Source organism: Neopsephotus bourkii, unplaced genomic scaffold, assembly GCF_033783945.1.
Source record: "Neopsephotus bourkii isolate Nb327-2 ecotype Australia unplaced genomic scaffold, CSIRO-AGI_Nbou_v1 NB_659, whole genome shotgun sequence".
Lineage (NCBI taxonomy): Eukaryota > Metazoa > Chordata > Aves > Psittaciformes > Psittacidae > Neopsephotus > Neopsephotus bourkii.
The window spans coordinates 4,032,537-4,149,926 of record NW_026901158.1 but is presented as its reverse complement, the minus strand read 5'-3'; the positions used below and the strand labels follow the sequence as shown (position 1 = coordinate 4,149,926).

At 39.3% G+C, this 117,390-nt stretch overlaps 4 protein-coding genes and 1 long non-coding RNA gene across 15 annotated transcripts; 2 read left to right on the top strand and 3 right to left on the bottom strand.

Moving 5' to 3' along the window:
- Positions 1-9,784: 9,784 nt before the first annotated feature.
- On the bottom strand, positions 9,785-84,154 carry RALGPS1 (Ral GEF with PH domain and SH3 binding motif 1). Of its 7 annotated transcripts, none has more exons than XM_061352651.1 (23): positions 84,029-84,125; positions 79,824-79,917; positions 79,613-79,733; positions 75,614-75,707; positions 72,668-72,794; positions 70,780-70,887; positions 68,595-68,645; positions 65,991-66,074; positions 65,779-65,868; positions 65,358-65,450; positions 64,827-64,953; positions 35,720-35,857; positions 34,191-34,284; positions 30,313-30,380; positions 19,019-19,145; positions 17,973-18,124; positions 16,745-16,796; positions 16,371-16,451; positions 14,276-14,381; positions 13,375-13,467; positions 13,099-13,204; positions 11,959-12,050; positions 9,785-11,147 (listed from the first exon to the last, which is right to left on the bottom strand). In XM_061352651.1, exons 5-23 carry the CDS (start codon positions 72,722-72,724, stop codon positions 11,118-11,120), a joined length of 1,749 nt encoding a protein of 582 aa, XP_061208635.1. In that variant the 5' UTR covers positions 72,725-72,794; positions 75,614-75,707; positions 79,613-79,733; positions 79,824-79,917; positions 84,029-84,125; the 3' UTR covers positions 9,785-11,117. The 7 variants fall into 7 exon arrangements, with proteins under 7 accessions (XP_061208635.1, XP_061208639.1, XP_061208636.1 ...); XM_061352655.1 differs by having other exon boundaries at positions 84,000-84,032; XM_061352652.1 differs by lacking the exon at positions 79,824-79,917 and having other exon boundaries at positions 84,029-84,154.
- ANGPTL2 (angiopoietin like 2) lies at positions 46,860-63,375 on the top strand. The gene is made up of 5 exons (XM_061352661.1): positions 46,860-46,960; positions 55,523-56,377; positions 60,988-61,181; positions 61,422-61,692; positions 61,782-63,375. The coding sequence occupies exons 2-5, from the start codon at positions 55,570-55,572 to the stop codon at positions 61,979-61,981; spliced, it is 1,473 nt and encodes a 490-aa protein (XP_061208645.1). The 5' UTR covers positions 46,860-46,960; positions 55,523-55,569; the 3' UTR covers positions 61,982-63,375.
- A 547-nt stretch (positions 84,155-84,701) lies between the features above and the next one.
- On the top strand, positions 84,702-86,506 carry LOC133211875 (uncharacterized). Its single transcript, XR_009725309.1, has 2 exons — positions 84,702-84,909; positions 86,399-86,506. It is a non-coding gene; the product is annotated as an uncharacterized LOC133211875 (long non-coding RNA).
- Positions 86,507-89,955: 3,449 nt separating this feature from the next.
- Positions 89,956-105,356, bottom strand: ZBTB34 (zinc finger and BTB domain containing 34). Of its 2 annotated transcripts, XM_061352659.1 has the most exons (3): positions 105,251-105,353; positions 97,444-97,566; positions 89,956-96,251 (listed from the first exon to the last, which is right to left on the bottom strand). In XM_061352659.1, the coding sequence occupies exons 2-3, from the start codon at positions 97,482-97,484 to the stop codon at positions 94,730-94,732; spliced, it is 1,563 nt and encodes a 520-aa protein (XP_061208643.1). In that variant the 5' UTR covers positions 97,485-97,566; positions 105,251-105,353; the 3' UTR covers positions 89,956-94,729. The 2 variants fall into 2 exon arrangements, with proteins under 2 accessions (XP_061208643.1, XP_061208644.1); XM_061352660.1 differs by lacking the exon at positions 97,444-97,566 and having other exon boundaries at positions 105,251-105,356.
- Positions 105,357-106,153: 797 nt separating this feature from the next.
- Positions 106,154-117,109, bottom strand: ZBTB43 (zinc finger and BTB domain containing 43). 4 transcript variants are annotated; one of them, XR_009725308.1, is made up of 3 exons: positions 111,838-113,284; positions 110,880-110,951; positions 106,154-110,610 (listed from the first exon to the last, which is right to left on the bottom strand). XR_009725308.1 is itself a non-coding variant. In XM_061352649.1 (2 exons), the coding sequence occupies exon 2, from the start codon at positions 113,259-113,261 to the stop codon at positions 111,867-111,869; it is 1,395 nt and encodes a 464-aa protein (XP_061208633.1). In that variant the 5' UTR covers positions 113,262-113,284; positions 117,012-117,109; the 3' UTR covers positions 106,154-111,866. The 4 variants fall into 4 exon arrangements, 2 of the variants coding, with proteins under 2 accessions (XP_061208633.1, XP_061208634.1); XR_009725307.1 differs by having other exon boundaries at positions 110,880-113,284; XM_061352649.1 differs by adding an exon at positions 117,012-117,109 and having other exon boundaries at positions 106,154-113,284.
- Between the last annotated feature and the right edge of the window lie 281 nt (positions 117,110-117,390).

Sequence of the window (117,390 nt, the reverse complement as noted above, 5' to 3'; positions counted from 1 at the left end):
AAACGCATAAAAACGTAAGAGGAATTAAACGACAGTGTATTTACTCACAGTTTCAAGCCTCTTCATCTAGCACTTCATGCTTTCCACTGGTCCAATTCTGCTTTATGCTTCCACTGAAATGAGACCTTGGAACTTTGCTCATTCCCCACCATCTGCTTCCTCTACAATTCTATTAGTACTTTTGTCAGCCTGTGGGGAAATCCCGCAACTTTGTTAGCTTCCTGTATACAGCAAATCAATTTGCTTTCTGTTCTGTTATTTTCTCACATAAGCAACTTTAATTAATACACATTTCAGCTGATGTTTATACTATCTCAGCCTCTCTATTGACTCAGAGAATGACAGATGACAATTTTTGGGCGTTTTCGGGTAAGCTTCCTCTGTTAAAATTCTTTCGCTTTCTAGTGACGCAAAATCAACAGAGCAATTGTGTGCACAGTTGTGAAACAAAAAAACCCCAACCTAGTATTTCATCACATCAACCTTATGTCTACCACAGAAGGTGTCTGAAACAGTAGGTGGATGTAGAATCATAGAATGGTTTGGGTTGGAAAGGACTTTAAAGCTCATCCAGTCCCAACCCCCTGCCATGGGCAGGGACACCTTCCACTAGGGCAGGTTGCTCCAAGCCCTGTCCAACCTGGCCTTGAACACTGAACAGGGGTAGGGCAGCCACACCTTCTGTGGGCACCCTGTGCCAGCATCTCAGCACTGTCACGGGGAAGAACTTCATTATAGCCAAGCTAAATCTCCCCTCTGTTACTTTAGAGACATTCTGCCTTGTCCTGTCACTCCATGCCTTTGTAAAATGTTCCTCTCCAGATGTCTGGTAGGCCTACCTTTATGTACTGGAAGGCTATTACATAATTTGAGTCAACACTTGATTGGCTGGTGGGGTTGTATTAATAACACGAACAGTAACTTAAATGGAAGTAGACATGAAGAACGGAATGATTTATTCTGGGGAAAAAACCTGGATTTGCCTACTTCACTAGCTGTTCAGAGAGAAAAAAACCTTCCTTCTTTTAACAGGAGTGCTTGGAATTTTTTATTTTAAATAACTTTTATTTCTATGCAAAGATACACATCTTCAGCAGTCTCAGATGGGAAAAGGGAAATTGCAGCAGTAGCTTGATTACAGCTGAAGTATTTTAAAGGGGAAATTCAAACTGTAGCCATTACTCAGCAGTGGTAATTCATGACTGAGGAACGATCTGGCATGGAGGGCAAGAAGGCTTAACTGTCAATTGGGTAATCTGTGTGGGAGCGGGGACTAGAAACAAAATGACTCCATCTAAGTGAAAAACTCCCTTGCCAATAAGAAATGCTGCAGTCACTGTCACATCATGTGTGTCCCAGCACTCACAAGATCAGTGCTCACACAAATGCACATACATGCAAATATGGCTCATGTTGTACCTTTGCAGACTCCTCATAGAACTGTTTATGGTGCTAGAATGTCCAATGCACTGTTCCCCTCTATAATTAAGCACAAATGTGCTTAATTCACCTCAAGGGGAACAATAAACATTCCCCAGCAATTTTTACTGTTATTTATGTTTACTTGTTTATCTACTATCCTGTGTCAGCACAGTTATGGCAAAATAAATAGATAAATATAAATCAACAGAATAAAGATGCAGTTTTCAAAAATCTTAGGAGTTCTTCAACATTGCCTGGGAATAAGACAACCAGAAAGAAGTGTCCACCCCAGCTCCTGTCTGAAGCGTAGCTGCTTGTGTAACATGGTTGTGCCCTTTAGGTAACATTGCCGTGCAATTGCAATGGCAATGTTAACAAGTCGTTATACACATGGTCTTTTTTTAAGTAAAACAAGGTAACAACAACTAAGCTAGCCTCAGGAATCCATCAGTTGCTTTGATACTAAGCAAAACTGTTTATTACGTGATTAATAGCCATTTCCCTTTGCCACAGTTCAATATTAGAAATTTTGATCCCTTTGGAGCCTATTTTGTCAGCAGAACCACTAGGACAACATTTTCAAACATGTATGTTGTTAAATTTCCTTGAATTCTAACACATATTATTATTTATCAAGTCCTTACAGGAACTATTTGAGAAAGGAGTCTGAATTTCAGCTTGCCTTCCACTTCAGAAGAAGTCAGCTCGGGGCAAGGGAGGGGAAGAATTAACCAGCACATCACTTTGCTGACTTGCTTATCTCTTATCGTAACACTGGTCCTACTGATATGAGCTGTCACATGAAGAACAACTGCTGCTTCACTCTTCTCAGAAAGCAGATGGAGAGCTCTGACCTGGATCATACCTTTCATTACAAAAGTTTCTCCAAGCCTGAAGAAGGTTGCCAGTAACTTATGCTATTATTATAACTGCAGGGAGTGTTATAAAAGTGCCATTTCATGATTTGCCTAGGTAGTGCTTCTGAGAGAGAAGGCTGTACGCATTACTCAAATGTGCACATTACTCAAAGTGCAATACACACTACTCAATACTCGGTGGGGCTGAGGCTGTCATTCTGGTCCCAGAGACTGTTCAGGTGCTAGATACACTGATTGGAATAGGGCAGTTTTAAGTGGCCTATGTATGAGTTCATGGAACCAATTTGCTAATTCCCGGGAAAAGGGGTGGACTTACAGTGTGTAGTAGTTAGCAGTGCAGTCAAATCTCCCCTGTATGCAGCCTGTTAATGCTCAGCAGTATAAGCAACAAATGTCAGTATGAAACAATCCTGATCTGTGAAATTCTCATTTACAGAAAGCAAAGGTTTCAAAAACACACTAATAAATAACTCCCCCATCACTAAACGCAAAGGTTTTAAAAGCTTTAGGTAAGGTTTTGCATTTCTGTATGTTTGTTTCAAAAAGTTTAGAGTGAACACTTCTACAGCTACCTAATATTAATTATACCCTTCAGTCGACTAATATCAAAAGGGAACCTGCCCTAAAAGCACTACAGTCTTGTTTTGTTTTTCCTCAAGCAGGTTCAGGTTGTGAAGCACTTGAGCAGCAACGGCTGCAGTGCACACCCAGTCACTTCTGGAGAACTTTCAGGTAAACACTTGTAGCCACCTGCCCAGAAATCTTAAAATCTCATTTCTTGGTTTGAGTGTGAGAACTAGAAAAGTCTGTACTACGACAATTTTAACTAGGTGTCTGCAGCTTTTCTATGTGCAAGAGAGATTCATGCTAAACAGAATTTTGTCAGTTTTGGCTGTCAACCGTGTTTTCCTAATACTCAAGTTTTACTTAAATACTTCCCTATGCTAGTAATTCACATTTCCATTATTGAAAAGGAAATCAAACACTTGGCATTATCTTATCCCCTCTGTTGTGTTTTATACCATCTTGCACTTTTGTTTAATTGTAGTATAAGTTCTTTAGGTAATAATGACAATGCAATTTGTAACACTAGTGGCACACTCTTCTTTGGTGACTGCAACCAATAAGCATAAACTAAAGAGGGAAACTTGGCAGAAACAAAAGTGAAATTAGCTTACACTTGTACCGTACAAAATTACCAAGAGGAATGCAGTAGCACAGCCAGGCAGCAGCTTTATTTTCATCTTTTTTTATGGTATTCTTTTTGCCTTTTATTCAAACAATTTTCCTTGCTAAATAACCTGTTTCAGATAGTTAAGCAACTGTTCTGTCATAGTTTTCTCTTCCTGAACCTAACAACAGCCTACGCTTTCCTCATCCTATCTTCTCTACACATCTGTTCTTGCAAAGTCCACCTATGCCTCTGTGCAATTTCAGGTATGTTTCATATTTTTGCTACAAACACATTTCTGCTTCCCTCCTCCTCATTTTGTTTTTTTTCCCTCTACAGAAAAGACATAAACTAGGCCTAGAATCCAGCTCAGCTGTGGATGTCTTCATGTCTCAGCATTCAGCCCATCAACAGAATGTGTCAGAGCAGCAAGGGCTGGTGGCTCTGAAAGCAACAAGCGTTTGGGACTGCCAGTTACTTAAAAAAAACCAACCAAAAACTAATACAACCCCCCACCAACCCCATGATAAAACAAGTCAATATTAGGAAAAAGGAAAAAGTCCTTCACCTTTAAGACGTCACATTTATACTTTCATAGAGCTATAGCACAACACCAGAGCTGCAGCAGTTTGTGCTGGGCACTTTGGATTTTTCAAAGGACTTGTGCTCATGCCTAGAGTCCTTTTCTAAAGGAACTGTGTCACCTTGTAGATGGAGGTGGCTCCAAACGTCTAAATTGACCTTTGACTTCCAGTTTCTTCAGTGAAATCTCCATTCTAGGTCTCCTCTCATGGTCCCTATCAGGATGTCAGGAGATTATTAAGCTGAAAGAAGAGCGGGGCTCAGCAAGAGGCGTCTCTCAGTCTGATTCGTTGTGACTTTATGCAAATCACCAACAGAAGGAAGTAGGCCACTATCAGTTGGACTTCGTACTGATGTGTCCCTCTTTGCCGGCAGAGCTTTTCTTGGTGGCTGTATTAATTGTTAATTAACTAGAGAGAGAGCAGAATGTTTGAACATGTTAAAAACCATCCTGAAATACACCGACAAGTTTCTGTGGAAACAGAAAGTTCACTGAGCCTTTCTATTTACTCTGCCTGGTGAAAGGTAAGAGAGAAACAGTGAACTTTAGAGACAGGTAAGAAGGGAGACTAAAGGGTTCACTCAGACAGAAAGGCCTCACCTGGCCCATTTACCTTAAAGCAAAAGTGAAGTAGCTCATGAGAAAGAAATAATAAAAACCCAAGCACCTCCCCCTTCAGGCCCTTTCTTCTCTTCCCCTTTACTCAGTTCCGCAAATTTAGAAAAGCTTTAGACTCACCACTTGGTGATCTCTTTAGGTCTGATAGAGCCCTGTGCTCCTCATAGTGCATTCCAAGGTTAGCAGTGTGGGGTAAGCCCAAGTGTGAATTCTGCTCCCTGCCTGTGTGTGCCCCACATCACCTCTCCCTTTCTGAAAATACACACAGGGGAATAAACCTTTTTAGCTCTTTATAAATCAGTTACATCTGAACTATCATGCAAACTTCCTTATTTGTGCTGCTGTTAAGACCTAGGAAACCCTCTCTGGTTGTGGAGGGGTTCAGTACATGTGATGCTTCTGTAGAAAACAATTAATGCAAAACAATAGGTTATATTAACTCTCACATACAACATACAAGGTGCTCAGCTTCACACAGTGATCCAAAAACATGGCTGCAAAAATGGTGTTTTTGATGGCTAAGTAACTTTCATAACTCAGTAGCTGTGCAAACATGCGCTATTACTCTTGCCACCTGCATTCACCCTTATGATATGAAGATCGAAGACTCCTCAGCAACCCTCTTTGAGGCTGATAAGCGAAATAGAAACTGTTCCCTCCCACTCCCAATTGTCAAAAGAATGAAAACAATCGTGCTATTAAACAATGCGGGCAGGACTAGTTGGACTTCTGAGTATGCTGTACCTGAAAGCAGCAAAGAACATCTTGCAATTGAAAAGAAAGTAAGGTTATTTTTGTTGTTTTTTTTCTTTAATCTTCACCTACTCATTCCTGCACCAGCTGGCTGCCCCTTACCTTGCTTTGCATTTCCTTGCTTTTGCCCCATGACGTTACCCTCTAAAAGACAATGCATACATTCACTGTGTTCATGTCAAACAGGTTCACATAACCAGTTTTGTATTATTGCAAGCCAACGGTAACCATTTTGCTACAACTACTTTCCAGTGGTTCCAGGGTTCTGCAGTGTTCCTGTGTGTTCAAAACGTCATTTTGTTTAGTGCTATCAATTAAAAAAATCAGATGTAAAATAATTTATCTAGCTGCTTACTTACTTATTCTATTCTGCAGAAGTGGATAGACTTTTCTGTAAGTACACTACAATAAAACAGATTTGCTTTCTGACCTTGCTTACTTTTTACTTGCTTACAATACGCTTGCAAACCCAAAGCAGGGACCATCAGAAGAAAGTCATCACTTGGAACACAATCTACTCTTCCTTAAATCTGAAAAGCTGATTTCTGGCAGTAAGAGCATGGCTACAGACAAAGGCCAGAAATAAAAAGGATACTTCCTCCAATTCATTATTATCCGCATTTTCTTATGCACAACTGTGTTTTAGATGACGCAAAATGGGTGTTTTCATCCTTCCTAACATGCTTATCTGAGTTACTTTCACATCTGAAGTCTGCTGAGACATGTGAACTTTGACTTCTTTTTTCTTTACACTCCCCCTAAGCAAAGAGAATTTCAGAATTTGGTCAATAAATGTTCACAGTAGTAGATCACAACTATGGAAATACAACAACCATCACTGATTTCAGAACAAAAACCAATGCAATTTACCAGTACCCTCACTCACTTACCCAGGACAGCCCAGCATCTGAAGTAGGAACAAACTTCTTAAAGATTTCATTTTGGTTTTTCTTCCCCAGGTTAGAAATAAAAGGCTTGGACATCAGGAGCATTTAATGAGCTCTTCAGTACTCATCTTTTGGTGTTTCATCACAAAAACATATTCCCTTATAGTGAAATACTGAAATGCAGAAAGCAGTTCTTTTTTTCCCCTGTAATTTGCCATTATTATTGTTACAGAGGCAATCTGGCATGAAGCGATTGTTGCCTTTCCTTCCTAATGCCTCACTTTGTTTATTTTCTATCCTGTTGTCTATGGGGATGAAATCAACTCCAAAGATTTTTAGCATTTAAGCTGATGCTATCAGTGCAAAGAACCATTTGGTAGATCTAAGAGACACTTACCGATGCTTCCCTTATGAAATATTTACAGTGAAACACTGGACATGACCCTGGGGAAAAACTGTACAGATCCAAGTGATTTCCAGCACTACAAAGCAATTAAAAAAACCCTCAAACCAGTCTTCCTGTTTCTGGAGGATAACAGGAAAAGGAGTCCATTTCAGGAAGGGGATATGTGCTTTCTTTTTCAGCTCTAAAAGTAGCTATTTTGTATGAGCTGGTTTTGGTCTTGCCTTCATAGTAGGTAACAATTTATCTCTCAAGCAACTGCTTATTAAATTATGTTTCTGCAGAAATTAAAGCACCTTCTTTGCCAGTCATAACAAGGACCTTATTTGCCTTGAATGGAGAATTACAGCATGATTTGGGGTTGAAGAGACCTTAAAGCCCGTCTAGTTCCAAACACCTGCCAATGGGCAGGGACAGCTTCCACTAGGGCAGGTTGCTCCGAGCCCTGTCCAACCAGGTCCTGAACACTGCCAGGGATGGAGCAACCTGCTCCAATGTTTCATCAAACAAAAATACATTTCTTAGGAAAAGAGCAGGATAGGTTTGTCTCCACTTCTTTGGACTTTCCAAATCCCACTTAAAAAAAAAAAAGGCAAATTCGGAAGGTTTTTCAATTTTCTGTTACAAACTTAGATTCTGTTGTATTTATACTATTAAATAGCTACACATTGTGCACTATAAAGTCTCTTCAACTCCATTACCATTGATTCACAAATAAAACATGCTTGCTGCCTTTAAGCCCACATGTTCCTTCTATACCTTTACTAGTCTTTTTCAGAATATTTTATTGTTAACAGCATATACAGTCTGCACATTTTTCAGCTTACAACCAAATGCAATTTGCTGCTGAAGTAAACAAACTTTTTCTTCTTTTTTTTTTTACATTATTTAATTAGTGAAACAATCATTATCAATGTAACAAACTGAAAAATACAGCAACTTGATACAAGACTGAGGTAACAAAATACTTCGCCAAAAACCTAGATTCCAACGCCAGGGTTATTATGGGTGAGACAGTTCACAAGGGTTAAATAAAGAGTCCTTACACAAATGGCATGCAGTGGACTGCTGGAAAATACAGCCAAAAATAGTGCAACAGTTTTCACACAAAACAAACCCAAATGTTGAAATCGGTTTACATTGTAATGTGACAAGTAAGTCGCCATTTGAAAACTACTTTATTTGCCTCGTTTTAGTGCTATTTAGAAAAACATACATTTTGGCACTGAATGACATCAAAATTGCACATTAATAAATTAATAATATTGCCTACATATATTTTCTATCTTCACAATTCTGACAATGTTTATTTGTATCCAACTATTGCAGTTATTCTCTTGGATGGATGAGAACTTGTATGGTCTGTGATATTTTTGTGAAAATGCTGTATTAATCAGGACTAATATGTAATAATTTGTATTTCAATAGCAGCTTTCAATTCCCATTAAAATTGTTTTTAAGATATTTAAGATATTTAAGTAATATCCTTATACTGCCATAATGCTGATTTTTTTGTCGTATTGTGCAGCAATTTCACGATTGTGCTATACTGAAAAGATGTTTACCTGACTATTGTGTAAAACTATTAACTGCTACGTTCATCTTTATTCTATACAACATTTTTACATTCAAATAATAGTGTGAGGGAGTTAAAGGGGTTTTTTTTGGACATACCTCCAAATTCCAAGGTTTTGAGTAGGATTTGAGTTTGAAGCTTGAGCAGGATTGAAGGTTTTAATTTCTCTACAGGTCCAACTTCTGTCAGTGACAGATGACTGGGTATAAGAATCATTCATAAATACTGCCTTTCATTCATGCCACACACTTTTGGGGCCCATGGTGGTTTCTGGCAAAGATGCCTCATTTCTAGTTGGGAATTTGTTTTACAACCAACTGCAAATGGACCTTTTTGTAACTTCTCCAACAGGCTCTATGTATGGCTTGTGATTTTGAGTAAAAGTGTGTTTTTGAATGCTAGCACACTCTACCTGTTGGACACAGAATAACATGTAACACTTTAGAGACCCTTAAATTCTAGAAGCAATTAAATTCTGAGTGTGTACATGTTCATTTATTGCTACTGAATCAGTCAGCAGCTATTCTTCTTTCCAAGAAAGACTTGTAAAACATAACTGAAAGTTGTTACAACATCCGTTAGTTTATCTCATTTGCAATATGCCAGAAAACATGTCACAAATCCTCACTGGTGTTCACTTCCACTACATCATATTAGAAATGAGTATTTACATGCTTCCTTTAAATTTAGCTTATATCTAAGACAGATCGGGTGGTTATCTTTTAAGAGGAAAGGGCTACTAATAAAGTAACTTTAGAAAAAACCCTCTTACCTTAACCAGTTGTGTTTTAGGCAGTGTGTCATCATTTTGGTCACTGTTCTGCACATGGTTCAAGCCCTAATGCTAGTAACACACAATACACATGATCATAGGAGGCACATTCACTAAAATGACAGTTCACTTATTGTTTGCATCCTCATGAATAACCTCACTGATAACTAATCACAAAAGTCCACAGGTGCAGAATAATATTATAGTCTAAAAGTATAAATTAATTTACTGGTGACAGGATTTTACCACATTCAAAAGCTTCTACACTGTCTCTAATGGCATTAGGCCCTCTGCGCTTGCAGATATCGGTGGTTTTCCTAGTTCAAAGTTGTCTTAATCTAGCAAAAAAGGAGGAAAAAAGTATGAATATATTTTGCGTTACCACTCTTCACACAACTCCTGAGCTGTCAAAGAAACTCTGTCAACTTTCCATACACTTTGACATGTCCCAGGACCTAAATGCAGCTGTCAGGAACTCGTTTTCTTGAAATGCTGGTATTTCTTAGCTTCATTCTCAGGATTGCAACATGGACACTTAAAATAACACAAAAGTTAAAGCTGCCCTATGTTTAAAAATACAGTTTGTTTTGTTGTTGTTAGAGAAGTTTCAAAACCAAAATTCAGAAAAATCATTCAAGTCCACAGAATAAATACCCCCAGTGCCAGGGAGCTTGTTCTAATAGAGGCTCTGCACAATTAAACTGACTACCATATTTTAATGGTTTATAAGCTAGAGGTTGGCTTGCAAATCTCTCCTCTGTTCAACCTTAGGAAACTCAGAAGAGGTTTTCTGGTGAGTGATGAAGTCTGGATACTGATGCCTTATGGCCCAAGAGTTTCAGACTGAAAAAGTGCTCAACTTAGCATGGGAACGGAGAAAAACTCTGACCATAGGAGTGCTAGGGCGCAGTGAAGATACAGCTATAGATGCAGAAAGTTCTTTCAGAGAAGGCGGCTCAGGTACATTCTTTTTTGGTGGGTTTGGGGTTTTTTTTTTGGTGTATTTTGTTTTGTTTTGTTCTCTGGACACTGGTTTGGAGGCTTCTGTTAGTTTTCCCTACCTTTCATTGCCATCCTAATTTTGTAATAGCAGTACCATGTGCCAGCACTGTATGTCATAAAGGTGCATCATGTACTGGAATTGAGTCGAGCTGAGTCATCCACAGAAAGGCAGAACAGAAACGATCATATCGAATCATTCTGAGAAGCTATGGCCATGTGATACATAACATCTCATTACCTTCTTCCCTGCACCAAGGGACTTAAGATGAACAACATTCAGACTGAAGAAAAAACCCCAAACTTATAAGCAGCTATGCCACTAGGAAGAGAATGAAAGACAGCCTGTAACATAACAAATTTAAACTGCCTTAAATCCACTGTCAGGGCATTCCTGAGTAACATAACTGAATGGAAAGAAAATCAACTGTCCTGTGCCAAAATACATGTTTTCCCAAATAGCTCAAATGTGAACAGCAGAATTGTCCAGAGATTTGATACAAAATCTGAGGCAGCCACATTGCCAAGCAGCTCAGTGCACTTAGATTATAAAAATGTTGTTCCACCATTTTCTATTCTAATTGACACTTTACAGCAAGTTAACACTGTCAATCATTCTGTGCATTAGAAAGAATTGAAACCCAACATGGGCCAAATATTTTTCAGTCACACAAAGCAGCTTAACAATAAAAAGAACTGTTTAAAAAAGAATAGGCAGAAGATACATGTTCAGTTTCTGGTCAGACATCAGTTCATGGCAGTCTCTGACCACAAGAAGTTGAGGGCTCTAGAATCCTGCAGGAGTCAGGATTAATCTTCTGTCCATCTAACTTGTCAGCTTTCACTCAGTGCATGAGACTGTATCAGGTCCTAAGGACAACATTCACTTTCTGCTTTTAAAAGCTATGTCAGAATCACTTTCAAGTTACATAGGAAAGTGCTGTAATATTTGTGGCTGGCTCATGTCAGGAAAATCATTCTCCTCTTCCTCCTTAGAGAACAACAGCCCGTTTCTTCAGTTTGGCACTTGAAGTCGCACCAGGTAGGAGAGCAAATTATTCAAATGACATTAGATTAGCAGGTACCTGGAAAAGAATGCGAATTATTCAGCAGTATAATGCTCCTGAGGCTTGGGAAACCTCAAGGTTACACAACAAAGTTAGCTGATCGTTTCTTATCCAATGTGAAAAGTGTGATCAGTGCACAGCAGGCCCAAAAGAGGGTGAACCCCAAACTGAAAGATAAAGACTCAAATGATTTTTCTATTCATGGACCAAATCCAACAGAAGTATTCTAAGAAATCATCAGTGTGTGTGTGGGGATGTGTATGTTTGTTTTAAGAAGTTTCTTGAGCTGCATCCTGTTTTAGGTCCTATATGGATCAGCATCCTATTAACATAAACGTCTGGAAATCCCTTTAAGAATGAACATTTCCTCAAGAGAAGAATGAGGCTGTCTGTCTGGGTTTAAATCACGTCTGGGTGGGGTTAAACCATGACAGGCTGCTATATAAAGAACAAAGATGGTGTTTTATAGGGCACTCTCTTCAATGGCACTTATAGACCCAGGCACTGCAGTGAATGCTAGCATGCTTTCTTTGTCCCTTCTGAAGGGGAGCTTCAACCTCACTTGAAGCAGTTAACTGTAAATGTTACATGCTGTTTAGATAACTAAACCTATAGCTAGACCTGCACAATTCCTGATTTGGTTAGAATTACGTCGTTTTAGATATTTTTAATTCCTCCTACTGAAAAATTGGACCAATATGCAAAATGAGGAATTCTGTCTGTCCCCACAGGACAGTGTGTGCACACAGACTGAAAAGAGGCATCTTTTCTAGTAAGGATCTTATGGAAAATATGACAAAGTTGGTAGAAATAAGTTTTAAAACATTACCTGAGGCTTGTGGCTTTTACATGCATCATCCAAATGCTTATGCCATAATATTGCATGAAACCTTGAGCCAGTCTGGAACTTGTAAACATTGCCTACAAAAAAACAAAAGAAAATCAAAGGCTCTACATTTGCAGAGACATGGAGTTTTGAAGGGATTCTAATTTCTGTGCAGGAGCCAAAGTCCTGAAGTAAACATAAACTAATTTGCTCATATATTACAGCCAATGTGAGGTATGTTATCCAACAGTCCCCGAGCGAAGGGAGTATGAGAACATGTGTGGCCTGCAAAGCTAAGAGGAGCGCATAGGCAGAGAGGCCAAATACAGCCACAGAAAAGATCACTTAGGTCACATCTAATTTACTCCTGGCTTTCTTCTCATTGACTGTTGTGGTTACTGCCAAACTTGTTTTGAATGTTCCTGATACCTCTGAACTTAGCTTTCGTCAAAGTCCTATTGTGAGTTTCCTCTATGCCTGGTTATGTTGTAAATACTTTACAATCAAACACTTTGTGCATTTTAGTCAACACCCAAAAGATGCACTTTGTACAGTAGATACAAATCCATGGCCAGCACCAAAGCTGAAAATGTGAAAAGTGAAGGAACCCTCAAAATAACTCCAAGGGCTTTCAGGTCTTTTGAATTTCTGAAGTTTAATCAAGTTGGTAGAGTTATGGCACTTCAAAATTATTTATTAAAAACTAATTAATAATTACTTCAAAGGCTTTTTAAAAAATAAATGGTTTAATGTTTGGAGAATTTTCATGGTATTTTAATTGGCCTCAGTGTAAGTCAAATTTTGGTATTGACCGACTTTACGAAAGCTATACAGAAACAGACAACAGGGTAAGTGAGCACATGTACATGCAGCAATCTCATACTGGTTGGGTAATTTCTCTGAAACTGTAATTGTTAAGATACAGCAACACCTCTGTTGGCACCATAGGAGCACAACAGCATAGTGTAGAAATGTGTTCAATTTCATTTGTACCCTCCCTTGAAAATTCTGTACTGAAAATCTCCCTCCTCAGTCTTTTTAACTTGCCACTGCAAGTTCTGTAACCTGCAAACTCATTAACAGATCAGTCTACTTTCTGTCACAGAAATATAGTGCAGACAACATCCATCCTGCAACACCTACCTTTGTCAGGATTATTTAGCTGGAAAATATCAGGATGCTCAGGGTCGTCAGGAAGTGCCACCATCCAGCCCACTATGGAGACTTTTTTACCAGGTGTAGATTTATACTGGAAGAGAAGACAAGTCAATCACAGCTGAGGCAGTAGTGATTAACTTTTGACTGTAAAAGTTGTGCAGACATATGGCTTAGCCTGGAACAGCAAGTACGCTTCAACCACCCATCCAGGTTGGCTTATGAATATGCAATTTTGGGGTTTAGAATAAATATAAAGCTTACATGTTTTCTTTCAGTGCCTCTTAAAGATTTTGCTCCAAAGTACAGAAGAGTTGATCCTGAAAGCATAACCCAGTATCTCATCCATGAGGAGAGCTGAATCAGAAAGGAAAAAAATGAGGAAAATCACAGCGTATCTCTAACATTTCAGAAGTCTATTCACAAGCAAGTCCAAGTGCCACCAAAATTAATTTCAGAAGCAAGGAATGGAGAGCTAGATAAAAAACGTCTCCTGGCATAAATCAGCCCAGCTACCTACATTTGGGTGGCTGGCTGTGAGCAGAATCCATTTTTCTCAGGTATCTCCTAAAAATACCAGGATTGCTTCACAGGAAAATAGTGTGCTGCCTTCTACTGGCCAGATCTTAAGACTTCTGCATTTGATCATTAAAAATTACTGGGATGACATCTCTGCGATTCTCCACACCTTTTGGCACTAAGCACTAGGGTTGCAGATAGAAAATATCAATGAACTCTACAGAAAACAAAGAAATTTCCAAATGAACAGTACTAGAACCATGTGAAACCTGTGAATGTAGGTTAAGTGTGAATTACCATGTCTTTGGTGCTATGGGTACATGCCCTGCAGCACTTCCATTTCACCACCATACTAAATTTCAGCCCTCACAGGAATGCATACTGATTTATAAAGCGGCTTTACTCTTGCTCTGCTGTCATAACTCAAGACATTACTGGCAAATGCAGGGAGAAGGAAAGCTGCTGTAGAACAAATGACATACAAAGGTTCCAACATTGTTTTAACCCAGCTAAGACTTTGAACAGAAAATGATTTTATAATTGATAATAACAAAGAGCATCATTTTGTGTGGTGTCAAACTGCAGGTTTAATCTGTAAAACAATCACTACTGAATTACAATCACAGAAAGAGTTAGAATTACTTACCGTAGGTTTCTTGCCTTCTTTGAGCAATGTTTTTCTTCTTAATGGCCCTTCCATGGTAATGACTCCTAGGGAACTACCTAATGTGCAGCTGCAGGCCCCTGTTGGGCTGGAGAGACAAAACACTGTCATATGTATTTGATCAGACAAGTAAAGACAAGAAGCAGGCAATATAATTTAGCTCTAAATACATTTTTTCCTGCATTGCCTTACCTATATTGTATCATCTGATGCTTGACTCTATATATTTTCCAGATCCAGATACCAAGTAGGAACAAGGATCTTTGAAAAACAACTCATCAAAGGGAAAACAGGAAATTTTCTATTTTATTCTGGCAAATTACAGAAATTACCTGGATTTCTGGGAATTTATTGCTTACAATTTTTCAGTAAGAGTGCTCACAAATGTAGTTTTATCTTAAAATAAACTTTAGCTACCAAAAAAGAATGTAGAAAACTACCTTGGCTAACTGGGAGAAGGCTGCGAAAACGATGTAAAACTGCCAAATAATTTATTGTGATTAAAATATTGTTTGCTTTTCCAGGATGAACACAGAGCTTCCCTACACACCACAGTGAAAAAGTGCTACAGCTGAAAGAACCCAAGCACAGGCTACATTAGAGATGTAAACAGCCATTGAGAAGGTAACAACCAAAGACTGACTGGCAGGTGTTGATCTGCTAGAATTAGCTGCTGCTAATCTCTTTTCACTGCCAAGTGATCACAGCCCTGATACTCTTATGAGGGCCAGTGAAGTTTACCACCTAATTCTAATTATTCTAATGTCTAATAACGAATACAAGGAAAAGGACATGTGTACATTCTACCATTCAGTTGTGAACGGAACACTGTTCTGTCTGTGAACAAGTATGATTGCCTCATATAAACATGCGCTGTGCTGATGTGTATCTTGCCAATTCCAGCAGTAGAAGATTCCAGAAAAGGAAGAATGAATGCAAGCATGTGAATTACTTGATGGTGGATAAACATCAGAAACGTATTTTAGGGAGTAATTCTTCTTTGTGGCTTTAACAGGCTTTTCACATTTTTGTCCTCCTACATTTTATATTTCTAGCTTGTGTACCTTTATGAAACAAATCTAGAATGGGCACAGTGAGTATTTTCTAGAAGCAGGTGTAATAGTTTCTAGAAGCAGGTGTAATAGAAGAAATACTGTTCCAAACGTATTCCTTTACTTACTTATAATGTATGCACTTTTATTACTAACTTCTAACTTGTGCTGCTATCAGATGTTACTAGCTCAAGCAAAATGACTGTACTTACATTTACGCATTATATCAACATTTCTACAACAGCTGAAGCAAACTAATTTATACAAAATAAAAACTGGCTGGATTTGAACTCCCAAATAAATCTCATTATTTCCACAATACTGTTTAAGGGGCCTGTTTTCTTTACTGTTCATGTATACTTCTTCACTTCCCACTACCACAGGATTTATGAAGTCCAGGTCAGGTATGGATACAATGAATGATTCTTATCCCTCTAACTATATAGTTTTCCATGTCACCTCTCTTTGGCCTGTAAATGGATTATCTGTTTCTGAAAAGTCCATGTTTCGGTGACAAGCAACACTGGGAGTGCCTGCTACATATGGCATTGCATATGCACTCTCCTACTCGGGGTCCAAGGTAACACCTCTTTATTGTACAAAATCAACACATCATACTATAGCTCTCTGACACAAACAGATGTTACGGGTAACTGTCCTGCAAAGCAGGAAATAAACTGTGAGAAAGGATCAAGAAGGTATCCTTCTAACATCATTATTTGTCACAGGAGGTAAAGATGGCCTTTATGACAAAACTACTCCTGTAATGTCACAAACCCTGAAGTAAACGTGAGTTTTCTGCAATACAGAAGCCAAATATACCTGGTTAAATCAACAGCTAAACTCAATTTCATCTGAATGGGCCACTCCTTTGCTTCAGCATTAATAGGAGATGAGGACTCCCATGAATTGATATGGTCATACAAGGATACTTTTGGACACAAAATACATTACGCTAGAAAAGCGTAGAGACCCAAGTGGAAGTTTAGCACCGTACACTAAGCGAGGTAGACCCTGAACTGTACCTGTAGACACAGCTTCGACTCCTAGGAGAATTCCGCATCGGTACCCTCCAGTTAGGCCCCAGCGTGGCATATAAACGACCCCTGTTTGTGAATGCAAATATCTGATGAGGAAAATTCTAGTCTGAGACTTCAACAGTTCAGGGGTTTGGTAAATGTGACAAAGAGAGTTCCCAATCTTTTCAGGTCCATGGGAAGGAAAACACAGTAACTTTACAGTGCTTTAAACCGGAAAATTTGGTGGGTATTTTTGCCCCTAACTAATCAATGATTTGGTAACAGTAACTATTGATTTAGGGCTTACCTATGTTAGGGATCATTTATGAATTTCTTAGCTAAGTTTGTAGAGTGCTGAGTGTACATGAAGACTGACTCACCTTTCAAGCCCTGACGGCAGCTCCTCGCTGAATTCTGAGCTTTCACTGCTATCTAGAAAAAGAGTAGTAAAGAGAAGGAGTAAGAAAATCACTCAAGGGAAAATACAAAGCCAGTCTGTGTGCATCACCAGAATAATCTTTGTATCTGGTACCATGGAAACTGCTTACTGAAATCACATTTCAAAGTTGATGATTTTGGAGTTTGCAGTAAAATCTAAAATTGGAAGAAGCTTACAGGAGCCTTCCCATTTATAATGAGACTATTGTATCACTGATGAACGAAGTAACTGTTACTGCTGTGTTTAAATATTAGACATCTACATGTTTCTTTAATTTTCATTACGCTGCTTTTCCTTCCACAGGTGAGCACTTCAGGAACACAAAATCCACTTACAAGACAATATTTCTACCACATCTGTTAAGGCAATTAAAGTTATTAGACATGATATCATTGTTCAACAAGCAAGCACACCTGTAACAGACGAGTTGCCAGCTCCATACTGCTGCTGGAAGCTGTAACGAATCAGTATGATGGCACTCCCAACAACAGTTCCCATTTCTCCTCCAACCATATGACTAATTTGTCCCTCCTTCCCTGGCTCAGCTATTCAGCTCACAGTTTTAATTTGCTCAGGACTGATCTTCTAATGCTCAGTGTAACAGTGAGCTGTGTATGTGTTTTCAGAAGTTCAAAGATCATCTGTGCTGAACTCTTCTTAATCAAGTTACCTGCTATCCTTCAGAGTCTACTTCCTATTCCAGAAAGAGCCCAAGCCACTTAAAAAGTGCCTTTCTCTTTAGAACTTAAGATTCTGGATCACTTTGATTTTTATTATTATTTTATTAATTATAATACCATAATTGTCATAATTCTCTTTCACAAGTTCCTTTTCTGTTTCTTTTGAAGTCTCAGCACAGCTGAACTGTTCTCCAATATTCTAAAATCTGTTAAAATTGAATTTTTCTTTGTAAAAAGGGAGTGCTCAAAATCTAAATCCACTTTTCAGTAGCCCTTTTTTTTTTCCCCTGCTGAAAGCTGACAAAGACTGTGTCAAATCCAGAGTATACACAAAGAGACAATCTTCCTTCATGTCTCTTTGAATAGGCACCCTGATCTACATTCTTTCATGAAAGGGGCCAGTCTTTGCACAGGAGCTAATGACATTCCTAATTTCCTACTTCTGTGGGACAGAAAAGCAGGAATGCCAGTCCCCCCCTCAGACTCTACCTATGGACAGGCCGTTGGTGAAATGCGAGTTGGATGCGTGGCCGCGGGCTGGGCTGTGGGACTCCAGGACGCTGTCATCCAGGAGGTGCCGCGGCTTCTCCGTCGGGAAGGTGGCGCTTTTGCTCTCCACTACACTGAACTGACACATCATGCTGGAAAATTGGAAAGAGAAAAATTCAAAACCCCTCTTATGTCATCTAATAGCAGCTCTTGGATCCTGGTATTTCCACTCAGACTGTGCTTTATCAACAGGCTATGAAGTAGCAGGCAATTAAACGCACCGCTCACACTTCCCTGCTGTACATCTGCTCCTTGACCACCATAACAAGTTTCAGATTTTAGTGGTTTTTGAAAGTAACAATTATGAAATCTCTGCAGATGGGAAAGATTTAAGTCTTTTGACTCCCCTCCATATAAAACCTGAACACCCTGGGTGAGGGCAAAGGTAGAAAACCAGGAAAAAGCAGACCCCAGATAAGCCACTGTTTAGTGGTCTTTCACACTAAGCTGAGCTAACACATCAACACTCTGTGACCTTGGACAAGTCACAGGAACTTTTTTTTCCATAACCCATTAATTATGAAATTTGGTAGATGCAGAAACCTTAACTGGGGAGGCAGTGCTCTTGCTGAGCTGGGAACATGGTAGAGAAAAATGTTTCTAATCCAGACTACCCAGGTAAAACAGTACAAAAGGTCGCAACTTCCCTGCAGAAGTGTGCAAAGGAGCTAGTAGGATTCCCTAGATGTATTAGCCAGATGTTTGAACAAAAGAAAAAACCCAAGCAGTTATGCACACCAGGGATCTACAGACAAAGTGGATACACAGCTTTCAAGTAGTGCCGATGTCTGGCACTAGCAGAGAACAGTCAGTAAAAATAACAAAGTGTCAAGAGAAAACCTAGAGAATACACAGAAAAGCCTGAAGCACTCTTGAAAAATGTGAAATGGAACAGACAAATCCAAAGTGTTCTCAAACACTGCTGCTAGCTTAAACCCTTGTGATGCATGCAGTGGCCTGAGCATGAGCCACCCCAGAGTACTCACTTGTTTCCCAGGCTATGGCTCTTCCTGTGCCTTGGTACAGGAGGTGTAGGTAGACTTGCTGACACTGAAGCATCAGGACACGTGGGTCTTCTGCCAAATTTCATAATTGCCGACACATCAGATGGACCTAGAAGACACCATTTAACACTGAACAGATGCAAACCTAAGAAATCTCATGGGCTGGTGTGTTCAGCTACTGATTAAAATGAATTGTTACAGATAACCAGAAGGCACCATTTCTGAACTGGTTGTTGCGCATTAGGGTTACACCATCCATTTCTCATATGAATTCATCTCTATAATCTTGAGCTCTCTGGAAGTAATTTTTGAAACAGCTTTGCACATACTTTTAACAATGAACTCCTACAAAAAGTCTTGGCACCCTTACAACAGCTGGATGTGCCAAAATGTAATATGCAGAGCCATAAAGTCAGTTTGTACTTCGGGTGTGAGCAGGAATGCTCACACATGTTTTGAATTTTGTTCACAACTCCATGTTGTGAATAAACTGTAAACAATCTGCTCATCCTGACTCACAGCTTGAGCATGTAAGAGAAAGCAGGGGCTTTTCATGTATCTAATGGCCAGACAGATGCATTACTTCTCAATCATCTCTGAGCTCTAGAGATGTCTCACTGCAATTATTCTTCCTCTCATTTTACAGACTTTATGAGGCCTCATGGAAAACACGGACAAGCTGTTCCCTGTTCCAGTTCCTTGACGCTGTTCGCAAAAGGCTGGCAGTGAACGTTGCAGTACAGCGAAGAACAACATGGCCTATCATCCTCAGTGAATGCAAGGCTATTCTTAGCTTCACAATAAACAGCTGAGACTTCACTTTTAAACATTTAGTTGTGGCATTGGTGCTTGTGAAAGAAGTGGGAATAACGGTCATGAACTGGCCATTTGCCCCGTATCTCTCTCCAGACTTGGTACAGCTCAGGTAGCAGCAAAACAGATTTCCCCCTGTGTTACAGGAACCGCGTCTTGGAGGCTCCAGTGACCTCAGCTTAGTCAGCTTCTGGCCTCTAACCTAAAACCACCCATTAAGAGGTCAACACAGACAGGAACTTTGTGATCTGAAAAACCACATATAACTATCATCAAAATCCTTACAAAATGTCTGGCCTCAAATCAGGCCACCTGGTTCTGAGACGGTGGTTGGTCACTGGAACAGGCTCCCCAGGGAAGTGGTCACGGCACAAAGTGTGTCAGAGTATAAGAAGCATCTGGACAACACTCTTAATAACAGAATTTAGTTTTAGGTAGTCCTGCAAGAAGCAGGGAGTTGGACTCAATGATCCTTATGGGTTCCTTCCAACTGGAGATACTCTCTAATTCTACCTGTTATATAGGCCATGCCATCTCTCCCCGAGCACAAAAGTTATTAATCTATTTCTTCTGCCTTGAGCTGAGGATTCATGAGACACAAAAAGAAATGGAAGAACCAGTAATGAGTTTGTCCTAATAAGAGGCAAAAAATAATACAAACTTAGATCAAGTTGCATGAAACACTGGACTCAATTCCACATTACTTCTATTTTTATTTCCCCACAGCCTAGACTCGGGAATTCCACTATGAACTGGGTCATTACTATGAAGAACTGCAAAGGTTTTTCCCTAGCAGGAAGGAGAAAAATCTCATCCACACAGTGTTCTGCAGATTTGAGCAAATCATTCATTGTGCTGTTTAATTAACAATGAAAGGAGCCTCAAGACAAGCAGAAAGAGTAAAATGCTTCTAGCAATAGAGAGGGAAAATGGGTTCATTAGAGGAACCTTCAGTAATATCATACATAAGATCATCAATTTAGTGGGAGAACAATAGTTTGTAATCCTGTTTTCTACCTTATTCATATATCCCATCTCATGCAAGGCAGCATTTTTGCCTGCCTGTCTTTGCTTCCATCACACAGTTGAGAATTTGTGAAACATGACAGCAGTATCATGAGTCACTGGCACATGTGGCTGCGGAGAAGGTCTTCTGCTTAAAGGCCAAATGCAGTTTAAAATCATTACATGGTCCAGAGACTCAACCAGAACCATACGCCTGGCAGTTTGGAAGAGGGATGAGTACAGTTCTCTGCTTCATTTTCAAACCCTGAAATTTTGGGCTGTAAGACAATACTGGAAGCTTTTTCTCAAGAAAAAATAGGGTTCACCTTCCTCTTCTGCTGTGGAGGCGAAGCGCAAGTTAGAATATAAAAAAGTAGTGCCTTTCCATCAGATATTTTTCAACTTGTGAACAGTAAAATACTTAGGACTACTGAGGTGTTTACTACCTGCTAAGAAGCTTAAAAATATATTGGAACTGAGACCCAAGATGAAGATAGTGGCAGCTGAAACAGAGTTTTGCTGAAAATTATGAGCATGTATCAGCAAGAGTTTAGTCTGAAACTCAGCATAAACTTCAGTGTTAATGTGGCCGCTTTAAAGTTACCATCACACCTTGCAACACATTAAATCACTGCTTGTCCCTTAATTTGGCTGCAAGATTTGTTCAGTTTTCTACTGCTTCCTGTTGTGTCATTCAGCTCTGTCTCTCTGGTGCCAGTATTAAATCCTGATTTATATTAAGTTCTTCTAAGTGGATGACATAGTTCACAGAGAGCTACTGAAACGTTGTGTTTAACAAACTGTTGAAAGTACAGCCTGTGAAAGAGTAGCAATCTCAAGGCACAGCCCTAAATGAGTACCAGTATGGTGCAGTGCTTTTTCACACAGACATGCCACATGTAAAAATAACTGCTAAATTTTCTAATACATAACAGTTTAAAGGTTTGTCACCATGGAGAGTCACAGAGCTGAAAGCAGTAGGACTGTTCAATTAATTTGATGTCTACCAATAAAAGCATATCTGTGTATCTCGGAAAGTAAGATTACACATTCAGACTTCAGGTTAAAATTCTGCCTGGCTAAGGTGACACATGTCAAGGCTGACAGAATTTGTGGAAATAGGTATTGGAGCCTTACAACTTAAGCCAACAGTTCCAGCCTGGCTTTCTTGTGATAAATCATGATTACAATTTCTTGCATCAGTCCTGTGAAAGAAGGTAATGGACTTACTCTAATTTCTAGTTAAGTGCCTTTAAGGAAGATAACAACGGCAGGAAACAGAATGCTTTGTGGGATAAGATAAAGATAGAAATATCAGCAATGCTGGTATTACTCTATCTGGAGTGGCCATTTTGTATGTAGTTCAGTATCTTCCACATCTCCAAGGCAAGAGAGTGGAATATGTACAGTTTGGCTGTGTTAACCCTGTGCTAGTTTGGCTCTGTTAAGCCTGCAATAAGGTAAAAGGAATCTGAGCTTAGAACCTTTACAAAGTCCTTGCATCTGCACTGCTGTCAGATGTCCATGAAGAACTGTGAAGTTCAGAGTTCTTGTTAGACAGGACCTGTGCTGCAGGGCACATTCAGTTCAGCAAGAAGCCTGGGGTGCAGAGGGTGTCAGCATGAGTTATGGGGCTCAGGGGAGATGACCTAATTTCTGTAAAGGGGTAAGAGATAAGAGAGCCTGTGCCAAGAAGGATGCCAAAGAGGGTAAGTGGTGAGATACTTATGGACATACCAGACTGCTGAGCAATTAGCTGGGGAAGCTATGCTTGATACCGCTGATAACAAAATTCCAATATTTAAATTCATTTGAGATTGAGTTATTTTGCCCCTTTTTTTCCAATAAGTGAAGTCATCTGCTACTGCTAACTCTCCTCTTTACTCTCCTGGCTCCACTCCTAGTGCATACTGTTACCATGATTGCTATTCTGTTATTTTGCCTTTCATGGAGACAAAGCACTCTTAGCAGGATTTTCCAGTCAGCTGGCATGAACAAGGGTTAGTTTGGTTTTCATTATTTCTCAGCATCATTTTCAAGACTATGCTGACATGCACAAAAATAATGTATAAAAATATTAAAACATTATTAAAGATTTGTTTGCGTTAGGGAACGTGAGACAACTTCATCAGAGCGAGCTGAGTGCTGTTCAGAGATCTGGGGCAGGAACATTTGGAAAAGTTTACACATATCCCAGAGGATCTCACTGTTTTTTCCTTTGCATAATTTTTCCATGAATAATCCTTCAAATGTTATAAATGAATGTTACTTTTGCAATCCTCCAGTAGAACATGTGAACAATTTACAGTCTCCAGAGCTTTTATAAAAAGCAACAGGGTGAAGGAGTTACAGTTCACAATTTTTCTCCACTAAAACCTATCAATAAACCAATATAAGGCACCCAAAGAAAGAACTGAGCATGAGATACATATTATATGCTGAAAAACAGAGTGATTTTTCAGGAAGGTAAAACAGTCTCAAGTTTGTACTATTTTTTGGTGAGCAGCTAAGAAGTAAAACTGATACTTACCAGCTCTGTTTCTAAAACTTAATAAAGGCATTCCAAGCCACAGACTCTCTAGTTAAATCTTCGCTGTAAAGTTTTACTGTTCTGTTGCCATTGTAACCAAAGTCAGTGGGTGATAATTAAAACTTTCAAACAGAAAGACCTACTTACAAAGCACACAATAAAGAACTTAGCAAGAATTTTGTGCACAGAATCACGAATGATGCAAAACAAATAAATCTGGAATCATGGCTATTGTAAAAGCATAGTTTAATGTTTAGAGTACTGCTTTACAATTCAACTAAAGCCTATGAATGCATACAACATGCAAGCACATATTTGTTCTGGATGCTTCTCAGACAAGGGCAAACTTAAGAACAAGAATCAGAGTCTTTGGCTGCACCCCCCCATGTCCTCCAGAAGTCAACCCCCTACTCCCCTCAAGGAAAGAAAAGAAAGGTGTGTTTTGCTCAGCAAAATTGGAGCCTGCCTGCTCTCTTTGGAAGCAGTATGCAAAAGCCTTTTTGCTGCAGAGGTCAGGACCACGATGTTGGTTATTCAATGAAAGTACTCTTTTTTAATTTTTTTTTGTTTGTTTGTTTGTTTCAAAAGGACCATGAACTATTTCTCATACCCTGCCCCAGGGAGGAAGGGGAACTTAAACAGGGTTTTGTGTTTCTGCCACATGTCCCCTGTTGCTGTAATTAAGTGTCCTATTCTAATCTCCACCTCTACGCTACGTAACAGCAAAAGGTAGAGATATATTTATAAAAAGCAATTTGGAAACCTTACTTTGCAGTCCATTATTGTTTTTTACCTAAGGACAATCCCTGGTACAGAATACTAGTCTGTCTACTTTGGCAATCAAGAATTTATAATTCTAGAAATACCATAAGAAGAAAAAGATTAATTCACTGTTTCATTTCCGACTATATTTTTAACTTTCCATAAATCTTCATTCTCTTTTCAATTCTGCATCTAAAAAGAGTACATTAAATCTAGGAAAACATTCAGTAGATTTCAGAATCTGTCTGGCTTTGCTGCACTGTCCTTTCCTGCTCTGTTTTTCTTTCACTGACAGTGCAGATGAACCACAATTTTTCCAAGTGCCTTCTACTTGTGTGTAAAGAACATCCTGCTGTTTACATTTTTCTTCAAATCATTCTCCATTTAATTTCTATCTTCCACTTAACCAGCTACAGCTTGTTCTGTTTCCTCAATTCCCTTTTACTTCTCAATGGTCTTTCCTTTATTAAAGCCTTTAGTGGATTATCAGGTGAAATGTGCAGGTTTGCTTTTTAAAAAAAGCAGCTTAAAGAAGTCTAATAACAAACTTCTTTATTTAATAATCCAAAAAAGTCATGGCATGAACATTTCCTTCCTTCCTCAAACTGAATTGATGTTTCTTGTGCAAGTGACCTCCCATCCCAAAGTTCTTAAGTGAACAAAAAATCAGAGACCGAGTGAGACCTGCAGTACGTTGTATTCTCTTTCTTCCCTTTACTGCCAGGTTCTAATGTTTAGAACCCATTTTATGTTTACAAGACTCCAGAATACACTTATTAGGCAATTTTTTAGAAGATATTCCTTTATAGACCTTACTGTCTCTGTATATATCCTCAAATCTGTAACAACAGTTTGGCTGAGGCCACAGTGTGATCCTCCTTTGACGTAGTCTTTGCTTTATGTTCAAATTTGGATTAACAAAATACACTAATTTAAAGGTTAATTCCAAAAGCCTGGTTTGCAGTGAGGGAATAAACAGTGACATGCGTCAGTCGTTGTTGTTATTGACAGACATTACACATTACGAGAAAGAGAAATATCAACTGCATGAGCATATGAACTTGTATTTTTTTCTTCCCTTTTATGGATTTATGGAATCTCTAATTGCCAGCATTTGCGTTACTGATATTGCACCAGTGGAATGTGCAAAACCCTGACTTACACTTTAGCTAAAATTGAATTTCTTGCAGCTGGATCTGCAGGGTAGTGCATGAGCTTGGATGACATTCACATTGGCAGTGAAGACATACCCATTGGGAGAGCATAGCTGCAAAGAAAATGCTCAAGTTTGGCTTCAACAAAATACATTACCCAACCATAAAAAAAAATAGATTTTTGCAAAAATTATTTCAGGTGACTGCTCTGAAGAAAGAGACAATTCCCCCCACCCTCCGAAAAACCCCCCAACAAACCACAGAGCAGGAAAGCCTCTTGTCCTCAGGAATTTTTATGCATTTTTAATGTTCTGAGTGAGTTAATAGCCTCATAGTTAAAATAAGCATCAGTAAACTAGGACATTAGAGAGACGTGTTTGGTAAGGAAGTCACAGAAAGTAACAGAGTGATAAAGTGAAAAACTGAGCATGATCATTCTCTTCTCAAAAACTCTGTATTTGCCTTGAGAAAATGTTACACAGTTTTTGTGAGGCTTTGGTCTGTTAATCAAAAAAAGCCCACAGCACACTAATTCTGGCTGGATTTAGTGGTTGATAACAACATGTGAATCCCACACGTTTGTCTGGTATTAATTTATTTAAAAAATACTCAATGGAGTTGTAAAAATTTGTAGGGAAAGTATCACAGAGGAAGAGATTGGGAAAGAGTGCAAGTCTGAAACTAAAGAGCGAAGTTTTCTGGATGGGCCGCAAACTTTTGTTAAGAAAACTCATGTTCTTCCATTTCTACCTTAAGTGCAGCGTAAAAAAAGCAGACACTATGCACACAAAGCAATAAGCAAGCACTTGCAGAAGGATTAGACAATTCTCATTTCCACAGACTGATTGGCTGCTAAAGCACTTAGCACAAACTATTTATTAGTTGCCAAAGCAACCACTAAAACAAATGGCAAAACTAAATGTCAGACTTGGTGTTTACATGGAAAATGACGGTGTAGGGCTTTTTTTTTTTAATTCTGAAATGCTGGGACTGCTGTACAGATGTCACTGGTGTACGATACCTGCTTTCAAGGGTTACAGATGTGCAAACACCTTTCTTCTGCTTCCACATTTCCTCCATTTTTAACCCCTACATATCACATACTTTACATGCGATGTATCGACTGCTTCTAAGTAATGAAACTCTATGTTGAAAGTTCTCTAGCAGCTTTCAAAGCTGAAGGGACTCAGCACAATGGGCTGGATTTTACCCCAACAACAAAACAGAGAATACACCTGTTTCAGATTAATTACTCCAGACTCCTGGTAAGGTGGTAACATGAAACCTGTGGGCTCATTATTCTCCTCTCAAGAATTACACCAGGACCTACTTGGGGAAAAAAAAGGAAAACCAGGAGGGGGTGAAGGTCTGTCCCTGACTATTGCAGAACAATCCCCCCAGAATAAGGGCTACTCACAGCTGAGGCCTGGCTGCTAAAAATGACTGCTAAATGCTAACTGTAATGAAGGGAATCATTAAAAAAAAAATATCACAGAATCATAAAGATCGGTCTTTGAGTCACTCAGTATTAGTATAATGATTTTAACATTATTGAATCTTTTTATATTGCTTTCCAAGGCAGGATAAACATGGTATATTTCAAAGAACAAGTAACTGTTTTCTATACTCTGATCAGCACCAAGCCTTGAACTTTGCTAAACAACATTAAGATGGTAAAGAACACGCATACATTTTTCTGTAGTGAGCTAGACTTAGCTAGTTGCTTAGAAGGTTAAATTATTTACCATATAGAACATTACATCTTTTCCTTTGTTCTGGGAAAATGTATTGAGTTATACCTTCCAAAACAATCTGCTTAATAGCTGTACCATAAATGCTGGGCACCTTCTAGCCAACACCGCAGGAACACAGATGTCTTTTACAGCTAATTCAACTGGAAACTGTGAACAGTTAGCATACTATAAGCTCTCCAGCTACATTCTCCCTCTCTCTCACAAACCATAGCAAGGCAGAATGAACAGACTTAAGCTGCTGCCAAGGAAGTTGTGTGAATCACACAGTTCCTGAAAGCATTCAATGAAACTGCTTAAAGCTCCATTTTAAAGGCTGCTTGCAAGAGACAAGAACCTCTGCAGCGTTATGGAAGGCATGAAATCTCCCTTTGAAAGCACTATTCACAATTATATATGCAATCGGTAATTAAAGGAGACCATCTTAGCCACTAATATACAAAACATAGCTTGTTGTGAGACATTCATTTTAATCAGATGTCTGCCTCCTGTTTGAATTTACTGGAAAACCAGTTGGCAACCAAAGTGGAAAATGGACACATGGTTTTCTCCAGTACTTTGCAAATAGAAATATTGAAGGATTTAACTGTTCTTATTGAGCCTCACATTCATAAAGATACTTTAAGGGGAAAAAAAAGAAACCTGTGATGTCCCTGGATAAAGTAAACTGTTAATCATCTTTTGAAAGAGAGAAAACTGAAGCTGGATAGAAAATAAAGTTACAAAGCTGGGAAGAAAAAATCATTTCCATCATCAACATAAGTAGTTCTACTTTAGGACATGAAAAAGACACTATTCCCTGCACTTAAGTCCATTATGGCTTTTGGAATTATTACCAGTGATATCAAGCTTTTCTCTGTATTTGGAAACACATGACTACCTATAGAAGGTAGTATGTCACACGCTGAACTCAACTAGACACTACACTGCCATTAGTAACCTAATCACTTTTTGACTGTTGGGAGAACTGAATGGGTGACTGCCCTTCTGAGCCGAGAACCTCTATTTTACCTTTAGATCATTATATTGAGACTCATATGCCTTAAACTATTGAGTGGAACATTAAACTACTGCCTAAATTTTTTTGAGATCATCTCTTACCATTATAGTTTGCTGACTGCAAAGGATTTACTACTGGTACACAACGGCTAAAGTGGAAAACTCTAAACTGAATCCAAATAAAGTTGACTCACCCACTTTCAAATGTGCTGGTTTTAATTCTGCATGGTCAAGTATCTCATTACTGATAGTTGGGCATTTTAGCTCAGAATTATTCAAGACTAACATATGTCTATATTTCTTTTTTTTTAATGCTGTGAAATAAACAACAAATTACTGCCTTCATGCTTAGTTAAACTTCAACCTGAATTCATGCTAATTTACTTTAACTGAACTTCTCCAGGAATTAATTGGTTTTTTCACTGGATTCCCTTTAGTTTTGCAGCCACATAGGTGCAGGTCACTGAAACATTCCTGTGGGTATTACAAAATGCTGGTGGCATTCACTGCCCAACTGGCAGTACATGAGAACTCCTTAGCTGAGCAAGAAGTACATCAGTCCAGAAGCGTGTCAAGCTTTCAAAGGAAATACTAACAGACTCATGGAGCAAGAAGGATGACTCAAGACTTGGGTTTCTAGTCATCATATTAATTCTCACTCTGAATAAAGCAGCATTACGGAGCATACAGGGGCACTGCAGATTCAGAGGGTAAAGTTCATCCTCTCCTAATACTGCCAGATACCATATGACCACATAGTCAATTGAGTAGGTACCACAGAACATTGGGCTGATCAATATTGGTGTACACCAGCTGAGCTCACTGCAGTATAAAGCCAGGAGGGTTTACAGTTCTTGTTCCCAGCTTTGGAACTGTATTTCTAGTTGCCATCCATTACAGCTCTAATAACGTCTGAGCCCTTGACTAAGAATTAGAGTACTGGTGATTATCACATACTATGCTGCTACAACCATTAGGATTTCCACCATCATCCTAATGAAATGTTAATACCAAAACCCTACTGTAAAGCATTTAAACATGAGCAATATGAAGCGAAAGCCAGAAAACAGAAAAGTCCACTTGTATGCTTTACGTATGGAAAATACGATCATATGAGAGGCAATGACTTAGTTACAAGTATGAGAAAGCAAATCCTCACAAGAGCAAAATCAAACATTACATGATGTGGTGGGTTGATCTCACTGGCTTCCACATGCCCACCAAGCTGCTTCATCACTCCCCTCCTCTGCATGATGGGGGGAGAAAACAATATTAAAAAACCCCTCATGGACTGACATAAAGGCAGTTTATAATAAAGAAAAGCAAAAGCTGCACATGGCAACAAAGGAAAACAAGAAGAATTTATCCTCCTCTTCCCATCAGAAGATAATGTCCAGTCACTGGCTGGAATGAAGGACCTCAGCACTCGCAGTGGTTCACATGGAAGACAAATGCCTTAATATTGAATGCTTCCCCTGCAACCCTCAATTCTCTTAGCTTTTATTGCTGTGCATAACATATAGTATGGAACATCTCTTTGGCCAGCCTGGGTCAGCTGTCCTGACTGTCCCCTCTTAACCTCTTGCCCACCCCCAGCCTTCTGGCCTTTTGTGGGGGGCTGGTTTTGGAGAGACAGCCTTGATCCTGCAAGCACTGCTCAGCACTAGCCAGAACACTGGTGCCTTATCAACACCCTTCTAGCCACAAATACAACTTAACTCCATCCCAGCCAGACCCAATACATATGTCTGTACAAAGAAAGTGTTAATTAAGAACTCCTTTTGAACTTACCTAGTTAAAAATGTTTCCTCCTGTGAACGACTTCCTTGTATTTTACACAGCAATTAATAGCATTGAGCATTGAGGGGGAAGGGAAGAGTGCCTTCCTGAAGAAATGTTTTCTTCCAAATTCTTATTTCTATAGATTTTATTCCTTTTTCCTTAGAACTTGACTCCTTTCTCCTTGTTTTCCCTAGGTTTCTAATCTCAGCAGAGGAAAGTACAATAGATTTTTATGCTACCTATTAAAAATGTGAAAGCTAACAATAAAACATCTTAAAATCACTCCTCTTTGCCATCCAGGTAAACCCATTCTCCAGAAAGGCAAATAAGAATATATCCCTCCTCTACAAAGTCTGCAAATTAAACTACTTGTAACTGATTCATTCCTCCAAAATCCCTCTGAATAAAATGGGATTACCCATATACTTCAGTGAAGGATTTCTGTAATGAAAAATCAAAGTTTCAAATGAAGTTTCATACCTGCAAGATCTTCTTTGGAAGAAACAAGTCGAGGAGAGCTGTTACCTGGCTCAATTCTTAATGACAATCTGGAAAAGAAGATAATTAGAAGAAAGTTATAATATTATAAGCTACCCTGCTTCAGTGTGCTTTTTATGATGCACTCATTGTTGCCTTCTCAGCACTCCAACACATCTTGATCTTCCAGTGCATATGACTTCTGCCACCTCTCAAGCTTACACACTCTTCACTTGACATTTATAGGTTCTTTGTTCTGTACCAGTTTGACAAAAAAAAACTGTGGAGAGCCACAATGTTAAGTAAACTTTAATGGAATAGGCTTAAACCCAAAGGAAATAACTGCTGTCATTGCACAGCATTACGCACGCAGAGTTGTGAAGGTTTCAAGCTACAGACTGCAGTACTCTGCTGCATAAAAACACCAGTGAAAGGCTTTTGTACTAAAGACATGCACAGGAGCGGGATGGGATGGATGACAACAGATGACAACAACCTGACAAAATCAAAGTCCTTATGTAATGAGAACACTCATTTCAACTTGTTTCATGTAACAGTTGTTCTCTAACCAGCAGCAAACAACCCTTCTCCCGTGAACCTGTCACTGTTCCACAAATGCTTATTTCTTTCTTCTGTTTCTGTCTGTACAAGGGAGCTGTTACTTATCCTTCCCCACATGTGATAACTGCATGTTGCAGTTTCTGCCAGTTTTGAGGAACTCATCTCTGATGTTCTTTCCTTATGTGGTTATCAAAGACCTCACTCAGTTTTACTAGTCCCCTGTGGCAACAGCCACAATTTATTTGGTCACTGTGGAAACATTTGTCTAATAAGCCCATTGCAAAAAGATACAACTGCAATTCAGTCAATGTAAGCAAATAGCTTCTCCCTTTTACAGTGATGTGGTTTGTAATGCACTCCTCTGAAAATGCAATCTAGCTATTCAACATAAGAAAACACAGGATGCGTTAAAAGAGTAAGAAATAAATACGAGCCTAAATTTGAATACTCATGGTGACACATTCAGGGGGGTTGGAACTTGATGATCTTAAGGTCCTTTCCAACCCTAACTATTCTATGATTCTATATTGATGATAAACTGTGAGAAAAGGGAATATATTCTGACAAGGAGATGTCACTCCTCGACCACCTTCTCTCCTGTTCACTCTCGCACCCTGAAGGCTGGGAACAATAGAAAACATTTTTATTCCAAAGAGATACTGATAGTCAGTACAGTCTCAACCAGCCTTGGCTTGTTTGCCACCACCCAAATTCATTTTTGCAATTCCTCTGACACTGCATTTTCCACTGAGCAGCACAGGTTCCATGCATGTACACGCATGCTCTGCTCTCACCTCGCCCCATGTGCAGAAAATAAAATACGCACCCAGTCTTGAACACAGTTCTATTTCATGTAAGGATTCTCTCCAGCACAGGATGGAACCACTTCTAGGACAGTAAAGCTACTTTTACATAATTCTGCTAATATTAGGCAAGTAAAAGAAGACAGGGAATAGCCTTACATGAAGGAGAAATTTAGCTGCTCCATGAGGAGGCTGAACAAAACTTACTCATCTTTCTTGAGACAACTTAAGTTGCAGTAAAGCAGTTCAAGCCTCAAAGCTGTCACTCAGAGCATTTCTGACCAGCATTTGTGTATGAAGCAGAATGGGTCTGATGTATCTTGAACATTTTGAGCTGCCTATAGGTCCAACAGCTTCTGGAAGCTTCACTGTCTCCAAGAATGAACTGTGGAAGAGCAGCCAAGTCACAACTATAGCTATTGATCAATACCTCGAGTGTGAGGCGTCCCTGCCCATGGCAGGGGGGTTGGAACTTTATGATCTTAAGGTCCTTTCCAACCCAAACCATTCTACGAATCTATGATCCATATGGCTGCTGGAACACTAGGAATCTCAGGCTAACACAGTGCTGTCTAGCTAAGGAGAAAACTGCACACTTGGGGACAAGCACTGTCTTACACCCCTGAAGGAGGAAGAAGATCCTACAGTAGCTGCATCTGGTACCAGTAACGCCCTGAAATAACAAAGATTAGCAATACATTTTGGGTATAGCTGGAAAGAGTCTTGATGCTTTAGGTCCTGGTTTTGCCCCTTAGTCTTGTAACCAGCAAAAGTTGTAAATTCTCAGCTTCTGCACAGAACAGCATATAGGCTGAGCAAAAAAGACCTACTATTTTTTAGGTTATGACATCATTGTCAGGGGTTTTCTGAGAGTTCCTACTTGCTGACAAGCACAAACCTAAAGCGAGCAATTGGACTGGCACAAAAACTATGGAGAAGAGCTTTGTTTATATAAAGTGGCTGCCAAATTTCCCTTTTCAGTGCAACTGAGGTTCTCATTTGGCAAAATGTGTGTTGGGATCCTGCCAATACATTTTAGGGCAACTATCTAAGCTTCTCTCCCCGACAGCCTGGTACTGAGATAGTTCTGTTCTGTTCAAAGGTCAAGCTTCCATCTCTTCAGAGTACACTAATGCTGCTGCTGGCTCAAAAAGAGTGGTCACTGGAAAGAGAAAGAAAGATGAGATTCTTTTCCACTGTAACAACCTAGAAGTTTTTGCCTTTTTAAGGCTTACAGTTTCTTCTGGCATGGGACCAGAAAATGCTATGAAACTGAAGATCTACTAGGGAAAACTGAGAGGAAAATGTGAAATAAAATATTCAAAACAAAATTCAAAAACTTCTTCACAAATACAAAGATGGAAGAGGCATCAGAGTTCTCCTTCAGGGCAGTTGTGTGCAGTTTTGATGAATAGACTTTAATTTAAAGCTTTATTCTGATGAAACAAAGATGGCAGTAAAAGGTCAAACTTCTCCAATGTACATAAACTGCAGCAACTTCACTATGCTAAGAATCAAATATTTCCCTCTTTTTAAAAGCTCTTGTGAGATCAGTCCAGATTTGCCATAGTAAAGCCTAGAAAGAAAACTCCCTAAATTTGACTGAAATAGCCTCAGAAATAACTAAAGCAAAAGAAGTTGTACTAAATCCTTAAGACACACAAAATACTTTCCAGCATTATCAGCAAGACTGCAGCTAAAGTTAAGGTGATTTTCAGATTTAAGCTGGAATTACTCATGACTTGTAGTTTTTCAAAGTATTCTGTTACAGTATCATATACTCACAGAAACCACTTGTTTAATCTATTTTTCTTAAGATATTACAGTTCATGAAAGCTGTTGTGTATATAGTGTTAACATTGATGCATCATCAGGAAACTCCATCTAAAAACCACATTAAGCAACATGACCAGTTTCTTGAACCTAATCCAAAGGCTGTAAAGCCTGTACTAACCACAGTTCTTCACCATCACTACTATAGCTTTTCTGTATGCTCATGATTTTAATGAAGCACAGAATTTTGTGGGAAATTAGTAAATAATGACCGTTTGTTAAATATTAATACTGAGATTTAAATCTCAGACTACTCTTAACGAAGTCATGGATTGCCTGAGCTTTTCAAAAAGCTGTGCATGGCGCTAATGTTCTCTATACATCTGTTGCACAATGCATCTCTCTTTGTGAACACATATAATGTCTGGAGGCTGAGAAAAGGAAGAAGATACCGATTCTATCACTGGTACTCTGGCAGGAATTCCAATTCTATGAAGCAGATAAAATTTTGCTATGAAAAAAAGTCAAACACATTCTTTTTTCCAAATAATTTTCCTAGAGAAACACCACTATGCTCAGTATCTGTGATCAATCAGCCACAAAAGCACAAACCATGGTCAAGCATGATCTTTCACAGGGAACTACCTTCAGCCAATGACTTTCTGTTCCACTTTAAATCAAACTAATAGCCAAGTGATCTTTCCATTAAGTTCCACAAAATCTGAAGAAAAGAACAGTACTTACTTATAATTATCATCTTCTACGAACTTCTGAAGTTCTTCAATGTAACGAACAGACTTCAAATACTTTTGCACATGGGGCAGTGTTGTAAGATGATCTGTGGAGTGTTCAAAGAGAAGATGAACATTAATGTCACCCAAAATTCCTCATTCTTTCACGTTGGGCTTTTTTGTTTTGGGGTTTGTTTGGGGGTTTTTTTCCTAATTCTTATGGTTACCTTAATGGAAACTGAGATTTTAAACATTCCTAAATAATAAATCAGGCAGAAACATGAAGAGACTTAAAAATTAGAATGCTGAATACCAAGAAACAAAGACACAGTTCAGAATGACAGGAAAATCCCTTGACAACTAGTCAGGAACTAGGACAGGAACACGCCTTGTAGTATCTAACACATCCTCTCCAAAAGACAGCTCTTTTAAAAGGCACCTATTATTCCAGAATATTATTTCTTCAAGGCCATGCTTTAATTTTCATTCTCATTTCAACAAAAGCACTAAAAAGTAATGTACAGCAATACAGAAAGCCACCAAAACTGTAAAAAGGAAGGCTTAGTGGCATAATGAGGTTTCTTTGTCCAAGTATTCAAAGACAAAATGAAACTCATAGTAAGAACATGATAGCTGAATAATCAAGCTATTCAGAATCATACACTATTATGGCTAGTCCCTTTGAATATACTATAACACCCAAGCTGACAACAAAGGACAAGAACTGAATACTTAAGCATACACAAGTGATTTCTCACCTCCTTTTTTCACAATCTAAATTCTTTCTTTCTTATTCAAAACTCTCCAAAACTGTAGCATTTACATGTTCTGAATTTACACAATTCTGCAGCTGCTCTCAATGTTTCCCAACTTATTTCATGTTTAAGCTAAGAAAAGTTATGCTAAGCCACCAACAGCACTCTTAAGTATTCATCAACAGCCCCAGACCAGCACATTTCTTGACATAAGGCTTCACTAACAGGCTAGAATTAAGGAAACAAATTTGAGAGTAAAATGCTGTTAACAAAAAGGAACAGCCCCTCAAGTTCCTCACTTCATCAACAACTGAGGTATGTGGAAAAGCTTAACACATAATTTTACAACTGTTGTGTAGATAGCAGTATTCGTATTTCATTTTGTAAACATATCAGTATGCTAACAATAAAACAATGAGATTAAGACATTCTATGTTCCAAAGACATCATATCTACTGCAAAGGAAAGATATTGTTTCTGCCTGCCTCTGATGGGAACAGAATATAACCCAAATGCAATAGCTGTACTTGAAAATATGTCATTTGTAGTCCACATGTTGCAGTAAACTCTGCTCAACTTCTGTTATAGTTCTTACAATTAAGAGTAAATGCATATTTGCTTAATTTACTGGTAAGACTGAAACTGCACAAAGTAGAAGCTATGTTACTTACTAGCGTTCAACGCTACCGTTAGCCTCTTGTGTTGCCTTTACACAGGGCTGAAACCACACGATATCGTACTACAGAATTTTTAGTTAAGCCTTAACAGATACAAAAGATTTACCAACCATAGTTACAGGAGACTTGCAGATCAGCTATTATTCGGAGAATATTGTTCATTTGATTGGTTCTTTGTTCATTCTCCATAATGCTGCCTGAAGCGGGATATGCAGAATCAATGTAGATTAAATCCAGGAGGTAAATTCCTGAAACAAACAAACCAATCAACCAATTGGTCTATGTTTCAACCACAAATAATTGCATTGTTTTTCATGAACAGAACAGCCAGCAACTATTCACCCCCACTGTGGTCTGGACCCATCACACAAAGGAGAGCTTGGGATTTGTGTGGTGAACAAACTTCAGAATCAGCACTTGAGTTCTATGAAACCACTTGAAAAGATTTTGCAGTTCTACAGACTAATGTCTGCTATGAGTAGTTTGCAGGACCTTATCAAGGACGCTAAGAAAGAAGAGTGACAGCTGCTATGAACTGCTAATGACAGTACAGGCAGCATTTATGAAGCTGACAGTGAGCACAACAGCCTCTGGCCACGCTGACTGAAGTTTAGCGCTTCACTACCACTACTTACCACATGAAGATATTACTGCATGTTTTGGCGGAGGCTCCAGGCTGCATTTGCTGGAGCAACTGCTTGAGGAGATTATATTTAGCTTTTGATTATATGATGATTTAAAAAAGTAGAAAGAAAAGAATTTATTTATGTCTTAATTGAAAGAATGGCAGTTCTTTTTGACAGTTATTTGTAAAACAGAAAGAAGCAAAGATGCTGATCGTTCTTACTTGTGCTGCACTTTTCCAAAGCACTAGTTGATGAGACAAAATGTCATGTCTGGTTGGTAAAGGAAGCCTATTATAGACACAGAAGTCATGTGTAGCAAGATGGCAGGTATCTTCATCACCATAAATATACCTACATCCAGTGTTTGTATGTTGCATGGTACCTCTACCTTTACACATTAGGAGAAACAGGCAGACTTAAGGCCGAAATGAATCCACGATAAAGCATCAGATCTTTTACATAGTACCCATCTGTTTTTTATCAACACATGCCATTCAGTTTCACATAAACTATTTTGATTTTTAGTGGGCTTCTTTTACAGCCCTAGAACAGTCAGACAGCAATCACAAATGAAGGGGAAAATACTAACTGGGAAGTATATACAATATACAATCATCAAGTTTGAGAAAACTGGATCTTCACTGTCGTTACATAAAAAGTTTTAGGTTTCAGCTCTGGAAAACTGAAAGATAATTATACAACACAACCTTGCAAAACTCATGAAAGCGACTATGAAAGCATAATGCAAGGCTCATCTATTTACTTCAGCAACTAATGGAATGCGTTTAAATGAAGATGCCTTTTGTGAGGATACTTTCATCAGTTTCAGTATTTCAATTGTATTGAGTGCAGCTAAGGAGTACAGAGGCTCTGAGTGTGTGTGTAAAATCAATTTGGTTTAGGACTTCCAGCTATGCTCTCTGTTGATCAGGCTTTGGGTGCAATCATAGGAAGGAACAAAGTTGTAATGCACAGTACTTTGTGGCTCAAGGAAGTGAAATAGTCTGCTGAGGTAGAGTTGTAATACACTTCATCATCTTCAGTGCGTCCTTGGACACATGGGCACTTTGTGCCAAAGACACCCTGCAGTAAGTGAGGGCAATCACTGTATAAAGGGGACTTGCTGCTCTTTTGCCTCTTCACAGAGCCATGCAACAGCCAGACATACCCAAACTAGACAACACAAGAAAGAAATTGCGGCTTCAGCCATTCTTAACATAGGTGTTGCTTTTCCAATTTTAAAAAAATCCCGTAACTGCACAATCTGCAGGAAATACAAAGTACTTAGATTTATAATCACATAATTTTGAACACAAGTTTGCAAACAGTTTATGCAAAACTTATAAACACAAAGCCATTGCCAATAGTGATAAAGAATAATGAAGTGGATGCAACCCGAATACTGTAATACCATTTACAGTAGAAATCTTTTATATACAGTCTTTGATATTTTGACTTCTACTGATAAAATGAGGTGCAGATCAGATTCTGCCGGATGTGCAATTCTAAGAGGAAATCACAGTTTACACAGTGAACTTACAGCAAAATATAACTAAGTTCTAGCATGACTAAAACAGTCTTTTTGCATCTCTAAACTTAATGATTCTGTATAAATTAAACAACCCAAAATAACCTGTGCATGATGATCTGTGTCACTCTGCACTCCATACACCATGAAAGCTCAACCAATGGAGGCAACTCAAAGCAGAAGAAAGAAACCAACTGATGGATGCCAATAAAAAAATTAGACTTAATACGCTGGAATGTAGCAAAACATATTCTCTGTAAATTCACACCAAGCTCACAACTTTTCAGGAGTGTTCCTCTCCTGCCTCCTTTCAAAGTAAGAAGGATGATTAGTTTTTACTGATCTTTTTCTTAGTGTTACCAGCCTTCACCTGGCCAGTGGCATTCTGAACTCTTCCACATATATGATTCAATAATAGCAATAGATGAGAACACATTTATTTTTCTCAGAGAAATACAAATTCTTCCCTTCAGCAAGACTTTAAGACCTGCTTCTCAAAGGAAAGGCTTGGGGTTGCCATATGCCAAAGAAAACATGCAGTACTAGTTTTTTAAACCTTGGCTTACATTTATGCTACTGTGCACCGAGAAAGCTCTCTAAGATGTGAAGCCATCAGGATATTTTCCAGAGGGTGAGCTCATGGGCAGCTGCTTCCACAGACAAAACATTTTCCAGTGATACTGACTTTTCTCCATTGTTACTAGAACTAATTTTGCAGCTGGATATTGTGTGCAGACAACATGGTATTTGTTACCTTATAGCATCATGGAAATAACACCGCAGAAGTAGGAAAAGCATGGCCAAATAATCCAAAACTACATTTATCAATGAATTCTCACTGTGTGAAGGCAACTGATTATTTTTAAATTGGCAAAAAGCACTCTAATACCCAGCTCTTAATTTTGTATTTCAGAGCTCAAAGTAAGCAGTAATAGTACTGACAGTTTCAAGACAGGGAAATTGAAGTACAGCAACAAAGTGACCCTGAAATGTCAGTCAACACCATCCAGATGATACAGTCTGAGGGCTGCATCCTCCAGACAACAACTTCCAAGGCTGAAGTTTTACTGAAAAAGTATTTATGGAGAAGTGCAGTGTTCAGCAGGATGCAAATCTAAGTCTCAATATTTGTGCCTTCATTCATAGCTAAGCTGCTTTTATTACTCCTTTATTCAATACTCATGGCTTCTGAAAACGAAAATAGTACTGATGCAGACAATAAGCACTTTGCAGTTGATGGGTACTAACATCATACTCTTAAGAAAAATAATCTCAACCCTTCCGAAATCAGTATTCAGCTTCACTCAATTCTGATGAACCTCAGTGCAAGCATATAAAATTTTCATGAACAGCTACGGTGTGCGATTTCTTCCTCATTGAGACATACTGACGTAACATGCTATGAAAGACAGAATACTTTCAGTCAAGTAAATCACATGTACAGTGTTAAACCAGAGGGAAAAGCTGGATGGAACTACTTTAAACCACAGTGACATTTGCCTTAAATGTGGGTTCAGATTTTCTGTCACAGATTTCTTTGACCTGGGCAAGTTATTGTTATCTTCTACTTCCCACAAGTTCAAGGAGATAGATAGCACTGCTCTGTCAGAAAGACCTCAGGAAAATAAACATTATGACCGGGAAAACTTAACAAAAGTAGATTAAATTATAGAAAATACATAATTATGTGCAGCTATGAAGGAGCAGCACCATGTATTCTTAACAATTCAGAAGTTCAAATATCTCGGGGGGGGGGTTGTGACAATTTGCAAGCAGAAGGTGTAATCCAAAACTTACAGTACCTAAAACTGTCTCACAAACACACTGTTGCAAAACTGATCAGAAAAAAACCTGCAGATACAGAGTGAAAACTCGTATGGCTTTCAGTTGTGTGCTTTTTTGTATTTTTTATAATGGATCTAAAACTATTCTGTGAAACAGTAAGGCTAAAAACCCCAAAATTAAGGGGTTAAAGCACACCCCTACTGTGTACTTGACATATACTTTAGTGCATAGTGCTCTGCAGTGCAATTCTGCAAATGCAAGTTAGGAAACACTGCTCTAAGGTATTTTTGTTACTCAGACATTCACTACACTTTGCAACACAGAATTAGTTGATGTGGAAGTATTCCAAATTAGCCTCGGGATTTCCAATCTGTTATTCTTACTTAACATTTATAACAGTCTTCCACACTTGTTTGGTAAATCGTACTGTTACTGTGACAACCACAAACACATTCTGTAAGAGGAGAAAAAAAAAAGAAGTTAAATGTTTTAATGAACAAATTTAGCTCCCTACTGATCATCACGTACACTTTCTGAAGATATTCACAACCCAGAAGCCCCTGAATGCACAGATGCTGCAGTCTAACGTGGATGTCTGGGTATTATAGAGCATTATTTCAGTACAGGAAGCACTGTCTACAAGACACGCAGTAACTGCCATGCATAACAGAAGGAAACCTATGGAAAGTAATTATTTTCCCTTCTTTCTCCGCAAAAGTTAAATAATGACACTGGTTTGATAGGAAAACCAGAAGAGACAAGAATATGTTTCAAATTTGTAGTCAGCTATATTTATGAAAGCCTTTTCCCACATACAGTAGAGCGTTTGTATCATACTAAATAAAGCAGAGGGCAGCAAGAAAGCAACTTATCAATTAACTAAGTGGTAAAAAGTCCAAATCACTGCAGTCAGCAGTCTGTAAAACCAAAGACACCATTCTTAGGAGATTAGCTCATAGTCAGCAACGCCAGCAGTTTTGTGGTATCACTGGTTTCAAGAAGACTGGATATTTTCCATGGACTAAGGGCTGGAAAATTTTTCTACAAACCCAAATGTATATACTGGTTAACCTTAGTAGGACTTGGCGTACTCTGGAAACAACTGAAGACAAATCTCTGCCAACGCAACAACATGTGATTTCTAAAATATATTGCTGACACAGTGGCCAAGTGAATGGGATCACTCACAGGGAAGCAAAGGTGGGATTACGACCAGGTTTATCACTTCTATGGGATGTCAGGTAACCAGAACATGGCATCAGGATCACACACATGCACAAATGGAGAGCTACAATGAGGCTGAGTCAAAAAGACAAAAAACTTTCTCGATTAAAAAGGTCTGTATCATTTTTACTTATACAGTTCCAAATTCCCCAACACCCAGTCTTGCCATCCTCTGGCATCATCCCCCTGTTAGGTTACTCATCAGCTCATGAGAGTGCAAATACTCACACCACCATAAAAGTCTTCTTAAAAGACAGGTAAAAGCAACACCTGTAACGATGTTGCTAGTAAGTTACCAAGAGGGGAAATAGCTACCTTGACTGCTTTCTCGACATTATTTCTTCAATACAAGGATGAAATCAAAGATAAGTTTTCTGTATTTCTGTATTCTGGTTTCAGAACCAGAAAACAGTACTTGAGCGCCACGTTACCACTCTGGGCTTGCCTATACCTGGAAAGCATAGACAAACTATTTTGGAATATTTACTCTGGAACACACAGTCTATTACAGGCCCAGCATTCCTCAAGTATGATCACACACAGATTGAGACATTCATTGGAAGAACTACTTCAGTAAGTTTTCAGTGTAAACACCATTCACTCGAATAAAACTTAGAGATCAGTCACGCAAATTCAGGGTTCAAAAGCTGTGTCAGTGCATAGTTACCTATGCATAGTGTAACTAATACACAATAACTCCACCTCCACTAATCAAACACAACCCCCTGAATTAGTCAAATTGAAGTGAACATTCTGAAATTATTTTGCTTCAGAGACACCAACTAAATGTCACTGCAACCAACAAATGGTATCCTGTACAATTAGTTAAAATAGTTATAATCTGTTACCTCTGTCAGAACACGAGCAAAGAGCGGTATATATTTTTAGAGAAACAATACTTCGAGTATTGAAAGACTAACAGTTACAGTAATGGCAAATACCTCTTTTTTTTTTAAAGAGTAACATTACCAATGGAAACTACACTGCCATTATTATAGTATGCGCATGAGTACAAAAGTAGTTCCACTCACAAGCAACAGCTTCAACAGGATGTAATGAGCAACTACATTATTCCTAAACAAGTACACTGAAAGGCATGAGAATCTTTAAATTCAAGCATTCATTCAACAGAAATCAAAAAACCTGATGCAACTTCTAATTCCACCCTCTGTCAAGAGCAGCTCCTATACTGCCCTATAGTGCCCTTTTTCTGTTGGCTTCTTCTTTCCTAAAACAGAAATAATCATCACCAGAAAAAGGGAAAGGGTTCAGGTCCCACTGTCTTCTCAGAAGCTGCAGCATTTACTTAAGCCTTAGCTGCTAGCTTGAATACATGAACTGTTTAAATATCCCTGTTCTGACCTACAAGGAGTAAAGTAACTCCCCAACCACCTGTGGTGTTTAAGAAAGCAACAATACAAATTCAACTTTATTGTTAAGGTAGATTATAACATGCAGTTTGCAGGAAATGTAGCCTGCAATAGAATGCAATGTTACTACATGCACAGAGGTGGCAACCAAACAGAATACAGATCGTTTTCAAAAAGGGATTAAAGACAAGTGTTTTAGATCTCCTTGGCAGCAGTGAGACAACATCTGGAATAGTGCAGTACAATACTGGTACACCTCTGTACAGGACAGACGTCAGACTGGAGAGAGGCTGGCACAGGACTACTGAACTTGCCTGAGAGCAAGAGCACTTAACAGTTGAGGATAGACCTAAAGCACTGGGCTTGTGCAGCCTTGTTCATTCCATCCTAAAACCCTGCATACATCTGTACATCCTGAAATGCAGACCTTGAATTATTTTGAGGCATTCAGAAGTATATTAACACAAGGTACTATACTGCAGTGTTGATATGTCAAAAATGAAATAAACAAGGACAAAATAAGTGTAATTTTACAAGGCAGGTTACTCAAGATTCACTGGACATATAAAACAGAAAAAAAAATTACTTATTTTTACTGGGAAAGTTGGCAAATGGAAAGCTGTGGGCATTTAGGTGAGTTTAGAAAGAATCAGTCATCTCCCTGGTCCCAGTGTATGACAACTGCCTATTCCCTATTATAGTTCTACCCACAAACATTATTGCTTACGTTAATATATTATTATTGCTTACGTTTTTCTTTCTCAGTCATACCTATTTTGTGTCCCGAGTCCTAAGAACAAAGATTAAGAACAAAGCCAAAACAGCTTCATTTGCTAATCAGAAGAACTGTAATTTCCTTCTTTAATCAAAAGCTCAGCACTGAAACATTTACCTCAGGCAGAACACTCAAAAAATATTAAATTGCATTTCATTTTTCATATTTAACATTGTTCTGTACAGTTGGATTTTTTTCCTAGAAAAAAAGGAAAATAACTAGTTTTTCTGTGAAAGAAAATACATCACAAACAAAAGCCCCAATGCTATTAACTGCAGTGCTATGGCTTCTATGAGTGTTACAGATGTAGACCAGCCTTTCCAAACTTCACTAACCTTCCCATGGTTTCTCAGGTCTAAAGTAGACACTTTAAACTGAACTAATGGTTAACACCAGTCCTGTTAGGAATACAAAGAATATAACAGTGAGTCAGTATGACAAGCATTTTCTACTAATGTTTGGCAGAGACAGATGGAAATAGTAGTGCTTCTATAGAGACATTTCAGCATGCTTAAAAATTCTCAAGTTTTCAAGGAAATGAAAGTAACACCATTTCAGTGAACTGATTTTTCAATTTGACAGCTGATTTCAAGTGCTTCAGAGAAAACAAAACATTCCTAACAGACACTCCGTCTTCCCTTTTGATGTATCAAATCCTCAACTGGGCAGCTTATGATCCTGTTGTGCCTCATGCAAACTAAGACTGTTGCTGATCTATAGAAAGTTTTCCTCTTCTTTACTCAAGCACAATGGTGACCTCAAAAGAAAATTTTCCAGAAGCAAGGATTCTAATCCAAAAGGTCACTCCAGAGAGTCTGAACATCTAAGACTTCTCAGAAAGCCACTGGAACACCACAGAAATCTGTTTAACTCAACTAACTCACTTCCAGCCATTCCTCTGTTTAATGAAGGAGATAAAGTATTATCATTGTTTCATCCTCAGGCATGCCAAAACTAAAAGAAGGAAACAATCCCATGGTGTTTCCTGAATACCCTCACTCTAATGGATCGCTGGAATTAATAATTCCACTTTTGTCACTGTAGCAATAAAGCCTAACACAGAAAACCAGAAAATAAGTGAAGCATAAACCAAGTAACTTTCAAAGTAAGATACCAGTGTGTGAAATAAAAAGTTACTACTAATTCAGCTGGAATCATTTTCAGGAATTTATGCCCAAAATCACCTCCAAGTGGTGCAAATCAATCTCCTATCCACTGAAACAGTCTAAAAAATTCTGAAGCTACCTGGAGCTTCCTAGAAAAGCTTTTCCTCTGAACACATCACATTCTCTCAAAAGTGCCATTTTCTTTTCTCCTAATGCTTTTCTCATCAATCAGGAAAAAAATCCATAAGATTAAATATTGTAATAATGATTCATGCAAACATTCCCAAACATAACCAGTGTCAGAAAGAAGACAGTGCTTAGAAAACGAATATAGGAAAAAGGCAAAGGTACAATAGTTGTTTTCCAGATGTAGCTTCCTGTCAGCAGTGAGCTGTGGTTTAGGGACTTCCTGAGATAGAGCTTGGATAAACACTTTCGTGTTTAAGTCTGGGTGGTATTTTTTTTCTTTATGTTTCTTCTTTGAATCTGCCTGTTCGCTCTTTTTCTTGCTATTCCTACACACACAGGTTTTGGTTTTAACTTTTGGTTTCAAGTGATCTTCTAGCAAATGAATTCAGCAACTGAACTGCACTGCCTGAAAAGACTACTCAGTTTGATTGCTCAAAGTCTGCCTTTTTAAGATTGGCACATTCTTATCTCTTTTGTTTACCCTGAGCTTCCGATCACTGACTCAAAATTAACTTCTATGACCATCTGTTTTACAGTATTTTCACTAGTTCTCAAAGCCAAGTCTAACATTGGACCACTCCTTGGTGACTGAATTACTCTGGTGAAGACAACTGTCAGCTTTCACAGCCAGAAATAACTGGCTATTAGTACACTACTATTAGCAGGATCTGTTATTCCCCAATCATGGATTTAAATACAAGCTGATGTCTGGGATTCTCAGTAGGAAAAGCAAATGGAATAACTATGAAATGTTTTGAAAATCACATAATTCAGACTAAAGCCTTTAGCAAAAGCAATGAACTCCACAGCATTACAGATCTAAGGAAAAGGCATTCCCATTTGGTCCCAGCAGAATGCCAATTCCATTTTTCTCCTCAATCTTTTCCGAAAGGCAAACACCTCTTGACACCCAAACAATTCTGATACTCGACATTGGCACATCCACTGAAGCTCCCTATCACTTATCGAGCTGGCACAACTTTATTTTCCCAATAGACAAAATTGCAACAGGCTGAAGAAATCAGGCAGCTTTGTCATACACAATTTGGCATGACCTATATATAAAAGTTTCCAGGAACAGGCCATTTAGACAGCTTTAAAAAAGACAGAAAGGTACTCAGCACCTCATCAGGAGGTTGATCTGTGTAATAATACATTGTTTCCTATTCAGAAAAGAGGACTATAATAAAGACATTGGGTTTGGCTACTTTTGATCTTCCAAATACTTTTATTTATAACACAATTATCTGTAAGAGAACATTAATGACTAAAAAACTCACCACAAGGGAAGTCTCTATTTAGTCTCTCTCAATGGGTAAAGTTTCTAGGCATTTAACTGCACTTAAATAAGTGCCCTAAAATCAATAGCGCTTAAGTATATATTAAAGAGCTCAAAAGTGGTTATGGGCAATTTAGAAATATGGTCCTAAAAACCCAACTTTATCCTTGGGAAATCCTGTATTTACAAGAACCTTGGTGCTCCTGGGCATTACAGCAAGTTAAAAAACCTGTATTTTTCCACAAAAGCAAAGAACCTGAAAATGTTCATTCTTAAATACCAATTAAATACTCAAGTAGTAATCTAGGTATGGAATTGCCTTCTTAGGCTGGAAATAGTCAGGAATTTGGGAAAGCCAGCCACACTCATGACAACCTGCTCCCTTGGAAGAAAATGTAATGGGCCTGTTGCTAAGTCTGTCAAAAATTAATGGTTTATCACTTTCTGGTTCAATTAAACCAGCCTTTTCAGGATAGAACTAGTGCATTGGAAAGGCTTTGGGTTATGTGAAGAGCTTACCTGAATTTGAACAACTTTATTTCTGGGAACATGCAATTTCTTGATAACAGCTACTTATGAAGGGAGAAAACATGGGGAATATTGGCACTTCTCTGCATACAGCTGCCTTGCCTTCCTTCTCTGAGCATCACAGAGGCGCAGTCAGTAAAACCGAGCAGTGACCCCGATGCCTATGCCTCATCTCTCCACACCACCGAGCAGGACGCGGCCCTCCCTGCCCCCGACATGTTGGGGCCGAACCCTCCTCAGTTACACACTCTACCACCTTGTTCGTGCTCAGAAACCAAACGCCCGCTCCTCAGCCGCGGCCTGCGGAACGCGAAGCGCTGCAACGCCGACCGTTCCCCCCTTTGACAGACGGAGGCGTTTCGCTTTGGAGCACCGGGGGCCGCGCACCCAGCCCGTGGCCCGGCCCCTCAGCCCCCTCAGCCCAGCTCCCGCCCCGCGCTGAGGTCATGCCTGCGGCGGGGCCCGGGGCCGTCTGTCGCGGGTGGGTCCCGGCGCTGGTGGGAGGAGGGAGGACGCGCGCCCAACCGGAGCCGGGCGGCTCGCCGCAGGATCGCCTTTCCCCCTCTTTTTTTTTTCCTCCTCTTTTCCCCGGCCCGGACTCAATCGTGCCACAAAGGAGCTCAAGTTCACCTCGGGCTGCCTCAGCCTCTCGCCTGACGCCACGGACCGCGGACTCCAGAGCCCGGCCGTGCACCGCAGCAGCGCGGATGGGCGGCTGAGGCTGGGCTGCCACGGAGTGAAATACCCTCAGGGAGGAAAAAAAAAGGAGAACGGGAGAAGAAAGGATGGTGAGAGCCGCCGGTTACTGCCTCGTCTAACTGCAGGGCTAAGCTGCCTCCGCTGACACAGCCGAGTGAGATGTCACAGCCCCTGCGGACGAGCTGCGCTGAGACCCTCGGGTGAGGCACGCCACGGGCTGAGGAGAGAACCGAAAGAGACGGGTAAGTGCGGGCATGAGGTGGGTGGATGCGAGGTGTGCGGCCGGGGCCCAGGGACTGCGCTGCAGCCGGACCATGGCACCAGTGAGGGTTACCTTGTCACAGACAGCACTGCTCCAGTGTAAAGCACAAGCCTCTTTTTGCCTTCAAACAAAAAGAAGCCCCCAAACACGACTGAAAGATAGTCGAGACACTTAATGATGCCAGGCAGGGAAAAGCCTTCTTGCCACTATTTTCAGAAATACAGAATCTTTTTATAACCTTACTTGGTGCTGCATGTAACTTCGAGCTTCCTCAGACTTGCTCTAAACGGATGCACCTTTCAACAAACCTTCCAGGATATACTGATTCCTATGATAACTTTTCTAAAGGATTACCTGTATTAAAAACTGAGATCTCCAATCGTACACTCCTGTCTGATTAAAGAGATACAAAAGTTCCTGTAAGAGAGTCTATACAAAGTATGAAAGATATTGCAAAAGTTTCAATTAAAAAAAAAAGAACCTAACATTTATGAATACCTTTGTGTAAGTATTGAATACTGTATGATCTAACTATTTTCATGGGTAAAAGGAGTCACATTTATCAAAATGTGAATGTGTTTAAGGGCTATTACAGACAACGTGTGTGCACACACAGTATGAGCACTTTTTGGTAGTGATTGGATTAAGTGAAAATAAGGTGAGGCCGCTGTTAAGGGAAGCAACAACAAAAGCAGTGCTCTTTCAATAATTACATTCCACATCTATGACAGAACTTCACGAAAGCACAAAGAACAATCCACAATCAACATGACTAAAATTCCTGGTCATCCAGAAAGAAAACTTGTACTTGGTGTAACTAAGAAGCAGCTCATTTTTTCCCAAAACCTGGAAGAAAGTTCCACAGCAGCAAAGGATACCTCAGCTTTTGAAGTTCCCTGCAGCACTTGATAGTATTTCAAAACAAAAGTTCTCCAGGAGCCAATTAAGACACACTCATTCTGCAGTGTTGCTTTAGTCATCCATGCGGCTCAGTGACAAAAGTATTTCCTTTTAAGAACTAGCGCTTGAACCAAAAATTCACCCCAATTTTAAGTGGACATAAAAGCTCAGTATCAAATGCATTATAATAAAAGCAGTGAATTGGTTTCTGGCTGTGTGGCACTGCTTACAATGGAATCCAGCACCTAGTGGCAAAAAAAAACCCCAAACAACCCCAAAATCGTTCCCCATAAGTTTTGAGTTTTTTTCAACTTAGTTTTTTACATCATGCTTGTGTTAACAGAAACTGCATGCTCTTATGTGTCAGCTCTTCCCTCTCCCCTATTCTATTTACTTTAAAACTTCAAGCAAAACTTTAAAGCTTTTCCTAATACATGTGGCACGCACACTACTGTGCTGTGTTTCCACTGTGAATTGCTGTTTCATTTTACAAAACTGAAAAAATAATCAGTGTTGAGGTTTTTCACAGCAGCACCCTTTATCTGACAACCAAACGACATGATGTTAATTCTAAAAAGACCCAAACTGTACCAGTGGAAGTCACTCTCCTTATGTAAGAGCAAAAATTAATAAATCACATTAAAAATTAAGGCTACCTGGAAGATTGACAGGATGGATTAACATCATTCCTTGCAAGAGGATGTTTGGGAGAAGGAGTAGGCAAAGAGCATGAGCTCTGAGAAAAGGGGTAGGGAGTTAGAAAGAAAGCAGCTTCAGAAAAATCCATGCTTATCTATCTTATCACAATGGTGTTGTGAAATCCAGATCATATTACTGGCCTGGTGCCTGGAACATGCCAGCTAACTGTAAGTCCACAAACACTGCCTATCAAAGGACTCTGCAGAAGCAAAAACTAATGTTTGTTAACAAAACCCAAACCCTCTGATCTTTTTATAGTAGGATTTTACATTTTCAACACCCTTGCTCCATTTGCTTTTATCAATTAAAGTGTAAGACTGCACTAACCTATAAACCCCTTTTGATACCAAAGACACCAGTATTAAACAGTGAAGATTTGTTGCTAGTTTTTTATGTTTCTTCTTTAGAATGATCAGGTATCAAACTAAGTGTGAATTCACAATCAAACAAAATAGTTTATCTTTTCAAGAAGAAATGCTGTAACAGCTAACACTATTCCTTTTGTGAAGAACATGCCTCCATTTATGTCTAAATGCTTGAGGAATCAGCACAAAAGGTTCCACAACATGGGAGATATGTAGGAAAAGCCCCTCAGATGAATGCTATCTTTGTTATATTAAATATGACCAGTACACAAGAACTGAATTTTGTAACAGAGCAATTCAGTGTAGCAAAATGAACTCATCTGTATGGAGAATCTGCCTTTTTTTTTTGTTTCGTGTCAAAACAACCATAGAGGGAGATGTCAGAAAAAAAAATCTGTGTTGTGCAAAAGTGCATATCTCATCCTTCATTATATACGTGGGGTTTTTTTTCCATCTATCCGGATATTCTTTAAAGCCTCTGCATTACCAGTTTAATTATGATGCATTCAATTGTGGCATGTTAGAACTGCACATACTCTGAACAGTCTAGCCTCTATACTGTAAGTGCTTGAGTCAGAGCAATTTACAAGGATAGGAACAAACTGTGAACCTATCCATTCTTTAATTAAATGAAAGTCACCTACTGGCAATAAAATTAAAATGACACATAAATAGAACTATATACTGAAAACAGAGTTAAATAATAAAAAATACACCTCCCACCCCCAAATTCTGGAAGTAATCAGGGATGTGACATTCTAGGAGCCTTCTGCTTGAGCATATGAAGTCCCATAGGAAACCCACCTTGTTTAAAATAGTTATTGTAACTGAAGCCCAATAAAATAAAAAATGTCTCCTTAGTTCTTGAGCTTTGACGTACAAGCCCACCAAAATTCCACTCTTAACTTTTTGAAGTGAGAATTGCTGCTGTCTTCATCACACACCAGGCTCTGATGCATTAGCTCCTCAAAACATATTGGTAAAGGGTTTTCTTAGTTAGATTATCTTTGCAATAATTTCAGTGATAGCACAATTCAACTAGTTACTGAAGTAAGATGTCAACTCATGTAACATCTTAGTTTTAGCACAGAAAATTGCCTTCTCTGTAAGGCAGTCTCCAAGGGTAAACACAGTGTCACATATCACTTGTACAAAAGCTGCATTTATATAGCCTAGTGCATCACTTTCTTAGCTACAGTCCTCTGGCTTATTAACAGTTTACTATATACAGAATAACAAGAGCAGCAGCAAGAAGCAATTCTGCTACTCTGAACTACTGAGTTCTTTAATGTTCCACATCTGTAAGAGTAACCCATACCAATGCAATTTAAGATACAAAATTTATATGCTGGTACGAAATCTAACAGTTATTTTCCATATTTGTCTTAGTTAAGGTTTTCCACACAAGGTCATTATTTTGCCTTTGTATTTCTCCAAACTGCTGTAGTACAAGTGATACCTTCCTCACATGTCAAAACATTTCCTTGAAATGAGTTGTAATCCACAGTAAAGCATAATAAAATTCAGTGCCCAGCAACCATCCAGTGGCCTTCCTACTGTTTCAGCTCTTCTTGTTTTTTTGCGGAACACTGAAAAGTGCAGGCATAAAAAGAACACAGCATAACTCCCAGAGACAAGATACCAATCTCTCAGTGGTTAAAAGACTCAGCATTGCAAACCACTTTAGATCTAGATGCAACTGTGTTGACAATATATATTCAGGCTTTTATAAACACCTTTCTTTCCAGAGTAGTACTGCAATGTCTAGTTTATGAACAAAATTTCATCCAGCAAAAATCAGCCATAACACTGAAAGGCTACTGGCAGCATTTTCAAATAAGCTTGGTTCTTTGTTATGTTATTACAAGTCATATTTTTATCTGACAGAGGCATACCTTTGTTCTCCTGGGCACAAAATCCCAGGGAGAACTCTCACGATTTATAAAATACTTTAACTAGCCTATTTTGTAAAAATTAGATCCTCTGAAACATGTCATCATAAAGTACAGATTATGAAAGAGATACACATGGTGGAATATCCACAACGAAATGTGTATTTTGTTATAAGCAGGTTAGAAAAAAGGCCACAGTGCTGACATTGCTACCTTTGATGCTACTGCTTGAGGCAAGCTGGTTAAAACAAAGCGAACACTTGCCAAACAGTAGTACTCTGCATGTCGAAATATTTTTACCTTTATCATTTCAGGATCATGACATTGACTAAACTACAGGATGTGAAGCACCTGTGTAATTTGATATGGTAAAATACTCGAATCTTGTTGAAATCTCACATATAAGTTTCAAGATACTGGTAACAATCAAAAGCTAATATATTTTAAGGCACCGAAAGTCCCATATAAGCATGACAGCATAGGCCACACAAATGTTTCAAAGCAAAGCCAGAGAAAGACTGTATTTACTTTTCCCCTTTAAGCGACAGGAAAAAACAACTAAATGCTGAAACATCTGATAGCCCTTTCAGAAAGTTTATTTCCTCTTTTTTCACCAGATCATGGGAACATCCTCAGTTGGACAAACAATGAAGGAGCAAACAAACCAACTTATAATTACCTACTTCCAGCTATATGGAGAGATAGGCCAACATTTGTTCTACAGAGCGAAATGTTAACCAAAATACTTATGCTGGTTAGGAGCATGAAAAATACTATGATTCTAACCCACACAACAATACTGCCAGAAGCTTTCATACAGATGCAGTTACACTGGCAAAAGACAATATTCGGCCTAAATAAAGTACTACATACTGCTGAGGAAACATGCACAAAACTGGGTTTAGGTGCATCTGCGCTAGAGCAAGTTACCAGCTCAACTCCTATGAAAAGTACTTTCCCAAGCACACAAGTCTTGAACAGCAGAATCTAGAAATGAAATAGCTTCAAACTTCCATATTTTTTCTAGCTAGAAGTTCTATTTTTCTTATTAAAATGATACATCTTTTTCTTTTTAAGTGTGCTTCTTTCACCTCTCTTCTGTTTGTGTGTTTGCTTGTTGAAGTTTTGTCAGTGTGCATGAGGGCAGATGACAGACCTGATGTATTTTCAGTAATTAAGAAAAGCTGCACCAAACATGCTGTTAAAGAACGCAGTGTTGTGCAATGGCAAGGTTGAAAAGTCTACCGCTACCTGAGTGGAATTCTGCACTGGGGACAAATGTGGCCCCAGTAATACAGTTCCCTCCTAGTTGACTGCAGAAGAGCTACTGGGAGAGAAGAAAAGCAGGGCTGAGCCAAAGAAACAGTAAAAGCCAAGTGATCAACAAGCAACAGCACTAGCAAAGTACAAAGAGTATGAGCAATTACTTGGCGTAAGTGCAACAGAAGAAAACTGAAAGTTAGTGTGCTGGACATCAAGTAAATTAGATCTTCCTCTCCCATGGGAAGGAATTCTGATGTCCTAAAATCTGATGTTCTCCTAGTCAAAGAGGAACATATTAAAAAGCACTGAATGCTTTAGAATTGATTCCCCGGCTTCCCTCCCCACTTCCTCTGGAAGCTTTTTCCTCTGTGAAAGATTAATCACGGGGAGTTGTTTGAACAAGCATGTTGCTTGTGAACTTCACTGGAATCCAACTGCAGAAAGGAAGAAATGCCATTTATGTTATGTAGTTCCCCACAATATGCAACAAATAGGCCTCATGCTGAATGTTTTTTTTAAAACAACAAGTAGAAAATAACTGAACAAGGAGATAATAAAAGACCGAAGAGATCACTTCATAAACAGGAAGACAAACATCTGAAGATAATATGGTTCTTGTTGCTCTTTGTACAGGAGCATTCTGTTACCAGTGTACTTTTCCTTCCAGTGTTTTTTCTTGTAGTAAGGACACCTTAGAAAAACTGACATACAGGCAAGATCATGAGAATGAAGTATTTCAGCATCGTTTAATTATGCTGATGTTATTCACTGATGGCAAACAGTGGTCGAACACTGAACACGCTTCCTTGAGAGGTGGTCAATGCCCCAAGCCTGTCACTGTTTAAGAGGCATTTGGACAATGACCTTAATAAATAACATGCTTTAACTTGGTCAGCCCTGAATTGGTCAGGCAGTTGGACTACACGATCACTGTAGGTCCCTTCTAACTGAAACAGTCTATTATAGTTTGAAAGATGTTTGAACTGACATGTGAGGATGAAGCTGATGACCTCTGTTCAGTGTTTTTCTTAAATAATTCATAAAAACCCCTGAAGAATAAAAATCAAATTTTTATATGTTGCTCTTTCTTCAGCCTGGAAAAGAATGTGTGCCCTAAATCCTGTCCTCAGTTAGAGGCATGAGTTGCTGTAACAAAGACACAAGTGAAGTCTGAGAAAATTTCAGTTTCTCTCCAGTGGTTACAATAATTACAGGTTTTGAGTGGGCAGGGAAAGATACTTCAACTCAAACTGTGAAATAAAATCCATTTTATACCTATACATGAGACACACTGCAAAACACTCCATCTGTGCAGAAATACGAGGCCTGGAAAACTGCCAGGGTTTCCAAGTGTGACCTGCTGTGCAAATGCTGATTATGCAAGTTAAAGCTGTCTGGGGTAAATTTATGTTCCCTGTTTTCCAGGGCTCCAAATAACATTCCACTACTTACAGAATCCATGTCAAACTCCAAACTTCTATCAGACAAGTTTTCAAGATTCTTGGCAGGTGCTGTAAAGCACAATTCCTTGCCATTTGCAAAATTAGTTTATTCCAAATAAAAAACAGAGGCAAAAATGTATATCCAGAAACTTTAAGAAAGATCAAGTCCTGGTCACTTTTTCTGAATCATTTACAAAAACATTTATGGTTTATTTCAACACAACAGAAAAATGAATGACTGACAGCATCTCTCTTCTCAGTATAATTATTTCAGCATTCATGTCCATCATTATATTGAAACCCTAATTAAAAAATCTCTGATAAGTCAGCAGCTGCCTAGTTTCCCAGATTCAATCCCAGAACAATTCAGATCAGATGGGACCTCACCTTCATCTTACAAAGCAAGGCTAATTTCAATACTAGATCACGCTGCTCAAAGCCTTGCCTGAATCAGAACTTTACCTATTTCCAGGAATAGGGTTTCTACTGCCTCTTTCAGGACTGTCCTTGGACAGACTCCCTGGGAAATTCTTTTACCCAAAATGAATTTTTCTTGGGCCAATTTGTATGCATTGACCATTATACTTTCAATGTGCACTTCAAAAAAAAAAAAAATCCATCTTCTCTCCAAACACCCCTTAAGTAGTTGAAGACAGCAGTAAGCTGTCTCCTTCACCTTCCCTTCTAGAGGCTAAACAAGCCCAGCTCTTTCTGCTGCTCCTCATACATAATGTCTGCCAGCCTCTAGCTATCCATGTTGGTCACACTCAGCTGGATTCATTCCAGTTTCTCACAGCTGCTACTATCATCATTTCATGTAATTTAAAAAAGATTGCTGTACTAAAGATGACCAAGCAGTAAGGTGACAGTTATTTAAACACTGAATGGTTATTCCATGTGAAATGTTTTACAAGCAAAGAGAAATGTGATGGGAAACACCACCCTGCTTTTAAAAAGTATCAAGCAGGCTTTATACACTGAAAAAGCTCCACACAGCACTTTTGCCCCATTTTATTTATTTTAAGAAAACTAGGTTATATACACATGCCTATTAAAGTTGTTAGAAATACATGATACCAAAGTGCTGTTGAAGCAGCAGATAAAAGAATGATCTGTAACAAGGCATTCCTGGCAACAGTGACAGTGCCAAGCTCATGTTTTCGAGAAGACTGCTGCCTGTAAAGTGCTGGTATTGACTTATTTTTGAAGAAAAAGCAATGGCCTCAAATTTCCACCTTGAATATGAATCTGCTCCGAGAACCAAGCATAATTTCACCAAAATTTCAGATTTTTTGTTTTGTATGTTTTTCTGTTTCATATGTCAGTAAGCACTACTAGCTAATTTTAACAGCTGGGGGGTCATCTTTGTCCACCATGCATATATGCACATGGCTTTCCCTTCCAAGAAAGGACTATGAAGTGAAATGAGCAGTCTGAGTGTAGAGACATCTCCGTAACAATAAATATTTTAGTTGCAAATTCTATCAGACAGATTTTACTGCCTGTAATTTCTGGGCAGTAAAGATTTTAATTATAATGAGTTATTTGATATTTTTAGAACTTTTAACAGCAGGTATTAAGTTGTGCATACTTTAACATCTATATTTTTAACTAAGAAATGAAAATGTAATTCATATTTAAATGAAAATACTGATCTTGGAAACTTCCGTGGTACTTGCCTGGGAAAAGGACTCTTCAAATCCTGGTATTTACTTCTTAAGTTTCTTGTGGTTGGTGGCAGGCTTTAGATAAGCGTATAACTAGTAACTACAGTTCCGGCCACAGAATGATACAACCATTTCCCACGATGTCCCCCTTAGCCAACCTAAGTTTATGCTGGACAAGGAAAGTCTTTCATTTGTACAAAGCCATACTAGTTCCTATGCAATCTTTTGCAAGTTTTAGCACAGATTATCACTTGTTTTGTAAACCTGCACCTATTTCCTATTTGTTACTTACTGCTAAATTTATTTTAAAACAGATTAAGAAGTTCATTGCAGAAGAGTATTTGACCAGAACAAGAGGATCATGATGACAACAAGATTCACCTGCTTAATGCTAATAGCTGTTGTGGGAGCTACAGCGAGCGAGACACAGGAACTGGAAGGCAATGATGAGGAAACAGAACAGGAATTCATTTATATGAACAGATATAAGCGTTCCAGTGACACACAGGATAAATGCACTTACACCTTTATTGTACCTCAACAGAGAGTGACGGGTGCTATTTGTGTCAACTCTAAGGAGCCTGAAGTTCTACTTGAAAACAGGGTAAATAAACAAGAATTACAGTTACTTAACAATGAACTTATCAAACAAAAGAGACAAATAGAAACTCTCCAGCAACTGGTGGAGGTGGATGGTGGGATTGTTAATGAGGTCAAACTCTTGAGAAAAGAGAGTAGAAACATGAATTCTCGTGTCACACAACTCTACATGCAGTTACTGCATGAAATTATACGAAAACGTGACAATGCCTTAGAACTTTCTCAACTTGAGAATAAGATCTTGAACCAAACTGCAGATATGCTACAACTTGCAAACAAATACAAAGACTTAGAGCACAAGTACCAACATTTGATGTCGATTGCCAATAATCAGTCAGTAATAATTGCCCAACTGGAAGAACACTGTCAGAAAATGCCGTCCGTAAAGCCACTGCCACAAACTCCGCAGCCACCAAACAAAGTGTACCAGCCTCCTACTTACAATCGCATTATCAACCAGATATCTACTAATGAGATTCAGAGTGATCAGAACTTAAAGGTCCTGCCACCTACCTTACCAACTATGCCTGCAGTTACTAGCATTCCAACTTCAACTGATAAACCATCTGGTAAGTAATACTATCAATATGTCTACATTAGTTTATGCTAATATGCAGTGGGTAACATTTTGATTGTAATATCAAAGATGCAGACAATTTATTTAGCAAAATAAATGCAAAAGAATTATTTTGAACTGAACTAATTCCTCAGCTCTAATCTTGTCTGTGTATCTACCTTATGTATTTTTAATATACATGTTGTAGTACAAGCACAGAATGAAAGCAAAAAAAGAAATCTGACTAACAGATACAGACACACTAGCCCCACATATCTTTCTCTTGTTAATTTGCCAGGACAAATCCACCATCTATACTGCATGTATGAGATAAAAAAAGAGCTGCAGAAAAACTCAGTCACCAACAGTCAATCATCTAAATTTTCTTTACCTGTGCCTATAATTCCTGACATCTGAAGGGGCTTGACAGCTTCTGTGTAAACATTTATGAAGTTAGTTATTACAAGCCTGCTGATGTAGCATATGGTAAATTCTGTGCTTATGTAACTCAAAAAGTAATACGTAAACTGTTCCACACCTCACACAGGGCACTTATGCTCTAAGGCAGGAGCAAAGGGAAGCAAAGTGGTAGAATACTAAGGGATATTATACAGCCCTCATTAAGAGTCTTAAGAGTTCTGCCATAAGCAAGATTAGAGGCCTCTGAAATCACATTAGAGATGAGTTGATCTACATGATAAAGAAGTAACAGGTATAGAATCCAGTTTCACCTATGGCTCCACATATTGAAAAAAAACACAACAGTTCAAGTATTAGGTGTCTCACACAAGAGAATTGTATTCTGCAGTGTGTGTACTTCAGAAAAAAGATGGAGAACCCATAGCCAACTGAAAGACTTGAAACACGGTAATGCAAATGAACTGCACTCAATGTATTTCAAGGCTATTTGCAACATACTCCAAATGACATTAGCAAACTCTTTAGAATTATCAAACAATGCAACTACCCCATTAAACCAAAACAAGCAACCAAAAAAACCCAGAACAATTTATTTTTCCAGGGAAAAAATATCCACAATGAGAACCTTGAGCAGGCATTTCAGTCTAAAGCCTATAGGACTGCCTCTTAAATAATTACACCATGACTCTGATCTCAAGCTAGGCTCAAGCTTAGTACAGTGTTTTCCTGCCTTTCTGTAAGTGAAGTATCTTTCAAGCATTCTTTTAAGACCTTTTTCTTCCTGTTACACTCTTGAAAACTTACAAACCAGTGCTCGTCCTCCTCATGCTTTTAAAGTACCCAGATGGGAGCCGAGGCTGCACGATCACACAGCAGAACAGAAAAGTTACTTCACATGCATAGTAGTTTTGTTATCTATCCTTATACAGCATTTTCCTTTCTTGCCAAGTAAAACCTTGATTCCTGACTAACTTGCAACCCTGCAGAACCCCTAGATTCTCACCTGAGGAACTGCTGCTTAACCAGCTATTTTTCATGTCCATCTCCAGAGGTCCCTTCCAAAGTCCATGATACTAAGATAAGATTTGACATCTCCTACTTCAGAACAAGTCATTATTATGACTATAATCTAAAACAAGACAGTTTAGAAGTATTTCTCTGTCACATTTGAAATGTCTTTCCCTATCTGCTATTATAATTTACTGTGTAGTGTGATTTAAATGTATATTTACTTAATATTTTATCCATATTCATAAAGGTAAGCCAGAACAACTAGCCAAGTAACCCAAAATAATGTGCCTGATTTGCAAGGTTTAGAACAGTGTCTTGTTAAAAATGAATTAGAAATGTTTGAAGTGTTGCATATTTCAGAGGCATTACAGACTAAGACGACTGCACAATAACATTGGAAGTAAATCATAAAAACATGGTGTAAAACAATTAAAGAACCCCAGTCTCACAGCAAAATGCTTTAGAGAAAAGAAACTGAAAAATGCATTATAAAATGTGGGCATCATCACTGGATATGAAGTAATTTTAGAGATACATACTTTAGGAAAATTAATTTCTCTGCAAGGACCGGTGTCATGCTTTCAGCCACACATTTCTCAAAGGTTCATTTTATGAGGCATAAAACCACCCCAGTGTTCCTGTTGCTGGTTCTTTGCAAAAGTAAAGGAAATGGTAAAACAGAAACAAAAAAAACCCCACACAAAAAACCCCAAACACTTGTAGAAGAATCTGCAATTTTATCCATAAATCATTTATTTCAAGTTCTTATTTGCAAATTCTTGTTTCCCTCTCATGCCCAAAAGGACAAGTTGCGTAAGTTTAATTCTGTCTGCAAAACACTGAAGTGCTACAGAAAAATAATCAATCCATAGCCAGTAAGTCACCTAATGTCAACACAGAGATTCTTCAAAATAGCTACAGTTGTATTTCAATCTCTTCTACTAAGCAAAATATGAATTCCAAGTGAAATGTCTGTAGTTCTTTTTAGGAACACTGCCCTTTAGACTTGCTTGAAAGAGCTAAAAACCTAATAAAAGACTTCAGGATGAAATGGTTTAGATGTTACACTAACTACTCCTCCTTTCTGGGAGTTACTGCCCAGGGGTTTAGGGGTGGGATGACACTCCCAACCCCAACAACTCTGCATGTGCTAATGCCAAACAATTACAAGTTTGATTATGCCAGTGCAAATAGGAGACGTGGTTTATCTGCAGTGGGTTTTAGTTTATAACATCACAAAAACCCCCAGGGTCAATAATTCAAGTAAATGTGAAACAGCAATTTACCAGAGTGTAGAATTCTACACACAACAGGACAAATACTACTATGTGAAGCACTGTTATATTTTCTGTATAGAACAGACTTACATGAATAGCTTACCAAAATACTGATTTTATAAATTTGCCAGTGCAACCTTGGAAGATGACGAGACCCAAAATAAATGAAAGCCAAATTGGAAAACTAAATAAATTTGATTCATCATCTTCACCCAAAAAATCAACAAACCCTCTTCTGGGAACAAAACATTCAGTCATCAGTTGTATCACTTACGAAATGCAGGTTTCCTTGTGCAGTTGCTACACAAGACATTATTCCTAGAAAAACATGCACACAGACCAGTTGACTATACTCTGCCAGATAAAACTTGCAGGTAAACATTTTAAGCCCATGATGCATTATAAAAAAATAAACAAATAGTAAAGAGCAAATGTAATGCTAAGGTTAATGCAATATTAACATATGGTTTATGTTAATGTTATATGGTCACACACTATTTCAAAAGAGGCATTAGCGTACAAAAATAAACATACATAAGAGATTCATTATAAAGTCATACTGATAATTATGGCTTAATGAAGCAGATGCTTTAAACTCATATATCCTGTAGGTTAAAAAGATATACTCAGGGAAATTAAGGCAAGAGCACAAAATCTAAATCAATTTTGATACGAGTATTCACTGAGGAGACACTTTTGCGTTCCTGTGCTAAGCTAGCGGCAAGAAGATATTCTGCAGGATTTACCTCAAAACTGAAATGCTGATAGGAGAGGTTATAAAGCAAATGAAAGAAATGAATACTAACAAACTGCAAGGAGTAAAGCACATCCACAAGAGTTCTAAAGGAAACTGAATATGAAACAATTAACTCAGTGCCTGTGCCGATGGAGTCCTGGCTGACATACAGTTTATATGAATTTCCAGACAGCACTGAATGGGTTTCCCAATCAGTGTGTTTAAATTAAGCTGCTACAAAGTACGAAGAAAGAACTTCACATAAACAAACAATAAAAATCCAGGCAGAGTTAATTGTGGGGTCTGACAGATCTGTGCTGGAGCCCACTGTCATCAGTGAGTTCCCCTTTCACTTCCCATTTCAGATGATAAATATCAGACTACACACCTCAGTCAAAGTTCTGGAAAGTCAGTATCTGACAAGAACACACCTGTCATGGAAAAGTAGCAGCAAACTCTGCTTTGAAGTATTTATAATAGCTTATCTTCACCTTAAAGCACGTTCAGAGAAAAGATTCATGTGCAGTAAAGCACTGTTGCCATGTGGCCTAGAAAGAAACTGCAAGATTAGAAAGCTGTAAATGCCACATTGTACACTGCTATATATTTATTTTAATGCACATGATCAAAGATCTGTGGTTGACAATTTTATGAGTTCCTTTAACAATGACTTTGAACTAACACGCTCTTTTATTTCTTTTTATCATTTATTAAGGGTGATAACAGCAACCTTACATTCTCAGTGTTGCCAGTTCCATTGATAATGTCTGTGTCAATGACAGTTTGGGGGATCCAAAAGCTAAATTTCTCCAGGACTAAAAGAAAGTCAAACTTGCTATTTTGTTTTCTAAACAAAATTACTAATATTTATATGTGGGGTCCTTCACATTGAGTTTCTTCGAAGACATAATCAAACCTTATAAGTGCAGCTGCTTTTAAAAAAGAACAAAAACTAGTATCTGCCTTTATCAGTAATTCATTGTGAAATGCTCTAAAGTTACAAAAAAATCAGCCTGTTTGAAAACATTCAGTGGACACTGTACCTTCAATAAGAGGAAAAGCAAATGCACTACTCAGAAGAAGAAAATGTACTGTAAAGAGCTCCCAATTCAAACACCGCCCTGGATTAAAAATATGCTCAACAGCATTTTGATACTGAGTCCTTCTGTTTTGACACAGGGCCCTGGAGAGACTGTCTGCAAGCATTAGAAGATGGCCACGATACAAGCTCCATCTACCTTGTAAAGCCAGAAAACACAAACCAGCTTATGCAGGTCTGGTGTGATCAACGGCATGACCCTGGTGGCTGGACAGTCATTCAGAGACGCCTGGATGGGTCTGTCAACTTTTTCAGGAACTGGGAGACATACAAGGTTAGGACAAGTGAGCAGTTTCATATTTTCTACCCTCTAAAATATATTGGTAAAGTTAATTTAAAGAGGGATTTTACAGTCTGGCCACAGCTTCCTTGAAAAGGAACTTGTGTGTTTACCTTTCCAGAAGACGAAGTCTCTATAAAATAAGTTACTGTGGTTTTCTAGTTAAGGATACACTCAGATTTACCGTTAAACCAGATATGTATTATTAACATGCTTCTCCTGCTTCCTTTACAGCAAGGATTTGGTAATATAGATGGAGAATACTGGCTAGGACTAGAAAATATTTATTGGTTAACAAATCAAGGCAACTACAAACTGCTCATAACAATGGAAGACTGGTCAGGTCGAAAAGTATTTGCTGAGTATGCCAGCTTCAGACTGGAGCCAGAAAGTGAATACTACAAGTTGAGATTGGGACGCTACAATGGCAATGCAGGAGATTCCTTTACTTGGCACAATGGCAAACAGTTCACCACGCTGGACCGGGATCACGATGTATACACAGGTACAAGGTCCCTTTCCACTGCCCTGGGTTTTTTTTCCTGTAAGGTTTTTCATTTACTCCCAAGACTGAAATGGAGCTTTCTTTTACAGGTAATTGTGCTCACTACCAGAAAGGAGGATGGTGGTACAATGCATGTGCTCATTCAAATCTCAACGGAGTCTGGTATCGTGGAGGACACTACCGCAGTCGGTATCAGGATGGTGTTTATTGGGCTGAATTCCGGGGGGGGTCATATTCACTAAAGAAAGTTGTTATGATGATAAGACCTAACCCTAACACTTTCCACTGAAATAATTCTTCTCTTGGTTTGCTTTCTTGTTCTAAAAATCACATAAAGCTATGATGTTATTACCTGAAATTATCTTTTCAGAAGTGAGGAATGTAAGATATTGTACATTTATTGCTAAGATATGAGGGTTTGTATATTGTATTTTCAAGAATCACTCCAGGAAAAAAACAGCTGAAGAAAAAAAAGGAACTGAAATGATGTAACATTCTGAACACCTCTCGGTACTAAATGTAGTTACATTCAGCCTTTTAGAACTGGCAGTTTAGACGGACTGTAGATAAACTATCTGGTGTTTATTCCCTGTAAATTAAGTTTGGATGGTAAAAATACTGCCACAACATTTAAATATTTTTGTATGTTATATTATGTATAAATATTCTCAAATACAGAACTGTACAGCAAGAGTTTTATTATTATTATGAGAAATCATTTGACACAGGAAATCATATCCTTTGAACTGTGTAGCTGGTATATGTACATTAGTGTGATTATTCTGATTTAATCTTTGTTAACTGCCGTGAATAAAGTTAGTACTATATAATTTGACTTGGAGAGCAGACTGTAACAAATCCAGTCTTTCCCTTCAATTTGAGCATTTTAATAATCTGCTCCTATAAATCAGAATTCACATTTGAATCAGATATTTTAGATTAAAAACACTAATGATGTGTCTTACCAAAATGAAGTTGCTACTTGCATATGGAAATAAACCCAGATTTACAACAGATAGAAGGTGCTATATAGCCAATGTGTTATATTACACAACAACTGTCACAGGGTTTTGTACCTGACTTCAGTCATTACCTGCTGTGTAGCCTCTGTAATCAGAAATGGCTGGATATAAAAATTAAAGGGACTATCCAACTTTGCAGGCAAATGATGGATACCAATATATAAGCTATTTAATATCCTTAGCCAGTAGCTGAAAATTATATAAAGAAGTTACCTGTAGCCAAGAGAAGTTATATTTATCATATTTCACAACTATATTACTGTCAAATTATTAGAGATTTACTCATCTATGTAGTGGTCAGTCACAACTATCAAATACGGACAGGGATGATTTTAATGCTGTTCTGAGGTAGGTTTCTAGAGCAGATTGCTGTAACACACTACTACAAAAACCAGAAATTAAAGACTGCATATGAGAGGGAGAGCAAAAGCCCTTGGAAGTTCAATGTATTTTCCAGTAAACCTGTCAGATACTGTGCATTTGTGTGCATGTGCTTGCACACTTTTTCCACTTATTACCTCACCACATCTTTCCAACAGTATGATGTACATTAAACTGATGTGTGATGTAGCATGTGTTGTATATAACTGAAAGTAGGGTTTTTAATATATGACCCCTGTAATACTGTAACCCTTTAATAAAGCAACAAATGTTATTTTGACATGTTCAGATTTCATCCTGGTTTAGTTCAATTATTCATGGGAAAAGAACAGATAATTACTTAAGTCCACACCACTCTACCTCAAATCAGTTGTGTATCAAGTTTTATACACAACTACTGTTACCATGTAAGAAGCGTGCAAATATGGCAACATCAAAACCAAAGCATTTTTCAGCTGAGAAAAATACTAAATTTCCACAGATCCCAAAGAGGAAGAACATTTTGTAGGTCATACGACAACCCTGAATTTCTGAACAGTATTGAAGCTTTATCTGGCACTGGTTTACCTACTGGACTCTGGGAAACAAGTTTCAGGTAAGAAATATTTAATGCAAGTGTGAAACACTTTACTTTAAAAGAGCAGTAACACTGCTTAATCCTTGCAGTCACCAGGCAGAGGCTCTCTGGTTTATGAAACCTGAGGTACAATATATGCAGGGTTCATGCAGGTAGAACACAAGGCAGAATGATGTTAGATGAGGAAAAAGGTTGCATTTATAAGTGGAGTTTAGGGTTATACCAATACTTTAAAATGTTTAAGACAACTCTTTATGGTGTATTCTGTTGCTGAATATGATGGGGATTCCAGACTTAGTTTGATTTTTTTTAAACACATTCTTTCTGGAAGTCGTATTTACAGAATGTTCAAAACAATTACTTCAACAGGACCATGCTCTGCATACGTGGACTGATACACAAAAAGCACCACATGTGTCTCTTCTTGGTCACTGAAAATAACTGCAATAAATTATCTTAAAGTTTATGATATTGCTTCCAGAAGACATGGGTGAATACTTCTTAGATTAACTCTTAATTTTAAAAATCTCCTCACTAGAAAGATATTCCAGTGGCTGAATGGCCTTGTTTTAACAGGAACCTGGGTTTTGCAGTGTTACTCAGGAATGCTAGCACAGTTCAGCAATGGGCAGGAACTGTGAGATAGAGCCACTGGGGAAATAATGACACAGTGTGCCTACATGAATAATACAAGGGAATACAGGAAAGATAAGTCAATTGATTAAACTGACTGTTCAGTTTATATCTCCCTTCAAAGTATTTACAAGAAACTAACACAAACCAACAGGTTAGAGACACCAAGTTATGAGGAATCTGAAAAAACAGTACAGCAGAAATGACAGCTACAGGAACAAGGTCTTAAATCATGCTGTAATCAAAGACACTTCTGAAATACAATGCTCTTGTAAATGCTGTCCTCTTGATGTCTTCAGGAAAGACACATGTATTTTCAGATGTCAGTAATGCACAAAACTTCTGCAAGTCAGAGATTCTAGACAGTGTATAGCTTAAAAACATTCATCAGATCCATTTAAATATGAAATTAAGTGAACCATACCTTCTCTCTAGAGCGTTCTGCAGGTGCACAACACGCTACATTAGTGCTCAGCAGTCAGAAGGAGCTCCACATAAAGAAAGTAATTGTTCACACTCACCTAAATATGGAATAGTAGGAACCATTTTTAAGCTTTTGATGTACTCTCGTGTCCTTTTATAATTATCTTCCTTAGAGAGTAGATAGTCTAGCTTCTCAAAGGTGGTCTTGTCTTTACGATTCAAAAGCTACAGAGAAAAAAATGAAAGCATACAAGTTTAAGAAGAATCCACACAAAAGAAAACAATAAAATTTGTTGAATCACACACAGTAAATGAAAGCACAGTCAAGTTAGGATTAAACTCATCATCATTAATGCTTCTGTATTTGTAATAGGTCTTTATTCCTCCTTTCTGGCAACTTATTCATTTTTATTCTGTAAAAAGGTCCTCCAAGATTACTTATCAAGGAAAGTTCTCTGAAGGACATAAACAGTGGCTTCTAGACCAGATAGGGAATATTTATGTATTTTAGTACTGCAAAATCAGGACTTAAAAGAATCTTCCAGAAATGCAATTTGACAATTCAGAAGAACTCTGAAAACTTGAGAACTCAAACAGGACCAAAAAGACAATGATCAAAGGTAACTTACGGCCCGGGTTTTGGTCAGTCTGAAGATGGGTGCACTTTGCAGTGCTGACACCACAGACATAAGAGAATGAAGATTATTCAGTTCCAAAAGCTTCTGAAAAAAGTGAATAATAGCTTTTAGCACGTAAAAAAAGGAAGCAGAACTGATTAATCTCAAAGTTACATTAATAAAATATGAAGTTTTACTCAATGACTGCAGAAAACACTAAGCAAAGGTCCAAGATTAATTACGCTGAACTGGGCAGTTTTATTTAATCAAGTAAAACCAATGGATGCCATACCTCTATCTTATTCTTGTAGTACAACATAGCAAATATGCTAAAAAAAAAGAATGTTAGCCTTTGTAATCCAACAACAGCTCACAGGAGCAGTGCAGAAACAAACAAAAAGGAAGTAAGATAGTACAAGAAATTTGCACTTACTTTAGCTATTTTCACAAAATGGCTCAGTATTTCTGCCCTTATTTTTAAGGTCTGTGCTGTTAATATTTCTCGTACAACCCAAAAACTGACCTATAAAGTAAACACATATAACAAAAATATTCTTAAGTTTTAATTCATAGTTGTTCTATTTAACTTTATACTCAAAGACAACTGTCAAACAGTACCTGTTCATCAGTAATCAAGTCATTTACCTGGTTAAACCTCCTAGTAAAGGCAACAATATTTGGAGCGAGGATATGTTTTTCTTTCTTATTCCATCCACAGCTTGCTAGTTCCTAGGAAACACATTTAAAAATTGCCTTACAAATCCATAATGTTTAAAAACATTTTAAAGTGTAAAAACTGATACATGACAGAAACAGCTATCAGAGGATTAGTATAATCAATTTCATGACTAGTCTAAGCAAACACTTCTGTGTTTTTCTGATGTATATAAACGATGTGATTTGTGTGTGCCCTGGTACTAGAAAAAATAGACATTAGATTCACATACAGAAAGCCCCAGCAATCAGCCACAACTGATGGCTCTGAAGTTTTACTCCGTATTGATTACTTCAGCCCAGGGTTCCCTCAACAAACAACTCAGCAGACATAGGAGTAAAGATTTTGTTAGTATATAACCTTACCTGGTTCAGAACTGAAGCTAAAGCTAAACATATCAATAAGCAAAATTAGCAGTAGTTAGAGTACAAAATTCAGCAGTGCAACCAGAGGCAGTAACCTAGCTGTTGTTCCTGAATGTCGTCTTCATTATTACAATTAGTAGAACTTCCACGCATACACTACAGCCAGAAAGAAAACATCAATTTTCCAACAGTTATTTCAGGCAGTTGCAAATATATTTAGATACCTTGACAGATTCAAGTTACCACCTACCTATACAGTCTTTATATTCAGGTATTTATGTCAGATGTGACAAGAGGGAGATACATACATACTGAAAATGAGTTATCCGTAACACCAGTTCTAAGTCACTCCTCTGTTTTTAGAACCACAAATTTCAGTTTTAATCAAATTATTCAACTTTCTAAATGTATGCTATTAACTTTAGATGCCTTCACATGAAAAGGCAAAGACAGCCAAAGAGAATTCTGCCTCTGAAAAGCACTTTGTACATTCTGATAAACAGAGCACACTCTCGAGATGCGGAGTTCTGCATGTTCCCATGTGAGCACCACGAAATGCATTTCCCGTTCCAAACATATTTTGTATCCCAATGTTCCAGCATTTAAGCCTTCTGCAGATAAAAATGCCAATTCACATCTGTCAAGACGCAGATCCTCCACGTGATCTCATCTTAGGAGTCTGGAAATCACATGCTGATGTGGAAAAATCTCAGTCACTCTTAATAGGGACAGCAGAATTTACATTTATCAGAAAAATGAAGAGGTCAGTAACCTAAGTATATTAAGCAGTTGCTAAAGGGCTAGTGAGCAACAATGGAAAATCCTGTGCATGGTAAAATCATTTGACTGGGTTTAAAATTTGGACTGAACAGGAAGATTGATAAGAGTAAGTGATCCAACATGCCCCTGCTGAATTTTTTTCTAATACTGCTAAAATGTACTGTGTTCTAGAATTACACTTCATCTTTTTGCATGGAAGGATGCAGGCAATTTCCTCAATGCACATGCCATAAGAAGTTTTCTGATCAAGCGTGCAAGAAAATTTGTGAAATTTGTGGAGTTTGACGTTTACAGAACTTTGAAATAAAAAAAAACAAACAGAACAAACCCTAAAAGTTTCCTAGAAACATAAGCATAGTTATTTCTGCTGGAGAACAAAGAGTTGTTAATCTTATCAAACTCTTGGAAAGGAGCATGCAGCTGTGTTTTTTAGTAACAGCTCAATCAAGAAGCAGAAAAGCACCTCAGTAACTGCTTGGTTTAAAGTTTGTTTGTGTGAAATAAGTCTTGGCAACCAGAACTCCAAAATCTTATGTCTTTCCATCCATGCATGAGCTCATGTTAAAGAGTAAAACCTGAACAAAAACAATATAATGTTCTTCCCCCAGACACAAAATTCAACAATAGGTTAAAGCAGACAGCCCAATGGTTGCTGACTGATGAGTTTCTTCCATGCAATACAGGAAGGAAAACTGAGAAGGTAGAGTTCTGGTGTAAAATGGCAGACAACCATCTGCCTATGAACAATGCAAGAGACAGCAGTCATCTACATGAAACCCTGCAGGACTCAGTGGGGTAGTTTATTATAGGGTATCCACACTTGTGGACACAGAAGAATGAGTACATCAACTTGATTTAAAAGGCTACAAGGCCTCAAACAAATGCAGTTACAGACTATAAATAAGTATTTGATCTGAAGAGAAAATGTTAACCTTCATAGTTTAATAGTTTACCTAATAACAAGAGGCAGGGAGAATAAAAATACACAGACTGTATCTTGCTTTAAAACCTAGTCTTACAGTTGGCAGAACTTCACAACACAAACAGATGTTTATTTTTGGCAAACAAACAATTAAGTTATATTGGTAACTGCAGTAACACAAAAGGCAGAAAATGCAACTAAAAACTAATAGTTTATAGCAACTGCTACTTAGTCACAGACCTGTATTCTAGCAGAAGCTGAAAATACAACGTTGGGGTTTTTCTGACTATTTCTCACTAAATTACATCTACCTGCCAACCAGAGTAGCACTTCAGGAAATTTCAGTCCCAGAAAGCAAAATGAAGCAATGACAAATGGAAAGAAGAACAGCAAATCAGTATTTTGTTTTGCTATGAAATTTTATGGCACAGATATTTCATAGCAGTTAAAGCAAATGCAAAACCTACCTCAGGTTGTATAGCTTTAAATACTGGCACATCCATCAACGTAATCTGGCTCTGCAATAAAGATAAGTAATGTAGTAAGAAGAGCTAATAATCATGCATTTACATCTGTCTTTTAGTAACTACAAACTACAGATTCTCATTTTCTCCATAGACCAGAACTGACCAGACCCGAATTTGGCTTCCTCTGTCCAGGCTGATGAATCACAGCAGAAACTCCACCATCCTGAGTGGCTCCATGTCATTATATTCTCTTACATCTACCAGCTGTAACTAAGTGAAGGTTTGCAGTACCTGCAGCAGTCTAAGAGGTAAAACTTGAGTTTGAAAGTCTTTTTGTTACATAATAAAGGGCCCAAACACTAATGGCAAGAAGGTTTATCTCCTTTCACATAGAAAGCATCATACGTTGTACATTCACTAGGATGGAAGACAATAAAGCATTATGATGTGTTAATTTGTTATGACTGAAATATGCTTTAAAGGGGTCATACATGCTTTTTCAGGCACTGATGAGCTTGTCCTGATGAGACAATGTAATGCTTTTTCAAAGCAAATTATTTTGAAAAAACAGCATTTATAGAACATTTTTAGCATCTGAGTGATAAAATATTTGAATTGCTTCAGTGACTGAATGACATTTTGTATTTGGAAGTTAAGTTTATGTTTAACCAATAGGTTACACTGTGAATGTATAAACCTACATAGCTTTTACCTTTGTAATTTACATGATTTAATATGCAAAAGAAACTGGCAAAAACCACTTCTTTGGATCTTTCCTCAGCAAAGCTTCTCTGATGCCCATCTTGTTAGGCTAAGCCCAAAAGAGCAAAAACTTGCTAATACCCTATCAAACTGGACCTTTGAACCCACTAATTAAAGAGCTATAACTATCTATTTAAATGTAATTTTAATAAGATTCAATCAAAATCACCAAAAAGGCAAAAGCAAAATTCAGTAGCAGTGACAAGCCAATGGTCTTTCTGTTGTATATGTGATCGCCACCAGGGAATTTCTCCTCTGCTCCTTCTAAATTTTATAAAGGAACACAACACACTAAATTTGGAAATGACCTTAACTCGGTGCCATTCCCTTCCCTAAATATTTATATCCAATACAGAGATCCCATCTTCGATAGCTGTCTGTCCTGATGTCCAGCGACCAAACTGTACTAACTACAGTAAACCCAGACCAGTGGCTATTTTCCTTCTCCCCAGCTGAACTGCTTCAAGTTATCTGAAGCATTCAGACTACTACAGTCTTGAGTAACAAGAAATAATATGTGGAATTCACTGGCTGCTATAATTTATTGAAAACAGAAATGATTGGTTGCTCTGTGTGGAACAGAAGCAGTAAATATCACTTGAGCTGTCAACAAAAAAGAGAATCACAGCAAACCAAGTAAATGGTTTTAATGCAACACAGGGAAGACAGCTACTCTGGCTAAGAAAGGTTTGGTGTTAAAAGTTCACGTGTCCATGTTAAAGTCAACATCACTACTTTTGCAAACAGGTATTATATAATTTTACATCAAATGAAAGAAATATCACTTTGATGCACAGAATATTAACAAAAACATTGAATAAATTTCAGTAGCTTTCATCCTCACTCCTCCATGCTGCTAAGCAAGTTAACCTATAACTTAAAAACAAAGGGGCAAGCACAAGAAGTGTACTGGACTTCTGCCATATGTGCAGTTCTGCTTTGAGTTTAGTGCTGAAACCCTGTTACTAAATAATACAAATTGTTTCCTCTCTACAAGCTTCTTTCCTGCTTTTAAGAAACAAATTTTTCTGAGAAACTGATGTTTCAGCACAAAAGATGAGTACTTGTGGTTTCAATTCCATAGATATATATATTTGTAAATACATATATACCTGTAAAAAAGGCATCAGGCTGTGGGTAACTAACATCTTTAAACATACACTAAGGTCTTCAAAAACACTAGAAAAAAAGTAAATAGCTTTATACAGAAAAACAAATATATCTGGTCAGGCCAGTACAGAATTATTAAATCCCAATACATGTTTATGTTGTTGAAGTTCATATAATCAGAAATTGGTTTTCAAGAACAGTGGCAGATCATTTAAAAGATTTTTATTTTAAGAAAAACATTTTATGTATTTTTTAATATCCTGCAAGCCCTGAATATTATACAAGCTTAAATGCAAAAACCATTTCTACTTACTGCGAACTCCTCAGGAGTTACTTTCAACACATCAAATACAACTGCATCATAGCTTTTATTGGCATAGTCTGAACTCCGCCCTTCCAGAGAATCTGAGCTGCTACTACCCTACAAAGAGAAAGTATTTGGCTTATCTGCAGAATAATAAATTTCATGTCAAATTCAGAAAATAAATACATGTAAAAATATTAAGAAATGACAAGAAAATATGAACTTCAAAAAACTTCAGACACTGAGTTATAAAATTTAGTTTACATGGTTCATCAATGTTTCCAACTCACTTTCCTCTGCAAAAAATACAGTGGCATTCCATTTTAGTAAGTTTTCAGTTTTAGAAAGCCATTTCTTAAATCATGAACTGGATAAAAAGTGCCGTCACACAAAAGGAAACATGTTGGAATCTTGAAGATTCATATTGAATAGAAATTGTAAAATTAAATATGGAAGGTAAAGAGTGGATAGATCCCAATCATGCTGCTCTATCCATAACATAATAAAAAATGAAAAACATGTCACATCCTGAAATTTAACCCAATGTAAGCTTCAGACTACTTTAGAAGAGTACTGTGCATGTCCTGCCTTAAAAATTTGGGCCTTGCATTCCTTTTGAAGCTTCTCTCCTTGGGCTCCAATGCAGATACTTGAAGCTTATCTTCCTTTCTTCAAGGATAAAGTGATTTAATAATAATAGCATTATTTTTCTCTTTTTTTACCTTAAAACTACATACTGAATAAAAACTTAGGCACGTAAAGTCTTAAGCCCTTACACCTCCCTGAAGTTATCTGTTTGCTAGAAGACCATTGTTTTCAAAACAAGATGTTTTGGAATCCTAACTAATTGTGACTTGTAATTCTCACTTAAAACTGACTTGGTACCAAAGAAATATAAGGTGATAAACGAGATCTGATTATTTTTCTTTCCCTACAAAGTATCTGGGGAACTACTGATTAGGAAGCCTGACATTTGTACTTGGCAAAACCAGTAAGAGAATAAAGGGGAGCTAGATTCAAAATGTCATCTTGAGAGAATGAAAACCTGTTTCTGTTAGCCTGAGGGCATTTATACTGTGCTTGAGAAAATAATCCTCTGCAAAGCACAGCTGTATTATGTACTTTTTATTTTGCTATAAGACTTTTAAAGATCAGCTCACTACTGAAGCAGCTGATTTGTTTCATGAAAATCAGGACAACTGCTTTGGCAGGATTAAGTTCTGTGTGCAAAAGGAATAACTATGATGGAAAAACTTGCTTCACACAGCTCTTCAGCTGTCTGAAGAGATGAAAGGTTTTTCAAGCAGGGAAGAATTTCAACAAAATGTTACCTTTTTTAAAAAGCATAAAGTACCTTCAATCATACATGTGCTTTATTGGGCAAGCTTTACTGTAGCTGATTTATAATATTTCATCATAATATTACATGAAAGAAAGAAACCAGAAAAACTCGGTAGGGAAAATGATTTTGAACAGTCTTCAATTGGCTGTCAGCTGTGCACAGCAGCTCAACATCAAATTAGATAACTTTTGGAAGCAGCACAACAGAGCTGCTCGGTCCTCAAAAAACAAACCGACTGGAATATTTCCGACTGGCTCTGTTTAGATGGTATGTTACATTGCTCCTAACGTATTAGTAATAAAAGGCTGCTGTAAGTTACAGAGTAACAGGTCAAAAATGCTATTTCAGACTAACCTAAATGAGTAACCATAATCAACAACAATAAAACAAATTAGTTGTGAACACTGAGAACCATAGAGTGGTGTCAAGGACTACACCCATTGCAAGAAAAAGGACTGACAGGACTAGTAGTGGAAGGGGCTTCTGTGAAAGCTGAAACAAGTCAAGATGTTCATTTTGATACAGGAGCTGACAAGACTACATAAGGAACTGTACCTCTGGAGTGGCGGAGGTGACCGTCACATTGGCCATGAGCTCATTCCTTTTATACATGCTCTCCCCAAGATGCAGGAAATTTCAGCTCAGCCCGCACTGGTGAAACAACATGATGAACACAGAAATCCTGCAAAACAAATGCATTTATGAGAATAAATAAATAAAATTTAGGAACACCCAACAATACAAGAGATTTCATTGTCCTTTCTCAGAGAAAAGGACTTCAGACATAAGATGATCTTAGGAGCTAGAATCCCTTTTATCTTTCAGGTACAAACTGTGAAAGAGTGGAAATATTAACTTAATGAAAATACAGGTGCTTCCTCACTTTTTCCTGTTCATCACTGGAATGAGTCTCAAAATCGGGTATTTGAGTCCCAGTATACCTTCCTAACGTGCAAATCCTATTTGCAGCTGCTTAGACCTATACAGACAGATGCACCTGAAAAAGCATTTTATGTCAGGCCCCAAGGAACAGTTTTACAGAGAAGAGAACTGGCTAACATCATCCTTCTTCACTGGAAGGATGAATCTCAAAGATTTCTGCTAATCCAGCAACAGCACTGTCTGAAGTGAGACTTTTTCCAAACTGAATTAAGCAGACAGAGGCAGTTCCAAATTGGCTTCAAGTATGTGATGTACCTTAAGCTTCCTCCAGAAACCAAAAGAAGGGACTACAAAAAATTTGAGTATGTGGCACCATGAAAAAGCTGCCTCTATCCACTTGGATCAAATAACCTGTTCCAGAATCTCTAAGTATTTAATGAACACACAGAAATATAAAGTGCTTAATGAAAACTACTGTTGATTACAACAGTAATACTCATATCTGAAAGAACCATTCAATCTTGAAATAAAGCACAAGTAATTCTGAGGCAGTGTATTCCTGCCTATTGAACAAAGGGAAGCATTAAGTATTTCTAAATATTTATCTCCTTGCTATCAGGAAATCAGTTTTCACCTTCTTGGATACATGTCATTGTACACTAAACAATATACACAGTACGGACATAGGTGGATATACATTTGCAAAACTATGCTGCATCTCATTCAGAAAAAATAGAATTTGTACACAAATAGGGACAAATAACATGAGAACAACTGTGATTATAGAGTTAATGCAGATAGCAATGGTACTCATAAAAGAATTACACATTTTTAAATAAAATCACTTAACTAGTGACAACAGATAATTCTAGAACACTGCCACCCAATGACAACTGAAACACTCCCTTTGATCAAAATTTTATGTAAGAGGGAGTGAAGGAACCCTGAACAATTTTATTTGCAAATATACACAGCAAAGAAAAATTTGATCATAAGACTGGTGAAAATTTACAGTTAATAAATCGTAATGTTATAGTAGACATTTTTCAGATACAGCATGTGCATTTCTGCATGTGTATAAGCATGTACACCCAAAACCTAACAACTGCTTATAGAACTACCAAGTCAGCTCAAGCTCCAATTCATCTTGAATTGAGAAAACAAACAGCGTATATGGTTGCTGCATCACTCCCCACAGCACACATAGAAGGACCTCGAGGCAACCACTGCCACAGACTCCTAGGTACTGTTCCAGCAAAATCTGTAGGTCCTCAAATAAGCAATTTGGGATTCTGCCACATGTCCCTTTGCATCCTCACCCTTTCCCACAACCCTCTGATCACACAAACACGAAAATGCTAGGAAAGCAAGCAGCTGAGAATAAAAATAACCTCTTATTTTACTTCCCCAATAAAGATGAGGTCTTCACCCTACCTGTCACCTCCACAAGGCCTTACATGACAAAACAACTCTCCCTGCAATCTCATGGGCATACATGAAACAGATCAGTAACCCTATTTCAAACACTGCCAGAATCTCCTCAGCTAAACTTGTCAAGAAGCAATTTCCTTTATCTTGTGTCTTGATAAGATTAACTCGTATTTTGAGTACTAACAGACTGCAAAGTATTTCTAAGGTCTGGAGTTGCTCCCGTTAATGGTCCTTAGAGATACTGAAGTGGAAAATAATTTTCATGATGTAATTTCTTTAAAACGTGGCATTTACATCAAGGCCACAAAAATATACTTGTCTCCTCCTTCTCCGCCTTTCTGACTCGGCTTTCCAGAGTGCGGGGGCTCAAAAATGCTCTGAAAGGGGAAAGAAAAATCCCATATGTGATCTTGTATCCTGACCAAGCTCAGTTTTACTCCAAGTTTTAACATCCAATAAACCAGAGAGACAGAAGTGCTTTAATCTCTGAAACAAAAATCACTAACAGACTTTTACCTTTCAACACCCAGTACATACAAAAAACTGCAAGATACTTTCATTCTAAAATGGACCAAAATAGGTATTTTTTTCTCCAAAAAATGTTTCAAATATAACACAAGCATTAAAAATGCACTGCTTTATCCTGTGTGCATGGCTTCTCCAAGATTCACATCTCCTATGGAAAAAAGTTCCTTGTTTTGCTACCTTGAGGAAAGTCATAGGAAGCAATTATGCTTTTAACTTAAGTCCAAGTGGTTTTTATTCTACTGAAATCACCCAGTCATCTGAAGTACTTCCGCACTTGCTATCACAGAAGGTATTATTCTGCAAATGAAGTACCAGTGAAGCTAATACTAAGCATGTTGTAACAAAAGGCCGTCAGACTTTATGCACAAAGATATTAAAAATAACACCAAAGCTACTCCCCCATAATGACATGTTGGCAATTAAAGGTAAAAAGTCACAAAAATGACATAATTTCTTTCCATTGCTTTGCAACTTGCTCTTTCAAGTTGATCAGGTTAATCATTAAAATCATGCCTTATGCAAACAGTGCTAAAAAAAAATATCAACACAAAGAAAACTCCTTATCTGTTTGTAGGGAAGGTTCACAGGTGTAATATTGCAGTAGATCTCATTCAGATTGCCAGAAGTAAAGTGGATAAATTAGGATGCAAACATACATACCACCAGAGGTTGTCTGTTCTTCTTTGCCAGTTTAACAAACCCATTTAGATATGTAGTTCTCACTGAAGCAAGAGTGAAGACAGTGCAAGAACAACTGAAAAGAAAAACAAAACAGAAACCACCACCATCAAAACTGAGCACAAAAGTAATTCCTGTAGCCATTATTTTACCAGCATTTGTCAAATTTTGGTATTTACAGCACATAAGTGACATTCTTTGAAAGCGGGAATGCAGTTTTACATTTCTGTTAGTAACATGCATGTAATCCAGTTACAATGACCTAAATTCATTCTCGTTTCTAGTGACCCAACTCACAAGAAAGTCACTAAAAGGCTCTTAAGCACAAACATCACCTCTGGCCAAGGAAGTCCCTGTGCCCTAACACCTGAAAGCCAGCAGAGCCACCTGAGGAAGTCACTAACTGTTCACACTGCTCTCAGCAAACATGAGAATAGCCATGTAAGCATCCAACGATAACTAGTGTTCTTACTGATTTGCTTGCAGGAGGAAAAAAAACTGAGCTAGACGGGCTTTCAATCAGACCTGGTACTGCTCCTCAGAGGACATGCTTTCCAGAATGTGGTATCTAACATCAGAATGATTGTCAGCAACCAAGTTGCTGACAGGAATACTGGAAGAATGTTGCTTTCTACCTCCAGCAAGATCAACAATACACTATCCCACTTCCCTAACAATTGCCACAACCTAAGGACACATTTACAATAGACCATATAGAGCTCCACATCAATTCTGAATTGTTCTTCACCATTGCACTTATTTTCCTCTTTCTTCATTCCAAAACTATTTCTCCAGATGTTTATCATTAAAACATTTCTTTCCTTAATGAACCATGGACAAAGTCCATATTCAGATGCTGTGGGTGTAGAGTACAGATGAGAATGTTAGCACAGCTAACATATTGGAAGAGGAAAATGGGGTTGTATTATGAAAACAGGATGAAAGAATAATGTGGCTACACTTATGCCCCCCTCTGCTTGCATTCAGCCACTGATGTGAAACTTGTATCTACATCACATCCAGCTTCAGCCCAGAGGCTCACAAGGGGGAACAAGTCCCCCTTTTTTGTGTTACTGCTAAATAAAAAGGCAATTAGCATGAAGGTATCCAAAACTATGCACTGCTTGTTCTCCATATTCCGCTAAGTTTGTTTGGTTTATTAGCATCATTTTAATATTTAAAACAGAAGAAAAAGTAAATTTTCAAAATCCTTCTGAGTCTGAGACATTACAGCTGTTTTGTCATTGCAGTGACAGAGCACGTCACTCTGGAAAGATTTCTAGAATGTAATTTCTTTTAAATCTTTCAAAGCAGCAGCTGGTATGTGCTACGTGGATACTTGATAACCTACAGAAAAGTTGATGTACAAACGTCAAAAGCTCTGAGCAACACCAGTATAAAACCATTTTATTCCTGACAGCATCCCCTCACAAAAGCTTAGTCCATTCAAACATTACATCACACCTTCACTTTCCTCTGCCCCTGCCCAGTCAAGTATCACCTCACAAAACCCCATTTCTCATCCCTCACGTGTGATTTGTGCAAAGTGGAGGAAGAAGACCACATCTCCTACAGCAAAGGCAGAAACGATCTGTGTGAACCCCACTTCCTTTAGAAAATAGCAGTGTTCATCTGCCATTCTGAGTCTTTTCGTGATATACACTGCACGCACAAAGGCGTATGTGAGACTGGACAGTTGAGTTGCCTAAATAGTCGCAACGCTTTCTGCGAAAAGGCTCTTTCCATTTCAGAAGTCCTTTAGAAGCAGTTCAACATTAGACCTTGGTGGCCATTTTGTACAACAGGAAAACGCTGAAATCTTCAAAAGCCGGGATTTAAATAGTAATTGCCAACAATTTAGTAAGAGAAAAGAAATTAGGCTGTAGAAGATTAAAAAGCCATTACATTTATACAACTAAAGATCCTTCTGACCAAAACCATCTTGCATATTTCCAGTATCCAGTTCACCAGAAACTGCCTAATACATTTCATTATGCTTTAGGCAACAGTACCACCTATAGATAAAATAGGCCATGAGCAGTTCAACAGTTTCACACACATTCCTTTCCGAGAAACTTCTTACTATACTGAATGAATAATAATGAAAATGTAATGGAATAATTTATTATTTTCTATATAAAGCCCTATAAATGAGTGTGACAAGATCCAATGACAATACACCTTTTGAAGGGAAACAGAACTCCAAAGTTCAGTGCAGCAGCTTGTACCATTCTCTCTTATACCACCAGCACAAAGACAGAAGTTGAGCAGAACTTGTGTCCCAGACTTACGATCACTAGACCTGTCAATCTTCAGAAAACCAAAATAGGATTTTAACCAAAACCATAAGTATTATTAAGGGGCTGTGGATTAACTACATGTTAACCCCACTGATTTAACTACCCACAAAATGAAATCACCAAAATAAATATTCCTCAATAATACGCATCCCTCCTGAGCAAAAAGGCTGAGAAACTGATTCTTGCAGCAGTAAGCTGCCAATCAATCAAGTCTTACTCATGAAAAAGGAGATTCAAGGTCTTACAGGCCTGTATGCACAACCCATAATGAAAAGGCTCTTCATAGTCCTCCTAAACTGTCAAAATCCATTTCAAAATTATTAAATATCTCACAGAATCCTTAGTCACTAAAACCATGGAAGAGCAGGACGCTGACAAATGTAGGTTTGAATGTGATCTACTTTTATCCCAATTATGTCCCACAACTTTACTATATCCACTAACAATTGAGTTCACCCTAATGACCGTTTATCATATTTACAAGTTAACTAATAAGTGTTCTCTCCCCATCTCCCTGTTCGGTTACTTCTACCATAATTTACTGTATTAACAAGTTATGATACAATCAACACCAGTTGCATAAGAAAAAGCAGCATAGTAAAGTTCCATTTACATAGTTTTAAAACATGGTTCCAGCGCTCCACTAGGTGGCAGCGACTCTTAACTTACCACAGGCCTGTTCTCAAAATGTCTTAAATCCTTTGTTTCAGTATGTATTCATACCTCATAAAAGAACAGGTATTCATCTTTGACAGATTAAGAAATTAAACTGGAAAAAAAAGTGCTTTCTAGGCCTTGGGGTTTATACAATTACTCTGAGAGCCTATTTTACAGCATCTCTTAGAAAAAGAATGTTGCTATTTTTTCCTCCAGTAAGAAAGAAAAAAAATAAAAAGGCAAGACAAAAATAAAGAATGCCTTAATTGAAGACAAATGGATGAAAAAAAGCTCCCTTTTCCTCCCCTTTCCATTTTTTCATTGAACTAATGTTGAGCACTGTGGTGGTAGAAGTTGATTTACAATAGTCCAGAAATTGGGAAACCAAAGCAAAAGCTTTGATGATTATTCATTTCATCCAACAAAATAATGGTTGCTATCCAGAACCAACCAGTTCTACAGGTCTGAATCCTTTAGGTCAGTAGCTAGAAAACTGATGAGTGATGGACTTCTGAGCACTTGATGAAGCAGGCAAATTCTAAGAAACCGAAAGATTAATATATGAGGAGAAAAGGAAGGAAGCACTGCTGCATAACACCACAGGGAGCAAAGTGAAAAATATTTCTAGGTTCACAGCAGTAACAAAGCAATAACTGTCCTTAAGAAAGAACAAATAATAAAATAACCTCAAAGAAACAAAACAATCCCACAAGTTAAGAACCTCCTCTCCAGCATAAATCCTACTTCACAAGCCATTACCCTTCTAACCTATGCTGATTACATAGGTTAGAAGGACAAGACATATGCTTAGCAGAGTTATGCTTTAGGGGAATCTCAATAAAACAGTCACAGGAAAAGAAATGTCTATCTCCTGTATTACAGCATAATACAATACTATCATGACTCTAATGGGTGTCTAGATTCTCTGAACAGAAGAGAACTGACAGATACTTCTGTAATCTGTGGTATCAAACAAGTGAAAATAGAAGAATACCTGTCACTTTAATTACAGTTGCATACTTACAGTGGAATAAGGTGGCTCTGCACTCACTCAACCCATTTTGCTGCACACCTCCATTAGTCGGTTGTTGGGCCTAGTTCTGGCTATTCAGTAGGTTTCTCTCCTGTTTAAAAGCATGACATTCCTGTAAATTAATAGGAAACAGGATTGTGGTGACCTTTATTATATAACTTGGTTCTTCCCAAACTGTGCATTCTTTACCTGAAACATGCACCCTGCTATTTTTGTTCATAGCTCTCCCTCCCAGGTTTGACGGATAGTTCCCCATTCTAGTTTCATTGGTATGTGATAAATTCCCAAACTCAAAACTAAATACATCACAGAGGGAAAAGCAACATACTAAGAATTTCATAATTAAATATTCTCCAAATACATACCCGTAAGTCTTCCTCACTCTGCCATTCAACATAAGATCCAAGCTAATATGAGTTTGCTTACTGGTTTTAGTAACTTCTTTCAAGGTGCTTTATAAATGGTAAATGCTACTCATTCTCACTTCATTTTCCTCAAGACTTAACTAAACAAAGCAGAATGGACACAAAACCAAATAAAAACATTCCTCTTTTTCTGTATCAGCAAGTTAAGCCACAGCTTTTCACCAAACATGGTCAGGCACAAACCTGAGAAAATACTGTTTAGATAACTTGAGTGGTGATATTTAGACAGAGCCCTTCCCTTTTCTCCTTTTTTGCTTATACCTACTTTTACAACAGCGGTTTAAGAAAAGTATACATCAAATAATAAGAATCTCGAAGACAGACACTTGCATGTGGAAGCTGACATGAAAATCCCATTAAAGCCCATGTTGCTTTGATACAGTTAAAAATCACGGAGGATCACATGGTGTTACTCTGTGCCTCTCCTGCAGTCTCTGTTCTCCTTCTACTGTTAAGGAGCCTTCACTTACAAAAATGCGTTATCTTCTAATCTTTAAATAAATATAATTCTTACTAGCACCAGAGAAAGCTATCTTTTGCTAGGAAAGTAGCTTCAACACACTCAAAACTTATCCAAACTCTATGCATACAGCTGGCACTCCCTGCATAAGAAAGGATCCTAGTTCATAAAAGAATCCAAAAGACAAGTTACACATGCGTTAGCATCCGCTTCAGTATCTCAAGGAAAATTACACACACCATGTACGTTGACATCCCATCTCAGCTTTGTTGGTCAGACTTGTTCCCTGGCAATTCAGTTTTGGCTTTGTGTGTGTCCGTGAGAGTGCTCATTTCTACCTACTTCTCTCATTCTTAACGGCTTTAAAAACTAACTTTTCAAGTAAAAATTTGATACATCTGGAAAAAAAAATTGCCTTTGCAAACTCTGTGAACTCTGTGCTGGCAATGTCCAGTGTATCCAAAGTTTTCAACTAGGCAGCATTAATTCTTCCTGTTTCTTGACCTCCCCCCCCCCGTGCTGTTGATAAGTTAAAGGTCATTTGGTATTGAAGACGGACATCAATAAGGCAGACAGAAAGCATTTATCAGAAACAGATACACACACACCCCCACATCCTGATGTCAGCTAATAGAAGCTCATGAAAGCATTAACAAACAGGGAAGAAAACAGCCTCTTGCTGGGAAAAAAAGAGATGCATCAGTATTTGGAATCCTTCATTAAACACAACTGCTGCACCTTGCCACAAATTAACTGAGCAACTTTTAAAGAGACAACATTCATTCAAGTTGAAGCATGTGTTTCACAAAACAAACCCAGTAAAAATTATTTTTTAGAATAATACAGTTATCTGCTATAGCTGATGAAAAGCTTTGAGCTATGGAGAATACTAAAGTCAACATACAGACAACATGGTGCGAGGTGTCCCTGCCCATGGCAGGGGGTTGAACTAGATGAGCTTAAGGTCCTTTCCAACCCAACCCATTCTATAATTCTGATTCTATATATAAAGGAATGACAGGAATCAGGAAAAAACACACTATAAAAATGAGGTAATTCCAAATCATATCTTAGGTAACTGTAAAATAGTATAAAATCCCTACGTTTCATATTACCTGCTAAAGAAACTTTAAAGCTTACATTAACCTTCCATTTTCTTCAACTTCTTTGGGGCAACATGTTCTATAAACATTTATTTTGGAGAAATTTATGCAAAACAGGTAACTGTCTTCAGATCCAAACATAAGAAAACATATTTTTTAAACTAGTCTCCTTTCTTAAAAATCCTTGTACTCAAGAGATGTGATAGTTCCAAATATCTATTTCTGACTGCTTATGAAATCAATAGATGTAGTCAAAACAGAAAATCATTTAAAGCAGCATAATTTAACTATGTCAAACAGTTTTTTCTTTGGCAAAGGACAAAACTGGAATCTACATTCACATACCAGTGTCAGAATTCAACATTTAAAATGTGAACACACTAATTGGCATAAACCCCACTCCTAAACCTTATTCACTTTCTGTTACTTGAAGATGACATGAGATAAACTCGGAACTTTTACCTTCCTTTTTCAAATCAGGATATGAAAAATGTGCATTATAATCAAATATCGTTTTCACCAAATGCTTTAGAACTTACAATCTTCCCCATTCTACTATTTCCTTGTCTATTTATTTATAGAATTAATCCTTTTTTTCCTTTAACACTGCACTGAGAGTTCATAATATAAACAAAGTTCACATGGAACTAAAAGCAAAGCTCATAACTATGGCCCCTCTTGATTCCTAGATATCACTCTTTTACTAAAATAAGGTAAATGAACAGAAAAAATGAATAAATGAACTTGGTTATAACAGGAGTTTTCTGTTTGTTGGGTGGGTTAGGTTTTTTTGTTTGCTTTTTGGTGTGGTTTTTTGTTGTTGTTTTGTTTTTTCCTCTTCAAACTGGCGCCACACCACACAGGACAGGCAACACAGAAAACTAGTAAACAAGTGCACATAGTTCTATCCTTATTAACACACTTCCTGTCCTTCTCACACATGAAGAATGACTACTAGGCACAGCATGAATGCTCAATGTGAAAACAAATCTGACTTTAAAAGCACCTGTTGGCCATAAAGGGCAGACTGCTACATTCAACTACAATGTCTTTAAGGCAAGGAATATCTTTCCACACCATAAAAGGGACCAACCCAGATTTAATTTTCAGTTTTAAAAAGGAGGCCTACCAGAAATCTGGAGAGGGACTTTTTAACAAGGGCATGCAGGGCCAGAACAAGGGGGAATGGCTTTAAAATGACAGAAGGGACACAGAGATGAGACCTTAGGCAGAAGTTCTTCCCTGTGAGGGTGGTGAGGTGTTGGCACAGGGTGCCCAAGGAAACTGTGGCCGCCCCATCCCTGGGAGTGTTCCAGGCCAGGTTAGATGGGACTTGGAGCAGCCTGGTCTAGTGGAAAGTGTCCCTGCCAGTGGCAGGGTGAGCTTTAAGGTCTCTTCTGACGCAAACCATTTTGTGATTCTATAAACATTTTTTTCAATAATAAGCCAAGTAAGAGATTATGTTCAATATTTTTAGGTACAGAACAACAGACAAAAGGCATGCTGTGGTTCTACAGCTGAAGTTTAGCAACAGTTCCTTCTCCAGTGCATGCCAAAACCTTTGACATGCTGAAGCCAGCCCAAAAATTATCTGAAGCGCTTTGAAAACAGATCTCAGCCAAAGTTCTTTAACAGGACTTGCACAGTATCACTCACATGATATGCAAATGGTTTTCAGATTTATTCTGAAATCCCAGTGGAGGATGTGACCAAACCCAGCAGGTTTCCACCTGCTCCCCCCACTACCCTGCTCAACAAATACGTCCTCTAGAAGGGCTCCTCCCACTGCCCACCAAGCCTCGGGCAGCACAACACTGAGTGTCCCAGAGCGAAACACCGCAGCCTCTTACGGAAATACCTGTGCGGGGCCGCAACAGCTCGCGGCAGAGGCGCGTAGGGCTCGCGCAGGCCGGGGCACGCAGCGCGGGCAGAGACCGCACATTGGGCCCAGCGGCCATTCCCGAGGGGCCGCCGCTCCGCAAAGAGGCGCAGGCACCCGCCGACGCCCCTCAGTCAGAACCCGGTGCGGCCCGGCCCAGAGCGGCGCTCACAAGGCGGGGCCTCGCGCCGGAGGCCGCGGTGAGCGGCGTTGATCCTTCTCCAGCGCACCTGCCCGCAGGCCGCGCCACCGCCGCCCTCAGAGACAGGCTGCGCCCCGCACCGCGTTCACCGCCCCTCCACAGGGCCGGGAGCCCCAAGAGCTGCGCGTCCTTGGAGGGCGGGCTCCTGCCAGGCCCGTCGCCGCAGAGCTCCGACCACAGCACACGCCCAAAGCGGAGACGGCAATGGACAAGCAGACGGGGGTCTGCGGCGGACGAGCCTACAGCGGGGCGGGGCTGAACGAGCGCAGCCGCCCTGCTCTGAGGTGAAGAGGGGGGGCTAGGTCCCACCTGTCCCGCTGGGCTTGTCCGCGTCTTACCTGCCCGGGAACGGCTGCGCCCAGCGTCACCTACGAGCCTTCTCAGCGCGGAGATCCCGCCGGCAGCGGGCCGGGCCTGGACCGCCTCAGGCCTCCCGCCGGACCGAACCCCCCACCCGCTGCTGCCGCGGCGGACGAAGCCCAAGCCGGCTGAGGGGGGGCGAGGGGCGGGAACGGGGAGCACTGGAGTGACGAGCCGGACAGCCAATCGCTGCTGCGTACGGGAGCGCTAGCCAATCGGCTGCGGAGCTGGCACTGCGCAGAAGCCGCCTCCGCCGCCTGCAGGTGCGCTGCGCGTGCTGGGCTGCGTTCCCGCCCTCCCGCCGGCGGGCCCGGTCCGGCCCCTCACAGGAGAGCCCTCAGAGGACGGGCCCTCGGCTGCACAGGGCGGTTCCGCGGGGCCGCAGCCTGGGCTCTGGGGCGCCAGTGTTGTCCCCGCAGGACGATGTGCCCCTGGTTCGTCTCGCCCGCAGCCTGACACCGGGCGGCGGTTCAGGCGCTCCCTGAGGGAACGCGGCCCGTCTTACGCGCAGAGGCGGCAAATGGGTTGTTTCCAGCCACTCACCCTGGCCGCGGTGCGGACAGAAACTCTTCTTCTGCGGTACATGGAAGAACATCTCGACCCCCAAACCGATCCGCGGGTTCGGGTTCACAGCCCAGCGACGGTGCAGTGAGGGAACGCGTTCTCCCACAGCAACAGGCAGGGCTTTGCGGCTTCCTGAGCATACTTGGAAGAGAGGACATTCCCACCGTGCATGGTTTACCATATGCTAAACGCTTCACCTCTCGACAGTGGTGCAGGACAGTGCTCGAAGCTACATGGCAAAACCGAGGTGCATCTTTCTTTGAATTACAGCTTCTCCACAAGCAGTGGTCAGCGGGTAGGTGGTCTTTATGTACTGAAGGGAAAACATTTGCCCTGTGTGGTATTAGCGACATGCAGGATTGCTTTCCAGTCCATCAAATTGAACTGTGGTGTTACACATGACAGAACAAAACCCTAGTGAAGGTACTCAGAGGCCGTTTAAGAGATAGTATGATGTCCAGAACACGTAACTTGTCTCTCGTGTGGTTTAAGCCCAGCCAGTAACTCAGCACCATGCTGCCACTCACATTCCCCTTTCCCCCTCTCTGGGTGGGATGAAGAGGAGAATCGAAAGAATGTAAACAACATTGGTTGAGATAAGAACAATCCAATACCTGAAGTATAATACAGAACTACTACTACTACTAGTAATAATGGTAAGGAAAGCAGCAAGGGGAGAGAATATAAAACTAAAAGGGGAAAAAAAAACCCCAATAAACGCAACTGATGCACAATGCAGTTGCTCACCACCCACCAACTAATACCCAGCCCAACCTGAACAGCAATGTGTCCCAGTTTTTATACTGGGCACGATATGCTGTGGTATGGAAAACCCTTTTGGCTAGTCTGGGACAGGTGTCCTCTCTGCTTCCTCCTGGCTTCCAGTGCCCCTCCTCAGTAGCAGAGCATGAGGCTGAAAAGTCCTTGATCAGAGTAAGCATTACTGAGCAACAACTAAACCACGCTGTGTTATCAGCACTGTTCTCAGACTAAAGCCAAAACAGCACTGCACCAGCAAATAGGAAGGAGAAAAAAACAACTGTTACAGCTGAAACCAGGTCTCTCTCCCATCTCCCAGTTACTAAAGGAGACTAGGAGTAACTAGTTACTTCAGTGACTGCCAAGTCCAGAGAAGTTTAAACACTTTCAGACATCCCAATTAAATTGTGAGCTTTCTTTCCAAAGCAGAAAGATTCTCTTTGAAAATATGCTATAAAAATAAACATAGATTTGGGATCTGCTTGTGAATACTGATGCTCACAACTCCAATATCCACATCAAAACCAAATGCACGATATGGAAAGGTATTTTCCCTACACACTATACCTCCAGAATGGCTGAAGAATTTAAACTAATTTCATATGAATCTCCAGTCAGTTCATAGGCATATGCAGAGTTTATCCTGTTGGTGCTACTAAGCTACATGCGCTTTCCTCTGAAACTTCTAGCATCATCTCCCACTAGAGTACAAGATTGCCTGGGAAAATGTTTTCCACTCTGTCCTATATCACAATGCCACGACATTAAAATAGGAGTTCATGGGCTACAGTCCTCTTAAAATAACAATAATAATAAATATTATAGATAAATATATATATTATAATAATAATAATATATATATAGCTACTGGTATTTCTAAAGGATTCAGAAAAAAAAAACGATCTGAAAGGTAGTTACTTCCTATCCTAATAATTATGAGATTCTGAGATTCCAAATTGATGCTTAAAGTACTGCCAAGTGATGATGTCTACTGCCACTACCTAAATAGGTCTTGTGCATTACAGCAGGACATCCTCTGAAATCCTGGATATAAACACTGCCGTGCTAAGAATGGGATTACTTGGCAGCTGCTCCTGTTGAGGGTACTATAATAAACAAAGGTTGGAAACCTTTTTTTAGTTCCTGTTTCAGGTTTCTCCTACGTGCCGCACCTTAAATGATCCCTATGTAATTTATACTTTCAAAAACTGGCCAGCACCCTCTGGTGGAAAAAAATGCATAGGCAAGATTAAGGGTTGTACTGACCTGAGTTATTTGAAAGGGTTGGCAAAGTACCCAGCCACATAATGTCACTTTGGACAATGCCATTAGCCAGGTAATTTCTCAAGATTTTAATACAATGTTTCTGTCTATAGTTCAACTGACATTTGATTGAATTTTCTTTCAATTTTATCCTGAATCCATGCACAGTACAATAGAAAGTAGGAAAAATGAACCAAATGAAAGTAGATCAAGAACTTGTTAGTTAAGATTATAAACTATCAGTTTCAATAACCAAACTTTTTTTCTGTGTGCATTTGTCTGTCAGCATTGCTTGAAGCTCATTTAGAGAAAAACTTTTTCAAGCCTTACCAAATTCGTGCTTTGGAAATAAGTTACTTCAGTTAAGCCAATACAATTCTCTTATTGGCTATCTGTGCTGAAGTAGCCTAAAATATTTTCCAACTTATTAGGGACAAACTCTAAACAAGCAGGAAAGTTGAAGTTTAACCACACATACTGTACTATGGTACTGTAATTATTGCCATGGATTGCAACTTTAAACAAATATGAACTACCCAAGGTCAGTGGGGTATCTCTAGATAGAACTAGATGAAGTTTGATTTCTGTGCAGAAAAAATACATTGAAAAAAGGTTCACTAGACAAAAAGGGAGTTAAAGAAAAACCTAAAAATTTTCTAAGTGCTAAGTGCAAAGAATATCAGAATTATTCTGGTAGTCTAGAGACATCTTTTAAATCTTAAGATAATGTAGACCACCACAGTTTCTCTTATTTCCATACCTTTGTGTGGACAACATGGACAAAGAAGGGGTCCTTTGAAGCTACAAGCCAATTTACACAGACAGTTGACTTGTGTCATTTTGTATCTGAGCCCAGTGGAACTCCATGTCTTGTATCAGAGGCCCTCTCGTCTCTATAGAAGGAGAGAAATCAATCTTAAGAGACTATTCAAATACTGCAAAGTCTTATGATGTATTATGAATGACTCTTGAAGAGACACTGTACTTTATACACTGTGTGAAATTTGTAACATCATCACTTCAGCTTTGACTAGCTTGACAAGTTTTGACACATTAAACCTCCAAATACAGTTATCTAATCTTGTTGCTTTGGTCATATCCCTTAATTGTTTTCACAAGTTTTCTCTTCCAAAAGGAATTGTGTATCTTCATTTTTAAGGGCTTTACCATTAATTCTCAATATATCTATTTCCTTACCATCACATTTCACTTATATCTAGCCAGTCACTGACCTTCACCTGCTTACTATGTTTTCAAACAAGCACCTTCGTATTGCCCCTGACACTGCCTTTTACTGATGAATTATCCATCAGCCTTGCAAACCTGCCTCAAAAAATCATCCTTCATAGAAGGGTGGGCATTTGTTTGGTCAAGGGCATTTCTCTAATTCCAGGTTGCTCCAAGCCCCGTCCAACCTGACTTTGTACACTGCCAGGGATGGGGCAGCCAGTTTCTCTGGGCAATGTGTGCCAGCACCTCAGCACCCTCACAGGGAAGAACTTAGGCCTAAGATCTCATCTCAATCTCCCCTCTGTCAATTTAAAGCTGTTCCTTCTTGTCCTGTCACTACAGACCCTTATCAGAAGCCCCTCTCCAAGATTCTGTGTGAAAGAAATTCTTAGAAACTTGCCCTTCCCCCATCACTCCCAAAAAGTTTAGTGTCCTTACGAACAGTATCTGGTCTAAAGGGTAAATTTATCTGGAACTCTATAACTTAGATTGCACTTGCATAGCGCAAACAAAATCCAGCATGTTTGTTTTGCTTGACTAAAGCCAGTCAGCCATATCAAGGAGGAAACTTTCCACTTGCCTTCAAACAGCAATAACCACGAGATGCCGGGGCACATGAGTGATGCTGTGGTGCAGCCCCTTCTGTACACTTGCAAGCTAAAGCAATTTCCACAAGGTGCCCAGTGTTTTGTGACATCTGTGCCACATTCCCTTTGGGGACTATCTGCTTTAAACAAGTCTGTGACATTTATAATGCAGGTGTGGAGGATCATGTCAGCTGACATGGTTCCCAACTCACAAGTCTGCACAAAAAAGAGCTAAAGCTGCCTCTATGACTGCTTTGCGGACAGAAACCTATCATGAAGGAAACACAAGTATTTCCTGAAAGAACTGGTGAGCAACTTGGCTCTAAAAGCTGTGTCGAGTTCCATGGACACAACCTTGCTGCATCTGATTTCTAACTTGGAGGGCTGCCTGACAAGATGGAACAATTCTACCAGCTCAAGCAAAACAAACCAAACCAGATAAGGAGGGGGATGCAAGAAGCATGTTATCTTCTGTTTCCCTTCTCCTCTGGTCAAAGCAACATTACATTTATTCTTCTCCTAGCACTCATGTCTTCTTTACCCCATTCTATATCACGTTTTCAGTCCACATAAGCAAGGGGATTTGAGCAGATGTTTTGCTGAAATGGTTTATCTTCCTCAATCTGTCCATACCACCCAACCTCCCACTCCCCAAAACCCCAAGGCCAGTAAAGATAGCTACATCCTTTCCTTCAGCTGCATTAGCATTAGACAAACACACCCTTTGCCACCACATGAGTTTAAAACCTATTTAAATTTAATTCAGCTTTATTAGAGAACAAAAGTCTTTTCTGGCATACATCTCTCACAATAAAATACTGGCAATGATGATGGTAAATTTTAACCAAATTTAATAGTATCATCTGTGTTTCCATTAATATAAAGCAAGAATTCTTTCTGCAGAATTCCAGTTGTCCCAGGAAGGATAAGTGTCTCAGCAAATCACTGGTAGTATACAACTTGGTTGAGGATATATTAACTCCTCCAAGAAGCTGCTTGTTACAAAGGCACTTAGAGAGCTGTCAACAGCCAGCTGCCATGAAGCAAGTTAAGGCTGGGCTATCAGCAGAAAGTAGCTTCAGTTCAAGATCATGGGCTAGGAGGAGCTGTACCCTTATGCTTGCTGAGGACAGAATTAGCTCTACTCTTACATACAGCATAACATAAAATGCAAATGCTGCTGTCAAAAAGAAACATGACCCCCAGCCCAAGTGACTTGCCTTTGGCTCAGTGCAAGGCAGACTGCCATCACCCAGCTGGGGTTTTGTTTTGCTCTGAGAGCTGGACAAGGGTTTGGAGCACAAAACTCCATTTGTTCAGGACTAAACTAGCAATGCTGGCAAAAAGGAGAAACTTCAGGAGTAGTCTGTCTCTCAGGAGTTGCGATTACTAGTTGGTACATGAGTATTAAACCACAGCTTCTTATAACGCTTCAGGAAAAGCATCTAAAATGCAAGTTCCTTAGCAATTAAATACCTAAATGTAGACACTGACACCATAGATTTGCTCTAGAAGCATTTTAATTTACAAACAGCAATTCCCATTGACTTTATACCATAAAAAAGGCAATTTACAAGCAAGAAACAAATTCATCAGAACAAAATAAAGCAGCACTGAAATATTCATGTCACAAATCTAAAACCAAAGTGAATACAAGAGTAAAATATCATTTGAATAAATATTTTAAAATTCATGCTATAAAATAATCCTTAATGGCAAGTTATTTATTGTTACAGCATCAGCTTAGCTAGCTTCATTTACTTCATATGGTGATGAAGTGTGGAGTTGTGAGGTTACCGGTTTATATTGCAAGATAATGACACCAAGTCAAGTCATTCAAACTGTTCAATTATTTCTCATGAAAAACAACCATACAAATAAAAGTTATTTAAAAATACCATTTTTCAGTCAGAAACAAACACTGTTAAATCGTGCAAGAGCTCTACCTCTAACCAGATACATAACCAGAGGCTTGCAATACAAGCCCAGAGGCTGACTTCATAGTGTATATATATGAATGGGAGAAGACAGCAGTTTCTTGTAGCCACCAGAGCAGGAGTTTCATGAACTAGAAGTGAACCTGCTCTGTTCCTGACACTCAGCTTCACACCCCCTGAAGAAACGCAGGACACGGCTCTCAGGTTTACTTGTTTGTTTAGCATTTCTTTTAAAAAATGTAAACTCTCATAAGTTAATGCTGTCACAGGGATGTGCAAGTAGTTTTATATCTACAATATTAAATACAACTATCCTGGCACTTGTTAAAATATATGTAAAATGCACACAGATTATATAAACTTTGAACATTTTGAATGACTTTACTAAACTTCCGATTCAATCACTGAGTATTATGAAATTTACAATTCATGAAATAAACAGATTCATATAAAGAATTTACATAATTCCCGAAATACTTTCAAATATAAAATTTAATAAATAACCCTGACCAGTCAAAAAGCACCATTCAAGGGAAAAATTCCCTTGGAAAATAGATTAGGTGTTGCATATTTGAGTCCCTTTCAATGGTTTCATGTGAAACCTGTTTAGAAAAATGACAATAAAAGAATCACAGTAAACTAATACAAAAATTCAAATAAGATATATATATATATATTTAAAGGTAAAGCTCATTCGATCTTTTCCCAGCCCTTGATTTTACTCCTGCTGTTCTTCCCATAAACATATTAGGAGGCCTCATTGTTTTGTCTGAAAGTAAACCAAAGGCTTCAGCATAAAAACATGAATTTATGCTTGGGAAGACTGCATTAAGAACTACTAATTTAGGCCTACAGTATATCCTGCTGAACAGTGAACTGACAGTATCCTTTATGCTGTTGAAAGATTTCACACTAAAATTGCCGAGCCAATCTTGAGGCCTTAGTGACCAAACTGAACTTTAATACACTGTATTTACAAAGCTGTTTTCTAAATGTATTTACAAGTTTAAAAGAAACAATATGGAAGATAACTGATTTAAGAAAACTAAAATAGCTGTTTAAAACCACAAACATTAGCAAAGGTATAAAATCCTTTATTTTCACAGTTTGTCATAATAGGTTAAACATCTAGAGGAAAGGACACTGTCACTGTTTTCACATTTTTCTATAATTAAAAAGGTAGATTAAGAAGAGACTCAATTATGAACCAGCCTATATAATTTCATGATTTATTCTGCTGTCAAATATTTCTTCACATATTTTTTTTGACTTCTGCATTTATTGTAAATGAAATGTGTAACCGCTCTGTGCTAACTTAAAACTGTACAGACACATGACACTGTACAGTACTTCCATCATTCACTTAAAATAACACAGCATACTCTGTTTCGGTGGACTTGTGAAATGAACTTCAATCACTTAATGCTTCATGTTCCATGAAAATGTTCATCCTGGCATACCACTATGTGACAAGGCACAATTTAATTGATGTTGCCAGGTTTGAAGTTCGTTTTCTACCAGAGTTACACACTTGGTAAGTGTCAATGTAAATGCTGGATGATGTTTTATGCTCACCTACGTATGCATCCTTTGAAGCACTGCTGGACTTTACAGTACTGTGTTATGGCTTGATAATTATTAACACTGCTAGCAGTGGAAAGGGTAAATGGCGCATCCACAAGAACAGGAGCAAGCAGAACTTGCACTGCTGAATCATGAGTTTGTAGAAAAAGTGATCATTTCCTGCCCCTTAACAGTCCTGTTACAATGTTTTGAACCTGAACCTGTACAATCAAAGTGATGTTGGTTTTTTTGTTTGTTTGTTTGTTTTTTGTCAGAGACAATTTTGGATAAGTCACTCTTTGGTAAACTCAAACCATTTTAATACATTTACAAATACAAAGAACAAGATTTAAATAATGTTCAGATTGTGACATGGAGAAATTCAAGAAATATAAAATTAGTACCCACATCCTGCTATCCTCAACTCATACTTCCATGGAAAAAGGTCACACCAAAGGCACCACAGCACAGGTCCAAGATAAAGGGTGAAGAATAACTGTACATTTCTTGGATTTTGCATGTCTCAAACTTCATTTGTCAAAACACATTTTTTTAATTTTTTTTTGTTTTTGTATTTAATTACTTAAAACATTCAGAAAAAAAAACAGTATCAGAAACACCAACATGTTTTTAAGTGGGTAAACACATAGACTATCTTCCCTAGACACAGACATAGATTTTCCCTTACTGGAAACAGAAGTTCTATTGTTGCTTCAAAGAGAGAAACATCTCCCCACCCTTTGCCTCTGTAGCGAGGCAGATTTTAGGACAAAAGAGGCAAATCCTGTACTGAAATTAACTGCTCCAGTGGAGCAGGTGGGGCTTAGACTGTAAGTCTGTACTGAGTGAAATTAATTCTTATTGCAGACTGTCACAATATTAAGAACTAGTGTATTTAATAAAGCTACTGCACAAATATGCCCCAACTTCACAGGAGCCGGAAAAGCTTGACAAGGTAGCAAACCTACCTTTTTGCTTTCCTGTGATTTAGGAATGAACTTTTCTTTTCTGAATTTCAGGAGTTAAACAGCATATTCACAGATAGATTTTCAATATTTGCTAAACAAACATTAAGGCCCAATTATACAAAGCCTGTATTTTAAAGAAGCACGTGATTAATTCTGTTCATCAGGTAGAATTTTACACAGTAGTGTTTGCCAGTTCATGCTTTTGAGGTTTCTTAGGCTATTACTGTTTTTTTTTGTTGGGGCTTGTTTGGGGTGGGGATTTTCTGGTTGGTTTGGTGGTGGGTTTGGGTATTTTTTTTTCCTTTTTTTTCTTTTGTTTAACTGTTACCATTATGCTTCACATTTTATATATTATACTGACCTAAATGACAAAGTTAGCACCATATTAATAAAACACATTTGGTGAAACAAAAAGATTTAGAGTATATTAAAAGTTGTTGGTAGTTCCTTTATGCAGAAAACAACCACGGAAAATAGTAGGGAAGCCATAGCAACTCTGTAATACTCACACATGAAATAACAGACATATTGCTTGAAATTCCCGTAGCGTATTTGTTTTTTTATACAAAAGAAAAGTACAAATTCCAAGTGCTGACATACCACTTGGAGCTTTAAGTAGGAAGTCAATGTGCACCTGAAAACAGCTCTCTGTGAAGAGACCTATTAAAACACTGCTTGGAAATACTGTAGTTAACAACATCGCTCTCAGGTTTTAACCAACCACAAAGAGTGATGAAGTTAAATTTAGTTACCTGGTATGGTTCTACAGTACAAAATGAAGGTAGATTCTGAGGCCAGTAAAAACACATTTAAAACCACAATGCTACTTTTAGGTTTGCTAATATTTCTTTTTAAGATATATATATATATAGATATATCTATCTCTATATATATAAAAAGGTCAGCACCACAGGTTGTCCAGCTTGCATTCTAGACAACTAACATAACCCCTCAACAATTTAACCATAATTTAATAGATTTATGGCATTTGGTTTATATATGTTATAAAGCAAAGCTATTAAACCAAGGTAATTCGCTTTGCTCACTTTTGCACACAAAGTAATAGTTGAATAAAATGAAAACCAAACAACATTCTTTTAAAACCAAAACCATCCTCCCAAAGTCCGAAGTTCTAAATCCTAAGCAGAGAGGAGACCTAGCAGTTGCAAGAGTGGTACATGGTATAAACCTTAACATACTTTTACATTCACCTCAACCAGAATAGGAAAAGTGAAAGCATTTTATATATATAAAGCAAATTTATATATATAAACAGACTAACTACCAAAAACAGTTAGTAAAAGCAAACAGATTTCATCCTGACACACGGAACGAACCAAAGCTGTAATACTCTCTCCCCCCACTGCTGTGTAACTCATTACCAGCAACAGGGCTTCAGAAATAAAATAAGGGAAGATTACAGCTTCCTGGTGTACCCAGCAGAGCTGCCAATCTTTTTCTAATATCTTTCTCCACTGGAATTTGTGTCTTGCCAGATCAACCAGTAGGGACACTTTAGGAGACTCTTTCTATGCTTTCCCCAGCACACTGTCTTTCAGATTTTGAGCATCTTCAAAAGTAAAATAAAACAAAACAATCCCCCCCAACAAAACAACAACCAACCCAGCCTCCTTCAAAAACAAAGAATACTTATGTAGTCTTCTCCAGAAACCATTTCAAACTGATTTCCAGAAGGTCAGGAAAATTAAACAGCTGTTATACTTGTACTGAAGATTACTAAAAGAATAATATATTTTAAAAATACATTAGTAATGTGCTTGTTTGTGTTGCACTAAGAATGTAGTATTTTAATCAGATGCGTTAGACATTGCATGAATTTCCATACTAGAATCCATAGCTTCAGAAGCTGAAGCATCATTATCTACTTTCTGTTCCGCAAATGCTTCTGTTCTGTCCGGAGACTCTACCCTGGTTCTTACTTCTGTTACTCCAGGGTGATTTTTTCGCAAGTGCTGGTTGAGTGTACCCTGGAAAGGAAAACATTTTCCACAGATCTCACAGCGAAAGGGCTTGTCATCTGTGTGACCACGAATATGATACTCAAGTTGGTCCTTGCGGGTGTATTTCTTCCCACAGAACTTGCACACGAAAGGAGTTATTCCCATGTGCAATCGCATGTGTCGATCAAGGCTCCCTTTCTGGTTGAAAGACTTTCCACAGTAGATACAGATCAGCCTCTCGTTGTATGGATACCAATGACCTCTTGCGTTTCTTTCCCGTGGACTGTTTTCATATCCTGGGTTACTCACCATGGATTCACTGTCAGCCCCTTGCACCAAGCCCTGAACATCACTGTGCAAGTGACCAGTGGATACCCGTTTCTGGCGTGCGCGACCCCCTCTGAAACAGCTTAGCATTGACCTGGAAGGACTCGTATTGCTCAGGCTTCCGAAGGTTTCTGACATACCTGTAGCCTGTGATGAGGCATGGGAAAACGAATAAACATGTTGTAAGACAGACCCATAGGAACCAACATTTACGGCTACCACTTGCTCTCCATCCACCATTTCAGTATGATATCCATCATCACCAAGCGAAGAGCTATCAGAGCAGCTTGGCCTGTCAGACTTCTCCATTTTAACTTTCACCTCTGCAATCTGACTTTCCCTTACTATCAGGTCTCCTTGCTCATGATCACCTTCAATCTGAATCTCATATTCAGAGATACTCCCACTGCTTCCTCGATCTGAATGCCCTTCTTCTTGCAGACGACTACGTAGAGTTTTGCCTGGAGTAGTTTCCATCCGAAGATCGCTGCCTGCTGTTGACTGTCGCACCTGAGAGCAATAGGGGGGAGATATCTCAATGGGATTGGCAAAGTAGCTGCTGTCCTTAACTCCATTGCGATTTTCAGGATTTTCTTCAGCACCAACAGTGACAGAGTCAACATCACCGACACTGATCTTCGAATGAATACTCTCCAGTATCTGTGTGCATTTATCAATGACGCACTGCATCTGTAGAAAGCTAGCTGCAGTTAGAAAACTAACAACATCCTTCAGCTGTAAGGACATCCTTCCAGTGTAACAAAAAGAAAGCAACTGTTCAAAAACATTGGGGTTTTTAATAACTGATATTGATAAGCCACTCATGGTGCTCAGCGCTGAATGGTCACGGAAATACGGAGAACTAGCAGCTAAGACAGCTTTATGGGCTCGAAATGGCTGACCCTGAATATGCACAATTATGTCACATAGCTTCCCTTGCAGGCGGAGCTCGTTCAACTGGCTCAGAACAGTGTTGCTGTACTCGGGCACATCAAACTGAATGAAACTGCTGCTGTCCATTTCTACTGATGGAAAGAGTAATCTGAAAGAAAAATGAGAAGATTTGCAGCTGAGAATGAATGCAGAGTTTTCCATTTAAAAAAATAAATGCACATTTTGAAGTTAAATCACCACATTTATCTCTTTAAGGTGCATTACAACAAAACAGTTGCTATAAACACTTGTTATAATACAAAAAGTTAAGTTTTAATCTACCCATTTCTTGTATTTCTATAATTTGAATTATCCCTGTGCAACATTCACAATTCAATGCTCATAATCCATCCCAGGCTCCCTGGGACAGTCTATGTCCTCAAAGGAATTCTGATTTCACTCTGATCTAACTCTAGGCAAGTTAAAAACTTCAGAAGCTTTAGGAGGTGTTCAGGTCAGATACAACATTGATACTTTCATTGTTAAATTGCCCAAGAATCATCTTTGGAAGGTACTTTATAAGGTTTGAAAAACCTGCTAAAGGAAAGCGACAGGGATGTGTGTGTGCGCGCACACATACAAATGTAGTTTAAAAACATTTAAGTCTAGATATGTCAAGGTTATCTCAGAGAAGATGAATACACTGCACAGGGACATTTCTGTTTACACATTTACCTCCTTAGAAATTAAACTGCACAATTACTTAAAAAAAGTAAAAATCAATCTTTCAATATACACATCACAAAGCAAGGAAATCCTGGTAAAAGGAAACATTTAAGTGTGGACTCAGTTCCAAACTATTTACCCAGTGTGTCAGAGGTTCCCAGATAATACTGAATTTGGGTCAAGCTGTAAGGCAGTGTTTGAAGGGAAAGCTCTGGAGCTACCCAGGGACTCTCAAGCTTTTTAAATCTCCTTTTGTGATTTTTTTTAGACCAACCATGATGTGAACGTTGAAGCCCATCTGACACAGACACGATTTCCTAGCTACAATCACCTGACATTTGAACTCTAACTCAGAAGCCAACTTGCCTGATACACTGGGAAAGAATGTTCCCAGAGGCTGTAGGGAGATGTATACATTTCAAAACAAGATCTAAAGGATATTACCGATTTTTCATGGAGTATTATCACAAAAAGCACACACATGCTTGTCCCCCTGAGTGTGTCTCACTGCATCAGAGACCACCCTACATTTCCAAGACTGGGCCTAATCCAGTGCCCCCCAAATCTTCAGGCTTTTATTGCTATTCTCATTCTTACTAATGCAGAAGTCTAAACACATAATATTGCCATCATACCTGTTTTTCCAACTGCATAAACAGATCTCAACATCATCCATTGACTTCTGACGCAGGAAGCATGTCCAATGTATCACAACATACTAGTGGATATTTTTTTCTATTTATGTCTTATGTTACATGCTGTAATGGGACATATGAACAATTTAAATCAAATGATGAAAATTCAGACACTCTAAAAACAAAATCAACAGATAGGAATATGGTAAAAAGCCTGCAAGGAGGAGCTGGTGCTGTATCAGCTGACTGTCACTTAAAACTAACATTCATAACCTCCACAAATGGAACTTCTTTTCAGCAGAGAAACAAGACAGCCAGCTTCCTGACTTATTATGTCTGACTTCGAAATAGCCTAAACCTCTCATAAAGCATTCAAAATCAGGTTGTCAGAGTTGCTGAACATGTTCTGTAAGATACCAGTGGGTCAGAGATTAAAACGGCTAAACCAGACGTCATTTGAGTTTTTACAGTTGTTACGTGAATGCAAGACAAAAGGCGATTTATGTGCTCTTTCATCTGCTGAGGGAAATAAGGACTAGAAGGTGGTTAGCAGAAGCACTATAATCACAGCTATCTATACAAAAATACCTTTGGCAGGGCAACAAAGCCACGAAATGATTCAGAGCTCGTGAGTTGATGCAAGTCAGACACAGGTCAGAAATCAAACATTACAACAAACAAACCCCGGCGTAACAGAGGTGTAGTTAAACAGCAACCTCAACTGTGCTACTGAGCATCCCTGTACATGATGCAGGGAGCCACTGCTCGAGTCCCTGCCAGATGTACCCATGCCACTGGGAAGACAAGTTTCAGAAGTCAGGATACATGTTTGTCAGGTTGTTGCTCACCTGACAGGGCAGCAGGCTTCCATATAAACCCAACACAGGTCCCTACCCTTAGGTGTGGGGCTTATGAGCTCTGCACAGATGGGACACCAGGACATTCCTGATTAAGTTTCTCTTTACTAAGCTTGCACATTCATATGCTTTTCATATACAGAAAGTGGCCTTCCTCTTTGCCTCATACTTCCCTATGGGCTCTTACTCAGCAAAATGGAGAACAACTTAGTCCTACACAAAATATTAAAATACAAATTGTCACCACTTGCACCAGTCCAGACAGAAGGAACGAATGAAGGACAGGTACCTCAGTAGAAGGAAAATGGACATTTTATGCCTTACCATTGAGAAAAAAAGAAATGTTCTTTTGATCATGGCATCTTAGTATCTCTAAATGAATTCACATTCCCTAGGACATGGCCACACATTGAAAAAGGACTGTGACCACATCCCAGAGAATGCATGAGAAGCAGGAAGAGAGGAACATATCCCTGACATAAAGAGGAAAGGGATTCACAGTGATCCTTGCATATCACAGCTCTTCTAGAACACCCAATTATGTCAATAGGCAATGTCCACAAGTAATTCTACATCCTTGTTCTCAGATTTATTTAATATTTCTTTTAGGAAACAAAGCAGTTTATTTTCCTTAAAATGTTAGGAGTAAAAACCACAAATCCTGGTAGTGAGTGGGAAAAATGATAGAGCTAAAAGTCTGCAAGTGTGGCTGGCAATGTAAGCAGTAAAAAAACAGAAAGAGGGATCAAGGGAATATACAGGATTGCTCTGAAAGCAAACAGATCAAGTACAGAAAACACAGCCCCAAAAGCAGTGGATAATGAGTTTCTCTACCCATCTGCTCTTGAAAGCAAACAAGCCACAGCATGCACTTGTGACTACTTTTCCACCTTAGTCTCCTTGGAAGACATACCCTTCCTGTGACCTTGAAAACATCTGTAGAAAGCTGGGGTTAAATGACAAGAATTTAGACCAGCAGCAGCACTTGGCAGAAGAGAAACCCTTTCCTCACTTCCAGTCAGACTCTGAAATCTCTAGTTGAAGCAGTCCAGGAACTGACAAGGATGCCAGTGAACTCCACATTCAGGGTTCATTAAGGCAGGATTGCAGCAGGAACAGTGCTGAGACTACAGTGATTTTGCTGGGGTATTCCAACTTCATTGTATCAGCTTGGGAAGGCAAGACCTGAGGAAAAATCTGGCATTACACATGCCAGAGCAGGCACCACTTGCAGTGTTTTATTGACGAATAATAGAAGAATGATCTTATTTATTCCTCCAATTTTTTAACAGCTTCCTCCAAGCTGAAAGGTTTCCCTAAGCTCTTCTCTTGGGGTGGAGAGTAGCAGAAAGATACTCTAAAGCACAAATTAGTTTTGGACATACCAAAAGTTCAGAATGAAGACAATTTTATTTGTATTATACAAATTCAAGCATTTGAAGGGTAGTGTGAACTAACGTGAGTCATAGCAATGTCAGGTGCTCTCATGGTTAAAAAGTAATGCATTTTGTCTTGCTTTAGCTTCCACCCCTGCCTGCGGCGGAGTGCAAAGTTAGGTTAAAGTCCTATGAAATTTAAGTCCACCTCTGGGCACTGGGCTATGAACAGGTCCTCTCTCAACCTTCCTGCATAAGCAGATCAAAGTATTTGAGGTTTTTATAGATGTTATATATCCAAGAAATTGGCTAAAGGCTTTCTTGCTTTAAAGCACAGGCCAGAGCTGGACACCAAGTTCACTAAGTCTTAGCAGGGCTCGGTGTTGAGCCTCCTGTCTATTTCTGTAGGAGATGATCCAGTCACACCCAAAAGAATCGTATCAGTTCTCTTCACGCCTGCATTACATTTATTCATCAGGGTCTGACACAGCAAATACAGACCATAGTATGCATGTACTAGTAGTGGATTGCTGCCCTGCGTCTTCAAACAACAGAGTTCATTGCAGTAACCTGTGAACATCAGAGTGATATGATACACATTTAACATTTCACATTAGATTTCAAAAGAAACTTACTTTCAAAATTATGTTCTAGAAAAGCTCTTGTTTCACTTAAAAATCCAAGAATAGATGGTGACAAAACACATTCAGCATTTTAATTTTACTGACATCATACAGTAGCAGCAGGGAAGCATCATATAACTACAACATGAAGCTGTGTGTCTGCCAGCGCCGTATTAGTTTCTGCTTCTAAGTCTGCACCTGTTTAATTTCATTCACCACTGATGTATGATTTGCTGTTATCATGGACAGGTGAGTAATACAAATTCTGCTCATCTGAACTCACACAAAGGTGTGAGAAAAAATCCCCTGCATTTTCTTTAGTTAGCTCAGCAACATGGGCTCCTTGGGGAGAAAACAGACATTACAAATCACAGCTGTGTCTGAAAACTGAAATACATAGAAAAGTTAAGAGGATCATAACAAAAATTAAGAGTAAAACAAGAGAAGTGCTCCATGACGCCAAGAATGGATACTCCATGCATTACTGCTCAGTATACAGAGAAAAAGCAAGGAAAGAAACAGCCATTTCTACAAAGCACTATACTCCTCACTTGCATTTTGGAGCAGTGAGTGTTTACTACACCAGCTGTGAAAGACATCATTGCAAAAATGTATTCAAGAGAATCTTAACCTAAGAATATAAGTTTTATCTGTGATCAGGGAAGATTTAGGGCAAAAATCTTCATCACCCTCACTCCTTTCTGTTTAAATTTGCGTTTCAAATTTGCCTTTGTTTTCAGATTACAGCAGCCACAATAATTAACTGTACCAAAGGAAAACTACAATCAGGTACTTCAGTCTAGGGGCATTCCTAAGAGTCCTCTTTAAATAATCTTTGAAATCAGGAAAGAAACCAATCATACAGTCTTTTGCAAGTTCATACACGTAACAGTGAAGTACTATTCTCTTTGAAAAGTCAACATACAGCAGAGTGCCCTTGCATGGCCTTAATGTAGTGTGACACACAGCGCTGCTGCCTTGCTGAAAATCTGGCTCTGAAGCATGGTCAGCTTCCCTACAGTGAGGAGACAGATTTTAGTATCACAGGCATTAATAAACAAACAAATAAATAATGTAAAAAGGCAAGCTACTCTCCCAACAACTGAGACGATTTTGTGCAGAACTATAGCATACTTTTAGTAATACAACAATATAGGCAGGTAAATATGTAGCATTGGGTTTTGCATCAATTCTTCCTAAATTCAAGCAGCCATTTTCTTAAGAACTCTCCAGCCTTTAAAGATCATGAAGGAAACTAAATTATATTTATCTCAGGTGAGATGATCAGATTCTGCTATTTTCTATAGATTTAAAAATCAATTGCCCTAAAGGTTTTTCCAGAAACACACACAATGAATACTACAAACAGAGTCTTGTGTATTCCCAGCTCATCCATGCAGTCTATTTCGTGCTCTGTATAACACACTGCCAGAGGCATCCTCCTGGTGACAGAAAATATACCTAATGACACACTTCTCAGTGTAATTTATGCACTAAAATCAGAGCCATGCATAGACATCTATATAAAATTAAAACAACTCCTTCCAACCACAGAAAGAATGACTGGGGGAATGTTTCCACTTGGCACTTAAGGAAACACTTGGAGCTTAATGGAAGAGACCTATAAAATAAGTCTTTGTGTACTAACTAGATTTTTCTAAACTTTGACTGCACTACATAGAACTAACATTTAAAAGCTCTTTAACATATTATTTATCAGCTAAGTCATAGCATTCTGACAAGCAAAAAGCTGTTGAAACCTTACTCTGAATTTGGTCATCTAGATGTTACCTGATAGCAGTAATTCACAAGCACATGGATATTAACTAAAACCAAAGAAAACACAAAGCAATAGGCTTTAAGATTGGTGATAAAATTGCAAGTATCTTCCTGACCACATAAAGTAATAGCTTCATCCATTTTCTTTCAAAGCTTCCCTCGAATGGAACATTAAATAAGTATGTACTTAGTGCTCAAATCTTTGTCATGTCAAACAATACAGTCTCCTAAATCGCTCTTATTTATACTCTCCTTTTGTGAAGAAGGGTTTTCAGGGAATTACAAAGCTGAATTTTAGAAGCATTATCAGCCATAGAAGAATAAATCAAACAAGAATCTTTGCTTAGGTTGATTTGCATTCCTTGTTTTTAAACTCAAATACATTTAAACTTAGACACATTGAAGAGACAGCTACATATAGACACAAAAATTTGATACCTCAGAATAAGTGACAATCATGGACTCAGGTGGAAACTTAACAAAGGCGATATACAGATCCTAAGAGATGCTACAGCACAACAGAACATTCTGTTAACATTTCTGTTGCAGCACGAAAACTTCATTTTGTTTGCAGCATCTCCAATAGGATAAAATGCACTTTATTTATGGCATCTTTTATACCTCCAGTGATCTGAAACCCCTTTCCAGCTCAGTTCAACACATCATTCTGTTAGATTCACCTCTAACAGGTAAATGAAACTGCCAGGATGATTAAAACCAGCTTGCACAAGCCTGTGTCTCTACATAAACTCCCTGCCTACACTGTTGGTAAGCTCAGTACTATTTTAAACAGTCTACAGTAAATTCTTGATGCAAAAGCATTACCCCTCAAAAAAACCCCAAATGAGAACTACGCTACCTTTCTAGTAGTCCAATATCAGAGCAATACAAAAGTTGTGGAAATGACCACATCTCTCAAAAATAAATGGCTATGGAAGCCATTAGTTCCTTTCTTAACAAAACAGGATTCAAATCCTCATTCCTCCAATTGTCAACCATTTGCAAATCACTATAATTTTGATTCTAAAGTGCATTATGTTTGGGAAAGTCTGAAATAAGCAAAAAAAAGCGGCTGTTGGAATCGGAGGAAATATAGACAGTTCAGCCAACACTTGAAATAGTGAATTACCTGTAGTAAGCATACAATAAAAGGTGCATATGTCTTATTATTAATCAGAAACCAGCTCTGAAATGAGTCTGCTTCACTTCTGTTTTAGACTAAAATATAGAATCTGTAGCAGAGACTACAGAACAATTTAAAGCCTCAATAAATTCCCTCATAAAAATGCAGGAACCCCCCAGTTTCCTCAGAAACTGAAGCCAGTCAGTACAGGCCGAAATGTAGTTACTAGAAAACATTGTTCTTGCACAATTTTATCAGTAGGTATCAGAACAATAACAGTGAAAGTCAATGTCATCATCCCTCCTCTGCAGACACAAAGTACCAAACATCCACAGTGAAACCAAGGGTAAAAGTCCTGTCTGCCAGGCAAGGAGCATAGCAGGACACACAGTCCCATCACTTGCAGGGGTGAGTGGCACATCAAACCCCTCCACTCTGGGCAGGGGTATTTCTACTAATTCAGCCTTTTGCCTAACAACAGCTGAAAAGTGTTTATTTTTACCTCACCAACATTTACAATGTGATGAACAGAAAATCACTTGAAGGAGGGGGTGATTTTAATAACCAAATTAAAAACAATTATTTATGTGTGTATACACACACACACACTAATAATAATGCTACAAACCTAAGCTCAATGCTTAGCATGGTGCAAGAGGGGAAATTATTGGAAGTGCAAATTTAGCGTTTCATAGAAAAAAACCCCAAACAACCCAAAGCAAAACAAATAAACCAGGCGACTCTTATTTGAGCAAATATCCAAAGAAAGCAGTTGTGAAACTGAAGTCCAACCTTCGTCCCTTAGTCTCAAATTGTCTTCCTTACAATTGCCTGTGTGGAAGTGATTAAAAGAGTAAGAAATGAAACAACCATTGATGCATAAACAAAGCTTCATCCAACAACTGCAACATCAGTGCAGATCATCTCTACATTCTAGCTCTGGAAGTTACTACAGAAGTGATGTGACAAGACCCTACAAGTGATGATCACAAACTTATTTTGTGCATCAATTTCATTAGATACACGCTATATAAACCTAAACAGCTACTGCCCACACTTTGTGAGCACTGACAACTCTGAGCTGCGGGCTTCCAGAAGTCACTGTCAGTAGGAAGGAACCTCTTTAGCTGACAGCATGAGACTCGAAATACATACACACCCCCAGAATTTTAAGTGGGGTGGGAGAGGAGAAGGTTTTTGTATCTTCCGCTATTGCAATAAGTTATGTGCTACCGATGTAATACTTGGTTCCTATTATGCATTTTAATCTATCTACTCGTTCTTTTATTTTACCCAGTCCCTCTTCCTCAGATCACAACTGTCAGGCACCAGTGTTTCTTTTAACCCAGGAAGTACCTGTATTCTCTAGCTATCAGCAACGTTTTCCGCAGTAGATGTAAAGCAGCTCTGACAAACACGTTTCATGGTGCTGTCCCCGCCCGTTACTTCTGACAGGCTCAACACTGGGCAGCTCTCCCCGACCAGGCAACGAGGCACCGGCACACCCCAACCCCACACTCCGGGAGCTCCGTCACAAGCTGCGGTGCAGCTAATCCTGTGCCAGCCCGGCTCTCCCATATCAGTGTCTCTCGCACCTCTCGGGCTTCTTCCAGCCTCACGCTCGGCTTCGGTTTACTCTAAAATCAACCCAACTCTGCGCGCAGCTGCCGAGGTTTTGAAGGGCGCTGACAGGGACCGGGGCTTCCCCCACCGACCAGCAGCGGCCGGAGCTCACACCGGCCCCGGCCCGCCCCGCTGACAAGCCGAGAGCGCGCCGGAGACACGGACTCGGGTTACGCGGCGCCGGCTCCAGGCGAGGCGAGGCTGGGGGCAGCGCAGCCCCAGCGGGAGCCGCTGACACCGCTCCCAGACGGGCCCCTCGCCGCGTCCCGGCCTCTCGTCCCGCAGCCGCCGCCCCTACGGGGCCTGTCAGTGCACCGGGACAACCCCCCCCCCCGCCCCGCAGAACGGCTTCGTCCCGCACGGGAGCGCCGCGCCGGCCCCCGGGCCAAGCTCCCTCCGCACCGCGCCGGCCCGCCTGCCGCTCACCCGAAGCTGTCAGCGCCTCTCACATGGCGGGTCCCCGGCCCGGCTCCGGCCCGCTCCCACCGCCGCTTCCCGCCCGCTCCCACAGCTCCTCGCACCCGGAACTGATTCCGCTGGCAGCGCTTCCGCTTCCTGGTGACGTGCGGCGGGCGGAGCTGCCGGTGCACCGGGACGGGACGGGCCCGGCCGCGACCTCGCGTGTGCGGCCGTGAGAGCGTTTAAGGTTGAAGCGAGGCCGTGCGGGGCAGAGCCGCTCCCGGCGCTGAGGTTGGTGTCGCGCTGTTAGAAACGCGCCGCAAGTGGGCAATGGTAGGAGAGGAGAACGAAAGCGGTGGGGATCACCGTGAGCGGCTGAGCGCTCCGGGGGAGCGCGCACGGCTGGAACTGCCTCCCGTGGGGTCTGGGCTCGGGCATACCCGGCTCTGTGTGTGTGCAGAGCAGCCCTAATCCGCGGTGAGCTCCTGCCTGCACCGAGCAGTGCAAGGGAGGAGTTAAGAGTTCGCCTGTGTCCCTCCACCCTTACCCCTCACTCATTGACTGGCATCCTGCACGTGCTGGTGGATTCACTGCTGCACCACACAGCTCATGGTATGAGTCAGGAGCCTGGTGCCAGTGGATATCGCCAGAGCACCCACATGGTCCGGTCTCGGACATCATCTCCGAGGGGTGTCATCCTCTCGCTGTAGAACAGATAGAAGAGGTGTTGAATGGTTACCAGATAAAGGAGAAGCCTAGGGCAGCACCCTGACCCGGGGGCACAACAGGCACAGGAATGGCAACTAGCTCAGCACCAAAGAAATGTGCTCAATCATCCATCTGCTGTGTTAGGAGAATCAGGTTCTAGTGTTGTCTTCGGCCAGGCTGGCATGTTCTCAGTGTTTCAAGAAGACACGTTACTAGACACACTTTTTCTTTATATATTTAATAAAGTTATATATCAACAACTTCTGGATTTGTACTTTTGTTTGAGCACTTATCGTTTTGGCAAAAGTGAAATATTAAATACTAGTACTAGACATGCATTCCTTTCATTCAAGCTTAAGAAAACATTTACAAAGTTGACAGGTAACATTTATTAAAACATGTTATACAAAAAAAGGGGCATGGGACTCTTCTATAAGAAGAAAATATTGAACAGTAACATTAAATTAAAACCATGCTGTACAATTAGGACAGCAATATTTATAGACAAAACTATCCAACCTCTGCAATACAGGCATAACATCTCACAAAATATCAAGATATGCAAATTTACTATTATAAATGACTTGTTTAGAATAAAAACTTATAGCTCATTAAGGAAGATTCACTTGACTTGCATAAACAGTTACATTTCTGGAAGAAATATGGAATCCCATGAATAATAAAACAAAGGAGCAGCAATTGACACAGGCTTCAAGCAAAAATCAGAACTTACAATTTAATCACATTAAAATATATCATCATTTTGTTTTCCAGCATCTTCCCCATGGGCACCGGCAGTTTACAGCTAAAGAAGCCTAGCAAGCCAATGAAGCATTTAGACAAAAAAAACCCAACTTTCCTATGTTGTTTTGAGAAAGGTTCTGATTCCATTAAAGCAAAACACTCAGTGCTGTAGGATCTCGTAACTCAGAGATAGGTCTCCTTCCTGGTACCAACACCATGAGATTACAAGACATGAGGTGCCTCCATTCTTTCAGGCTCAATAATACAGGGGTAGCAAGCATTCTTTTTGTATCAAGAAACCCAATATATCAGCCTTTGATCATCTCGCTTCTGATACAGGACAAAGTTTCTCAACTCCAGGATGAACAAAAGCTAAGACCAAAACTTGTCCTGACAGTACCTTCCAGAGTCTACCTGCTCATCCATAAAGCAAGGCCGTGTTTAAAACCCAGAACAGCAAAAACCCCTGACAGTGGTGTGTGAAATAGGAACCTCCTCCCTTAAAAGTCAGATACGCACCTAAGCAGAGATCTTAATGCTGTTAACAGTTGTATTTTTCATACTCTTACAGAGTTTTTTGCGATCAGCTACACAGATTCCATGGTAATTAACATCTTAGTTACAAATTGGAATGCAAAGGAACTTAGCTGTAGTATCATTTTCTTACCACTGACAGGACAATGAATGGCTTCATGGTAGCAGGGAATTCTGAAACCCTCCTGCGTGTACAATGACTGTTTTCCAGAAGACATTCACCTCGCTGCAGTCAACAGTAAGCAATATAAAAATGCACAGATGTTACTAAGCTGTATCATTAAAGATGATGAAGCTTAAGGGAAAATTAATTAAATTCACCATATACATATGCATTCCTAGTATCTATTTATAGGGATTGCTTCCTTCCTCCCTACAAACAAGGAGTAATTTCTTGTGTGTTGAACAAGACCACTCCGTTAGCAAAGATCAAGAGCTTGACAGAAGCTGCATCTGCAGGTCTTGGTTTACTCTGCACAACTGTATTTGCCATAAACTGCAGGGTTTCAGTAGCAGGGGGCTGCAAGGCTGACAGAGTATCTCCAGTTGGAAGGGACCCATAAAGATCAGAGTCCAACTCCCTGCTCCTCGCAGGACTACCTAAAACAACATGACTAAGGGCATTGTCTGGACACTCCCTGACATACAGCAAGAGGTTACAAACTGCCCTGTGCTGCTCACAACAGGTCCTAGCCTGCACTGAAGTGCATGCAAACAATCCACTGCATGCCAGAACTTCAGCCAGAGATGAGCACAGTGCCTCTGCTCAATCATGATTAAGGAAGAGTGGCAGCTGCTAGCAAGAGGTGCAAGGAGACACATAAGGAGAAGATACTCCCAGGGAAACACATGTGTAAAGGTGGACAAACTGAAGAGCTGCCCTTGGGAAACACGTGGAGAAGACACTGAGGACATGTATAGACACACACAGCAGGACACACTCCAAGCCTGGGATATTCACTTCTGAAGGGACTTTGGCCTGTAGCTAAGCCATGCCAAAGCAGGTGCACATCTGAAGCCTCCAGGAGAGCCAAGCTGGAACAGACACATCCCTGATGGAACTATGTGGTGCCACGACGATCAGTGACAACAACCAGCCCAGAGCAGCAGAGGACACCCACTGAGATGAAGAGTGGCAAGACAAGCCAATGTGCCAATGAGCCCAATCTCCTGAGTGATCTGTCACCTCACTACACGAGCTGGCACGGGCTGAATGCAGCTCTCAATGAAAGCAAGGGAAATAATAGGAGACTACAAAAGCAAGGAGAGGTGTGAGCCTTAAGCTGAGACTGAGGAAAGGGAAGGACAGAGGTTTCCTTAAGTGCTTAAGTAATTTCTTGTTATCTTCCCCCCCCCAATACCTGAATCAGTGATCAGAGGTTTGTCAAAAGGCAATATAGTAAATTCATGAAAACCAACACAAGTCAATTGTTTTGCCTGTGATGAGCAAAAGTAAGGATTTTAGACATGTTATCTCACACTTTCCTTACACCATCCATCCTCTCAACCTCATGATAATCCTATCAGTATTTTCCTGCAATCAACTGGTTTCATGTCAATTAACATCAAAAAGCCAAGTGCTACAGGATCAGTGGAGCAACATTTGTTGGACTTTTAGGACAGTGTCATAAAATGGGGTAAAATAGTAATAAGAAATGTTATAAAGTTACTATTCATGCTAAGTCAGTAAAAGAGGACATGGTTCTATAATATGATCTACTGGACCTGTTATAAAACCTTTAAAGTGTCTCTCGCAGTACATTTTATTTTAAAGCTTTATTTCAAAGTAGTCTAACTGCAAATAGGAGCAACCCTTAACTTTGAAATGTCCCATGTAAAAGTCATTCCAAGCTGATAAAACAAACAGTTTTGCTGGCAGCTCTGTAGGATAGTCTAGGTTTAATAGAATGAGGTGTTTTGCATGACCGTGTTTTTTAGGCCTGATGTCTCTGACCAGCCTTTTTGATGGTTAAATGGGAAGAGGCACCCTTAACCTTTGTATGCAACACTGAAGTGACAATTTGAAAGGGGTTGAGAACTAATGTAATACACAAGATTACTCCTGAAATGCGTATGAGAATACCTTCCCTCGAGTGTGATGATGGTACCTGCAGAAATGACACCCTGTATGTAGTAAGGCCTTGAAGATGGAAAAATAGGGCCACTGAGTGCAAGAACCCTCTTTCTTCTACACTCATGTAAACAGGCAAGCATTATAATTATTTTTTTCAATATTAAAAAAGACAGTATTAGCAGTGTGGAAACAAACCATAAAGGGAATATATTTCTAAGTTTAGAAAACATAGTTTTATGTTTTTTCCTTTTTTTTTTTGCTTTTCCTTTTAAATACAAAGTGCTTCTATACATTAAGCAGGTTACAGTGTTAGTGAGCAAATCCCTGTTTAGTTACCTTGATTACAAGGGTTATATATGGCCACCATGGTATACTGTAGAGTTCAGTTAAGTGCTAAGAATAGGAACTCTGTGGTGCTGACCATTTCTGCCCATTGCCAGCAACGGGTTCATCCTATTTGGGAATATCTGCTTTAACAAAATTCCATATGAAAAATATCTGAAGCATTAGAAGATTAAGAGCCTCTCAAGAAAATTAAAGTTTGTAAGTAGAATGTCAGAAAAGAAGCTACAGACATTACAGCCCACTGAGTAGTAAAACCCCAGCTTGTACCAGACGTTCACATTCAAGATACAGTTTGGTTGCATCTTAAGACAATTTGTAACTGGGAGTTTAAAAAAAGCATCTAAATAGTAACTATCTTTGCGTGGTTTTACTTCACCATACAGGGTCATCTGTTATGTATGTATCTGTTAAGTATGTTATCCTGCATACCACGTATCCAATATATAAATTTGGGCCACACAGGCCTAGGCCTTTGGTGCTGGGTAACTTTCCCCCCTCATGTTACCAGCACTGTACCTGGACATTAACTCTTTGTGTCATAGTCTGTGTATGCTCTGACGGCTCTTTCCTTTTCATGTTTCAGTAAACTACAAAAAGGGTTAATTGCTTTTGCACAGGACTGCATTAAGCTTTCAACCCCAAAATCCTGTTGCCACCTTTAAAATTGATGTATTCACTCTACCTGCAGAGCTGGCAGCATCTCTCGGAACTACAAATGCTCCTCCATCTATCACCAGGAATGAGAGCCCAGCACATAGATCCTCACCCTAACGAAGCAGGAGCACCACTTCCCCAGCAAACCCCCAGACTTCGGACACAAGCACGGTACCGTGTTCTCAGTACCAATAATAGATCTAAAGACCATAATTCCTACTTTTTTTTTTTCCACAAGCAACTTCATCTGCAGAAGTAATCAACTCTGGCTGCTTGTGATCACATGTACAGTCACAGTAGTTCAGTACCAAGAATCTGTATTATAGTTCTTCTTATTCAAAGAGTAAAAGAATTAAAAGTATAAATACCTATCAATGACTAAATAATTTTCCTAAAGCAGGTTTCTAAAACTAGATAGAAATTCTCAAAGAAGTTTCTGTACCAATAAAAAGTCAATCTGGGAATCCACAGAGTTTGGTACTTGCTACTGTAGTAAACCACAAAAAATCTGACCAGAAAACTACAGTTTGAATGTTTGATTATTTTGGGTAAGTTCCAAATATTACTTTTTTTTTTCCCTGACAGAACATTTATTACACACCCTTCTAGAAGTTCTCACGGTGTAGCAATCAAAATCAAGTCAAGCCAAGAGTCATATGGCATTAGGCCCTAGAGGAGTAGAGACAAATTATGCTTAATGCAGACTGATGTTTATATAGTGCTCAACTATATTTAAATGCGTTACAGACACCAAATAGAAATCAGCACAAAATTAGACAACATTTGTTTTACTGAAGATGGATAATAAAACGGAAGACAGATAAAGGAAAGCCAAACCATATTTAACACAGCCTTTCATTAAGCAATACAGCAAAGGCTATTTAACAATATAAACTATCTAATGATGCACATTAAATATGTTGGCAGTCTCCAGATTGAGGTGGAATTCTAACTTTTTGTCATTAAAATGTGAATCAGATCATCATGAGGGTGCTGAGGCGCTGGCACAGGGTGCCCAGAGAAGCTGTGGCTGCCCCATCCCTGGCAGTATTCAAGGCCAGGTTGGATGCAGGGGCTTGGAGCAACCTGCTCTAGTGGAAGGTGTCCCTGTCCATGGCAGGGGTTGAAACTGGGTGAGCTTTAAGGTCCCTTCCAATCCAAACCATTCCGTGGTTCTGTGATATGCACCCTGGTTTTGTCATCCTAGTTCTCTTCCTTATTAAGTAGGGCTACTTTAATTCTTGCTTCATCTAAGCATTTGCAGGATTTGGGTCAGTTCTGAGCTTTGAATTTAGAAGACTCAGGAAAATCAACAGGGCTTCTAAATACTGCTGTGATTACAATAAACGTCACAGAGACCTTACAGACCTCACTTTACAAGTACCTTTCAGATTAACCGTTTGCACTTTGAACACCTGGAGTAATACTCTAGAAAGTAAAATAAGAATTTGGTCTGTTTATACCAGCATAATCATTACAACTTGGAGGGCGGGGAGTAGATTGAGAATTTACAATAGCAAGTACCAGACATGATTTGCATAATCAATTTGCTTACTTTAATAAACAAACGTAAGCACTGATGCCTTAGTTCATCTCAGTAGTACTCTGCTCAGCTTTAGAAGCTTGGTATGACTTGGTACAGGAGGTCACATGCCGATGGAAACTGTCCCGCCACATAAATCTTTTCCCACAGATGTTACACTCGTACGGTTTTATGCCTGTATGAATTTTCATATGGCCTACGAGATGGTGTTTCATTTTGAACTTCTTACCACACACACCACAGCCATAAGGTCGGAGGCCGAGGTGCATACTCATGTGCCGATCTCTTTGACTTTTGTGTGTAAAGCTTTTTCCGCACTGACAGGGATACAGCTTATCAGCATGTGAGAATCCAGTGAGGGACGTTTCTTCTTTAATTCCTGTAGCCATTTCAACGCCTTCACTGTAACCTGCTGCCATCATAAGATCCTGTCTGTGAGCATTTATATTTCCATCTGCCCTTTCACCAGAAAATTCTTCCATAGAAGAGCCATAGAAGTCAACTTGCTCATCATAATTACTTTCATCTGCCTGCTCATCAAATTCTGTTTCCATTTTTTTGTCACCTATATGAAAGTCTTCAACACCTGAAGACTGGATTGAATGATCTGCCTGAATGGCATTCATGGATTCAGACACCTGGTGTTCATCGTAAGGATTATCAACACCTTCACAGTCTTGTTCAAATCTTTCTGGTTTCACATGGATCCATCGCTTATGAGACATGATGCTGGGTTTGCTATACATAGGCCTGGTATACTGATACTCTGCACTATCGCTAGTTCCTTCTTCACCATCCTGACTTGTCATTCCAGTGCTCAGTCTATCATGTTCTGTTGAAGAATTACTGGGAAGGTACTCATGTTCCGTCAGTTGACATGATAGTTCATCTTTAGAGCTCTCTTCTTCGTTTTCGCCATCTCTTAGCTCCTGCCCTTTATGGAATTCCGGCTGTCCTCCAGAGCCAAGTTCAAAGGTTTCAACCAGGCCGTTGTAACTACTACTGCTCGGGGACTGATGGTCACTGCCATGATTCATCTTCTGACACAGAACTGTTGGGTTCCCCTCTAGCACTTCAGTGCATTTATCCACCACATGCCACATCTGAAGGAAACTTGCTGCTGTCAAATAACTAACAATTTCAGGAGCAGGCATTACCAGACGACCTGTATAGGTAGACAGAAGAATGTTTTCAAATACCCTGGGATTCATCACATCAGGCAGGACTATCCTTCTGCTGTTTTTCAGGAGAACCTGATCACAGAAGTAAGGTGAACTGGCTGCAAGAACAGCTTTATGGGCTCTGAAGAGATGGCCCTGAACTACAATGGACACATCACATAGTTGTCCTTGCTGGCGCTGCTGGTTTAGCTTCTGCAAAATGGTGCTAGAAAAGTCTGGAAATTCCACTCGAAAAGAGCTTGACCCAGACTCCATTTCATTACAAATTTAGTGCTGTGCTGCAAGGAAAAGGAAAAACAAGATCAGAAATTCTGATAGTAAAGTACTGACCTTCCCATTTCCTTCTACACTTTCTGTTTTCTTTAACAAATAACACTCAAGCAGACTCACATGGAATCAACCCAGCATTTTCGGGAACCTGTGTCACTACTGCACTTCTATTTTCCTACCCCACCACATTTCTGTCATTTCTCAAAGTTGTACCTAGGCCACAGCATATTTTGTTGTGTTTCTTCTATCCAAGAGGACTCATGAAGAGGACGTACAATAAGCACGGTACCCAGTTGAGATAGATTAAGCACTTCAAGCATGAGTTTAAGATAACAAAAACAGTTATTTAATGAAATTCTGGCAGTAAAGTTCTAACTCCAGGTTGTCCCAGAGTTTATAACAGCAAATGAGAGATTCTGCTAACAAAATCATCTCACCGATCCCAAATAAAGACTGGTGGTACTCTTATGAAATACTCCACTTTAAATGAAGTTTTCAAAAGCCAAGATATTGATTCATACAATGGCAAAGGCAGCACAGAGAGAACCCAAGTGAGAATGAGGCTTATGACTCTCCTAGTGACAATTTCTTGTCATTTTACTAACTGAAAGGTGTGATAGCAACATCTCGCACAGCTGCAGGACTACAATCGTGTAATTCCAATCTTTTTCACATGTTATTGTAGCATTCCTTACCTTAAGAAAAACCTTATGAATCTAAAATGTTAATCAGGAAAAGGATATCTCTACTGTACAGAATTTTATCTGCAGGCACCTTGTATTTGTAACAGTGCAACAATTACATACTAGAAGCTCAGCTAATAGCTTAGTTTTTAATGTCTTTATTCCCACATGATCCAGATGTCTTACTACAAAGGTAACAGTCTCTTAAGCAGTAATTATTTAAAATGTCTACTTTAAATTTTAAATTTGAGATAAATTTACATGTTGTTACCATTAGAAATGATGGCAAATTTAAATGCAGCGATGAACGACCAACACTAACTGCCTGAATAAATTCAACTTGTGCAATTTTTCAACCTGATAATCTATAAATGGAATACAATGGAATTCTAGAAGAGCCATGGAATAGCAAGCAGATTTCTCTGACATTCATCTGTTTCTCATCAGTGAGAATGTGCCAAAGTTTTAACAGACACACCTGAGATAATATGTAGTAAATTAGCAGACAGTGTATACATACAGAATGTAAAGCATGTTGTTAATATGGTGTAAAACCAGAATTTGCATTACAAACAGTTGAGGACTCTAAAATGAAAGTGCTTCTAGGGAAATACAGAATCAAGAAGATAAGATTATGAATCCCTGCTATAGAGAGCCTGCACAACAACCGCAGGGCTTTGCACATGGTTATGTAACCAGCAATAGAAAACTGTTCTTTTGGTGCACTTTCGTGTTAAAACGCTGGCACGTCGGCACAAACATGTGAGTGCTGAGTGCAGAAGGAGCAGCAGAGCTTGTTGCCAAGACGCAGACAGCACAGGAGGGATTATGTAGCTCACTCAATGTTTAATCAACAGCTCATGGCTGCATAATCCCTTCCTTACCATTCTCATCTGTTCTCCAAATCATATTCTTGACAGCTCTCTCCTACTCCCGAAAAACCTCAGTGCCCATCTCCAAAGGTTCAGAGCTAGAGAAGGATGCCAAGCATATGGAGCACAGACTAGTCACTGTTACCTTAAAGAAAGGTGATCAGGCTTTCCATAGCAAAGAGCATGGGAGTCAGAAAGCCATTGAGACTTCAGTAAACACAGACCCAAGCTCCTCATAAAACCTGTATCTACTGCAGAATCACGAACATTCTGCTTTTAAGATTCCTTTTCATTTTTCACTAAATGCATAGTATCAAACTGACTTTTATGAATGTCTGAAGAAAACAGACTGGGAAGAATAACCTGTCATTTATGAAAGCCATTTGTAACCATAAATAATCACAGCAACAGTCCAACGAAAAAAAGTACCTTTTTTGATCATTTCCCTTCTTCCTACACTCATTTCCAATGCTGGGTAATGAGAGGAAATAGAAGGACTAAACATTTTGTAGTTGAACTTCATAACTTACAGTAAAGTCACACTTTATATTTTCACAAATCATTATTGTTTTACTGGCTGAGACAACTGCTTAACTTAAGAGGTGTTTACCAACTACCTCAGATTTGGCATGAGGATCAGTCATCATTTTAGTGGGGGTTTTTAAACACCTGGTGGCACAAGGCAGTTTTCCTACAAATACCAACCCACCTAAATCACAGGGAAACAGTTACATTCTGCTGAGACACAAACCAACACGCATCAACTGAGGAAACAGCTTAAAACTTGCAGGTTTAGCACATCACTATTCTTAAGTGTTTTGACTAACAGTGTTATGAAAGGAAAGCCCTTTACATCACAAACTATTACTCCCCCTTCAGACAGTCCTCCCCTTCAGCCCTTACAACTTGCTTTAAGTATTTAATACTAGAAATAGGTTTTAAAAATACATCTTTGGAAAAGGAAGCTTTGAAAAGCTTGCAGGTCATCTGACCTTTAAGTCATTACCTACATAACAGTAGAACACCACCTTTAAACTTACTGTCTTCAGCACTCTTCACTTTTATTCTTGGAAGCATCAGCCCTGCTGTGTACCCACAGAACCAACCCACTTCAGGAGACTGCATCAGCTACTGGTGTTTCTCCAGAAAGCAACAGAACACCATGCCAGCCACTTCAATTGTTATTACCACTCTGCGTACACCAACTTGACAATGTTACTTAAGCATTTTTAGCAATTGCCTTATACCTCATAAGCATTACAAAATACCTATTTTATTCCTATCAAACATACTTTCTCATGCAGATGCAGCTCTTTATGTTTCAGAACGTTCCCAGATTTAAGTCTATTTTTCAACACTTGCCTGCAAAAGATAAACCTTCAGGACACATTCAATGGAAATTTAAAGAAACATGCCTACAGACCTTATCTAGTTACTGCTAATCTAAACTGGCAGCTTTCAGCCAGCACTCAAGAGGCCACCACACAAACAATTCCACATGGAAACAAACTTTTATATATACATTTTTTTATATATTATATAGATTTTATATATATACATATAAATATATATAAATTTTCTTGTAAACAAAACCAATCAAAATGTAAATAAAGTAATTCTTGTTAATAAAATCACACATCAAGAAAACTTCACTTTTACTTCCTCCTGCTCTGCCTGCATCTCCTTTATCCCAACTCATAAAGAACAAAGTCCTTTTATTTTAAGTAATTAAAACCCCATAGCCTCCATGCTGCAACACTGAGTGACACATACAAGGCAGATACTACTCACTCAAGAGCAAAACTCCTCTCAGAAGCGCCTATAGTCAGTTACTTCACCTCCCCATATGTACAGCTACCGGACAATCAACTTGTTTACCTGCCCCGGCAGTTCCCGCACGCTACAGCCGCGGCGCTGAGGCCCTGTCCCGGAGGCTGCAGGCCCAGCCAAGCCCTTGCACCCCCACTGCTGACGACAGGGCCCAGCACCCGCTCCCACCCGCGCCCCGCGGCTCCTCAGCCCGCGGGGGAGAGGCACCCGGGCGGAACGCGGCTCGCAGCCCCCTGCGCGGCGGGGATGGGGAAGGCCTCACTCGCCGTACCGCGCCGCCCTATCTCCCTCCGCTCCCCCCGGAGTGGGTCCTCAGGTCCCGTGCGGCGGCAGCGCGGGCCGCGCCTTACCTGCGGGCCTCGGAGTCTGTCGCATAGCGGGGATCGACCCGGCCCAGCGCGCCGAGCGGCCGCACTGCCTAAGCGCACAGCCCGGCCGACGCCGGAAGTACCCCCTCCTCTTCCTGTGCAGCGCTTCCGCGTACTGCACACGTGACGGCTTGGGTCAGACCTTTAGCTTCCGGCCTTCCCCCCCCGGGCGGCGCCCCCTGCTGGCCAGGCGCATGAGCGTCGCTCGGAGGCCGGGGAGGCCGCGGTGCTGCGGGGCTCCCCTCGGTGCAGCGGCCGCGGTGCCCCGCTTTCCGCCCGCCTCCGGAGCCCTGTGGGGGTCCCTGAGAGGGGAAAGCCAGAATGCATTAGGCTAGGGTTTAAAGAACACCCAGGCAGTGCA

What these genes read in the sequence shown, in the direction of transcription:
- ZBTB34 (XM_061352659.1), bottom strand. Translation starts at nt 97,484, where the DNA reads ATGGATGATGTTGAGATCTGTTTATGCAGTTGGAAAAACAG. An exon ending in TTATGCAGTTGGAAAAACAG is followed by an intron (nt 96,252 to 97,443) that starts GTATGATGGCAA and finishes TTTTTCTTTCAG; the next exon opens with ATTACTCTTTCCATCAGTAG.
- ZBTB43 (XM_061352649.1), bottom strand. Translation starts at nt 113,261, where the DNA reads ATGGAGTCTGGGTCAAGCTCTTTTCGAGTGGAATTTCCAGACTTTTCT.
- RALGPS1 (XM_061352652.1), bottom strand. Translation starts at nt 72,724, where the DNA reads ATGTATAAAAGGAATGAGCTCATGGCCAATGTGACGGTCACCTCCGCC. An exon ending in TTCCAAAGAAGATCTTGCAG is followed by an intron (nt 19,146 to 30,312) that starts GTATGAAACTTC and finishes GGTGTCTTCTAG; the next exon opens with GTCCATCTGATGTGTCGGCA. An exon ending in GTAAAAGCCACAAGCCTCAG is followed by an intron (nt 11,148 to 11,958) that starts GTAATGTTTTAA and finishes ATTCTTTTCCAG; the next exon opens with GTACCTGCTAATCTAATGTC.
- ANGPTL2 (XM_061352661.1), top strand. Translation starts at nt 55,570, where the DNA reads ATGATGACAACAAGATTCACCTGCTTAATGCTAATAGCTGTTGTGGGA. An exon ending in TTCAACTGATAAACCATCTG is followed by an intron (nt 56,378 to 60,987) that starts GTAAGTAATACT and finishes GTTTTGACACAG; the next exon opens with GGCCCTGGAGAGACTGTCTG. An exon ending in GGAACTGGGAGACATACAAG is followed by an intron (nt 61,182 to 61,421) that starts GTTAGGACAAGT and finishes CTTCCTTTACAG; the next exon opens with CAAGGATTTGGTAATATAGA.